Below are 144,179 nucleotides of genomic sequence, written 5' to 3'. Positions count from 1 at the left end.
GAATGGGCTAAGCATTGTACGTATAAGAGAAAGAACTTATAAACTCAATAATGTCTTAAAGTTTCGGGTTAAAATGTGAGTTCGAACCCTTATTAGTTCATCCTTATCATATAATTATCTATATGGGTGGAAAACAAGAATAATGCTTACAGTTAAAAATTTATGAGTTCAAGGGGGTGATTATCTATATAATTATCTATACATTAATGGAAAAGATACTATTAGTTCATCCTTTATATATATATATATATATATATATAAAAATAGAATTGGTAATCATTATCTATATGATTGAAAAACAAAAATAATGCTTACTAATTACTATTAAAAATATATATGAGTTTAAGGGGGTGATTATCGACCCTAACTCCTTATTTGCGGCACCATTACTTTTCATGTAGACTTTAATCATGTTTTTTTGAAGGGCTTTATTAATCTCATGTTAAAGGAGATAAGTTATCTCATGTCATAGAGATAAATTTGTTGGCTCCACCACCTGAAAAATAAAAAGAAAATAAAAGAAAAATGTGGCACAATTATCGAAGGCTATGTAGGAGAGAAAATTATCACATGTAGTATAAGAATAGTTTTTCCCATCTTTGAAATTATAACTTTGATATGTCACAACGTTTTTTTTTTTTTTTTTGAATTAATATTTTCTCTAATAAGTTGGAAAGCCTTGGGTATCGGAATTTATCCTTTGTGAACTTCGTAATGTCTAAATTCATAACTTTGTTAGTGAGTGTAGTTCTACTATGTTGACTTCTACTGAAAAGTGGAATGCCATAAGTCAAAGTTAATATTCGTGTTAGATGAAAAATGGTCTTTTAATGAGTTTGGTTAATAGTACATAGAAGTTAAACATGTTCGGGCCCAGTGTGCGTTTGAGTCCCAGTCTCAAATGAATGTTTTCCTATCACAAGTTCAAGTTTTCCCATTCACTGAAGTCTTGTGTTGGTAGGTATTTTTCAGCAACAAGATCTCTTGCCCCAGCAACATCAATGAGTTCTCATGGGCCTTCACTGGCCCAGTTTGGTTGGCTGGTGATGTACATTTTCTAATTGACTGGAATAGCATATGATTTGTTTTAAAATGCAACCAAAAGGACACACGTTTACACAACATAAAAAACTTCAACAAACTAATATGTAGTTGTCTAATTTTGATCTAGACCATTGTTGTCAAAAACTAGTATAGAAACGTAAAAATTTACGTTTTTACTGAAATGATACGTGTTAAAACGCAAGTCAAAACTCTCCTCATTAAAAACTCCTTGCAAAAATGTAAAAACGTTAAAAACGTAAGTTTCTACATTTTTACTTAAATCAAAAAACTGAATCGAGTCTGGTACAAAAAAAAAAAAGAGTCAGGTCGACTTTTAACCCATGACCCAATTTTATTTAAAAAAAAAAACTATTTCCACTTCCCCCAAATCAAAAAACATAATATCTTCTTCTAACTATTTGAAAAAAAAAAGACTCTCGCGTGAGGTCGCAATTGCAGAAAAAGAAGAGGGTGAAGCCATTGGTGAAAAGTTGAAGTACCAAGCTGAGGTGGATTCTGAATAAATCTATGAGGAAAGTTATAGTTACTACCTCTTTTCCTTACTACTAAATCTTAACCGTTGATTTTTGTCAATCTAACGGTTGTAATTTATTGGGTCATACTTATTAATTAATTATTGATTTCTAATAAATTATATCCGTTAGATTGACGAAAATCAATGATTAAGATTTGGTAGTAAGAGGTAGTAAGAAAAAGAGATAGTAACTATAGACTTTCCCTAAATCTATTATGTTTTATTGCAAATGACTAGTTATAGGAGCAAGAGAAAAGAACATTGAGGACATGCAAAATGATATGTTTGATTTGAATTAATTGATATAATTTAGAAGTTACCAAACTTTATTTTTTGATATTTTGGAATTTGTTTGTAGGAGTTGTTAAACTCTTTTTTGATGTTGTTGAACTTATATCTTATATAGTTATGTGATTTATATTTTTTAAATATGAAGTTGTTCATTGAATTTTGAGTAGTAACTTATCTAATATTTGATATATACATACAAATATAATTTTGTATCTTGACCTTAAGTAATAAAAATTTTATGTTTCGTGTCATTTTTATAATTTACGTTTCTACCATCCCCTTCCGTTTCTACGTAGAAATTCAATTTTGACAATATTAATCTAGATTATAGATAGAATGGTAGTAAAAAGAATAGCTTTATCAATCCTTTTCATGTACAATTGGGTTGTACCTTAATGCCACCCTCAATTTTAAATACAAAATTATTAAAAAAAGAGAATATAATTTGAAGTTAATTTAAATTATGTCATAATCATAATTCATTAACTCTTATTTTTTTTAAAAATTTACTTTAAAATAATTTTATCCCAATTTCAATCCCCACCGATAAATACTTCTAGAAAAGCGATACATCATTTTTGACATGGACACATCAAATTCATAATATGAATAAAATATTTTAGTATTATAGATGTTGAAGTTTCTTTGAATCAATCCATAACTGTAACATTAGTATTTTTGCCCCCCTAACATCTATAAATGCTGCTAAAATTGATTTATTTATACCAGCCCAAAGCAAGACCAGGCAATTATGGTAGTTGGAAATTTGGTATAGGTATATAGTTTCGATGATATTGAGATTGATTGAGACTCAAATCCGTGTAGTTATGACAAGGCCTGACCTAATCAGTGACGCGAATATAAATGTCCACAACCCTTGAACGACAATTAATTGCTGCATTAGCGGTAAAAATAACGAAAGCAGTGCTTGAGAAAGTGATCCAACGAAGGTTGACTTTAATTTGTTGACTGCTTCCAAACCCTATAAAAATAAAATAGTTGAAGATTCAATGTACAAGTATCTCTTGTCCCCTAAACACACTGGATTGGACAACTAGAATACTTAATTGCATTCAAAAACCATATATTTTTCTTGTCATTTACTTCGATTCTTTGTCCGTTAAAGTTGGATCAAATCATCTCTAATTATTTTATCATTGAATGAGGTTCTGTTAATTAAATGTGCTTTATCATATAATTAATTTTTCAAAAAATACAATTTACTAAATCGAATGATAGAATCATAAACTGCACTTTCTTTAGTTTTGTTTCAAAGGGGTAATCAATTAGCGTTAGGACCAATGCTATTATCAATCAATTTCACCGTTAGATCGATTATGTTGATCCAACGATTATATTTATTTTCATTTTTGTATGGTTATGATTCCTCATATTTAATACTTTATATTTATTTTCACCTTTGTTTATGATTTCTCATATTATTGTGAAAATGGTTATATTTATTTTTATTTTTGTATAGTTATGATTTCTCATATTTTATATTTTATTTTTATTTTCACTTTTGTATGATTATAATTTCTCATATTTAATGCTTTAATATTAAATATGGAGAATCATAATCATACAAATATGGAAATAAATATAACTGTTGGATCAACATAATCGATCTAACGGTGAAATTGATTGGTAATAACATTGATAATAACATTGATAATAATCCTAATTGATTGTTACAATATCTTTCAAAAATGTAAAAAGATCTACATCCGTTTTAACACTTCGTATTCTGTTAATGAGATGTTTAAGCACGACTTCAATCTTCATATCTAATTATTATCTATTAAATGAGCACAGTATTATTCTAATTGATTATATAACTTTAGTATATTTACATATATTTTTTTACACCTAAAAACGAAAAATATGCTGATAACGTATTTGGTTTCCCAGCTATAATCTCAAAATCATAATTAATTTCGAACAAAAGTCGTAAGGAACAAGTTTTTACTCAAAATACGATTTAAGACTTTTCAAATGGATTATATACATGCTGTTAATTGGTAGCATAAATTAACTTTCCATGAATGTTCAAAATTTCATCCACAAACATAAGTTGTTTGGGTAATGAACCATGGTTGGAATTGTACTAACTAGTAAGAATTTCTCGAAGCATTGAAATTAATTTGGGTCAAAGTTCACGAATTCAAATATTCTATATCTACATAATATATATTAACAAAAAGGGAACGTGGCATAATTTTTTTGGGTCAAAGAATGGGGATATTTCATTATTCAAACATTACTCATTACCACTTAGCAATGACATAACATATACAGACAATAACATGTCAATATGCAAAGCCAGCCAATGAGTTATCTTAAACAATTTCCATTTGTTCATTTTCATTCAAACCCCTTTCTCCTTTCAAACATTTTCCTGGAAAGAAGAAAGAATAGTTGTAATTTGAGGTAACGCCTTGGTGAATGCCCCGTACCAGTCCATTAATTTAACCCTTTTTGGTGGGTCATCTTATCTGCATAACTCACATGGCATGACAAAAAGAGGTCCAAATTCAATTTCCCATTAAAAATATTGACCAACAATTCTGACAATTGGACATGTGCTCTAGGACCATCAAAAGATTTCAAGTTGCTCAAGGAAGTGTTCCTTTCAGTTGACAGAATTCCACTCTGACTAAGGGGCCATTCACTAATTTGCTATTGGACTTGAAAATGATGGTCCAACAGATCCTAATTGATTGAACACTATTTTTTTTTATTTTTTTTTTGCAGCCGTTTGATGAATGCATCTGACATGAAAATCTCAAGTGGACTTCAAATCTCTCATTTCCAGACAATTTCATCTAACTACAGGTCAAAGTTAAAATATTTTCTTGCCTTATCAAAAGCCATTTCAAAACTACTATTTCTAGATTTTGACTTATAAAGATTTCTTTGAGGACAATTCATTCAAGTCAAACGCTTAGCCGTTATTTGACTTAATTTATGGTCTCATGCACGACCAATATAGTCTAAAACTTGAAGTCCTCGGCAAGTTAGAACCCTTGTTTTCATTAAGGCCCGTAATTATCTCAATCTTTTTAGATTTACTGCATGTTTTGGATACAAACATTTGGGAGAGAAAGGAAACAGAATATCGCATTACTTCTATTTTAATTCAAATTTAAGTAATCTAAAGAAGACATTGCAAAAAAATCAGCATAAATCTGAAACTCTTCCAATCATTACATATAATGCACACTAAGTGGAACAAGGTTTTGGCATGGACCCTAACCTGTTTGTGACCACATACAAGCCTCTGTTAGAGAAGAGGATTATTCTTGCCTATCTATCACCTCCTAGGATTTTGCAACCACTTTTGAGATCCCTCAAAGAAATCCAAAAGGTAGTTTTCCAAATCATCAGCTGTGTATTTAATGAGTTTGTCACTTATGTGACAATTATTCCTTCCAACAAATGTCCTATAAGCTTGGATTACTTTGACAGATAAAGAAATCCGCAAATCGTCACGAAGTTGAACATCTGGGATAATCCAAGCTGTCTGGATTCTGTAGACATCTTCAAAGCCAAGGTAGAAGCTTCGTAACCTCTCCCTAAGAAGACTTCTTGAGATAGAATTTGTACCTGGAACATGAATTCCCTCATCCCTAAGCAAGTTGAGAATGGAACTCCAACTAGCTCTCTCATATTTCATTGCATGCTGCTGAAACTTCCAGTTGCGCTTTCGAATCCATTCATCTCCATATATGAGTCTAAGCTCACACCCCTTAACCTTTTCAGCCATATAATGTAGGTTGTTCATTAAGAACAAGTGCTGCAAAGAAGCTTCTTTGTATAACTTGGACTTCTCCTCAAGGTTGCATTCCAAGATTGAAGCAACTGATCGGAAGTGGAGGGTCATTGAGGAAACTCTACTTGGAGATCCTTGGCTTCTGCTATCTTCTTCTGTATCGGGGCTCATGTCAGGTGACAGCGAGATGGCATCCTCTTCTTGGTCCTTCAGAAGCAGATTAAGTGTTTCGCTGTAGTCAGTAAGAGTCCTAAGATAATTCATAACATATCTGGTCAAAGGATGTACCCCACCACCTACAAAAGGGTTTGATGATGCATTTGATGCAATGGCATTTTCAAATTCAAGAAATGTAGCCCTCACACAATCGCCTAATCTCTTCAGAACCTCATGACATTCAATTTTAACAGATGAACCAACCTCATCGGAATACAAAGCATTGATATCTGGCATAAGGTCTGATAGAACCTCATACATGTCAAGAATTCGAATCAATTTCTCAGGCTGGTGGGGGCCAATGGACATGGCTTCACCAAAATTCAGAAGCTGCAATATTGAAGCCTTAGATGCATCAACAAAACAAGCTAGACTAACAGGCTCACCCTCCCCAAAAATCTGGTCACTAAGCCACCTCTCACTTGCAAGATACACCCTAACAAAGATTTTCACAGCCCAAATCCATCTTTTGATTTTTGAATTCAAAGTAACCCACTCCATTTTCAAGACATCCTCAATACTGAGCCTTTCCATTTCAAGAATGAAGAGGCACTCATCTAAGGCATCTCTCCGGACAATGGTATAAGCATGGGAACATTCCTGGACATAATTAGAAGCAAACAGCAAGTTTGCAATACACCTAAGATCTGGTATCACAGCTGGATGAACTAAATCAATGATATGCTCCTCAGAGGCTCTGCTGACACTATCTCTTTGAAGTGATTCCTCAACTGATTCATCACCTAAAGAGACTATAGAGCTCTCATCAACAGCATCTTCCTCACTGGATCGAAAAGACACGTATTCAGGTTCAAAAGGTTGCCTGTTCTGGATAAGCAAGTTCCTGAATTCTTCTTCAAGCCGTGCCATTGCTGTTTGAAGAACACTATAAGCCCTCTGCATGAACTTATACTCTTGGTCCTCTTTATTCAAATGCAAACTCTCCAACTTCTCTATCAATCGACGGGCTTCATTAGCTGCATTCAGATATTCAGATGCTTCTTCAGTTCCCAAATCCCAAATCATGGACTGATCTTCCTCCCATCTCATTATTTTCTCCTGAATCACACCAAGTCGATTTTCAATAGCACTAGCACCCTCCTCCTCCTCCTCCTCACCATCATCATCCTCATCAACATTATCCTCCCCTTGCACTTGCTTCCCCTCCTCCCTCTCACTGGTCATGTTCATGGAGGACAACTGGGTGCCAAGATCAGCCAGAATTTTCTTGGCATCACTAGTAAGGTTATTATTTGACCCTAATGCCTTCACAATATGCCTTGCTGCAGCAATTAAGTTCTCCTCCCTCTCTAGCTCCGGTATCCCAGGCTCAGACTCCTCCACAGCCATAGAGAAGCACCAGACTTCAGAAAGAACAATCACCAAAACAAGCTCAAACCTTTTCAAATCCAAATTCAAGATTGAACCCAGATAACACTTCCTTCTCTAGAATCCTTCACCACAGCTCTTCAATAATTTACACACCCACCCACAACTACGAATTACCAGAACAAATTGAGCAGGACTCACCAATAATTTCAAAACCAAAAGTGCATAGTAAGAACAGAGACTTCTTATGCCTGCATAAATTCCCAAAAAAAGAAAAAGAAAAAAAGAAACATTATTATCATAGATGCACAACAAAACCCATTAGAGAGTGACCAAGTACACAAATTGCAACCCCCATATGAACTAGGAACAATAATAAGAGTATAATAGCAAGAAGAGGGAACACATAAAAGTTTACCTCTTCCTCCTGGAAATCAGGCTTTTGACTTTGTTGAACAGCCAAGAAAACTCTCAGTGAAGAAGAAACAGAAGAAGCCTTGAATCTTCAGCAAGATCTGCAAGGACAGCAGAAGCACCAAAAAGCACTGTACGGTGTATTTTGACTTTTTTGAACTGAGACGCAGTTGTTATTGTGTTGTGAAATGAAATGGAGAAAGTGAAGAAAGAAAAGAGCAACCTTTTTTGAGCTTTAAAAACAGAACAATTTAGACAAAATATATAAAAAAAAATAAAAAAAATGATGGTGTGGCTGCGATTTCTATGACCAATCTCACCCTCGTTTTCTAGCTGCAACTTGTTAGAGACTTTCCTTAAAAAAATTGAAAAAATTTGTACTGGTCCTTGTTCTGTTTGGTCTTTCTTGACTTTGATCTCTTTATTTTTTATTTTCCTCTAGTTAGGTTGGAGTTGGAGTTCTCTTTATTTTATTTCATGTACATGAATATACATGCCCATTGTAATTAAAATTGGAATTTTATTTAAAAAATTGTAAAACGTAAAATCTCAAGTAAAAAAAATCATAAAAATGTAAAAGGTTTAAAATTTTGATAAAAATTTTTTGATTAAATTTTTTTATAAAAATACAAATTCAAATGAAAATTTTAACTATCATACGCATGCCTTTGAAACTCATATTTGATGAAGATAACCATTTTTCTTAGATAAGCACATTACAATAGAAATTTCGTTTAGAGCATTATTGCTTACTTATTCTAAAAGTAAATTTATTTTAAAAGAGTTTTATCTTATAAATTTTTTACATATACCTAAGATATTGAATTGATATGTACTAAATTAATAAAACATTAAATCATTATTAGTTTTCATTAAATAAATATTATATTCACAAGTATATTAACAATACTTATTTTATTAACTTAATATAGCTAAATTAATTCACTAAGCTTATGCATGATTTTCTTCCTCCACTGTTTTGCTTTTGACTTCTTGGACCCTTTTCTTTTTCTTTGCTTGTCAAAAATCATTTGGAGGGAGTTTTTCTTCCGTCATTGCAGGCTCTTTTTGGTTAGATTAGTACGTACATTTTTTTTCCAGATTTGGATAACATCTTTAATTGAGTAAGTATCTATTTATAATTTTTTTTTACAAATTATATTAAATATGATCGATCATACATTCTTAATTGATGTACAACCGGTCATATTTAATGTAAAACCCTAAATATAACCATTTTTTTAATTATAAGAAAAAACAACGTGTATTATTAATCATGCAAGAGAATTTGGTAGTGTTTTAGCGCTAACAACGGTGTAACAGTATAGTGATTTTGAATCAATTTTGACGGCACAAATTTAATAATGAATAAATACACAAGAAAGAAGATACCATGATTTTTTTTTTTTCAAATACTAATCATGATTCACAAAATCTTGTCATCTGGTGTTTTCTCGGATTCTTTTTCGTAATAATTTCCTTCTCTACTTTTCTTTGATCGACACTGTTTCATAATCGCCTGATTCTGTGTCAGAGGAAATACGGAAGTAAAAAGAAAAAGCTTTTGTCAGGAATTTACGAGAAGATGTGGTTTGAGATCCTAAAATTACAAAAGGACAGACATTGTGGTGTTGGCGTTGCTGTGTCGCACTTTATCTTAAAGCAAAACGGGACAACGGTAAATCTACCAAGTTGAAAACAAAATATAAAGATTTTTTTTTTTTTTTGTACGGAGACAATTAGGATTAAAATTTTAAATCTTTTCTAAAATAATACTATACCACATAAGGTACTATCCTATACCAACTTCAAAAGATATTACTCCTATTTAATTACATCAAAGAGGTTTGTTGGCATATATAGAGAATTAAACCTAAATCTTGCAAACAAATTGTCCCAACTCTTATTAGCCGAGCCTCTATTGGCAAGGAATCATCTTTATATTTTGTTCTGTTTCTAACATGCTTATTCCTTACTCTCATTGATGAACAAAATATTCACATTACAAATCCTCTTCCAATGACCACTTTTTTCATTATAGCAATGTGATTCCCCTCACATAAGGTACACCAATATGCCGTGCATAAATCACTTTTCCACCTCACTTCTTTTTAAAATGATTCATAACTATTGATATAACTCACAATCCTATCTAGAGCAACGACTTTTGGTCACGACCGTGTTGGAGTTTTCTCACTCTTTGGTTAGTTAATGAAAATTGAGTCTCCTCTAGTAAGTTGTGTTACAGTATTTGAATCACAGGTGTTTATAGATCTTATAAATCTCATATTAATGGTATAGGCAACCAATATAGGATTTATAACAAGGTGTTTATAGAAGATAAGTCAAAAATAAACATTTAGCCCCACGGCAAAAAATATCCAAATCTGTAACAAACAAAAAAAAAATATCCAAATCAACCTCTGTTTTCGTGTTAAATAAAAAGAAAAAACTACTCTCATGTTGATGTTGTTGGAGAGTAGCTCTTTTTGTTGGAGAGTAGACCACACCCATGATTGTGTCTATAATAGAAGAGAACTACTCTATTACAATATGAGATTAATAAAGCCCTAAATAAAAGGTGAGAGGGTTTAAGATCTTATAAATATCATATTAATGGTATAGGCAACCAATATAGGATTTATAACAAGGTGTTTATAGAAGATAAGTCAAAAATAAACATTTAGCCCCACGACAAAAAATATCCAAATCTGTAACAAACAAAAAAAAAATATCCAAATCAACCTCTGTTTTCGTGTTAAATAAAAAGAAAAAACTACTCTCATGTTGATGTTGTTGGAGAGTAGCTCTTTTTGTTGGAGAGTAGACCACACTCATGATTGTGTCTATAATAGAAGAGAACTACTCTCTTACAATATAAGATTAATAAAGCCCTAAATAAAAATAACAGCAATAACTATTCACCAACAAAGTGTTGGCCGAGTGGTAACAGCGTAAGGTGAAGAATGCAAGTTGGAGACCCGAGAAGCGCATCTCTTTAAGAGAAAGAATTTTTAACTGCTCTCGACCCCCAACCGGATTAGCTCAAACGTTAATTCAGAACCATTTATTCATGGAAGCAAACCTGTTTTCCCTTCATATTTTAGCTCATTTTGCCCATTTTACCAAGTGACAAACATAAATATCCGAACAAAATCAAGCTCAAAATTTAGAATAGACTCTTGCTCTTTCCACCAACCCCTATTGTTAATTTGTTGACAACGAAAAATGGCATAAACTAATTGTTCATAACAATAGCAATGTAATAGAAACTACCACCTAATGGGATTTTTCACTGGTTTCCCCTCTTTCTTTCTTTTTCCCCCCCTTCTTGTTTTCCTTTTTAGGATTTAGGGAGAGGCTTTCCTGCAAGAAATGATTTGAATAACTGAAGAGCTGCTCTGGGCTTGAATAGTGGGACTTCATGGCCTGCTCCTCTCACCGTGGCAAATGTTAACCCTTCATACACCTCTGTCCAACCTCCAACCTTCACAGAAACCACAATTCCCTCAGTATGTACAACCCAAATGTCCATAATGATGTATTCTTAAATATATCATAATTAATATCCAATGTCCATTCCAATGAAGTTTCTTAATTATGTGTCAAAAAGGTCCCAATATTGGAGATTCAGAGTAGCTCTTTTGTTAAAATCCTAGATGTTGCTAATAACAATAAAACAACATAAGACAATGAATACATGGCAATCCCCAATAAATGCATATGTGAGAGGAAGAACAATTTTCAATTGCACTCACTTGATTTTTGACATACCAAGGATACCATGGTATTTTAGTTGCCAACTTAAGCTGTGCAAGGGCATATCTAGTAGCTGTAACCGGCACCACTGAGTCCACATCCCCACTGCATTAGCACAAGTGTCAAACACAATATTAAAAGGCATGAGCAATTAATCATAGTACTTAACTAAAATAATATCTGGCTAGCTAACCAATTCCATTTTTCTTAACCTGAACACCCAAACTCTTGTTCCATGAGCTATCAACTCTCTATAAATTGGAAGAACAGATACATCTGTATCATTCCAGTTTCGATTCAAAATCTCACTGCATCAAATGAAAGAAACGTAATTAATTATCAACTAATCCTTTGTACATGATCACACTCCGAATCTTTGATAATTTATTTTGCAATTAAAACTTGGGATTCAACCTGCAAGCAGTCCACTTATAAGAAATGCCGGTTGTGTTAGCATGGAGTGCTTTCTGAACATCTGGCCTATTGTAGTAAATCTCTGCATACTTTTCCGTACATGGATCATAACCAGACCATTTTCTGAAAGCCTGAGAATAAATAAATTTTCAACGACACATACTAATAAGATTACTTTTCATACACATATATATAAGAATGTGACATCACATAATTAATTATAAAAAAATTTACAATAGTAGATAGCAGTACATGAAAATTAAACTTTATATTAAACTTTTTGAAAAGAACGAATTCAACCCAAAAGTTTAAATTATTGAGTGAGGCTACATTAGTGGTTTTTATAGATCTCTAACATGTCTCCTCACACGAGAGCACACTGAGCTTGAAAGGTGGATAATGCATAGGCCCACCTACTTGTGTTAAGAAACTCCACCACAAGACATAAGTAATTATTAATTAAATTGGGGGCGGTGAGAATCAAATCCGTGACACGGCTCTGATACCATGTAAAGAATCAATTTAACATAAAAATTTAAGCTACTGAGTAAGGCTACATTGATTATTAATGATTTTTATATATCTCTAGCACTTTTGTTAGATACCGTATGGGGACGGTGAGGTAACCGAATAGTGTGGCGCGTGGCGGAGCTGCCATCTGAATTGTTGCATGGAGGTGCATAGATGTTGTATTGATCAATGTTGCCAAATTCTTGATCCATGGCGTAGCTATATAGAGACTCACACTCATCGGATTCCTTCTGCCGGTGAAAATCACAAGTGTTAATGAGTTGCCGGTAAGTCTGGTCGGAGATCATTGCATGGCTCCACCAATAAGTCACTGTGCCCAAGTTATCATAATAGTTGTCTGTGACTGCATTTCCAACCTGCATTTAATATTAATAAAACTTGAACATCAAAATTTTATTACATTATCTTACCCTTTACGATAAAAGCAAAAATAAAGTTGAGTATTTACCATTATTCCTTTGAGATTAATGGGGTACTTGGTTTTTGAGTTATAGGTCAAGATTTGCCTAGCTAATTGAGGGACATAATGGCCTGCATAGCTCTCTCCAGTGATATAAATTTCCCGATTCTTATAACGTGGGAATCGTTCTAGCCATTGGATTACAAATTCCAGAGAGTCTTCGGCTGAACATTGAACACATAATTAAGCATACAAATATACAATTCATTTGTAGTTACAAAAGTAATTACGTATGCATTTATGCAAAAAAAAAACAAAGGGTTCCAACATCCAACCAAATTGTAATTAAATATATGTATATAATTTTAAGAAAAAACAAAGTACAATGTGGCTAGTTTAAAAAGGTACGTGGAAGGTCAATACATACATTATTATGTGATGAACGTGGCCCACCAAAAATGGTCCATCATTATCCATTGACAATTATGTTTGAGACAAATCTATCAACCCAGAATAATAATAATGTTATAAGTAATTAATTTGCTGAACCTAGTCCATTCATCTGCTCATTTTTCCGCCAATCATAACAAGCTCATCTTATCATTTTCTATGGCCTACCAAAAAAAAATCACTGTTTCCTACTTTGTAAGATATATGAACCTTATATGGTGGTGGGAATTAATGTGGATGGAAGGGTGGTGGGTCCTACCAGTGCGGCGGTCGCCAGTGTCAAGGAGGTCGGAGGAGCGGTTGGTGTAGGAGAAGCCAACTCCGGCCGGAGCTTCCAAGAATAAGAGATTGGTCACTGTGTTCCATGAGAACTTGTTAATGTATAGCCCAGAAGCTGTTTTATTTATTCTAAATGGCCCAATCTCTTCGGATGCTCCATATGCCACTGATGAACAACCTGGACCTATAAAACATATGGATTCAAAATAAAAAATAAATTGAATATAACAAAAAAAAAAAAGGTAAGGAATAAATAATAAACAAAGCTTGGTTAGACAATAGTTTTTCAATTATTATGTTTTTATTACATGTTATACTCTTTTTCTGTAATAAGTTAAATTTCTTTTAAAAAAGAAGGGTTATTTTTAGGTGTTTACATGCAGAAAAGATTTTAAGTAATTAGTCTAAATGTAGTTGAATTAAATGCTTAGTCAAGTATGTATTTTAGCAAGGGAAGGGTATAGCTATACTGGCAAATATAGGGTTGCATTGATGGTGCACCAATACTAGCTGACAAGTTGCGTAACAGAACCTTAGATAATGGCTCTGAGGCCGATTAATCATTAATGTGGCTAGTTTTTAGTTGCTTTCAAGCATTAAGTGCCATGCGTGTGTATGCGTGCGAGTATGTGCGATAGAGAAGACAGAGAGAGACAGAGACTAGCACGTTCATTGTGGCCTTGTGTGTTTGAATGTGAATGTTGCTTTGTACTATTCATTCGTTAGTTAGGTCATCATTCCAAGCTATCCATTGCCTTACCCCTCATGTGGGCTCTACGTACACTTTTTTTTTTGTTTTTCTCACGGTACAAAAATTTGATGCATTTTTACAGGCAATATGATTTTTCATCTTCTTCCCTCAATTAAATGTAATGACACATTGTAAGAAAGATATCTTAATTTTATTAAAAACGTGAAAGAAAAAAAAAAAACAAACAGAACATTCTACAAGAACAAAATATTTGCAATAGGAACAAATAAACCAAATGAGTTAACATTTGAAAGGTAATAAAAGGTAAGCAGCACATAAAAGAATAAATGTTTTCATTCATGCTTCAAATCAAATCAAGTGTTATGCATAAGATAATGAAATGAAAACCGTCTCATTAAGGATTAACGGAACAACATTAAAAAGGGTCAGAATGAGGTTTTATCCATGTTGTTGACTAGTATATGTCGGCAGGAAAGTAGTTGGTAGTTGTATTTTGCACCGTTTATAAATTAGCTTCGGGGAGGAATACTAAGAAAGAGCTTAAGGCTTAAAATACCAAATGAGGAAAAATCACACCACTAATATTCAATATGCGATATAACAGTGACTTTATGATATGTGTATATAATATATATATATATATATACCACTCAAATTTTCAAGAATATAGAATTTGCATGCTAATTGCTCTCACTTAACACACTAACAAAATGTTAAAGAGAGAGAGAGAGAGAGAGGTGTTGGTTGGTTTTAAGTTTCTAAGTTCTAACCTCCATTGAGCCAAATGACAAGGGGTTTGGTGAGAGGGTTTTGGGAAGCTTCAGTGAGCCAGTAAAAGAGTGCTCTACCATCAACCTTATTGACAGTAACATAGCCAGAGAACTGCTGAAACGACACCTTTGGTTGCCCTGGGAGTTCCAAAATCCTATCAGCTTCTTCTCTTCCTTCTTCTGCTTTAACTGTGCCATAATAACTTGCTCTAAGTAAGACCATAAACAAGAAAATCACCGCATGAACAAAGATCTGTCTTTGCTCCATGACTTTGTGGTGACCTTAATGGTGAAATGAAGAAGCTATAGAGAATATGACAAAAGAAAGTAGTTTAAGAGAAAAATAAAGACTCTTGCTAGTTGTCTATGAGAGTGATAGGAAGTTAGGCGTATGAACCCTCCGGGAAGGATTAAATAGGAGAGAGAGAGGGAGAGAGAGAGGGTAAGAGGGATAGGGGAGTTATGAGTGTCATAAACAAGTCGCTTCATAGCTAGAAACCAATTTTTCATTCAAAATACTCTTTTGACCCTATTTTGTATAGCTACTAATTTTGGTTTATCTTATATCCAGAGAATGTTGATATAAACACTGTGGAGGAAGAAAAATAGCATTTGTAAAGGTGTCATTTGGTCACGTCTAGTTGAAGTTAGGTAGAAATTTGAATAAAATAATTCTATATCCAAATAAAGTATTTTTTAAGAAAAAAAAGTTGTTCTTTTAAAGTACATGACTTTGTGTTATTTTATATTTTAGTTGTTGATTTTTGTCAATCAATGATTATAATTTATTCGAATTACTAATTAATTAACAAATTTAACTCAATAAATTATTACTGTTAATGGACAGAAATCAATAATTTAAATCTAAAATGACACAAAGTTATATATTTTAAAAAAGATTAACTTTTTTCCCACTTTTTAATTATGTAATTCACACTCATTTCTAAAACATAAAAAAAGAGGTATTCCTATTAAATGGCAACAAATTTCAAGCGAGGATGATCTTGATGGGTTTTCTTAAAACTGTATGCAACTGGCTCACATGGTCTTCGCATGCCCACGAACCTGTCGCTTCGACCCTTCATTAATTAAGCACAAGAACTTTGACTACCTCATTTATTTTTTTTCATTGGCTTTTTCTATTCCTATTCTACTTTGGTTCAATCTGGGTTTTGTTTAGGTAAGTTAGAAAATATCTAATTTGTCTTGTACATTGCCTATAATTGAAAAAATTATGATTCTTTTTGTCATATTGTGTTGTAGACTTATAGTACAAAATTAATAATTAGAGATTTTTTTTGCTCATTTTTTTTGGTACCCTCCAATTATTGTTGTCATGGGAGAATGAGATGAACGATTGGTAGCCCAAAATCAAGCACTTGACATATATAAAAAAAAAAGTTTGATTTTTCTCGTATTATATTTATATCATGCAAGATACAAAAAAATTGGATAAAACACGTTAAATAAAAATAAAATAAAATAAAAAAAGTGAGTTTTATCTACTTTTTTATGTTGAACAAGACAATTTACCTTATGAAACGTGAGAAATATATTTTTCATAAAAAAAAAAACGTAAAAAAAGTAAAATTAGTGAAGGCAGGAATAGCTACAGAAAAAGGATCAGTTATCAGAGTTTTAAATGCTTTTACACTACTCTGCCTATAACCTGTATGCTCAGAGGCCAGAGTCGATGTAAAAGAACGTGATGTCATTTACATTTTCTGAAATGAAAACTGACTTCTCATTTTACCAAATTCATCAAATACCCGCTTAATTAGAGGTGGGGAAAAAAATTCACCAAACACTCATCATCTAGGTGTGGAATAAATTTTTACTGTTACTATTGCATCAAGATTCAATGCATTCCATCAATAGGAGCATTACATATTATAGAAGAGAAAAAATTTAGTAGAAAAAAAAATTTAGTTAACATGTAATATTTCTATTAGTGGGATGTACTTAATCTTGATGTAACAGTAGCACCAAAAAAAATTTATTCGTAAGATTTATTTGTGACTCGGTGATATAATGCTTATTTCAAATAATTAATGGATAATAATAATAATTAGAAGTTCATCAAACAGAAGCGAAGTGTGATTAGGTGGTAAAGCTTATTTCAAGGCGAAATTAAACTAGTACGTTTATAATTTTGTTTCATTCTTGCAGAGATCATTAAAATATGGTTTATTAATGGCATTGCCAAAGCACATTTGTACAAATATAGTATCTTGTCATGATCTGAAAGTTAACCACCTCATATATTTTTGCGTCTGAATGCTCTCTCTTTTTTAATATATAAAAAGGTTTTTAAAAAAATAAACGTCTCATTTTAAAGTTACGGCATTTGATTTTTCAGTTAAACGAATCATAGTATATTTCTAAATATGTATTTGCATTTACGTAAGATGTCGGGTCAAGTTCATCACGAAAAGAAATGGTGAATTTAAAATAAAAATAATACAAAATATTAATATACAAAAAATGTATGCAATTATTTTCCATATTTTGTTAATTATGACATAGTTCATCACCAAATAGTTAGGAATATGTTTTTTTTTTTTACGTATAAAATTAAAAATTTCATGACATGATGAATTCTACAAATGTATAACTTCAATTCGAGGCTATCAAGCACAGATACTTTCCGACACTCCGACAATTCTCAACACTTCAATATTTGTTGCAAAGACTCAAAAAAAGTTCAAAGGTTACGTTATGTTGTATTTTGAATTCCATTAGTGTTGTTAGATTACAATTTTATTGAGTTTAATATAAATATTTGGAAAATATTATGTTTCTTTGCAAAATTGATGGATATTACAAATTTAGCTTTATTTTTTTGTTAAACTATTAAATATTAAATATAATATACACTTCATAAATTAAAAATGAGGTAGGATACTTTGACACCTCATCTGAGAGTCGTTAGATAAAAATAGATCAATGGTGTCACATGCTTACAAATCATAATCGTTGATCTTTTTTTATCTAACGACTCTCAGATGAGGTGTCAAATTTGACACCGGTGTCAAATGATCCTATCTCATTAAAAATATTATATACTATCAAAACTTGTCATAACATGTCAAAATTTAATATTTTTTAAATTAACGTGTTAGAGTATTGTATCGTATCTCGTGTTTTGTGTTGGTGTCGGTGCAACATAGACGATGAATAGAGAAGAGGGGCACGCTTCACATGTTCCTTATTGGTTAGTAATAAACTACACAAAAATCCTCACCAAAAAAAAAAACTACACAAATATGATTAAACAACTTACCAGCTATTTTTTTCCATTTTGGCGAAATTGAAGAATTATGCCTAACAAACAGAAATTGTCCTTTTCCTAATAAGACGCAATAAAGATAAAAAGAGTACCTTTTTCTACAGTTATCTTTACGTGCACGCGAGCAGTAGGGATGAGAGGTGCCATTGAATTCTGAAAATAGAATGGTGTGAATGTTGTGGCCATTAACATGATGATGGTTCTTTTGGACCTGTGATTCACGTACACTGGGTCTGGGCTACAACTTACACCACTTACTTTTTATCTCTGTCATGCTTAGCACTGTTTTTAATGACGACCAATATCATAACATTCTTCAACTATTACTTTTCATGTTTGATCTTATTTATTTTAAAGTATCTACCAGTGACGGAATATCTTTTAGCTAATGTTCTTCTGTTTTTTCATTTTTAATAATAGTGACAAGAAAGCTTAAATTAAACTTGTGAAACAATCGTGAATTACACACACTTCTCGTTACTATTTCACTTCTAATTACTTATTTTTAAGGTAATGTAATTTTTAATATTCTCGGAGAGTGTCAACAATCTTTTGAACAATAACAGCGGGCAGGATACAAAATAATAAATATGATAACAACATGAATAATGAAATAACAAGTTATTTTATCATTGCACTTGTTAAAAGCCATTAGGATTGGTTTAAGCCTTTAAGGGTTTAGTATTTGTTATTTTATATAACATAATTTTGTGTTATTTTTAATGAAACTACGTCATTTTAGTGTGTTTTATCATTTTTTCTAATTTATAAAATTAAAAATAAAAAGTAAATAGATGAGAGAGAATGTAAAAATTTATCAAAATGACATAATTTTATTAAAAATGACAAGTATTTTTTTCTTAGTTTAATGGTGAGAACTGAGAAATTTGAGTGATTTGCATGAAATCATGCTATTTTATTAAAATTTTAATTTACATTGACAAATATCTATTATGTGTAAGGATGAAAATAGTACATGCGGCATATCCCGCGTATCGATTGATTTGCGTAAGCCATTTTAATGGTGCTTACTGCTTACGGATTGATTTGCGTTGGATTTAATTTGGCCTTTTGATTAAATAAGTTATGTTAATCAATATTTTTCCTTAAAAACATCTATATAGCTAAAGAAATCTTCAGTAATTTAAAAAGCTTTCCACGCTTATTAACAAATCGATTTATTTAAGTAAAAGTTGTTGAATACTTTATTTAGAAATATAAATACTTTCTTACTATATTAATTCACTTAAATAGAGATATCAAGAGGTAATAATAATTTTTTTAAAAATAATGAATTCATTCTTGATTTTATAGAGTAACAGACTTGTGAAGTAAATTATTTTGAAATGAGGACTTTGTTGGCCAATTTAAAGACTTGTGTATATTGCCCAAATTAAAGTTTAGTGTAAGTTTTTTTTTTTTTTTTTTTTTTAACTTTTTAAAGAGTTTTACTCCAAAAAAGCTTTTAAATAAATTTCTATTCCTTAAAAAAAAGCCTAAGAACGACATCACGGGTTTCTCCTTATGATAAAAACATGGATTAATAATCTTACTCATTTAAAAAAAAAAAAACCGTCACAAGTAGGGGTGTTCGCGGTCTGAATTGGATCAGTTTTGCAAGCACAAATCATCTGATCTAATCCCTTCGGTTTGATCATATAATCATCCATTTTTTGTTTGGATTTTTTTCAAATCCGATCCGATTCAATCCAATTTTTTTCGGTTTAGATTGAATCGGTTTTCGATTTTTTGAAAATCCTAAAATTTATTTCATGATTATTGTGCAAAGAACATCTTTTGTATATATTGACTTTGTAAAAAAAAAATTGAAATACAAAAGCATTAGTAAACTATAATATAATTTTTTATTTTTTTTGACAATGAGATATGAAGTTCTACAAAGATAAAATTTTGTTGATGAGATGTGACTAGATTTTTTCTTGGGTTTAGTCGATGGGTTAATGGGTCTTGAGTTTAAAAAATTTTGGGCTATGATTGGGAAAAATCCTAGTAGGTCGAGGATAATTAATATATTGGATCGATTTGGATTGGAACCGGTTTTCATCAACCCATCCAAAAATCGATCCAATCTAATTAAAATTTGCGATTTTTTTTTCGGTTTTCATTTTTTCGATTTGCGATTTATTCGGTTATCGATTTTTCGGTTCGGTAACCGCGGTTTGAATCTGTTTGGATCGGTTGATGAACACCTCTAGTCAGAAGGCTCACAAACCTAAGACAATACATATGGGTCTAAGTGATTATAATAATAACAAAAATGATCGCATATGAGCTAAATTAATAGATGTCGATGAGATTACCAAAAATAAAATAAAATAGATGGCGATGCTCCACAATTTTTAACAATTAATTAACCCAAAATTTCCTATTATACCTCCGTACACGAGATTATCAATTATGAACAAACACTCGCAATCATTATTCTAAAATGTTATTGCAAGCACTTTAACAATATTGAAAATCAATCTTAAAAAAATATTAACATCATTCAAATAAGATACTTATAGCTCAATGGTAGTTCAACAAAATGTGAAACATTAATTAAAAAAACAACAACAAAATTACATGTAAAGAGGTTACTTAATATGCAATTCCTAGTAGAATTGTCAATCTTTATCTGTTAAAGTAAATAAAATAATAAATCTGGATGGTTGGCTCAAATAGTAATATGAGTCCTAGGATAGATGAACTATATATCAAAAGAGAGTAAGGGTTTGAATTTTGGAAAAAATCTTTGAGGCAAAGCTGGATAATTGTTTGGTTGCTCGATTTGGAAGTAGTCTGCAAGCCCTTTTCTTGCATGGGTCGTGAGAATATTTGAGGAAGTGATTCGTCTCAAGAGAATAATTAGGGTCATGCAATAAAAAATAATAATATTATGCTATTAATTAAAGAAATGAAAAGATGCAGCATAATAAAAAAAAAATCATTTCATGCGAAACTTTAAGATGATAAAATCTTAAAAAAAATAAAATAAGAAAAGAGTATTAATTACACGAGTCCCTTAAATTTTAATAAAATTTCCATTCTCCATTCAATTTATTTGACAACTTTATATTCATTTCCCATCTCTTGGGACAATCAATTACTTATAAACATAAACTATGCCAAACAGATATTGAAAAAAAATTCTTATAATAAAATTTATTTTGAAAATGAAACAAAAAATTAAAAGCTAAAATTTTATAAGAGGAGCATTTTTAAAGCTATTATCTGCTCTCTTTTTTTGAATTATGTACTTTTTATTAAAATAAAAAACTTTAAAGAGATAGAGAGAAGTAATTTTCTTGAAATATGTATTCTTAAGTAACTTTTAAATTAAAATTTTTGTGTAATTGCTAAATAGCTTTTAATTTTTTTTAAGTTCTTTTTTTTATTTTAATTTATAAATAACTTTTAACTTAATACAAAAATCCAAGGGCAATATTAATCTTATGCAACAGGATTTTATTTTTATCTTATGTCCATACATCGATACTTGTGCCATTTCTTTTTTATTTTTTTTTCTTCTCTTTTGTGGTGGGCCCCACTTCAAGTTAAGTGTGCATGGGATAAAAAAAATTTGCTGTGACATAAGACTACAATTACCCAAAATCCAAATAAGATATAACACAAGGGAGTGAGCATAATAATAATAGCATTGAGATGTAAGGTACAGTAGAATAGGCAAGTATAGTAGTAAAAACTAAAAAGCAATCGTTGAATAATGAAGAGACAGAGACACAGTGGTTAGCAGAAGGGAATGGAAAGCAAATAGGGAGAGTAAATTGGAACTTGAGCTGCGTACAGGAACATTGTTAGGCCTCATAATTAGCCTCCTCACTCACAGTTAAATTCGAAGGCATTGATTGAAGACTGAGAAAGGTATTTGTCAGCGTCACATCTGATTGGTCAATGCTCATCTTCTCACTCACGACCCGCAAGGAAGGTCTGCCGCAAACTCGAAATTATGCCCCTTTCTTAATTTCAATTTATAAAAAGTTTATTATTTATCATGTTATAGAAAATAAATTTATTTTATATATATATATATATATGAGAATTAATTTTTTCATTTTACATGAGAAATTTTTTTCATGCTATACTCACAATACTAGGGTTGTTCATCAACTGATTCGAACCGCAGTAACCGAACCGAAAAATCAAAAATCGAATAAACCGAAAATCGAAAAAAAATCGTAAATTTTAATTGGATTGGATCGGTTTTCGAATTGGTAAATGAAAACTGATCCAACCCAAACCGATCTAATATATTAATTTTCCTCTACCTACTTGGGTCTTTCCCCCATCATAGTCCAAAAATTTCTAAACCCAAGACTCATTAACCCATCAACTAAACTCATCAACAAAATTTTATATATGTAGAGCTTCATATCTTATTGTGCAAAAAAAAATCTATATTATCGTTTACTAATATTTTTGTATTTTAAAAAAATAAAATTACAAAGCCAATATATACAAAATATGTTATTTGAGCAATAACCAAGAAACAAATTTTAGGATTTTCAAAAAACCGAAAAACAATCCAATACAAAAAAAAAAACCACTCCCCGTTAAACTCGACTAGCGTGTGTGGGGTGGAGGAAATCCTTGTACGCAGCCTTACCCTTGCATAAGTGCAAAGAGGCTATTTCTTGTATTCGAACCCATGACCTTTCAGTCATGAAAGAACAGTTTTACCACTGCTCCGATTCGTCCCCTTCCAATACAAACCGAAAAAGATTGGATTGGATAGGATTTGAAAAAAAGTCCAAACCGAATGGATGATTATGTGATCGAACCGAAGAGATTGAATCAGATGATTTTTGCTTCCAAAACCGATCCAATCCATACCACGAATACCCCTACACAATACATGAGTGGGGTCCACAAAAAGGTGGGAAGACAAAAAAAGTCAAGATGAAACTCACTCATGTATTGTGAGTGTAGCATAAGAAAAATTTCTCATGTAAAATGACAAAATTATTTTCCTATATATATATATATATATATCGACGTAGGATTTTTTGACACTAATGTCAAATTTGAGATTTAACATCTTATCTTAAAGTTGTTAGATAAAAAAAAAAAAAATCAATGGTGTCACATGCTTACAAATCAGAGTAGTTCATCTTTTTTGATTTAATGATTCTCAGATGAAATGTCAAATTTCAAATTTGACACTGGTATCAAAGGATCTTATCTTATATATATATATATATATATATATATATATATATATATATAAGACCCATATTTTTTTTTTTTTCTTCACATGAGCTCATATGGATTTCGTATATTTTTATTTGTGTATAGAAGATAAAATTTATCTCTTACAATATAAAAAATATTAATCTGATTTATAAATCTGATTTTAATTATTGTATATTAAGTTAATATTCATGATACAAGAAATGAAGAGAAATTCATTTTGGGAGAACACGCATTTTCTTTCTAATTAATTTTATTTTTATAATATTTGAAAAAACTGAGAATGGTGCTATAACTTCTCCCTGAAATTGTGCTGTTTGAATTTACATTTACGTCGTGTATCTCTTGCTTCCAACGTTTCCAAGTTACTTTACTGAGTATCCACTCAAGCTTTGATATATTGTGAGGAGTGAGGAAGATCAGAAAGTATCAGATTGTCAGAGAAAACAATGAAACTATGCTACACACACGTGTCCTTTTAAGTCCACCCCATTGGGATCAATTGAGTCCGTGCTTGCGAGCGCAATGTAACTTCAACTTACATGGTAAACGATTATCTTACTCCTGTTGACCTAATACACATGGCAAAAAATTTCTTACTTTTTCGGACCTAATTCAATGAATGCGCCAATTAACAGCCGAACAATAGAGTTATAATAGGTCCTGTTTTCTTTCGCCCTTAGAATTAATAGTGACTCACATGTCAATTAATGGGCATGTGAGTCACTATATGCACCTGAAAATTTGAACTTTTTTGTTGACTACTAAATTTTGAAAATTTCAAATCAACTAAGAAAGATCGAAAGTGGTTGGCAGCTAATGTACACGTTTTTTTTTTTTTTTTTACAACTTCAATCTATTCAAATCATTGGCTCTTATTCCCTTCATCAATGGAGTTCATTTCTTTATCTCTTGTTTTTCTTTTATCATGTTTTGTAACTAAACCCTTAATTAGGAAATTAATGTATGTCAAGACTCCTCTTCTCCTCACACACATCACTTGTCTCACCTAATTTAGACAACATACAACATTTATTACTTTTAACGACAATTATTGTCGTCACAAAAAAAGAATTTTGTTGTAGTGATAATAAAATAGACTAATTATTATCACTATTTTTTAGGAATAAGCTAACTATTAAACCTAATAGTTTATTGTTATTAGACAAATATCATTATAATCTAGGGGAAGAATATCGTGACAACCAAGTGACTACCAATCAATCTTACCGTTAGATCGATTATATTGATCCAACGATTATATTTATTTCCATCTTTGTATGGTCATGATTCCCCAAATTTAATACTTTATATTTATTTTCACCTTTGTATGGTTATGATTTCCTATATTTAATGCTTTCACTTTAAATACGGGGAATCATGACCATACAAAGATGGAAATAAATATAACCGTTGGATCAACATAATCGATCTAACGGTGAGATTGATTGGTAGTCACTTGGTAGTAACACAATTTGGTTGTCACAATATCCTTCCCCTTATATCTATAATATAATAAAATAGTAGCTATGTAATTTGGAGAAGGATTCATTTATAATTATTTTTTACAAATTACATTAAGTACTTTGGGAAGTATACTAGTATACTTCCGAAAGTACATAATGTAATTTGTAAATATAACATTTTCCTGTAATTTAGTTTGTAAATAGGATTATAATGTGAAAGAGACTTACCATGCGCCTAATGAAGCGCTACGGAGGCTCACGCTTCCTTCTATCAGTGCGAGGAGAATATCTTTGGTATTACGGATGCACCGAAAACTCGATGTATCTTTCACTTATATTATGACACGTGTCTTACTTTATATCAAATCACTCTCTTTCTTAATTTTAAAATAAATTATTTATTATTGATTTGATAAAAATAAAACATATATTACAATATAACTATAAGATGCATCAAATTTATGATATATCCGTAGCACCAAAAACTTTTCCCCTTAACAACATAAGAGTGGATCGCACATGAGACGCAATACTGTATCTTCGCATGCAGTTTCGGGAGCGTGTATTCTAATTTCTACAAATAACAAAATGAAATCAATCAATTAAGTGACATAATAGATGTTATATTTTCACTAAAGCAAAGAGAGAGAAGATAAAGAAAATTACGTTAATGGACACAGGCCTCTTGAACATCTCTGACAGCAGTTTAATTGTTCCATAATATTCCTCACCAAAAAACGTTTGATGCTCTTGTCCTGTGTTAACTATATAACCAGAATTAAACCATCTCTTTTGAACCGCACAAATTTCTTAAACCCAACAACAATATATACAAAGCCCACACCCCTTTTAACTCAACAGAACAACAATGGCGCGACCCAACCCAGTATTTCCATCATTTGCAGCCTAAGAACAACCAAAGCCTGAAATCAAAACTATGATTTCCTAAAATAAAAACCATTTTTTTTTTCACTGATTGACCTCCCTAAACGCCAACATAATCTACTGGGAGTAATAAAAGATTGGGAGCATGCATGTTTGTTTGTGAGGTGGCATAAGGCTTTGATCCCAATTTCCAAGTGTGAGTTTTTCTGGGAGAAACAAAGTTAGGGAGATTGGGTAGAGGAAGTAGGTTTTAAGGGTGGGAAGGCTTTATTTCATTTGTGCTTTTGTCATATGGTTTAATGAAATTTTGAGGGTGTGATTGGACAACAATAATATGTTCATATAGAAGTTCAAATAGGCGAGAACATGATTATTTAGGTTCATATAGATGAGAATTTAGTAGTTTGCATTATTTTAGAGTTTCCCTTAATTTTGAGTAACACTCTTGAGCATTTGATGTAACACTTGAAGCACTTTCAAATTATTTGTTAGAGAAGTATAAAAATCATTAAAGTAATTTCACCCAATAAGTTAAGTTTTGAATTAAATTCGTTCTTCACGTTATATTAGTGAGCTCTCATGTGAGGGGACATGTTAGAAAAGTACAAAAATCGTTAATATAACCTCATCCTATAGCTCAAACTTTTAGATTGAATTGATTCTTTTCATCATTCTTTCTTAAACCTATAACCTCAAACACAAAATGTCAAATTTGAAGTGCTATGAACTATATGAAGCGAGACAGTGATTGTAGTGTGTGTGGTGGAGTGGGGTAGGCTGATGTTGGTGCAGTGAAGTGGAAGGCATACAGGGAGAGTATTGTCTCTGCTATGGCCTGCAATATGAGTGTCGTGCTTTATAGTATGCAGGTATTGTCTTGGAGGGTGGTCAACAAAAAGAAGAAAATGACTTTCTTTTCTCCAATTATGTTGTACAGATTTTTTACTTATACAGAAATCTCATGGATTTAATCTCATTGGTTTATGATTGTTTCTTTGGTGGCTCATCTTTATATTCTCATGTATCAAGGATCTTAACTTGAGTTGGACCGGACCGGACAACTTATATATTATTGGAATTAGTTTTTTTAATTCCAACTAAAGGTGTTGTCCAATGAATCACATAGAATCTGTAAAGTTTTTCTATAAAATTATTCGAATTGTATGTTACATTTTGAGAATACAACCAATAGTATAAATCAATAAATCATATATTTATTTTTTTTGGATAAGTTTCAGATCCCTTTTAATGAGTCAAAATGTTAAACCAATTTGGACTCTCTTGTTCCTGTAGGAACACAATTTGGACTTATGTGCATTGTTTTCTTTGGGCATCTCTAGTTTGAAAACGCCACAATAAAAAGGCCCGTTAGACAAAAAGGTCCTAAACATACATATGTATTAAATAGGTGAGTCACGGCACTTTTTTTTTTTTTGCTCCAAATGAAGCGATTAAGGAGTCTTTAGAACACTCATGCTGCTCAGGCCCACTTCATATTTGATATGAACTCTCTTACAAACCAAGAAGGATTTTGCTTTTCGAGCAGAAATGTGAAGCTTCCATGGTTTGGAACTTGAGAATTTTATTAATTTTTGTGTGTGTGTGTCAATTTCGAAGGTCCAAAATGTTGGTCTACAGTCTATAATCGCAAGTAAACTATTTTTGAAAATTCAACGATTTCGCGTGAAAATTCCACGTTAATGCTTTGTCGGCAAGAAAACTATTGATATTAGAAAAATGAAAAAAAAACCCTTCAAAATCCGTTCGAATAAGTCCTATTATGTGGCAGGACTCTAATTCACTAATTAGAGGGTTGGTATCTTTTAACAATATTTTTTACATTTACTAAAACGGAGACGATTAAAAAGTAATGCACAAGTGCAATATTTGGGGAATGGATAGAGGCTCAAGGTACCTAAAAGTCCTAAACCACTGTATATATCTTTTTTGCAAAATCTCTTCATTTATTTTTTTAATTACTTGGTTTTTCATCATCTTGCTTTATCTTGTGCATTTTCTAGCCCTTGTCAAGTTTTCATTTTGCCTGTTAAATTGTGGACCATGAAAACTCTATTGCCAAAATAATCTTGAAAAATCATGAAGTGTTTTAAAACCACATCCTCTTGGATAGTTTACCTTATTCATTGACTTGATCCCCAAATCTGAAATCTCAGACTGCAAATTTGGCTCTAACACCACCACTTGACGCCAAACAAACAAAACGAGTTATGATTGTGCAGAAAAAAAAATGTTAAAAATGATACGGAATTGAACTTAAGTGCACTAGAGAATATGGTAGCTGCAATTATATTAAATTCTAGAAAAAAAATCCCATAACTCAATTTCACACCACCACAATAACAATAACAAATATAAATATAGAATTTCATAAATTACAGGAAATAAAAAATGTCGATAAAAAGTCAAATTGAAACATCGGATTGCAAGATTTTTTTCTTGAGATTTGCACAAATGATCTTGTCCAAAAACTAATGTGCATCACTCCTCATCTGCTGTGAATCCACCACAAGAGATTACTGTATGAGTTACCATCATCAAAACCTTTCAACACTCTTATCTTCTTCAATGCTTTTTCCTTATCATAAATTCCTTGTAAGGCATAGGTAAACCCCTTCCACCCTTCTACATTTGATTTATTGTTCAAAGAAGGCAATGTCCATTCCACAAGCTCCTTCACATAAGCAGCATCATAGAGCAAGGGCTCAGTAATAGGCAACAAGGGTAAAACTTGGATACTAAGCCTACACTCTCTACACTCAGCAGGAGCCCACCATAGCTTACTGTCTCTCTTATTAGCCCACAGAATACCCACTATCCTGTTATCTTTTGCAAAATCTTCTTTGTACAAGTTGTCTTCCACTTTTACATGCCACCAAGTTTGTGCAGAACGAATTTCCAATGCTACAAGTGTTGATCCAGTGGCAACAAGATTGGTGTCACCATATGCTAGACCCATCAATGCTGCTGAATAGTATGCATTCACAGCTTCACTTGAACTTTCCTGATTCCTTCCATCTTCAAATTCAGTCAAACCTGAAGCCCAAGAATGTAACTTGTAAAGGTCAAAACACCTTAGGCGTGGATAATTTGAGTTATATCTTTGGCCCAAGTTCATAAAATCTGTCACAAGTGAATAAGCTTGCGGTTTGTATTTTTGTCCCCAGGCAGGGTCAATCTTTGCAAGTACTGCAATTCCATAAAGGAAGTACCCCAAATGAAAATGGTGATCATTGTAAATCCCAAATCCAAAATCAGCTGTTGAATCTGTAGACCCTTGTTCAGTAACAAGTCCACCCCACTTTCTATCATATAGAAAACCATTCCCCTTGAAAGTTCCATCCAACCAGGGCTGAATAGTATCCTTCAGAAACTCCCTAATTGTGGGAATCACTTTAGGAAAAGACACTTCTTCTGCTATTAATGCCAACCTTGCAGCCCTTCCAACAAGCTTCCCATAAAAATAAGATGAATTTGTTGATATTGCAGAAGAATTTAGCTCCTTGACATCTTTAGAAAGCGCTGAAACAATCTCATCATATGATTCCTCTTTGATACCTCGGTTAGAATGCCATGTTACAGGAACAGGATCGGTTTCTAACGCCCATGAATCTCCAACAACACCAACAAGATCACCATCAACGCTTCTATATTTAAAATCTTGCAGAACAGTAACATTACAATCCTTTGATAGAAGCTTAACATGAAGAGGGTGAGCTAGCATGAGCAAATCCCCAGACCTTTTCTTTTGCCATTTATAAACCACACGAAATGTCTTCTTGAGTGCTGCATCCCCAGAGACAGGGTAACAAGAGCTGAACTTGTCAAGAATTTCACCACACTTGGGGTTGGAATCAGGAAGCACTGCTATACGAATTATGCCATAAAATGGCTTGGATTTAACCTCAGAAACTCCATGGTTTAAATTGATCGGGGAAGATGTGTATATGAGCCATGTTTGATTGTTGTTGAGCTGAAGGGTGTACTTGGTTTTGTCATCATTGGAAGACAAGAAAACTATGGTATGCACTGTTGTGATGGAAAGAGAGGTTGGCTTAGTCACAGAAGCAGTTATAAAAGGGCTTCCTCTGACAAGAAAGAACCTAAGATTGGAAGAGGGAATATCCAAAGTGATACCAAGATCACTGTAGGATGAGATAACATGGTTTTTTGCAAGTGAGTTTGTGTGATTTTTTTGAGTGGCAGAGATGGTGATATCTGGGACAAAAACCTGATACAAAATTGCTGCACTAAAGAAGAGAAAAGGGTATGAGGCTTGGAGAGAGGAGTCTGAGGATTTGATGAGGTAAGGGTGGATGTATTCAGGCTTGTCCCCATTTTGTAGAACAAAGTTTTCAAAGAAAGAGTTTGTGGGAAGAGGAGATGAAAGAAGGTTTGGGGAGAAGAAGTTTGAAGGGTCAGGTAGGACTGTGGAATGAGCTTGAGGGAAGAGGAATGGAGGAGAAGACATTGTTTGAGGATTGGTGTGTTGTTAACAATGTTGTTGATTGGTGCTGCCCACTTATATGAGCTAAGCCAGGTTTAAATTAATTGTTAACAAAGTTTTTTGGTATAGTAGGAGAGAAAAAAGAAAACGGAATAATACTTTAATAATATATATATATTGATGAAATGAATTGTTGTTATTTCAGTATATTCTATTGGATATTTTATATACACTGAGTAAATGTATTTCTATAAATAAGTTTATTTTGTCCAATGTTGTTAAAATCGAGATCTTAAGTAAAATCAGATGAGGATTACAAAATCATAAAACATAAAATCGTAATGTAAAAAAATCATAAAAACGTAAAAACGTTTAGAATATTAGTAAAATCCTTTTGATGAAAAAAAATCGTAAAAACGTAAAATCATAGTAATAAATCGAGATTTTAACAACAATAATTCTGTCTAATTTTAGGGATTGAATTCACTGATTGCCAGAGATTTTTTTTCTTATTTAATTATAATCTCATTTAAAGCAATATACAGAGAGTTATGTCTAGTTTCTTCTCTCTATGTCTGAATATCCTTATATATAATACAGTGATGGATGTGATTCAAAAAATAAAAGTATAAGTCCTATTCATATTATGTAGGGAATTTTTAACCTAACCATAAAAACCGTGAAATACAAGAAAATAAAGAAACTAATTTTTAAAATTTTAAATTATATTAAGATATAATTTTAATATTAAACAAATACTTTAAATATTCTAACATTATCAAGGATAGCAATATTAACAACCTTATTATTATAAAAAAAAAATTCTATTATAAGCTGAACATTTATAATGTTGACTTTTTAAAATAATGGTTGTTGGGGATTACATGGTGCCTGATATCCGTTATGTTTGACGAAGAGATGGAATTAATGTCTCCTCAGATGATAAATTGAAAATTGTGCGTCACCAATTTTTTTTTTTTTAATACAAGAGGGAATTGAAGACACAGGCTAATATAATTTATTCAAATTTTTGGTCATTAGACCAATCTTAATGGCTTATCATTTATTTTAAATTTATTAACCTTGGATTTTTTGGAAGTTTATTAAGAGAAAATAGCTGGTTGATTATATTTTACGGTTTAGTATTTATTTTTTAAAGTATATAGAATTATGTCATTTTACAAAAAAAAATAATATAAACAATTGAAATTATGAAAGAGAAAATGAATATTTTTTTAAATTTAAATTTTAATAGAAAATACTAAATTGTATTTTTCTTTAATTTGAAATGACACAATTATATATTTATTAAAAGAATAATTTTTTTTTTTATATTTTATTACAAAATAATAATAATAAAAAAAAATCTTATGCTAAAGAGGCAGAGACGCAGACGCAAAGGCATGTGTCCATTTCCAAGGCACGTGAAAATTCCAACAAGTGGTACAATAACTTTCAACGAGTTATTCGATACCATTTTTGTATGCCTTTTTCAGTGTTTAAATATACAATCCGTTGAGTACCAATATATATATGTATATATATATATATATATATATATATATATATATAATCCGTTATAAAGTAATTATTATTTATTTCTTTTTATAAATATTCAAAAATACATTAAAAATATAACTCGGTTTAAATAAGTTATTTTTTATTAAGAAATAGCAATACATTTTAAAAAATAATTAACAATTTTTATTTTTTTTGAAGAGTAACATATTAGAAAAGCTTTTCTTAATGTATTGCACGGGAAATTCTTATCTAATATGAGAATATCATACTACTATACAAAAATATAAACAAGAGCATGTATGTTGTTATATTAAATTTAAAATACTATATAATAAAATTTAGATTCAATCTAATTTGTTGAGAATATTACCGTTGTACATCAAATTTGGGATTGTAGACATATTATGCTAGCTTTCGTTTCGTTTTGTTGTTTCTGTTTATTTGGAAACTAAAAGCCAATAAGTTAGTGCTTACCAAAAAAAAAAAAAAAAAGCCAAGTTAGTACTTGCAAGTCATAATCCTCGTAAGTTCGTAACATAGCAACAAGCCAACAACACGGTAAAATCAAAGTCTCATTGTGAAAGCAAAGTTCAGTTGCCTTGAAATCGCAGACTAAAAGTTATAAGGTTGTATTCTGGTACGAAAAGCACAAATGAGTGTCCAATTTTGCAACTTCGTTTCTTATATCTGTCTTCAACTTTACATGAAAGTAGGTGAGATGCATAAAAAAAATGTTCCGTTGTTTACCATATTCTGTGGTGGGAAATGGATTTTCTTATATGAAAAAGTGGTTATCTTGGTTATGTTATTTAATCATAACTACTCATTTAAAAATTATGCACTTTTCTCTTTCTTATCTCATCGTGAATAAGTGGTTGTGATCAAATACCATGATGACATGACCACTTTTCTGTATAAGAGGATCCATTCCCCTGTGGCCCCACAATTTCTTCAGTTTTATAGTTTGAAATTAATATTTTAACTGTTACAGCAAATAAAGTTATCTCCCATAATTTTAAAATAATGTCAATTAGAAATTTATGATAAAAAAATAAAATATTGTAGTAAAATGCATGGAGATAGTATATTATGCCTATATTTTTCATGCATACTTTATCTATTCATTTTCAATACTATTTGATCAGGAGAAAAAATCTCAACTAATTTTCAATTATTTTTTCTTCTTTTCAAATTCTAATCAAATAGTGTTGAAAATGAGTGTAAGTTAATTATAAAAAAATGTAGGCATAATATCCTATCCTAAATACATATTACAATAGGAAAGTGAAATTTTCAAAATGTTTTTTTTTTTTTTATTCTAAATCTCAAAATCATATCATTTTGAGTTATAGAAGATAACTTTACTTAGAAACATGTTTCCCTATTATTTATATATTTGCTTAAAACATGCACATATTCAGCTTTTCATATAGTTTTAATTACGCCTTGTGCATGAGGTTTTACATTTATTATTTAATATATCATCTCTTTTTGTGAAATTTTAAATAAGAATTTTCTTAGAGCTCCTATAATAATTTAATTAAAATAAAATAACTTAAAAACAACTTCTATAAAGGATGTATAAATGACTGCTTATTAATATGGTAATTAATATTACGAATCTAGTAAAGAATTTAATATTTTTTTCTTGACCCAAATGTGTTCTTTTGTAATAATAGAATTATTGATTAATAAAAAATATATTAATTAAAAAATTGAGTAAAATTCAAATTTGATAAATAAAGATTTTTTGTAGTTTATATTTTTACATATTATATGTAAATAAATATAACGTAAGGCATTAAATTCCATACAAATACAAGTTATTTTCTTTTTTAATAGTTGTGTAAGTTTTTTTTTTTTTTTTTTTGATAACAAGTAAACAAAGTTTAATTATCAATATGATTTGTCTAAAATTTATACTCCTTTAACGATGTATTAATGTATGATTAATCAAAATTCACTACAACAATTCTATGATTCATTGGTTGTTTAAAAAAAAATAATGAATCAAAATTAAATGCTTCACTTCTAGAAGGTTAAAAAGGAACACAGATCAAATTGAATAAATATCATCTAATGGTTAAAGAGGCATCATGAGTTCATGATCACGACGTTGATTTTTTGTGAAAATTGATTTTCTTATTGGAATGGAAAAAATATTTGTCATTTTAAATGACATAAAATTATGTCATTTTAGGAGAGAGATAGACACAAAATAATATTTTTTATTTAAAATTTAAATTTTAAAAAATTTATCCATTTTTTGTCTCAAATTTTTATTTACTGTGTTTATCTGTCTTCTAAAATGACAAATATTAAAACTTCTTTTGATTTGGGAATAAACTAAACTGTCGGCCGAGATGCATCATCTAGATGACCGTTGAACTAATAATATGCAATTTATTTAATATTTTTAAAGTAAAAGAAACACGCATGTTTTCAAAAGTTTTATAATTAAATATTTAAACTAATTCAAATCTCCATCGCTACACTCACGCTCCCGCATAGGACACGTAATATGTGACCGTTCAAAAAATAAACAAATTTGCACAAGTTACAAGGATTTGCTTTGAATAATTTAAAGCAAATTAAAGAAAAAAGGTAGCCGTACTTGGCTACTTGCTCTATTAAACAATCAATATTTATAACCCTTCAGTTAAAACAAAAAATTATGGAATCCATCAATAAAAATAAAAATAAAAAATTGATGGGACACATTTTTGTATCGCTAAGATGAGATGAGTTTCTCAATCAATAAGAGAAATTCATTTTTCATTAACTATTATGATATTCTATATATTTAAAACAAAGGGATTATTTCTCCTTAAATAGTGGAAGATAAGCTCTTTTATATTAAAAATAAAATAAAGCTCACTGATTTGATTTTTTAGAAAAAAGGAGGAATTTTTTTTTATATAAGAGCAATATAAGAAAGTACTCTTATACAATATAAGAATATAATTTTCCTTAAAACAATGATGAATTAGTAGAGTAAGGGATCCATCAATTAAAAAATATATTTGATGTGACATATTTTTATATCTATAAGATGTGATGACTAAAAAAAATTGATGCACCAGGATAAACTCATTCCCCGTTAACTATTACGATATGCTACGATGTTTTAAACAAGCAATGGTGAATTAGTAGAGTAGCTTACTGCTTTTTAACTATTTAATTTCCATTTTTTAAAACAAATATTAAGATAATTTTAATTTTAATTTTTTTTTTATCAAAGTAGTGCATCTTGACGCACGTATAGGGAATACATGTTTAAGTTGTGTATAAGATAGGTGCATGTTTGCGCGATTGACGAATCAACTTCTACCAATAGGCATATCACAAGCTAAATTAGCCACAACTATTTTTGAAGTTATGCATGATTATTGGCGCACTCACCACATGCGTGACATGTGTAATAATGACATATTAAATTATCCATAATTGAACCATAGCAAATTAATTGTAATTAAGTTAGCTTGTGCAACTTGGCAAACACTAACGTGTTCAATACTAAACACACCCTTACACCATGCACGATTTGGTTGGGCACCCCTCAATGCGTGTTTAAACACAATATTTTGATAATTTTTCCATTTTTTATATAATTTTTTTCAAAAATTGCATTTATATGATCAAAATATTGTAATCTACTTATAATATTATAAAAAATTGACTTTTAAATATATTTTAATTTCCAATCATCAAAGATTCAAAATATACTTAACATAATTCAACAAATTACATCCACAAGTTAATATTACACAAGTTAATTAAAGTATAAAACACATATTCGAATGGAGTTAATGAAAAGTTATATCATCAAACTCAGGCTCTTCTTGTCCTTCACCATTGTCGTCCAGACCTTGAGGAACATTGCTTTCATTTGGAGGTACAATGGCCATATGAGAACCTCATCTACATCTTCCTCATCTAAATTCAATTCACTGCTAATGCTATTACAGAAAGGGTTACGAAGTAGGGGACTAGGGGGTGGTATATCAACTATGATGTCTCTAAAATCTAGCAAAGTAACAACTCATAAGTATTATTATGGAAATCATGTGCCTCTCCCATTAGAGAGGTAAGGTTTATATTAGGGAATGGATATTTTCTAAAGATGAGAGAGAGGGGAAAAAGGGGGGCCAAAACTGTTAGCCTTACCTCCACTATCGCAGTGTGGCATTTCCTCACGATCGTGTATGTACGATGGTAAGCTGTACAGAAAAAGAGAAACTCTTTACTGATATGCGTCTAACATATGGAGATTTCTAAGTAAAAGAAGCAAGGAATTAATCATAAATGTGTGAAAATAAGCTCATAAATGCAAGAAATATTGATTATTCCTTCTCAATCATTCTCTCACTCAATTTATGCATTTTGATAGCAGGAAACACCAAAATAAAGTGAAAGAGAGAAGTTAAAATTGCATAGACTCGCGCAAAAAATGGCGCGATCCGCGCGGATTTGGCGCTGATCGCGCAGGCGTCATGAATGCAGTCCTTGATTTGTGGAGTCGCGAATTTGGCACTGATCGCGCGGGCGTCATGAATGCATTCCTTGATTTGTGGAGTTTGATTAAAAGTGAAAATTAATCAAATTAATGAGAGGATTATGACCTGATTGATTGGTGGAATTATGCGAAAAATGGAAATTTAATCAGAATTAATTCAAGGATTATGACCTGATTGAGTAGCTGGCTATATAAAGGAAGCAGAAACTCTAAAACAACATCATCTTGGGCTGGAGAGAATTCTTGGAGGCTCACGCTGAAGATCATTCATCTTCTTTTTCTTTTTGTTTTTATGAATTCTTTTTATTTTAAATTGTCAGACATGAATATGTCTGGCTAGTTTTTTATATTGTGGTAAGGGTCACAACCCTTGATGTGAACCCCTTGTATTTTGGTTAAGTTTATGGTTAATTATTCAATTGAATTTATTTTACTCTGTTTTTCATTCCATAATTCTTTTAGAATTCGCGACTCTATTAGGATTGCGAGGGTTAGGGTTCACAATAGGGATATTGGGATTCTAATTCCTGACAAAGGGTAAGATAACTATTCATGTATGCACTAGGGATAGGCTACATGAACTGCAAATGTGGAAAATTCACTGGGCTTAAAGATTAACTTGAAAAGGGATTTCTAAGGGATTAGGATTCTAATAGGGTTAATAAGGTTAATATCACTAAGGGATTAGGGCTTAACTCATTAATTATAGATGGTGAATTATTTGGTCAATTGGGTAATTAAATATAAATATTAATCATTATTACAAGGTGGGGATCGGAAAGATTTTGGCGTTCTTTACTGCAATAGTTTTTCTTTTAATATTTTTCTTAATTCTCAATCTTTGATTTTAATTTTTTCAAATTTCTCTCTGAATTGTTCACGAAATATTGAACGGTTCACAATTGTCACGTTACAATTACTTTAAAAACCTCTTTTGTTCATCCAATTAAGAGAGGGATAGTTAAAATTAGATTTGGTGCCTCAGTCCTCGTGGAACGATATTTTACTCACTTTTATTACTTGGTACGATCGGTGCACTTGCCGATTTTACGCAACATTTACTTTTGGAGGATGAGTTTTTCTATTCAAGTTACCTTTCAATTTTTGGGATTCCTTTCTATATAGGCTATATTTTAATTTTTTAGGATGCCTTTCTATTTTGGGCTTCCATTTAATTTTAAGGATGCTTTTCTATATAAGGTATCTTTCAAAATTTTGGGTAATGTCTTTCTATTTTAGGCTTCCATTTAATTTTGGGGGATGCATTTCTATTTAGGCTACCTTTCAATTTTGGGGGATGATTTTCTAGTTAGGTTTTACTTTAATTTTTGGGGTTATCTTTCTATTTATGCTAGCTTTCAATTTTGGCGGATGATTCTCGGGATGTATATTTCAACAAAAAAGGAATAAACATGATGTACAATTTTTTTTTTTTGAAAGATAATTTGCGGGATCTATATCCTCATGAAAAGGAATTTGGGGATGATAGTTTGCTGGATGTATATCCTCATGAATAAGTTATTTGGGGGATGTAGAGTTTGTGGGATTACTACCAATGAAAAAAGCTTTGCGGGATCACCACGTGGTGACTTTGAAAGTTTGAAAAAAACTTAGAAAGGTTGCCTAATAATTTGCTAAATTAACATATCGTAATGCTCTCTTAAACCATTGGTGACAAACTATAATTACATAATTTGCGGGAAAGGCCTTTCTATTTAGACTTCCTTTAATTTTGGGGATGCATTTGTATATAGGTAACTTTGCAATTTTGGGAGATGCATTTCTATTTAGGTTTCACCCACTCTCACTTACTATCCCAACGTTCTTTTCAGGGTATCAGAGCCTCACCGTCTCCCGCTTTAAAAAAAAGTAAAATTAAAATAAATATAAAAAAGCACAAAAAGGTAAACCAAAAATGGGCCTGTGCAATTTCCACCCTTCTAGCCTAAAGAGCTCTTGCGTAAGGGGGCGTGTTGAGATATATAGTCCCACATTGATTGGATGGGTAACTAATATGACCTTTATAAGGTCTTGGACACTCTCATCCTTTGAGCTAACTTTTGAGGTGATGTATCGCAAAGTTCTTTACACTCACATACTTCCCCGTGAAAAAAGCATCTTTAAATAGGTTTCCTAAGTCAACAATGACTGCTCTGAGACTTCTGCTCTGGTTCATTTATAAATTTTTTTATAAAATCAATCTCAAGCCGCCTACATCTATAATCAATAAAAACACTTTGATGTCTCACCCACTTGTTGGGAGCAAATCATGAGGATCCCCCAGGACTGATCATTCCCAAAAAATCGTATGAATGGGAAAGCTGACTTGACGATGCTTTAGGCCTCTCGCAGGATTCTTCTCATGACACTTCTTGTTACACAAAATGCAGCATATGCAATAGTTTATGCCCAAAAATGCTTCAATAATTTTTTAGCTTTTAACGTGCTTCTTACCATTTCAAAAATTGGCCTATTCTTTCTTTTTGTTATACCATTTACCTAAGAAGTATAGCTGATCATTAACGGATGAATTTTACAAAACATGTAAAACTCATTTGACTTTATTTGATCTTATAATTTTCATATTAAAACATTCTTTTTTCAATAGGGAGTTTAAGGGTGTGCATGATAATCTTCCTAGAATTAATTTTTTTTTCAATTTTTGTTTCCAAAAAATAGAAACGAATAGAAACAGTGCTTCAAAAAACCGGTTTATTTTTCCCAAGAATGAACCAGTTCAATTTTTGTATTGAGAAACAGACAAAAAAAAATAAAAATGTTTTTTTTACCCAAACACAAAATGAGAAACACTTGTCTCTTTCAATTACTCTCCACCACTACAATCACCACCACCACCACCACCACCACCACCACCACCACCACCACCACTGTCCTAACATGACCATCGCCACCATCGTCTCCGCTCGTCGTACCGTCATCGTTGTCGTACCACCACCATCACCAATGTCAATGCTACCATCACCACCAACTCCACGTCACCGCGACTGTCATCACTACCACCACCACTTCCATCACCTCTATCACTACCAATCTACCACCACCACCATCGCCACTATTACCACCACTGTTGCTACCATTACACCATATGAAAAGGAAAGTGATTATCCGGAAAAAAATTATGCTTAATAAGAATAGTTTTTTATTCTATATTTCTTATGTTATCAAACACAATTCTCATTTTCGGAATAAAAATAAAACAAAACATGTTGTCAAATACATTTTTTTATTCTCAGAAACTGTTTAAAGACATAGAAATAGAAAAGAATTATTTCAAATAATACCGAAAACAAAATGGTTATCATCCACACTCTAAATTCTTTGAATTTGCAAAAAAAAAAATCTAATTTTCTACTTAAGAAATACATCAACGTTTTTCTTTTTTCCGTAAAATCATCTACAAAAATTAAGATAAGCCTATTTTTTTCCAATGTTCTACCACAATCGATCATGTATTTCTGTATGTATTAATTCCTATGGTTGTTTTGTTCTTTTGGAAAAGCATATCCTGATGTTGCTTCTCCCGAAAAGGTGAGAAAGCTAGATAGTCAATCGTTGGCAAACCAGTTACCATCATTTTCTAGCTAGATAGTCAATAACTTTAGCCCACAAAAATATAAATGACCAAATCTGAGATTCTATGATTATGATTCGTTATATGATCATGTTATTTTTTTTAAGATCAGAGAATCCAATCCTCTTGTTTACATCGTGAATATTGGGAACTCCATTTCTGTATTATTGTGTGACCTTTTTCAAAAAGTTTCCTAGCACTAACTGTGTGTTTGGTACAAGAGAAATTTTTATTTGTCTGGAAATCTCGAATTTTAAAAATATAATTTTTACATTCAGTTTACGATAATAACTGAAAATTTAAAATTTCAAAAATTTCAGTTTCCCAGAATTCCGAAAAAAATCCGTGTACCAAACGACCCCTAAGTAAATTCCAAAAAATTCGTGATAGAAAGTAAACTTTTGCAGTAGTTGTTAGGTCACAAATAAACTCAAGAAATGGTTAATTGTGTTATAAAATATTTTTTAAGTAATTATTATTGTTAATATTTCAAAATAAAATACCGTAACAAAAAAGCATAGAACACTTGAAATTTATTGTGAAAAATCTCCTTGGCTTGACATGAGAAAAAACCACGATTCCAACTGGTATCTCTTCCCAATCGCAAAATCAAATATAATAACCATAAGAGTTAAATATCTCAATTATAAGCGGTAGTCTAAGATTTTATCTTGGATTAAGCTTTCAAATCAAATGACATTTTATGCAAGTAAAATAGGGATAAAAAATTTCTACCAAAAAAGAGAGGGTATAGGGGTAAAATGTGCAATTTAGTTTAATTATTAACATGCTAAAAATGGACTTGGATTAAAAAAGTCATAAGGTGACAATTGATAAGAAAAAAAGCGAGATGTAAGTAATAAAAGAATAAATCACATTTATGAACTTTTCCCAAAAATTAAACCTTTCAAAATTTCTGCACTAAAAAAGAATAAGTATTTTTATAAAACTTTCGCTAATTACATTTTTAAATTCAAAATTGTATCTTAAAAAGGAGGAGCGTTATTTTTACAATATTTTTTTATTTACAACTTCTTATAATATATTTTTCACTGTTAATTTCTATCAATCCAACGATTATCATTTATTAGGTCATATTTATTAATTAATTATTAGTTCAATAAATTATAATTATTGGATTGACAAAAATTAACAATTTTTTTTAGAAGAAGTTATAAGACTCTCCTTTAAAAAAAAGTATTTTGATTTAACAGCTTTTCTATCTTCCTTTCCCAATTTTAGAACTTTAAAATAACGCAAACAAGGAAGGTCAACGAAAGGAGCTCCGAAGCTGTTTGAGCATGTGTTGATTTAGAATATATTTTGACTTAAAATGCTTAAATTAAAATTTTAGATTATTAGTGATTGTAATGATTTACTATTGTATTGATGTGGCTCCGGACAACAATAGTAAAGATAAAAAGGGAGGTTGCTAAGTATATTGTGAACCGTTGAAGAATCGATTAAAATGTAAACAACTACTTCAACTCAAAACGCGAATTTTTTTTTTAATAATTTATATTATTTTCTAACACATGACCTTATCAAAATCTTAAGATATTAGATGCGAATCTTTTTAATAATTTATATTATTCTCTATGACATCTCATTCATATTATGAAGCTTGAGCGCATATTAATTTAGATAATACTTGACTTAAATGTTAAAATTAAATTTTTAGATTATTGGTGATTGTACTGATTTATTTAAGTATTGATATGGCTAATATGAATTTTATCTTCCCATTTTCTCAGTTAATGGCTATGTCGATATGACTCGTTTGTTATGTTGGTGTATGTAGTAACTTTTTTTTTTTTTTTTTAAATATTTTAATCAGTTCATCGCTTCGTAATAATCTAACTCGGAATGAGTCATAAAATTAAGACTTTAAACTCCTCCTAAAAACATTATTGAGAAAAATTAAATACATACTTCCACCCCCACCTGTTCAGTTATCTGACACCAACTAAATTATTATCATTTGATATATAATGGCTTATTATTTGTTGAAAATTTTCTTATTGAAATAATAGTAGTCTCTCTTAATTCTAATACAAAATTATATCTAATAAAAGGAGATGGTTACAAACCCCCAAGGGTGTATCTCTAAATTGGCCTACCACAAACTCACTTGAGCATAAGGGTCATTTTCCCTAAATAACGGTCTTCGGCCTCAAGCAATGACAGAAATTATAAAATCACCAATTTAAACATTGATCTCGACCCCAAAAATACATGTAACATTAATCTAATAATCCTTCTATCAGTTTACTAGAAGGGAAGAAGGAAAAAAAAAAAACTTAACTCCATAATTAAATTAACGGAAACTAACATAAAGCTTAAGTTCAAATTCTAACAAGCAAGTATCATTGTCTCCTTATAGACGGTTCTAAGGTCACACAAGAACAAAAGGAAAGGATACCCGAATAAGAAAGAAATAAGATCCTTAACAATGTCTATGATTTCAAAGGACGAACATAACTTCCACATCACATGCAGTGAGTATAATGAGTGAACTAGGAATGAAGAGTAAAAAATTTGATCACTCATCATTGGTTCTTTCTCTTAGCCTCACTCACACACAAGTTACAAAAAGCTAGGACTAACAACAATATGCTTCAATGGGTTCGCCACATCATCCCCACCAGCATGCTTGACAAACTCAGCTGGGGTGAGAAAACTGCCATGGCAAACGCACACTATCCTCACTTCCTCACCTTTCCCATACCGGTAAAGAAAACCTTGTATTCTTTTCCCATTAGGACCCTCTCCTTTTGTAGACACGCACGGCATGTCTTCCAACAGGTTCCTCACAATGTCTTTTGTTCTGTTTTCAGGTGGTGAATGTTTGTTAGTCTGGTTTCTCATTGTTCCTTCAGCAATCTTGCCTGAGTTTTCTGCAACTCTGGCTCCTGAGGTGACTGGTGATTTCAGTTCAACCTCTGGCAACATGTTGGCACTAATAGGACTTCTAGCATCCACTGGTGTTGTTCCTGAAGCGTAGCAGAAATGGATTAGCATATAATTTTGAATTGAACATACAAAAAAAAATAAAAATTCATTTACTAAGCTTATATTTGTGTTTGATCCACTTCTTTCACAACTGAGTAAAAAATAAAAGTTGTTGGCAGTCTTGTAGGAAGAATAGGCATTAGAAGCGTTGATTAATCAATAGTATGATTAAAAATGTGAAGTGGTTGTGTTGTGCGCATTGAATATCCTTGTACAACCATTATATAAAACCAGCTAAAAGGACTTCAGCACAAAAACAATGCTGTAACTCTTCAAAGGACAAGCCTAAACAAAAAGGCGGCTTTCGTTCTTGTGCTTTTTGGTTGCAAGATCTCAAATAGGAGCAGCTGCCAAATGAAAAAGGATTCAATTGAAGAAACAACTATGTTAGACAGCAAGAACAACATGAGCTTTAAAATCAGGCCGCAGTTTTCATGGTAATGAAGATATTATATCCAAAAAGAAAGATATATCTGAAACTATAATTTGACCACTCTGTTGTCAAAGTTGTTAAACTATGACAGCTAAGCCCCGACTCAAATTCTAACACACAGAAGTAAACTAACCCTAACCCAAACCCAATCCACATATCATTAAGTTGAAAACAGGCTTTGATAATATTGAAATAGATTTTCTTCATATAAAAACTAGAATGCAATTCATGCACAGAAAACCTAAAGTTCCTTCATGTCTTGATAGATTGAATGAAATTTTCAGTAGAATGCTAAGAGTTCTTTTATCAGATGAAGGTACCAAAATTAATAACCAGATCCCATTGGGACACACCTTTCTGAGTTTTTCTCTGAAGTTACATAGAACACTTGTTCTCTGCCAAATAGAGGCAGTTTGAAGAATTGTTAAGATTATGAACTATATGTAACCCTTTATTGTTATATTTACTGTGAAGTTGCCCACTACACTTTCCAAAGGAGAATTCACAAGCAGAGTTTGGTTAAGGTCAGAATCCAACAAAAGAAAAGGACAATTCATGCCGCTTGTTCATGTTTTCTCAATTTCTTTGAAACGAGAAGAAAACATTACTTGCAAGATACCCCAAAATGAGATAAAAGCCTGTTAGTAAACTATATATAATGTTCCAAGAGATATTGATTTGAAAGCACTCTCACAGATATACAATCACTGATTGAGTAAATACTTCGTTAAACATAGTTTTATAATAATAAATAAGCTAGTGCTAATGAGCTCAGTTTGTGCCTGTAATTCATGTAAAAAATGCTTTTCCTTCAAAGTTTAAACCAGTTGTCTCCCTTAAAATATTATTTGTCTATCTTACTTAGGGTGCTAAACGAACCAGGGACCTTTGGCTCAGCTCGTAAAGATTTGAGCTTCCATGTCTAAAATTAGTTGTTGACACAAGACTTGAACTTATATAAAAGCTCGTTTAATAAAAAAGCCTTAGGCTCCAATTCAAAAGCTCGGCCTTAGAGCCTATCAGGCTGGCCTAGTATATATATATATATATATTTTTTTTTATACTTTTTATACTACTTGTAATAGTCCTCTCTTTCTCCTCAATCCATTTCACCTCATTTTAATGGTTAAACAGACTTTTTAAATGATTTTGTTCTATATTATGTTGTCTGGATATACATTGAATTTATGAATATTTATGGAATTACTAGTGTTGTTGATTGTATATTCTATTTGGATAAATTTTTATTGTCTTGTTTTTTGTTTTTGTTTTTTTTTAAACAGGCTAACACCATAGGCCGATAATTATATTTATAATAGGTAACAAACTTGGTCATACTCATACTAACACATTTAAACACAGACTTAGCCTTTTAAGACCAAAGCTCAACTCGGCTCGACCGTTAACACCCTTGAATTCTTACTGCTTATCATTTGGCTACTAGATGTCAAATAATATTCGCAAAATCAGGACAATAATACAAAATTACAACTTTAACAGATGAGCTATAAAGCAGTCCTACTACTAGCCAGTGAAGATAAATAAATTTCAGAGTCATCCTCAAACATATAAAATAATAAATAAAAGTATTCCTTTCCTTAATCATTACTACGACCAACTTACTGAACGAACACTGTAAAGAATGCAAATTTGACCATGTAAGAAAATTAAGAAGGTAACCTTGAAGGAACACTTATATTGAAGGAAATTACAAAAATGGATAAAAAAAGGCAGGACAACAATGCTAAAAGTTTGCGATTACTCTGTATTCCTGACACCATCCAAGATCTGTATTATTTCAAATTAAACGGCAATTTCAGCTTAAATAATGCTATTATGTGAATCGTTGGGTTGTTACAAAAATCATATGGTAAATGTCAAACTGAACTAGGAATATTTTGATTAGTTTTCGAGAGGCATGAACATGATCTGACATGACAAGACATGATTGACATTGGCAGTGAATACCATGGTCGGTGACTTGCTACCATGTGACACATACAATAGAATCCAAGAGCCCATCTTGATCGGTTTATGTAGCCAATTCGCGTCTATATTAATTCCATAAAAAAAATAAAATAGAGTACATCTATGCTTGATAGAGTTAAAAAGAAACAGAAAAAATAGTAAAAAAATTGTTACTTTCAGTGATGACTAACATCCTTAAAAGTCGGCATAAAACGGGGAAAAAGAGACTAAAATCCAAAAATAAGACACAGCAGTAACAATAAAACACCTCGTCATCAGAGCACCAAAAAATAAAAAATAAAAAATAAAATAAAATAAAATATTAAACACCAATTTACCTTGACCTTGTTGACACTCAGGTTCTGAGGTCCCGGAAGACCCAGTTCCCTGAGAAGAACCAATGGAACCCTGTGACGGCGATGGAGGTGGCAACAACCCACCACCCTTCTCCTTCTCCTTCTCCCCATTCAAACCAAGTCCACAAACACGAGTGGTCAACGACGCCGTTCTGTCCAAGCTGGTAAATTCATTAAAAGCACCTGCACCTAGCTCCACCACAAGATTGTTCCCTTCAACAACACCTTCTGAACCAACCTCTTCAGAAAAAGCACGATTCCTTTCCCTCATAGCCTTCAAGTTCCTCTGCTTCTCCGAACGCTTCCTCCTTGCCTCCATTCTCCTCAGCGTCTGCAACTCCTTCCTCTTCCTCCACTCCTCTTCAGTTTCCGTTGGTAGAGAACATGTCCTTATGAGAGGGGTGCAAGCCATTGGTACCACATACCCCATCTCTTCATCTCTCACGGGGTTCACAAATTCAGGTATCGACGTTGTTCTCTTGATCTTCTTCGCTGTCGGGTCAACCCCAAATCGACCATTCATCGAAAGGCCAAGACTTAGCTCAAGCTCCTCTTCTTCATCAGCATCAGCATCTGCATGATGATCAGGTTGCTCCACCTTCACCACCGGCAAAGGCAAGTGATGGTGGTTCGCCGCCACGAACCTCTGCAACAGATCTCTCGGGAAATTGCTCATTGATGTTGAAGAAATGTGATGATGACTCTTCTCCCTGTCCTCAACCTGTGCCATTGGAAAATTCTGCAAAACTAATAAATACCCAGATAGCCAAACCTCACAAAAACGTGAAATTTTTCAAGAAGGGATCTTGGTTCGTTTGTGGGTAACCGAAGATGATTCATGATAACACCGAAATGAAACAAAGTTGAATGCTTTCCATTTAAAACCGACCAATTCATACGTTATTTTTACATTTTCTCGCAGTTTCCCTGTAAGCATACAGAGAGAGAGAAATTGAGAGAGATAGGAAGAAAGAGAGAGAGAGAAAATCAGAACCGGGATTGTGAAAATAGGATTAAGATTAAAAAAGAAAAAGAAAAAAAGAAAGAATAATAGAGAAGAAAAGGCATAAAGATGAAAACAAAAAACGACTGAACGAAGTGAGGAGTTAAGAGTTAGAGACTCAAGTCTAAAGAGAAGAAAATGGCCAAATTGGGGGCGTGAAATACCGAGAGTGTCCCTAGGGGATAAGGGAACGACACGTGGAGGGACAAGGGGTTGTTGGGTTACAAGTGGCAGTAGGATCAAGTCATGAAGTGGCGCGTACGAGGCGTCTGTCTCTGCTGTGGATGCTGTTGTTGCGTTGTAATTGTCTTTTAAGAAGAGGATAGTTTCCCTTTGGAGATGGAAAGGGAAATGGTTACAATGCACACGTGTCGTGCGATTGCAAGTCAATGGAATCAAACCTCCACGTGATGGAACGACAACGTGACACATATTTGCTAGAGAAAAAGATAACATCCAGGCCCCAGCTCCTACGCTTTTTTTTTTTTTTTTTTTATAATTTCGTTTTTGAAAAGATCATATGTAATATTTATTTATGGAAAAAAAACTTTAATGCTAGGAGTAAGGGTGTAAATTAATGTTATAAAAAGTGAACCGATCCGGCCGGGTCGACTCGGAAACTAGTGAATCGGTCATGTAATCAGTCCGATTTTTATATTGGATCAGTCGTGTTACAGACCCGGTGCGACCTGGTCGGTTTTCGTAAAAACCGGCGGTAGTAACCCAGTCCGGTCTATAAAAAAAAAAAACTAATTGATTTTCATAAATTAATGATTTCTTTTACTCTCAAACACAAATGGTTTGTTTTCTTTTGAAATATTTGAGTGATTTGTAGTTTATTAACTTACATAGATTATGTACCTACAATATTAATATTATCTTCATTATGCAATATGTAGAGAATTTGATTTGATTTATAATTAGAGATGTCGTTTACTGAACCTGAAACATTAGTATCACAAATATTATATGTTTGATTGATCTTTTGTTGGACAATGATGTGTAATTTATTATTTTCATATTAAAATATTTGAAATTGATATATTTTTTACAAGTATTTAAGTATATTTATAATTTTTTAATATAAATTACAGATTTACATATACTTACCGGTTCATGCGGTTGAACCAGTGACCCACTGGTTGAATCGGTGACCTAGTACCTCGACCGGGTCAATAACCGGACCGGGTTAAATAACATTGGTGTAAATAGATTAGGACAGACTAGACTTTGGCTTAATAAGTTAGATCTGTATAAAAAATATTGAGTCTGGTCTGACCTATTAGCCTGTGTAGGCCCTAAATTATAAGTCTGACATGACCTATATTTAAAAAGTGAAAGCTTTGGTTTAAGCCTGTTAGCCTGTTTAAGCTTATTAAATATTCAATAATTAAAAGAATAATTAAAATAATATTACTTTATTATTTAAAATTATTAGATAATAACTTTATTTATTTATTAAAAATAAATAATATAATATAGGCCGACTTGTAGTCTTATAAACTCGACATGACAAAAAAGCATGTGGCTTGTTTTCTAAATAGGTTTTTTTAAATTCTAGATCTATTCTATTTAACTTTATAGTGCACACTCATTGAATTAGGAATTTTTTTATTAAATAAAAACAAATTTTAACACTATAAAAAAAGTAAAAAGAAAAAAAATCCTTGTTTAATAAAAGGGAACACTGAGTGTGCACCCGTTACATTAAAATTATTCTCTACTCATCGGTATGAGATAAGCGAGTTTTTCTATAAAATTTAGCATTTCTTACATTATAATAGATAAATTTATTTTTTACACACATAAAATTATATAAGACTTGTATGATAAAAAGAGAGAGAAAGAAAATATAAGTTATACATATTTTATATGAATATATAAAATAATTTATCTCGTATGGCAAAGAAATATTAAACATTTTTTATAATATCGTAATATTATGGTCGTGCTCAATACATAAATAAGAAAGAGTATACATATAATAGTTTAATGTAAGTAGTTAAGTATAAGATTATTTTTTGTATTATAAAGATTGATACAACTTGCTGGAAAAAAGATTGAAAATAAGATATTTATATTATGAGATGGATCCACATAAAAGGAGAAAAAAAAAGCAAAAAATTCTCATCACACTTAATATACTAGGATGCAAACGATTGGAAACACAGGTTGTAAACAAGTCATGGCCCGCATGCGTTTGAGTGAAGAAGTGGAGAAACGTCAAGGGAGAAGAACAGACTCAATTGCTAGCCAGTAGCATGCATTTCCTTGTACCTAAAAAAAAAAAAAGTAGCATGCATTTCTGTGGAGAAGTGGAGAAACGTCAGGAAAGGACAGACTCAATGACAAGCATGCGTTTGTGGAATTCGATTGACATACCAAATTTAATTATTATTATTATTATTATTATTATTATTTCTTTTAACCGCCTTTAAATTAGGTTTGAAATTCGATAACTCCAAGCATCACTTTTCACTTTTCAAATGATTCTACCTTCTAAGATTTCGTCAGAATGTCTGTAACATGATCTTTGAATTTGCAGAGATTATGCTCGACCTCACCACATAATAAGCTTCTGCATGTAATGATACTTGATAATATCATTCGAATATCTTCAGCTCCAACATTTGTGTTAAATTGGTTTGAAAAGGACTCCATTTTTATCTACTTTAGATATCATTGGCATATTTTTGCTCTGAAACATATATAATATTATTTATTTGCTTCCCTTCAAGGCCAAGGAAATAAAATATTAATCCAAAATTAGTCATCTTGAATTGTCCCTAAATTCTGCAAACATCTTTTTAGATCTTTCTATGAATATCAAGTTATCTGGGAAGGAGGTGTTTGGTAGGAGAGAAAAAAAAATTGTGTGGGAAAAAGAGTAAGGAAAAATATGTGGCCATGTTTGGTAAGAGGAAGAGTTAAATGAGGTATGAGAAATTTTTTTCCCGTCTAATTTTTTTACACATGGACCATAAGTGAAATTTTGCCATGGATGAGATGAAAAAAAAAAAAAAATCCTCCGTGGTGATGAAATTTTACACATAGTATCATTAAAATTCATCCAATTTTTTCAGAAAATTTTTTACCTACCAAACATTTTTTTTAACTTACTCAACAAAAAATTCTTTCCAACATATTCGGAGCAAATTTATTTCTCTAATAAAAAATAATTCTCCTATACTAAATGCCCCATAAGGGTATACTATGCTTTCATGTGCTTGTTTCAATTCATGTAATAAATGGATGGACTTTTGAAAAAAAAGAAGAAGATTTTTTATGTCTTATTTATTTTAGAAGGATTTTTTTTTTTCAAAAGTTATAATTATTTTGTATTTGGAAGTAGTATATGAAAACAAAATAAAACATAACTAAATACATTCTTTAGTTTGTAGATTTGATTTTCCTGTCCCTTCTTCACAGGTTGTTCTACATGAGTGACCACATAAACTTCTTCTTCAATAAAACTAATGAGAAATATTGATTTAACATCCATTTGATGGATCTTCGAGTGATTTTGAGATCCAAGTGAAGATAAATCATTCGTGTAAAAATTTCAAAATAATCAATACTTAGCTAATTTTGCTTATAGCTTTTAGCCAAACTTAACTCTCAAGTTGTTTTCTAACTAGCAAATCTCTCCATTATTTGCCTTGATTCACTTCTTATATGTTGTTTCGTCATTAATTATAATATATATATGGTCATAATCAACAAATGAACAAAATTTATCACAATTTCATTAGTAAATTTGCATACTACTTTTATCACCAATTGACATTTAATTCCACGAATTTTACAAAACCTGTAAAATTTAATTGAAGTGAACTCTCCATCTTTATTTGATCTTAGAATCTTCGTATTAAAGCCTCTTTGCTATTTAACAAGGGTTTTCAATTCTTTAAACTTACAAAAAGCTTTTAATTTTCTGGTTAAGAAAAACGTCACTGTTAATTTTTTGAAAAACCATCCACAAAAATTAAAATGTACCTCTTTTTCCTAACATTCTACCTCGTTAGGGCCACACATATGATGGTATTAATTTCAATGGCTGCTTTGCGCTTTTGGCTTTTCCAAATAGAAACAAAACCCATGTTGTTTTCCTAAAAAAGATGGGCAATTTAGATAGTCACTCACAAACAAACTGGTCACCCTTATTTTCGAAATTAATAATTTTCGCCCTCAAATGACAAAATGTAAGATGCCCCAATTAATTCTTTTCTTTCATTGTTATTTGCAAACTCAAAATAGTCTTTTGTACGGACAGATAATAGGAATATCCGACCTTTTGTAGTATGATCAACTTCTTATTTTCATCGTTAATAGTGGAAACTCCATTTCTATATATATTTATTAGGTTTGGTGTTTGTCATTTTAAATAATATAAGTTATATCATTTTAGAAGAGAGATAGACACAGAAAAATGAAAATCATAGGAGAGAAAAAGTTGATGGTTTTTTATAATTTAAAATTTAAATAAAAAAAATCTGTGTCTGTATCTCTTTTAAAATGACATAATTTTATGTAATTTAAAATGACAAATATTTTTTTCCATATTTATGACCATTTTCAAATAGTCACCCTTTTAAATAGACTTTTTTTTAAGGCCTTAACTTCTATTTAATAATATATAATAGACTGAGTTTAACGTGATAGAAACAAGACATCAAGCATTATTAAATCGGCTTGCCCATTTACACCACTGTATGTACTTTTATGATCAACTTCTTATTCACATCGCTAAATAAATTTCAAAAAAGAGACCCGGTACAAAGTAAATATCTACAAAATGATGGATGAATTTAGTCATACTTTTTTCTAAATAAATATTTTCTTAAATTTTCAGAATAAAGGTCAATAACCAAAAAGTAAATAATACCATAAATTCAATTGGAGAAATTTCTTGGGTAGACAAGAGAAAAAATCCTAGTTCCAATTGGATATGTCTTACCAATTGGCAAAAATAAGTTCACTAGAGAAACAAAATTTGTAAAATATCTTATCATTTTTTCTCTACCAATTATAAGAGATAATTTTATATATCTCTTGTCCCTGTTATCTATGTATGAAACAATACATTACTTATATATTTGACAATTTAGAAAAAATTGAAATGTTTGTTTCCGTATTTTATCTTCCAAAAATTAAAAATAAAGTGGTGCAACAAAAGTATGTGAAAATATTACTATCTTATAAATATAGTGGACACAATATAACAACTTACATATTATAAAGTAGGAAGGGATCTTTTAACTTCTGTATTAGATTTAAAACTCTTACTTTCTATTTTAGCAGTTAAATTCCATTCATTTAATGGTTGTTATTTATTTAAAATTAATAATTAATTAGTATAATTTAATGAACTATAACCATTAAAAGGACGAAAATTAACAGTTAAAATGAGGAGTAAGATTTATAAGTTTTACACCGGAATCAAAAGATCCCTCATAATCATTGTTAATAAACCCGGATCGGTCCGGAAACTGGTCATATAACTGGTTTAGGTGAAGCAGTGGATCGACTATGCATTGGACCCGGTGTGACCCGATCGGTTAACCAGTGACCCAGCCCAGTTTATTTTGAAAAAAAATTCCAAAAAAAATAAAATCATAACTAACATATTTGAATGATCTATTGCTTATTGACTTACATAGGTTATGTATCTACAATACTAATATTATCTCAGTTATACAAGAATTTTAATTTGTTTATAATTTGAGATGTCATTTTTTTAGTAAACATTAAAGATATCGTTTACTGAACTCTAAAATATCAGTATCACAAGCATTATATGTTTTTGATCCTTTGTTGGATAATTATTTTTTTTTATATTAATTTTCTTAGATTTTATATTACTTTTTTAGCTATTTAAGTATGTTTATAACTTTTTTAATATAAATTATAAATTTAAATATAATCTCTGGATTATGAGATTTAACCAATAATTCACTGATTAAATCAATAACTCATTAAGTGAATTAATAACTTAATAATCTAATATCTCGACCGGATAAATAATCGTCCGATTTTAATAATATTGTTCTAGTTATTCTTTTCATGTGACTGAACTTTTCCTATATTTTCAAAATAATATCACTCTATTTAAATTTGCTTAAAATTACACTCCGCTTTTATTACAATTAATTGCAGTGAGCTATTTTTTTTTCTTTTTTTATTTAATGGTCCATTTCCTCTCTCTACATCTAGTTGCTAGACATTTAATCAATCATTCATTTCACATCCACATTGCAGCACCAAGTTGCGATTGAAATAATATATCATTAACACTTGGTATATATTCGATAATTTATTTCTTGTTATAGCATTTTTTTTTACATCATTATGACGACCCAAATTATACCATGCTGTTCAAAGTTCCAATATTCCATTTGGGTTGTGTTGACTTTCGGAAAATTGTACGTCTTGTTCATAATCAAAGTGTCGAGTCTCGTTAGAAGTTTTCCCCTCGTAGATAATTCGTAGATCATGTCAAGATGAGATCTTAGCCTTATGGTTTTATCTCAGCGGATGTTTGGTAGAGGAGAAATTTTTTTATACAGTAATCACGATTTTCAGGAATATGATGGAAATATGAGTTTTCTGAGAATGTTACCAAAAAGTTATTTGATAGACCAAATTATTTCCAGAAATACTAAATTAATTTTCTTGATACTATATTTAGTTGTATTAAATTTTTTTTGCCATTGAAATTCTATAATACCATTTCCTGAATGGTATTTTCAAAAAAAAATTACACACAAATAAAATTCCGGAAAAATTAGATTCTCAGAAATTTTTTAAAAATCTTGTACCAAACATGAATAAATACGATTATCACTTATAATTTTTCGAAAATTCTAAAAAAAATCTTGTAACAATGAAGTTATAATGATTTTCTAATTCGAAGCTTCTAATTAGGAATCTCAACCTTTTTTTGTATTTTTGTTTTTTTGGTACAAAAATCTCAACCTTTTAGAATGAGATAATTTTGGTACGCCATGGGGAGAGAGGTTTCACATTGTAAAAAATAAAAAAACTTCACATTTAAAGATTATCACGCCATGGGGAGAGAGGTTTCAAATTGTAAAAAATAAAAAACTTCACATTTAAAAGCTTATCATGATAATCTTTTTATTTGAATGAATGACATACTTTAATTTTGAAGATAGAAATATCAAAATAATATCAACCGTACACCATACTTTGCAAGTGGGAAAGAATGAAACGTAAAAGAAGGCCAGCAAAGCAAGGGCAGGGCACCACTCCACCAGGCCACAACTATAATGGCATATGTTTACTTTTTCTCTATTTTTTTTTTATTTTTAATTAATATTTTCCTATCAAGTTGGGTGACAGAAAAATAAGGTACCAAAACGTGGACCGTACGTATAGAAATGATGATTAAGATCGAACGGTGAATGTTGCTTGTGAAAGGCGTAAGGTGAAAGGAGCAGACAAAATCGGAAGGAATCTCCGGACAACACACGGCATGAGTAGCAGCAGATCAGATGAGGATTATTATCAGATCCGGTCGTGGGTCCCTCCAAGAGGCCAAGTTGAGCATTTCGTTTTTTTAATGTCTTCGTTTTTTCTGGCGCTGTTGTGGGGTGAGTGACACGTGTCATATTAACAGTTCATGGGAGGACCAAGTTGCAGAGGATGACGTGTCGAACATGAGTGTGGTGAAAAGCGTACGTTGGTGTGTCAGAATGACGTGACGGGTTGGGATCGATAATGAGCCCTTTTCACAACTGCCTCAGAACTCTCACACCTTTCCCTTTGACACGAGTCTCTCTCTCTCTCACTCTCACTCTCTCACACCGCTTTTGCTTTTTCATTTTCTTATATTTGTTTTATTTTATTTTATACACGAAGAGAAAATTATCCATTCTTTTATGTGTTTAGGACACGTTTGCTGTATAGTACAAGATAAAATATGATAGTATAAGACTTGATAGAATCTGATAGTATAACACTTGATAGAATAAGATTTGTTTGTATAAGATCTGATTAAATTTTAATACTATCTAACGTTTGATATAATATTGTATAAGATAATATCATCTAATATTTTAAAAATTAATATATTAAAAAAATTATTTTAATATATTAATATTGAAATGATATATTAGTTCTTGAGAATTGTACTTATAAGCAATATTAATACATCAATCCCTTATCAGGTCTAATTCCTCCCCTTTAGGCCTGATTAAGTTATACATCATTTTGATGTATTAAGGGGTTCTGCTGTATAACCTTATACAATACGTTGGTCACACCAAACAACTGAAAATGTCATAACGTATAATATAAACTTATATTATCAAGTCTTATACATCACACAAAACAAAGAGGCCCTTATTGTTTAAAGTTATTTCTAACAATCTCAAAATTATATTGTTATGAAGGTTGGGAAAATTAATAAAAGATATTTTAATAAATTAATATAACAAAAAATTATTAAAATATTATTTATTAATTTCTTAATTCTCAAAATGATATAATTTTAAAGTTGTAGGAATTAATAAGAAGCAATTTTTCCTTCTTTTATACTTGTAAAAGTTTTTTGAGATATGTGCGTGTAGAACTGATATGTTATGTGATTTGTGCATTGTATGATGTGTTAATTAATTAATCCCATAAACCCCCACATAATGCATGTTCGTGAATTTGCTTGCTTAAGGGCCCTATAATTTTGTCGTGTGATGCGCAAAAGAGAGTCCTGGTTAATGTATTCGACCCTTTTTGAATAAGTTGGTCAACCTTCTTTCTTCTTATAATTTTTGAGGCAACGATGCTTGTATTTCGCTAAATTGACTTAGAGAATTCTTAAGATTAAGTGGATTGCGTTTATCTTGAAAAAAATCCAAATGGAATTCGGCTGATGAAACTTTTCAAGCGTTTCATTTATTAATATAATTCAAAACGAAAATGAAATTGTTAAGGGTGTATTTTGTTTATTGGTTATTTTCATTTTCAATTGATTTTTGTTGTTGTTAATAATTGCAAAGATACTATAATATATTTCTACCTTTTCTTTTTCTTTTTCTTTCAATAGTTGCAATTTTACAAATATTTGAAAACAAAAAATAAAGTTTAAAAAATAACAGTTTTATAATTATTGAAGAAAACATCAACTAAGAATAAAAAACAACAAACCAAATGCACTTATCCTTGAATTTTGTCCTCCCAATCAAATTTTCGGTTTCAGTTTAAACAATACTATTTAGTACGATTTATGAACAAATTTTTATGAAGCCCCACTTTCTCTCGTGGAGTTTATTAGCACAGGTAGGCTGGGCCTGTTGCATTGTCCACTCTTCAAGTCCAATGAACTCTTGTGTGAGGGGGCGTGTTGAGATATATAGTTCCACATTGGTTGTATGTGCAACTAATGTGGCCTTTATAAGACCTTGGGCACTCCCACCCTTTGAGCTAGCTTTTGGGGTGGTGTATCCCAAGGTTCTTAACATGATATCAGAGCCTCGCCGCCCCCCACTTTCTCTTGTGGAGTTTCTTAGCACAGGTAGGTTGTGCCTGTTGCATTGTCCACTCTTCAAGTCCAATGAGCTCTTGTGTGAGGGGGCGTGTTGAGATATGTAGTTCCACATTGGTTGTATGTACAACTAATGTGGCCTTTATAAGACCTTGGGCACTCCCACCCTTTGAACTAGCTTTTGGGGTGGTGTATCCCAAGGTTCTTAACATTTATATCTTTTGGGTATTGGTTGGAGTGTGTTCTTATCTATTAATAGGTTTTTGGTTCACACGTCCTATTGCGGCAAATGCTTGTCAAAAGGCGTTTGTAACTAATCGTGTGGGGGATTTTGGTTTATTATTAGGAAATTTAGGTCTTTATTGGATAACGGGTAGTTTGGAATTTCAAGATTTGTTTCAAATATTCAAAAATTTGATTTCGAAAGGTGAGGTTCATATTTTTTTTGTTACTTTGTGTGCTCTCTTTTTATTTTGCGGTTCGGTTGCGAAATCTGCCCAATTCCCCCTTCATGTATGGTTACCGGATGCTATGGAAGGGCCTACTCCAATCTCAGCCCTTATACACGCCGCGACTATGGTCGCGGCAGGAATTTTTCTTGTAGCGCGGGGCAAAGCGGACAAGATTTCTTGGGACAAGCTCTTTTTCCTTTTCTAAGAGCAATGGGTAAATCATCAGAATCAGTAGTAATGGGTAAGTCATTAGAAGTATTAACATCATGATCAGAAATATGAGATTCAGGACTTACCAGTGGTTCAGACGATTGAGGTTGCTGCTGAGGCAATGTTGGCTGTTTCCTTTTTTGATATACCAACTCAGGTGTCATAATCTTCCGTATCTCTGGTGTAATTGATGTATCAATCACAGGAGAATCAATCACAGGAGGATTACTCACAGGAGGAACAGACACAGGAGGAACAGGACCAAGAGGAGGATACACTGACACAGGTAAAGGAGTAGACACTGAAGATTCAAACTCAAAGAAGGGAGGTGACGAGATTTCTGGTGAAGGATTCTCCCCCTGAAGATGAGGACCTTGGAAAAAAGACTCAGATTCCTGAAATGTAACATCCATAGAAACAAAAAATTTCCTACTACTAGGGTGATAGCACTTGTAGCCCTTCTTATCAGGAGCATAACCAAGAAAAACACATTTAATAGCCCTAGGGTCCAACTTACTGCGATGATGTTTATGAACATGAACAAAAGCAACACACCCAAACACACGTGGAGGAAGACTCATAATTGGAATAGAAGGGAAAAAAGAAGTCATAGAGTGAATAGGACTTACATGGTCAAGTACCCGAGTGGGTAAACGGTTGATCAAGAATGCTGCAGTAAGAATAGCATCTCCCCAATAGTATTTGGGTACATGTGTCTTAAACATTAATGCACGAGCCACTTCAAGAAGGTGGCGATTTTTTCTTTCAGCAACCTCATTCTGTTGGGGGGTGTCAACATAAGTAAGTTCATGAATCATACCGTTATTTCTTATAAATTGGGAAAAACTGTGATTAACATATTCAGTACCATTATCTGTTCTTAGTCTCTTGATTTCTTTACCAAACTGGGTCTCAACCATTTTATAAAATTGAAAGAACAGTTGTGGTACCTCAGACTTTTCATGCATTAAGTACACCCAAGTTACACAAGTGCAATCATCAATAAAAGAAACAAATCATCTATTTCCAGAAGCATGAGGGACTTTAGAGGGACCCCAAACATCAGAATGAATAAGATCAAAAGGTTCAATACTCTTAGTAATACTAGAAGGAAAAGACACACGATGATGCTTAGCAAATTCACAAACATCACAATGAAAAGACTCAACAGACTTAGACAAAAACAATGACGGAAATAAAGATTTGAGTAAACTAAACGGAGGATGACCTAAGCGCTTATGATGAAGCCAAATCAAAGAATCAGCAGTTGATTGACCATGAGACATCAAGATGTGATCTGTTACTTTATTTGCAGGAGATTGTGACACCAGATAGTACAACCCACCTTGCTCTTTAGCACTACCAATCGTCTTCCCCGTGGCGAGATCCTGAAAAACACAATGGGTAGGATAAAATGTTACAGTACAATTCAAATCTTTTGTAATTTTATGAATCGAAAGAAGATTCGTGGAGAGTTTAGGAACATGAAGAACATCCTTAAGATGTAAGGACTGCTGTAAGTTTATGTAACCAGAACCCGCAACTGATGTATGAGAGCCATCAGCTACGGCTATTGTATGAGTTCCAATGGTAGGATGATAAGAAGTAAAGGAGTCAGCACAACAAGCCATATGATCAGTAGCACCAGAATCAACAACCCAAGAATGTTTAAAATCATTACATGAAGAAATGAAAGAATAAGTTTTGGAGCTCATACCAGTCATAGTCAAAGTACTAGTATCAGATGGCTTATTCAAAGAATCAAGGAGGGTTCGGAGCCGTTCCAACTCATCTGGACGAAATGCAGAATTTATTTTAGAGGAAGTAAAATGCTGTTGACCATGCATCCAATTCATCTTTTCTAAGACAGTTTGCTTTCCATGGAGGCGAAAGCATAGATCCTTGATATGACATGTTCTTTTACAATAAGAACACCATCGATCATCTCTCTTAGGTTCAGAAGTTGCACCATCAGAAAACTTTGTAAAAGAACTCCTTTGAGAAGAGGCCATACTGCACAAAACTTGTCAAAGAATAGCACCAAGAAGCCAAAAAATCACAAACAAATACTAAACAACGTCAGATCTGACCGGAACAGTAACACAGTGGCCGAAACAGTAACACAGTGGCCGGAACAAATACCAAACAACGTCAGATCTGGTCGGAGGCAAGAAATTGGTAAAAGAACAAACTCCAAGAAGCCAAGAAATTCGGAAAAAATACCAAACGATGTCCGATCAAAGTGGAAAGCACAGATCCAGAGCCGGCTTGGAGAGACGATCAGAACCGTGGTGGTCCGCGGCCGATAACCACCGTCACGCGCCGGTGAAGCTGGCGGCGCGTGGGATTCACGCGCAGAGACAAGGGCGGCGCGTGGAGGCGCGTCTGACCTCCGATGGTGCTGGATTTTTCAGGCAAAGGTCGTCCGGCGAGCGCGATGGTTTCTGTGGCTGTTCGGAGTGAAGAATCCGCCGGAAAAAGGGTCCAATCGCGATGAACAGGTTCTGTACGGGGTTCTAAGTTTTGAACGTTGATTCTGTGAACGTTTTTTTCTTGTTGTGTAATAGACAAGAAAAAAGAAAGAGGAACAGTGAAGCAATGGTCTTCTCGGTCCAAGAGGTCCCCGGAAAATTTTTTCCGGTGGTGGCTGATGGCAGCGAGAGACGTAAAAAAGAATAAAAAGGTTTCGTAGGTGCGGAAGCAGAGCCCTCAGGATCGAGAGCTAGCTCAAAGGGTGGGAGTGCCCAAGGCCTTATAAACTCCACATTAGTTGCTCTTCAACCAATGTGGGACTATATATCTTAACACGCCCCCTCACGCAAGAGCCCTCTTGGCTTGAAGCGTGGATTATGCAGGGAGAGTGACCATTTTGCCACGTTTTGGCAAAAAAATTACCAGAATGCCACGCGAACAGTAAAATTTTCCAAACTGCCACGCGGCATAATTCGCTACACAGTGTAGCGAATTATGCATGCAAGGGTAGCGAATTTCAACAATTTTGACACATGGCACTTTTTGGTTCTGTGCATTCTGACGGGGCATATTTTGCTACACTGTGTAGCGAATTACTTGCATACGTAATTCGCTACACTGTGTAGCGAATTATGCCGCGTGGCAGTTTGAAAAATTTACTGTTCGCGTGACATTCTGATAATTTTTTGTCAAAGCGTGGCATTTTGATCACTGTCCCGATTATGCAACAGGCCCAATCTTTGGTTTACCTTTTTGTGCTTCCACTTTAAAGTGGGGGCGGTGAGGATCGAACCTCAAGCTCTGATACCATGTAAAGAACCTTGGGATACACCACCTTAAAAGTTAGCTCAAAGGGTGAGAGTGCCCAAGGCCTTATAAACTCCACATTAGTTGCTCTTCAACCAATGTGGGACTATATATCTCAACAGAAGCTGATTATCAAAATAAATACATACATATACTTGTTCAAATACATGGATGATCAAAGAAATAATATTCTAAAAGTAACTGTACACAAGTTTTCATGCAATCTTCTCATTATATTCATTTACTCAATTACGTTAATTCATACTCTTTCATGAATATCTTTTCATGGAAATCAACATTTTCTTTATTTTTTGCTACCAGCGTTAAATCGGGGAGATATGAAAGAGGCATAAAACATAACATATTTAAATCCAACCTAACCTGTTAATATTGCATTATTATCTCATTTTCAACTCCAGTTGGGAATAAACAGCTTCAAAAAGATAAAAATGCAAACAGTGATCACGCTATTTTGCCACATTATCTTCGTTCTTCGCCAATATAATACACATAGTTTTGCTCTACATTATACTCCCAGTTTCCATTTAATTCATCCTGCAGCGCCATCCAACACAGATGGCACAAACAAATCAAACTTGCAGTTATCCCAAGTTATTCCTAAATTTTACAAGTAAAACTCAAACAAAAATGGAACTAACAAAGACCCTTTTAAAACTAGAATCTCAATTTGGATATAGAAATGTTCCATCATAGAAAAAAATAATAAATAAGGATCGATGGTTACTCTAATGTCAATTGCAGTCTTGGTGTCTGTTTCGTTTTTAAAAAAAGAAGAGAGTATACCTATTCCTGATTGCTACACTAAACCACTAGGATCATAGCAATAACAACTAAAGCTACAAATACTACAGCTGTGCAAATGCAGTGAAAGTAGCATGAGAAACTTTAGAAGGTTGATGGTAGCAAGAAAATTCAGCAGATTCCCATGTTTATAAACCTTCCAAGAAAATGGTTTCAGAAGAACCTCCCAAAAATCATCCAACATTTAGTTGGACACAGCATTTTGTTTTTGTGCACTTGACCGGCCACCTCTCCCTCTCCCTTGGTGATAAGCTTCTCCGTGACCGCCAGGACCACGACCTCGACCAGAAAAGTCGCCATGGTTTCCATAATCATTTCGACCATAGCCCCGACCACCAGCATAATTCCCATGACCCCTGAAAGAGTCATTTCGAAATGCACTCCTTCCAGTTGGGATTCTACCTCTTCCAGTACTGCTAGTTCCATTGCCAACTGAAAGAGAACAAATAAAATTGTCAACTATAATGGAGCTCTTTTTATTATAAAAATTAATTCACTGTTTTTCCTCCTTTACTGAATGAATGACATCAGTTTTACTAGTACTTGTTAGTTGTTAGCTTCAAATTACCTCGAGTAGTGGTTCTCTTTATCTCAACTACAGCTCGATATCCCCCAACAGTAATAGGTGAAGCCTGACAAAATAAACTAACTGTCTTAAATAATGAACAAAGATCTGAAGATTTTCACATTAAATTAGAAGTAACTAATAAGAAAGGGAAGATAATGGAGGTTTTATCAAACACAATAACTTCAGACAGAATATAGAATTAGCTATTATGATGTGGCAATACAAATTACAAGCAGCCGACTGCTTTACTTGGCTAGAAAATCACTCTGCAATTCATTCCATTGACCTTTGGGTCTAATAAAGTACTCTTTCCCCTTCAAGGACTAGGAAGGGGAGAATGAGGAAATCACAGATTTGCAGGTACTATGCGACAAGCAGGAAGGCCAATATTATCAAGTCACTCCAATATTGTACTTGCCGTGCTAGTACTTGCCCTATATAGTAATATAAATAGGAGTATTAGGTTAAGGTATTGATCAACCCATTAAAATCTATCAATAATATCTTCAGTGTTATTGTTTGCAGTCTTTCTCTTTTGCATCTTCCCTAGCCCTAAACCAACAATTCTTTAACATTAAGTAACTTTCACATAATCATAATTTCTGCTTTACCCCTCTTCTGATGTAGATCAGCAAGGCCTACTAGGTTGTCTACTTTGGATCTCATTATATGACATATCATAGTAAAGCGCATTCATTAAGTGAAGGGAAAAATAATAATGATAAAATGAGCAAGATGAAACATCTCTTGAATAGCAGAAGGGGAAAACTATGAAGATGAATTCAGCTTAACATTGGGAGAATGTTAGGCACGATAAGAATAAAGAGAATAAAATTTGGAGGGTATATATTCCAGGAGGAATAAATTGTAGTTAGTGGGTTAGTTACAAGTGGTTATTTTGGCAGATAGGGAGTTAAAGAAGGGGGGAAACTGTAGAAAGGCCTCTTTTTGGAAAATACGTAAACTGAGACATTCTCAGTGGAGAAAGGAGCTACACCCTAGTAAGAGGATCATCCCTCTTTTAATCTTCTTTCTTGAGTACAGAACACCTTTCTTTCTCTCGTCTCTTTCACTCTTCTCCCTGTCCTTGCTCATTCTTTCACAATCCTTACCTTACACAACTGGAGAGCCTAACATTTGGTCCAACCTGCCAGATTCACTAGTGAAATGGACACACCAGAAGCATTTCGAAGCTTTGGAGAGCTCAGTGGAACTTTTCAAGGAGGTGACCAGCAAACAGTGACCATGGTATCCAGTTATCTATCTGTGATTAAGAAAAGCACTGAGGGTATTGATAAATCAAACAGCTTCTGGGTCATTGGAAGTAAAAGCAAGGTCTTGAAATTGAGGATGAAGGTACCAAAGATCAACCCATCTGAGAGGAAATTCAGCCACACTTGGTCAAGCAAATTGAGGAGCAAAGCAAAGTGGGACAAATTCCCCTGGTTCAGAGAACCGTTTTTGGGCTCTGATGGTAGAGCTACCCACCTTTGAAGTGACTGATCCTTGAGGTTGAATAGTAAGGGTAGAGAATTTTTTTGAGATATAGTATATTAAGCCAGCAGAGAAGGTGCAACTGGCTTTCATTAGCATGGAGTGGAATGCGGCACATTGGTTCATATTCTTGTGGAAAAAGACTTCAAATATGGAACTGGGAAGAATTCACCACAACCATGATTCATCATTACGAAGAAAGAAACCTGGGAAACGTTTTGAAAGACTCGCTACTCTGCATCAAACAGGGTCGGTGGAAGAATATGTGCAAGATTTTGTGGCACTGGTGGCGAAAGCCTCATACCACAGAGGAGTAGCTGGGTGGTCTACATCAGGAAGTCAAATGCAGAGTTAGACCCCCATGATCCCAGAGTGGTCATGACAACCATTTATCTTGCTAGGGATGTTGAGGAGGAGTTGAAGGCTTCCAGTGGGTTTGGGAGTTCAGAATTCAGAACCCCAAGTGCAGGAAGTCGATATGAAGGAGGTGGAAGCATTGTGTCCGAGTGGGCAACACCACAATTGGGCTACCAAGTTTGCTGTCAGAATCATCACTGGGGAGGTGCGAGGCCGGCCATTAGAGTAGAAAGGATCATACCAGGGGGCAGTAGAACTTTTGTAGGCTGTGGCCAAACCAGCTGGTAATAGCTATGCAGGATCGAGGAACAGAGGATCCCACCAACTTCCTAATCACGAATATGATGTGTAAAGGGAGGAATGCCGTTGTTCCCACTGCAAGTTGCCATTTGGACCTTCACATAAATGCCCACAGAAAATCATTAGAGTCATCATCCTGGCAGAAGAAGAAGGATGGATGAGGAAAGGGAAGGCTGGATGATAGAACCGCAAGTCTAGAAGGCATGAGATGTGGAAGCTACCCCAGAAATGTCATGTGACTGGTTAGACCTATCCTTATTCTCAGCAGCGGGGATGACGCAACCCAAGACCATGAGAATAGTTAGAGGTGTACCTGTCTTGGTGCTGATGACAGCGGTGCAGAAGCAGGGTAGGAGGTATCTCCTACACCGTCGTTTGGGGTTTGTATAGGGGACAGATATAGGAGTGAATCTCAAGGGTGCTGTAAGGGGTTAACTGTACAACTGGAAAAGTATGCCCTCACTAGTGACTTGTACCTGTTAGAATTGGGTGGGGTGGATCTGATTTTGGGAGTATCTTGGTTGGAGACCTTGGGAGAAGTGAAGGTTAATTAGAGGACCTTATCTGAGTCTTTCTTGCACCAAGGTCAGCAGGTGAGCATAAGAGGGTACCCAAGTTTATCCGAGGCTGTGGTATCCTCTAAGGCACTAATGAAGGTGTTAGAAGTAGATCTGTTTCCATGATTCTTGTTTTATCAGCCATGTTACCGGACTCAATAGGGGAAGGGGAAGCTGAATCAGGATCCCTCTCACTCCAACAACTATCCCAGCTGCAGCAACTACTAGCCAGATTCTCTCCCATTTTCTCAATCCCTGAATGATTGCCTCCGAATAGAGAAGTGGATCACTGAATTCCAATGAAGGTTGGTACTAATCCCATTAATGTCAGGCCTTACAATTACCCCCATTTAGTGAGATTGAGAAAGCTGGTGGCTGAGATGCTCTTGCCCAAAATTTGCAGACCTAGTACAAGCCCTTACTCCAGTTCACTAATTCTAGTTGAGAAAAAGGATGGCAATTGGCATTTCTATATTAAATACCGTGCTTTGAACAAAGACCCAGTACAAGCCCTTACTCCAGTTCACTAATTCTAGTTGAGAAAAAGGATGGCAATTGGCATTTCTATATTAAATACCGTGCTTTGAACAAAGCCACTATCCCGAATAAGTTCCCTATTCCAATGATTGAAGAACTGCTGGATGACAAAGAGAATAAAATTTGGAGGGCATATTCAAGGAGGATTAAACTGTAGTTAGTTGATTAATTAGAAGTGGTTATTTTGGCAGTTAGGCAGATAAACAAGGGGGAAACTGCAGAAAGGCGTCTTTTTGGAAGATAACCAAACTCAGCAGAGAAAGGCGCTACCCCTTGTAAGAGGACAATCCCTCTTCTAATCTTCTTCTTTCTTGAGTACAAGACACCATTATTTCTCTCGTCTCTTTCACTCTTCTCCCTATCCTTTATCATTCTTTCACAATTCTTACCTTATAAAGCTGGAGAGCCTAACATAGAACTTCAATTTGGAGAACATTTAATCCACACTCGAGAAGAACAATATGAATGTGGAATTCAATTTGTATCGAGATCAAATGCATAATTTCAATATACAGAGCCATCGTCTTACAGTTTTAAGAAATTAAAATTGAATTTTAAAGACTTCAAGAATTTCATTTCAGCGCAAAATAATTAGATTATGATTTTGTTTTAATTTGTAATTTAATGGATCCATATATGAAGATTACCATAGCTCTTCCCCAGATGTGTACTGTTCAACAATTGTCTGAACTCTGATACAGTTTCCATTTTCTCTTTTGACTCTTCCACAAAATATAAAAATGTAGAAATAATGCACTACCCAGAATATGAGTTAACTATAAAGGAGCTCAGTTGTAGGCTTATGGTAGATGGAGCAGATTAAGAGTCAAGTAAACAAGAATAAGACATGTTTCAAATAAGAAATTTTGTATAATTTGAAGGATATATACTTTCATAATACCAAAACTTTGACATCTATTGGGAGCAGTGACAGATTTATGAATTATATAACTGCATGCATCCAACTTAAAATTACTCTCACATTTGATAGCAGCTCCAACATAAAAATAATTAACTTGCACGATCAAATGCCAAAATTCTAGGAACATAAACTATCCACTAATGAGGACCATACCTGAATTGCACTATTCATCGAATTTAGAGATAGGAACTCAACAAAGCCAAAACAGTATCCTTGCTGCTGCAAAGACAAATACAATCAGTGTTTCCAACAAAACTGCATTAGGACTGAAAAAAAAAAGAAAAAAAGGGTAATTTGAATGTTTCATTGACCTGATAACTACCTTATTATTTCTGACTTGGATGCCTTCCGGCTTAATGGGTCCAAATTTTTTAAACTCCTCTTCCAACTGAGCAACCGACACATTTAAGGGCAAATTTCGAATGTAAATGGAGTGTCCTTCAACTGTTGAAGGCAATACATGTTTATTAGAAGCAGAAATATGTTTACGCAAAATATTTTGGCTGAGTTTCAAGCAGCTAACTTCATGACCTTACAAAATTAAATGGTGTGTTTTGTTCAAATTCATTTTATCAAAACTTTGTAAGACAAAACCAAATCATAATATATATAAAAACTGAAAAAGAGAACATGTACCATCCTTGTGAGTATCACTACTTTCAGGGTTGCCGACACTATCTGGTCCTGCTTCATGGACTGCAGCAGAATCTACTGACTCAACTACTTGACTCTCAGTTTTGTTAGGCCCTGTCTTTATAGTATTAGTTGGCACATAGACTTTAGCTGATCCCAAACTCCCTTTTTGGACTTTCACCTACAACAAATCTAATAAACTTCAAAATTTCAATAAGAACAGTGCTTGCACGCAAATGTTTTATGTCAAGACTCACAATTGATGCATAAGACTTCTTTGGAGCATCCTCCTGAGCTGAAGAAGCCAGTTCTGTGGCCTGAGAATCATCATTCCCATTTGACTGAAAATGTGGTTCTACAATGTCTTCATTTTCAATAACTATCTGTCCCTCGTGATTGCTAGATGATTCGTAAGTATTCTCAGCAACCATTTGACCCTCGTTCACAAGAGAATTTGTAGGGTCTGGTGCAGAAGGATCAGAAACATGACTATGTTCTGTAAAGAAATGAGGAAAGCGTGAATACAACTACTAAATAAATTCTGTAACAGAAGACACAATTCTTTTGAATTAATCTTGCCTGGTTCTGGGGTTATAGTAACAGCAGTTGCATCACCATCTCCATTAACTGGATGCAGTTCCGATGGTTCCCAGTCTTCTACATACCTAAAAACATCATTTAGAACAAAATAGCCATTGTCTTGCGGAGCAAGAAAGAATGACTGCGCAAAATTTCTTCTCAAGTTATCCTTGCCAGTCAAACATCCAGTCACCAGCACAGTCACTCCTTGCTCGTGCGACTTTTGTGCATCGGCAGTCTTTATCTCTGCTTTAAATTCCTTGTAATTTAGAGAAATAATCTTCTCATTAATGCCCTGTACCATAAAAAGACAGTGATTTCCCTTGTAGAGATCAGCTTAGAGCCTGAGATATGCCTATTAAAAATTTACAGAGGCACAATAAAATCTAAATGGATAAACATCTCATTCATCCTTCTCAACTTTGTAAAACTCATGAAAATAGAAGTAGAAAGCATTTAATATGAATATGTATGGAAAAAAAAAGAATTTGCAGTGTATTAATGACTAGTAGATTGTCCAAGCACATAGCAGTTTAAATCATTAGTTATTCAATAGCAATGAATCATAATAGATATCAAATGATTGTATTATTTTATATTATACAATGTTCCTTCTCTTTCAATAAGGCACCTGAGGAAACTTCTATAGAAAATAAAAAAGTTATAAAGGCACCAGTTTGGTATCAAGAAACTTACTTTCATGGTTGTAACTGATGTCATCACACCATTGGAATCCGGACGACTAACCACACTAGTTTCTTGATAAAAACGATAGACCAGATCTGGTGAATGATGAAGAATACGGTAATACTGCTCAACAAATGCATTACCAACCACTTGAGCACTGGGAGTAGTTGGATGAGTAGCTGTTTGCGAGGCCATCTGTCAAAAACCAACCATCAATATTTGAAACCTGATAAAAGTGTAACAACTAGATATTCAAACTCATTTAGATCTAAATGGCCTCTCCAAAGACTTGGGTTTTGACCAAACACAATGGCGTCATTTGATCCATGTAGCTAACTTCACCTAGTGGGAAAAGGATATTGTTGTTGTTGTTATAGAGAACAGAGATTAATCATAAGTTCAAAGTTTAAACAACAAGTATTAACAATAAAAATATACCCAAAATCTTAGCAAGACAGAGCATTTTTAAGATTACAATGTCAAGAAATTCAAAACCACAAAAAAATGTGGAACGGAGATATGAATCATATCAGTGCTGCATACGTGCATATAATATTCATGCATTCTTGGTAGGACATGCACGACCAACAAGACTAAGGAAATTTTTTTTTTTGATAACAAGACTAAGGAAATTTAGATAAGGAAAGGCAGGGGTAAGAATCAGAAGAATTCCACCTTAATGTTGAAATCATAGGGATTTAGGTAGAGAAGAAAGAAAAGAGATAATAAAGACGGAATAACCTGAAATTAGGATTGATTTGATGTGTTATGATGTGATACATACTACAAAACATTAATTCCTATTTATACTAATATTAGACTCCAAATCCTAAATAGATAGGGGAAAAAAGTAGAGAACAAGGAAAATATTCCTAAGAGATCATATAAGATACTCTATACTATTATAAGATAGAATCAAGATATTGTGAGATAATTTTCATATATTCTAACATTCCCCTTAAGCTAAAGCTTATTAAACTTTAAGCTTGTTGCAAATGAAACATTTAAAAAGGAAAAATAACCAATTAATATAATCTGAGCTCCACAAAGCATGGTTGTCAAACGTGTGAATGGTGGCCGGCAATGAAGGAAGGGGCAATGGATCTTCAAGGAAAGTGACCAATGGGTCTTCAAGCACAATGAAGGTGCAGACAATGGGTCGAGAGTGATGAGCCACAATGAAGGTAGACTAGGGTCTAGCAACGAAGGCTCACTACAACAAAAAAGTTCTCATAGATTTGGAGTCATGGAGAATTGGTATGACTCACCAGTGAGATGGGAGAAATCACTATAAAGAGGTTCCAATCCCATGTAGAGCATCATTTCAAACTAAAAGCTTAAACTGTGAAGACCAATTAATTATTTTACATTATATAAGATACTCTAAACTATTTCAAGATATAATGAAAATATTATGAGATATTTTTTGTATATTCTAACACTTAACAAATAACTGCTAACTAGAATACAGCCGCGAGGGGATTTGAATACTAGAAACACAATCCTAGAGGAAAGCATTTTAATTTTACCAAGTTGGAGGGCTATCAGCATGGTTAAACTAGTTTTATGCTTGAGTATAATTTTATGAACACTCAAAAAAGTAATAGAAATAAATAACAAGTACATATAAAATGAAAGCAGCTTTGCCTTTGCATACAAAATTCAATGCACGAAAAGCAACACGTTTAATGCAGACCCATAACATTGATGGAAATTAGTGTTGAATATAACCATGCATTGATAAATAATCTCATTCTCATAACAAGAGAATTCAAGATAGTGTCCCCTCCATACGTGGGAGGGAGTTGTGAGAAACTTAGAAAGAAATGATCCAATTCAGAGAAAAAAGGTAACATAGGAAACGACAAGAAAGCAACACACTCTCAAAATGAAGTGAGATCAGCTTAATCTTTCATATTACCAAACAGGAAACAGCCACATTTCAATAAAATACAAGAATTAAAAAGCCTATTTGTGTCACCATACTAGCCTCAGTACATTACCCCAGTTCCAAAGAGAAACAAAGATGTCAAATCTAAACCCTAATCCGAGCTCATAATACGAAACAAACAACACCCATTTGCACTCATCGCTTACAGAAACCCAATCAATCACTATACATAAGGAAAAATTCAAACTTGAACCCAAAAAAAAAAAAAAAAAAAATTCACAAATACACTTCACTTCAGCCATTATCTCACAATCATTAAGCTGCCACGAAGACCATCAATAATGTCTGATCATTACTAAAAAAGAAGATGCCATGCCATTCTTGGAAACATTAACGTAAGATGGCCATTACCCATTTTGTGAAAATTAAGGAATCGGTTAAAAAAACAGAAAAACATTAAAAAAAAAAATGAATAAGACGAAGAACCATTTGCGAGGAAAGTGAGAAAAGCAAATGTGGAGTACCTGGGGAATGTGAGTGTGTTATTGTTTGTTGGTTGGTTGGTGGTGAAGGGTGTGATTGTGAAGTTGATGAATGAGAGATGGCACAGTGTGAATGAATGTGGTGTTCTTGGTAACAGCAGAGTACAGTGTAGAGGGAAGAGACCTACGGGAACAGTTTACGCACGAAAAAAGGAGAGCGTGTGAAAGCTACCTGTGTCTATGATGAGGGGTGAAGTTACTAGTTGGATCAGGTTTCTTCTCGTACGGTTCGTGAGGTTCACCACTTGTGAAACTGCCAACAATGCAACTTGTTTTGAAGTCAAAACGAATAATTGAGAATAAATCTTTGGTATTATTGCTGTACTTATATTCAGTGCATCTTCTCAATAAGAGTAATACACATCAGAGGAGAGAAAAAAAATTTGACAGAAAAAAAAATTTAACTGACATGTAATATTGGTAGGATACACTGAATATTTGGTACACCAGTAATATCAAAATTTATTCAATTGGACAGTAATTTTATCAAGTTACAAAGTTAACTCATCATGAACTGACAATTTGTGCATCTTTTGTAGAGCAAGAACAGGAGAGAATATGGCTCTGTTTTTAAAAATAGTTTTGTAGTTTCAGAAAAGAAAAAAAAAATTGTTTGGTAAGATTTATTTTGTAAATTATTTTTAAAAAAAAACTATAACTATTTTTTTTTCTAAAATCAAATTTAAAGAACATATTTGGATTATTTTTGTTTTTTGTTTTGATTTTTAATTTTTAAAACAAAAAAAAGTAATTATTTCTGTAACTATTCTACAAAACAGTTAACAAAAAAAAAATCAGAACATAATCAAGACCCTATATCTCATGAAAATATAGATATATAAATTTAATTTTAAAAAATTGATAACAATGTTCTTGTCACGCTTGTTAAGAATTTGAAAATGAAAATATTGCATAAAAAATAAAACATTTTAAGTTTTTAATGTACTCAAAGTTGGATTTTTCATTGATTGAATCATTTTTTTAAAACCATAATTTTTATAACTCTCTCATTCCAAGATTTTAATAAAACTTCATAAAGTATGCCGAGTAAGGAAAAATATTTAAAGAAAATATATAATTTGAAGGGGTGGAATTAAAAAAAATCAAATAATTTAATAAGAAAATCTGATGGTTTACATAGAATGACTTCTACTTGAGTGTAATTAGATACCTACTGATCAAGTAAGTGTTGAATATGTATTTAGGTGTACCAAAAAAAAAAAAAAAAACAACAACAATGATAGGTACGTACCGGGTACCTTATATAGGTATAACAATCATTTTAAAGTATTTAAATATCGAGAACAGATATTCTAACTATCAAAATTTTTCACTACTAACTTATTACCTATTTAATCATTATTAGATTAGGATTTTTTCTCTCTTCAAATTTTTTTTAACATTCTCTCTCTTTCATCCAATGGTGATGTGATAGATAGTGAGCTAGTAGTGAGAGTTTTTGTTAGTTAGAATATCTCCACTCTTAAATATCATTGATACTTTTGGTTAGCCGCACAATTTAAGCCACATGTATTTTTGAGAATTTAGAATTAAGATTTTAAATTTCTTTCAAAAATGATACTGTGAAAGATCAAATATATATTCTCGTCTTCATCTGTTCAGCTCTGATGAGCCAATTGAGCAACCATCATTTGATAGGGCTAACAATCTTTAACACAATACAAAATATTTGTGTTCACATCAATCCGTTTTTAAATTTGTGTCGTGTTGTGTGTCAATCTTCAAACAAGAAATTGACTCAGAATAATTTTCTTACATCTTATTCATATTCTATCATGTTATGTCTTATTTTGTCATGTCAACTCGTATAATAAGCGAAACACTTTAAAGTTGATAGTTATTCATATCGTGTTGTGTTGTGTCAATCCACATAATTGGTGACACACTTTGAGATTAACAAATTATTCATAAGAGTAACAATTTGGAACGACACAATACTACACAACACAAATATTCATAGGTATCATCCCTATTTTTGGTTTTGGTTCATGCGTTACTTCATTTCTCAAAATCATTAAATTACATCGATATGGTAGATTTTATATTTGATGCTTCTTTACAGAATAAATAAACAACTAACAAAGCAAAATAATAACAAGAAAAAACTAAAACAGAAACAAGAAAACGAATAGATAATTAAATAAAGTGTAAAGTTCATATATCTCCATTATAGTTGATCTTATACTATATGTTTTTAATATTTTTATCACTTATCTCTTCTATGATCCCCCCCCCCCCCCATGTAAACCTTATTAAAAATTTCATAAACTATATATCTATTTTGTCCCTGTCCCTAAACATTAAAATTCCGTTGTGGATAGAATTCATGCTCCTACTTAACTCAAAAGGACAACACAAATCTCTAAAATTTTGTTACACACTAAATCAAGTTACAAAATCTTGTCATATAGCAAAAAAGGTAAAAATACTAATAAACCTCCCCACACACACACTTCGCAAAAAATATTCTAATAAAATTTGCTTTATTGTATTCATAGATATCATAATTTTTAATCACATTCATTAGTCATCAAACAGTTAACAACATACAAAATTGTTTATGACTCCAACACTTATGTTGTAATATTTTATTTGCTGTGTCCCTCAATACACATCAAACGCAATCTTAGATCTACAAATGTAAGAGTTGAGATACAATTTTCATATGATAGCACTTTATATGTCGGTCTTCATAGTAAAAGATTGATATTATTTATAGTCTTTTGGACTAATAATAATGTTATTAGTTAATCTTAAATGAAGATTGTAGCGATAGACATAATAAGTTTTCAATTAAAATTTTAAGTTTCTAGAATATTATTTCAATAATTTTTTTTTTGGTAGAAACCCTCATTCAACCTCCTTCGGCCACCATGTCCTCGAAGTACGATCCCAAAGACTATTTCCTTACTGGAACAACAGATGCATCGGGCTATGCCACCGGAGGAAGAATGAGACTAATTCTCCATCGAGAAAAACATAATAGAGACCAAACATACAAATAAAATCAATAATTAGAAAATATGAATATAAAACCTAAATGACTAATATTTTAATGAATCATTACAATTACCAACCCTAAAAAAAAATCAAATTTAAGCATTATATCATATAAGTCAAATAAAATTTAATTTAAAAGAAGCTCAAGTTTCATACTGATATGCCTCCAGCATATATATATATATATATATATATATATATATATATATATATATATATATATATATATATATATATAAATCTAAGCCAAAAAGAGAAAGAATATTGATTAATCTTGAATAAAAAGGAAATATTTACTGTTGATTTGTTAAAATCTCAATCAAAAATTGTACAACTGATTTTCTTTCGATTTTGTAGGAAAAACAGGACAATAAGGAGCCAAATTTGGAAGTAAGAAATCGAAGTCCCACACTATTAGCGTGGAACCCGCGCTAGTAGCGCCAAAGGAACTTTTCATACAGAGGCATCCACGCTCACAGCGTGAATCTCACGCTAGTGGCGCCAACCATTCTTGCAACTCACGCTGACAGCGTGGGAACCACGCTAGTTGCGTGAACTTCCAGTAATGTGAACAAAACTCCCACGCTATCAGCGTGGGAACCACGCTAGTAGCGTGGGAGGTGCAGAACAAATCAGTAACAAATCTAGGCTGAATCAGGACAGATTGGACCCAAATACAAGTTGTGATTTAAATCAAGATTTATGAGCAAGACAAAAAGTCTATAAATAAAGGCTTAGACTCCCAGAGAAAAAAATCTTTGGCTGGAGAGAATTCTTGGAGGCTCACGCTGGAGATCAGGATTTCGACGGAGTTGAAGAACGAAGACCATTGATTCTTCATCTTCTTCTTCTTATTTTTCTTTATTGCTTTTATGAATTCTTTTTATTATTTTAATTTATTTAAGCCAGCTATGTCTGGCTAGTTTCTTTTTGTAGTTGAGATCACAGACCCAATGTGAATCCTTTATAATTTCTATATTCATATTTTATAAGTTAATTAGTTAGTTTGTTTTATTTTACCTAGTTTAATTTTTCATATCCTGTTTAGAACTGATCACTCTAAATTATAGGGCTTTGAGGATTAGGACTCACAATAGACATATTGGGGTTTTAGTCTGGACAAGGATAAAATAACAATTTGTGTATGATCTAGACATAGACTTACATAAATTGCAGACTCATAATTCATTCGCTTAATGCTTAATTCAAGAAGGATTACTAAGACATTAGGATTCTAATTGGATTAAAGGGTTGAAATCACTAAGACATTAGGGTTCAACTATTTTATAGGGAAATAATGAATTGTCTGAATAAACGAATTAGTTAATTATAAAATACAATATAGGAATATAAGGGAGGATCGGAGGTGGAGTGCATCCTGGCTACATCCTTTTTATAAATTTTTCATCAATACTTCTTGCATTCTTGATCCTTCCTTGCATGCGTTCAAAATTAATTGTTATTAATTTTCTGTTTTAAATTTAATTGTTTTTAAATTCTGTTTTGAATTCCAAAATCAATTTCTTTCACAAACCAATCCAAATTTTATTTTCCAACTTAAGGGAAATAGTTAAACTAGTACTTGGTGCATTAATCCTCGTGGGAACGATACTCTACTTATCACTTTATTACTTGAAACGAACGGTATACTTGCCAATTTCGCAACAAGTTTTTGGCGTCGTTGCCGGGGATTAATTACGTCAATATTAGTTGTAACTTTCGACCTTTGAGATTGAAATTTTTATTTTTTTGTTGTTACTAATTGATTTCACTCTTTTATGCGAGGTAAAGCTAACAAAGAACCTTTACAGTTTGATCCAGAAATCGAGAAGACTACAAAGAAGAACCGGAAGCTAACCAAGCTAAGGAAGATAGAGGAATACTCGAGTTCAGAGCCAAAAGTCGAACCCGAGATGGCAGCTAATAATCTACCACCACCGGAAGAGGAATTGATGGAGTCAATCTTGGCTCCACAGTTCACAAGGCCAAATTCTAGCATCGTCAGACCATCAATCAACGCTAACAATTTTGATATCCAACCAGCACTGATATCCTTGGTGGAGAAAAATCCATTTGGTGGAGAAGATTATGAAGACCCCCATGATTTCATGGACAGATTTCTGAGAATCTGTGACACTACCAAGCATAATGGGGTGTCCGATGATGTAATTAGACTCTGACTGTTTCCTTTTGCTGTAACAGGGAAAGCTCTCAGATGATTGGATAGACAAACCCCCAACAGCATCAGAACGTGGGATGAGCTAGCAGCCAAATTCTTTGCAGAGCACTTCTCCAGGGAGAAATACAACAAGTTGGTGAATGAAATCACCAACTTCACTCAACAACCAGGAGAAACTCTATGAGAATCTTGGACCAGATTCCAAGAACTGATCAGAAGGTGCCCCGCTTATGATCTGCCAGACGGGAAGAAGGTCAGAATCTTCTATAATAGAATGACACCAGACTCTAGAATGGTTGTCAATGGTGCAGCCGGTGGGACCATAGCAAGGAAGACAACAGCTCAAACTTTAGAGCTGATCGACTTCATGGCAAGGGCTGAGAACGCATCAATGACAATTCAACCAAGAAGGGGAATCCTGCAGTTGGGACACAATGATGCATCACTTGCAGAACAAAAGATCCTACCTCAACAGATAGCTCTTCTGAATGCAAAGTTGGACAAGTTGCAACTCTCTACAGCTCAAGTTGACTCATTTAACTACGAGTATTGCAATGGAGAGCATGAGACCAACGAATGCTCAACACTTGTAGGAGCTGATTCCTTCCAAGTTAATGGAGTCTGGTATGATCCAAGACCACATCAGAAATTCCAGAGAAACCAGAACAATACTCCAGGAAACAACTTCCAAAGGAGAATTCAAGGGGGAGGTTTGGATTATAAATCCAACAATTATTTACTACATCCTCCTATTCCACTTAAGGAGCCATCCGAATTGGAGAAACTAGTGGAGACCATGGCTTCAACTACCAATGCTTTCATTCAAGAGACAAGATCAAATTTCAAGACTCAAGAAGCATCGATCAAGAATCAAGAGGCATCAATCCAAAATCTTGAGACTCAGATTGGACAGATAGCCAAGCAATTGAATGAAAGAGCTTCGGGAACATTCCCCAGTGACACTATAATCAACCCAAGGGAGCACTGCAATGCCATCATTACTAAAAGCGAAGATCTAGAAAAAGTGGAAGCTTCCACAAGGAAGAATGAGCACACTCAAGAAGACAAGGAAGAAGCAAATGAGCAACCTCCTGCAGTTCAAAAGAAGCAATGAGATTTCTCACGATTTGAGAAACCTCCATATCCCATGGGGAGCAAGCAACATGAGCAAAGGAAGCAAATGTCTAAATGTTTAAATATTTTTAAGAAATTGCAAATTAACACTAATTTCAACAATGAATAATTGTGTTGATTGCTCAAGTTCAGTTGGTTAGTGACTCGTTGATTGTAATTTATGTTCATATTCAGAAATTACCATGGCAAAACCAACCACAACGATCTTTTGAAGCTGGTTCACACCAATCACCCCATGTTCAAAATGATTCCTCAAACCCCACTCGTTCTTTAAGTTCATTAAGATATAAATACCCTAGCTTTAAAGGCAATGATCGAAATAATTAGATCTTCAAATCAAAATTGTTCTTAATTTTAGTGGTTTTACAATGGTGCACCATCACTACATGATCGAATTTTGCTCGTGTTTTTTGCCACGGGGCATACTCTTACATTGATAGCACTTATATCCTTTCCAAACACTTCACAACCAAGGACCTTAGGTGAATACACCAGAGACTTTGAGAGTCTGATGAATCAAGTGAGTGGCTTAAGCAATGAGCTTTTGATGAATTTTTCTTTCTTTCTTGGCTTCAAGCCAATCTATGCATAGTCATTCAACTCTATTGGCCCCTACCTTACCACAAGTGATGCAATTAACTTCTGCATACGATGCTCACCATAAAGAATTATGTTCCACTTTTAATCTTGGTAGAATGAAATACACAATGAGAATTCCATTTGTTGTTGTTGCAATGCCAAGAGATCAACTTTAGTTTACTCTACAATTGCAATGATATGTGATTCATTTGGTACAAGTGCAAAAGTAAGTTTTTCTTGTTGATAGGAGATCTATAGGAAGTAGATTGTGAGTGCCTCTACCTTATGATTATGAATGATCCCAATGTCTTACCCTCACTCAAAGCTTAAGAACAAGATAATTTTGATGGAGCTCAAGATGTTACGAATCGAAGACCATGTGTTAATGTGTAGAAGTTGCAACATTACCAATAAAAAATAGTTATTTAAGAAGTGAATTGTTTGTATGGTGGATTTAAGTTTGTTTCCCTCAAAGGATGTAGTACATCAATATAACAGTGATCTAATGAGGCAGAGGTGTAAACCTATAACAACCATTAAAAAATAATAATATACAGAAATAAAGAAAAATTTATGGTGGGTAGGAATCAAGTTGATAATATCATCAAATAATTGACTGTCTTCTTTAAATTATGCAATAATGTGATGAAATATTATTAAAAAAGAATCAAATAGTGATGATAAAGTGATGAGTTACAAAAATATGAATGAAAAAGAGTCAAAATTAATGAAATATCATTGGAAACATAAAAATGATAACAAAGAGATTAGTTGTGGAAATAATAATGAAGCAACATCTTTGAAAAATACCAAATGGTGGTAACAATGTAGTTAGTTGTGAAAGTGTTAAGTGTTAAACATGTTATGTTTTCAGGACCAAAAGCATGATAAATAACGTTGTAAATGGTTAAGAACATAACATATATTATTAGATGCAAAAGACTCTTGAGTTTTCATGATTGGGTATGATATTGACTTAAAAATATATTGGTTTCAGGTTTAAAATGATAAATCAAAGCGCTGATAGATTCTTAAAGCCGGATGAAGAAGAAAATCGAGTCAAGTGATGCTAAAGAACGTGTTATTGTATGTTGTAGCTCGCAAAGTTGCTCGTCCAAGCGAGCAAGACACCACAAATAAGTTAAATTCAACCTCCTCTTTTCTAGATTTCTCGCGAGCGAGGCTAGCGAGCAATCGTGTTTCCTCGCTAAGCTGCTCGTTTCAGCAAGCAGCGTCGTAAACAAAGGCCATGGATCTTATTGTTAAAAAGGACACAAAATTAGGTTTTTAGAGATCATTCTTCAATGGCAGAGAGTGAGCTCTGTTCTGGACCAAGAAGGTGAAGGAACAGTCAAAGCTTCACCATGGAGACCGATTTATGAGTTCTTTGATGTTTTCATTAGTTTCTTATTTGTTTTCTTTGTTTCCCTGACTATGTCAGGCTAGGTTCTTTGTAGTTAGGGCAGAACCAATGGATTTCTAGTGATATTTATTCATTTCTTGTAATTTGATATTCAGTTTTATATTATGCAATTAATCTGTTTTCCATTGTTAGCTTTGTTTATGTATTAATCACTCATAGATGAACACATGAATCTTGCATGACAATAAGGATGTTGGTGTAGGATTTCGATTGATTAGTTGCTAGGTTTTGTATAATTTAGGGATAAACTTATTAATCCTATATGACCTTTTTATTCTTGTTCTTAATGCTTGTCCTATGAGAGATCACTAAGGAATTAAGGTTTTGAATAGGGTAAAGGATTAAAACACCAAGGGATTGAGTTTTAATTAATCATGAAAGAATTGTCAATAACATGAATTGAATGTTAGTTACAGGAAATGGTAGTATCAATTTCTTGTTGTCTGAAGGAAGAATGCCTATAAATATGTAAGGTTTTAATAGAAGTTGGAGGGAGGAGAAAAATTGGGGAGAGTGATAAGCAAATATGAGAATGGAGTAGAGAAAATGACACATTAGGAGATTGGAAGGAAGTGTTAGCAAGTAAGTATTTTTTCAAAATCTTCACACCAATTGATAGTCTTGACTCCTACTTTGGTGAGTGAATAATGTGCACTATACAAAGTCTAAACTTTATCTTAAATTCTTTTATGAATATTTCTGTTTTCATTTGTTACACAATGGCATTATGAATGAAAATGTGCAATGTTATTTACTTAACCATTTTTAAGGGACAAAGTAACATAAAATGCAGTTGGACGGTTTTCTTTGTTCAATGACTTTTGTAATATTTATATTAGTTATGATGATGTTTGAAAAATATCTTTGTTTATATGATATTGATAAATGCTATGGAAAGATATTATGGATTTTGCGAATTTGGTTATAATTTTACATTTGAATGCTTGAGAAATATTGCAATATTGATGACTTGATTTTCAAAATTATGATGTGTCTATCATTGATTTTTCCTTAAGAAAAACATATATATTGTTTTATAGCAAAAATCCTTTCGAGTTATTAAATGACTATGATTGCACCAACTTGTACCATCTAGGGAAAGCTAATATAGTGGCAAATACTTTGAGTATGAAGTATTTGGGTAGTCTAGCTTATTTAATTGAAATGAGGAGACCCTTGGGAGAAGAAATTCACAAGTTAGTGGGGTTGGATATGTGTTCGATTCCCGCTGAATGCATTCTTGGGGAGGGGGCTGAACCTTTAGCCATCACTGTTCCCCCGCACTCCGGATTAGTCCCATAGCCGGCTCAAAGAGTCGAAGCACGTGGGGATACCGGAGGGAGCCAACTCGTCTCAAAGAGATAATTAGGGTTGGGTAACTCCAAAAAAAAAAAGAAATTCACAAGTTAGAAGGGCAATGAATGAAATTTAAGATTAGGGAGTCAAACTAATTTGTCGCTCATGTCCAACTCGAGTCTTCCATAATGGATATGATTAAAACATCTTAGGGAGAAGACTTGTCTATGTGCAAAATCATTAGATAAGTGAAGGATAAGGGAGCATCAAAATTCTTGGTTAGGTTAGATAGGGTTTTGAGGTTTTGTGACAAGTTGTGTGTGCCTACCATGAAGCATATGCGGAGAAATCTTCTTAAAGAAGCTCATCATTTTGCCAACATAATTCATCCTGGTGCAACTAAAATGTATCAGGACTTGTAATAATTGTATTGGTGGAATTGAGTGAAGAAGGACGTGACAAACTTTGTTTCCTGGTGTTTTGTGTGGCAACCTATGATGCATGGACACTGACACGGGACACGGAACACGACACGCCGACACGTTAATTCTAAAAAATGGCATATTTCGACATGTTGGGACATGTTTTGAGATTAAATAATATTTTTAATATATATATATATATATATATAATATAATTTATATTTAATACATATAACAGTCCATAATAAGTCATATAACCAATCAAATATTCAAATTTTATAACGTAAATATAAAAAAAAACATTTTTTCGTACCTTATTAATTTTTCATGTCAAATTTCATAACAGAAAAAAATTGATTTATAAATGATTTTTTTTTATTTTTAGTTAATAAAAAAATTAAGACTAAAAAAAAACATTTCAGAGCGTTGACCAAGTGTCGAAAAAAGTTGATTGCGTGTCGAAAAAATATGTCAGAGCGTGTCGAAGAGTTGGCCATGTGTCCCAAAATATTGACCGCGTGTCAGAACGTGTCGGTACACATTTTTTCAAAAAAAAGCTGTGTCGGGGTATCAGAGACGTCAACAAGTAAAAACTAAGCATCAAAGACTGTTACGAGTCTCACATTGGTTATATAAGAAACTAATGTGGGTTTTATAAGTCTTGGGCACTTCCATCCTTCAAGCTAGCTTTTGAGGTGGTGGCTTCAAAGTCCATAACATTGGTACTTTCATTGAGAGTTGAGGCCATAGAAATGGCTGCCTATAGGTTGGATTAAGGTGTCATACCTCCCAAAGGGGTGTTGTACTGAATACTAATAGGTGAGTGAAGCCACCAAAAAGAAAAGGGCTACCACCGGGTTAATGTCAATAGAGTGAAAGCTGTCGTAGGCGTCGGTCTTTAATAGGATTGACAATGTTACGAGTCCCACATTACTTGTTCATTGGGCACTTCCACCCTTTGGGGTGATGACCTCAAGGTCCCTAACAAAGACTAACGTGATTACTTCAACATATTGAGATTCCAAAGTGGAAGTAGGAAATGTCAACAAACTACCTCATTCACCAAAAGGTTATGATTTTACTTTGGTAATAGTTAATAGGGGTGGCAATTTATGACACGACCCGTCAACCCGACCCGGACCCGACACAAAATTTTCGTGTTCGGGTCAACTCGTTTAATAAATAAGTCGTGTTCGGGTTGAAGAAAAACAACACGAAAAAATTCGTGTCGGATTACAGGTCAACCTGTGAACTCGCTGACCCGCAAATTAATAAGGTTATTGTGGTCATTTTATCTCATGGTATAAAAAGGAAATGTTAGGGTTTGAACTCTTCTCATTCTTCACTCTTCGCGGCGCAACACATGCCTCCTTTTCTCTCTCACTTCGCCAGTTCGCCGTCCAAACACTGTCGGCTACTGATCTCTCTCTACTGCCCATCTCTGTCTGCAAACCTTCTTCCATTTCATCTAAACTGGTACGAATAAATCGTTCAACTTCTATCAAACTCTCTCTACTGATCTTTCTCTATGCTGCCCATCTCTGTCTGCAAACCTTCTTCCACTTCCACCTCCTTTTGACTACCTACTGCCATCGTAAATCCAATTGGGATACATGTGTTTTGTTTCCAGAGTTCCCTTCTATCACCAAGGATGACTTGTCCTCAATTGAGAAAAATATTCAAACACCCAAGTATGCTATATGCGCTGAAGTTCCTGTGCTTTGATTAAAAAAATGAAAAATAATTAAAGAAGACAAATTTTCTGATTGATAGGTGAACCAATTATAGTCTGCATCAATTTTTTAAAAAAAAAATAAATAAATAAAAATACGTTATTAGTTACTTGGGTTTTATTTGTTATATAAATTTCTTATTTATATTATAATGTGTATATCACTTCTAATTCAATTTTTTTTTTTGAAAAACTTGAAACTGATTTTTATTATAATATGTATGTCACTGCTAATTCATTTTGATTGGAATTAGATGATCATGATTCTCAAAATAGTTACTCAACATTCAATATTAAGACCTTATTTTTTTTTTTATATTTATATTAAGACCTTATTTTGATTGGAATTAGATCTTAATATGATTTGAATTAATATCATTTTGTGTTTACTTGGGTCGGGTCGTGTCGTGTAAAAACAGGTTGTGCTCAAATTCGGGTTGTATCGTGTCGACCCGTTTAATCAATAGGTCGTGTTCGGGTTGAGCCTATTCGTGTTCGTGTCAGACCCAGGTTGACCTGAACTCGACCCATGAACACGAATTGCCACCCCTAATAGTTAACAAGTTGATAAAATAAAACCACGTTTGCAATAGCTCAATATGCCCAATTATACATAGATAAGATTGTTAAGTAATGAGGTATTGATAACTTGGTGAGCGATGAGGTATTAATTTCCGGGACTATGACCGCAAAACCTATAATCACACAATTATTAATTTCCAGGACTATGACCGCAAAACCTATAATCACATAAATTGTGAATAGAGAGAGATTATAGTTATTACCTTTTTTTCTTACTACTTGTTACTACTAAATCTTAACCGTTGATTTTCGTCAATCTAACGGTTATAATTTATTAGAATTAATAATTAATTAATAAATGTGATCCAATAAATTATAACCATTAGATTGACAGAAATCAAATATTAAGATTTAGTAATAACAAGTAGTAAGAGAAAAAAAAAATAACTATAACTTTTTCCATATTTTTATATATAAAATCACATAAATTGTGAAAATATAGAGTGCTTTTTTTTTACCGCACCACTTTTTCTGACGCAGCAGCCACATAAAAAATGAGACTCACCTGTCCTTAAAAAAAATTTAGATCCACCATCCTACTTTTCCATGTGTTGTTACAAAGTTTTCCTGTGCATTCATTGGCATATCACATATAATAGTACTTAAATATCCTATCGGATCAAAAGTTATGCCCCAACTAAAATTGGGTCAGCTATTTGGGCTTGGCAACTCTACTGTTTCACATTACATCTTATAAAAAATAATATTTGTCAATGATGCTTTCGATCATGTTAATCGTAACTTCATTTGATTTTTAAATTTTCATTGGTATTACTGGTCTTTTCTAATTTTATAAGGGGCATACATTCTTTTCATCTAATCTTTTTTTCAGTAACAATAATAATAATAATATTTCTCGATTTTTACTGCAATTTCGTTAAATTAGTAAGGTATTTTTTTATTTTTTAAGAAATTTGAGTCAGATAGACAAAGTTGTAATTGCATGAGTTTTATTTTATTTCCTTTATCCAAACATAAAAGGAAAGTTTTCTACTTATATTTATCGGGTTTGTAAGCCTGGTTTATATCAATTGTGAAGCCTACTCAGGCAAATTAAATTTATATGAGGCAAAACTAGCAATAATGCTTCAGGAGTGTTAATCATCTAGTGGATCAAGGTAATAATAATGGGGAAGGAAAAAACTAAATTTTTTTTCCAATAACTGACTCTGGCCATTGTACAACAAAACCAGAAAAGCGAGATGAATACAAAGCAACTAGTCAAACTTGACCGCATGTATTGTAAAAGACAAATGACCCTATACCTCAGGCTACTTCAGCTTTAGAAGCTATGCATGTATTAACAAGAAAATCACCAAGGTCAGAGGAACCACAAAATATTCTTTTATACAGACCAAAATGACCAATGTCATGACTCAAACTATCAAAATACATATTACAACTTTATTTAGTTTATAGGAAAAAGTACTCTTATGTTACATGTGGTAACTTTCTCTCCTACACACTCTTCGATAATTGTGCCACCTTTTTATTTTATTTTTTAGATAGTGGAGCCTATATATGACATGAGATAACTTATCTAATTTAAAATGAGATTAATAAAACCCTAGTTTATAAAATATAAACTATTAAATGGATCACAACAATAATGTTTAAGGATAGACCTCAATAACAGACAAATATCCGGTCAAAGGAGATATTTTGTAGTCTTGGAAGCCTGCTTCCATGAAGAGTTTCTTCCATTCTTCTTCAGTTCTCTCTTTTCCATTAAAACCCGCCATCGCTACATCCATAAGAAGCTTTGTTTGAGTAATTTCATGTTCGTCTCGCTTTTCATTTATCACAATATCTATGAGAATTACTTTTCCTCTTTTGCCATCATTTGAAATAGCTTCTTTACATTTTTCCAATATCTTTCTGCAATCGTTATCAGTCCAATTATGTAGAATCCACTGAAGGAAAAGGAAAAAAAAAAAAAAAAACAAGATTAGAAATTTTCTTTTTAACTCGTGGCATGAAATACATAAATTTTCGGTAAATTAACAAGTTGATGACTATATTTTGGCCATTTCACTATAATAATATCAAAAGAGAAATATTTTCTTACATGATTCAAAAGCCAAATATTTTGCTAAAATAATATGCATAAAGTGTGTGCCTTCAAATTGCACATAAAGTGATGTATAATTTGTACAAAAAATAATCTCCGCTGCAAATTGCGCATCACCTTATGCGCAACTTGAAATGCACATTCTTATACATACAAATTGGATATCATCCCTACACGCAAATTGAATGCACACACCCCCACACGCAAATTGTATGCACATATCTCTATATATGTTTCACTGCATTATTTTGACAAAATATTTGATTTTTGAATCAGCGAGTAAAATTTTTCCATTTTCACGGGCAAAAAAGCCCTAGATTTTAGTTTGCATACACATACCTTGAGTATAACTGCATCAGCCTTAGGAATAGATTGGAACATGTCCCCACCAACATAAGTCAAATTGTTGCTTCTGGACAAATTCTCTACAACCTGTGGACGGTCAAACACTATGAACTTCAAATATGGAAATGTCTCAGAGATAAGCTTGGCTGTGGTTCCAGTTCCACCTCCTACATCCACAATAAATTCCAGCCCCTCAAAGACCAAATTGCAATCTCTTAATGCCAAGTTTAAAATTCGAGAATCACTAGCCATTGCCTCATTGAAGGAACTATTATATGCAGGGTTTTTATCAAGAAAGTCCCAAAATCCAGACCCCAAGGAGACATCAAATAGTGTGAGATCTTCCTCATAAACCCATTTCTTCAACTGATGGGCTGAACTTGACAGAGTTGGGTCAAGAATACACTCAACCATTGGAGCTAAACAATGGTCAGTGCCTTTGACAAGTAGCTCTGATGCAACAGTGAGCATATGCTTCCTTCTCTTCTTGGTTGTACTTGTCATGGATTTTTACTATCTCAAAGATTCCATTGTGAGTCAAGTAGCGCATGAGACGCTGCACGCCACAAACTTTAGTTGGTGGAACTTGCAAAATTGACAACAACTCAGGAAGAGTTATGGGTTGACCATGGTTGTGGATTATGTCTGGTATGGCTAGCTCAACGGTCCATTTAAGACACATAGAGTCTAAGAAGGCATACATGTGTCTATACAAGAGAGCTTGACCTTGGAAGATCTCATTTGCTTTACGGCCTTTGATTGTAGCCATAATTGCACTTGATTTTTTATTTTTGTGCTTTGTGCTGTTTCAGAATTTGCTTCGCTTAATATAAAGTTTCAGAATCCTCTCAAGCTCTAATATTAAACTATGGCTATTAATTAACTTGTAGCCTAAAGGTTGTGCGTGTTCATGCCGTTCTAACTTGTCAATCCATGCCAGACACAAATGTTGAACATAAAATGAAATTGAACACGGGATCCAAGACACTTTTTTTTTTTAATCATTAGATGAGATCTTGTTCTAGTATCACAAACTGAAAATGAATTCAAGTTATTTAGTAATTTTAGCATAAGTAACCCAATAATAATACATATTAAAAATTGTAAATTATCTTATTAGCATTTCTTTCTTTCTTTACGGAGTGATTGTAGCAAGTCAAATAATTATATAAACAATTAAGTATACACGGATCGATCAGCCTAATTTATTAAGTAAAAAGTTATAATGTGTTTCAAAATAATTTAAAGTAATTCCGTTAATAAATGAGTTATACGATTTGGAACAATTTTTATAATCCTACTTTTATGTAACTATGAAAAGACAAAATATTATCAGATAGGAGTAGATCAATTAAGATTAATATTTAATAACTACACCTACGTGGAAAAGTAAAATACACATTTTGCATGACTAATTTTCATGAAATCGTTGTGCGGGAAAAAAATAGGGGGATGTCCTTTAAATACAAGCTTATATTTTTTTTTTAGTATTTTTTAATTATGCATTCACTAAAAATGCATAATTAAAATTGTACTTTTTTATTTTCACGTAAACAGATAATTTCTAAAGAGAACAAAAAAATAATATAATTTTAATATTATAATTATTCATTCCTAGAAATAGATAGTTAAAATTACTAAAAAAACACAAGCTTATGTGATTTAAAAAAGCGCTCGCTAAACCCAAAAAAATATTCATCGAATTGGCTGTATTCCAGTCAAGGTCATGACTACACTAAAATTCTCTTCTTCTTTTTTGGTAAATGGGAAGGGGGGCGGGGGCAAAAAACCCCAGACGAAACAAACTAATTCAGAAGAACTCTACGAAAATTACAGACCAACGAAAAATCAGCCAAATACTGCGGCAAAATCCCAGGGGGCGGGGAATTAAAAATTCTATAATTATTATCTAAATGGTGATCTAACAGATACTTAGACAGCGAGTCCGCACAACTATTGCTTTCTCTAAAAACATGAACCAGTCGCACCTCCCAATCCTTATGTAACATGCTCGAATGTGAGTCACCAAACGAGACTCTCGAGCTGCATCTCCACTCTTGGAGAGCAAAGTGATTACTGAGCAAGCATCACTTTCTAATAAACAACGCCGCCAACCTCCATTCCAAGCCAATTCAAGCCCTTTAAGAATTCTCCAAAGTTCAGCCACAAAGGCTGAACACTTACCTATGTGATAGGAAAATCCTTGGAGACACCTACCGATCTCATCCCTCAAAATACCTCCACAAGCAGCATCGCCAGCATGAAATTTGGATGCTCCATCTGTGTTAATTTTAATCCAACCGGTATCAGGGGGTTGCCAAACAACAGGGATATGAAACGGTCTTTTTACAGTCCTTCCAATCGTAGAATGATTCCAAACATAAGAGATATCATGCACCTGCTGAATAATTGTTTGACTCTTATAAGCCAAACAATTATCCTCCTCACCATGGGCTACTTCATTCCTCCATCTCCAAGCACATGCCACCGTAACAGCAAAAAGCGTAGGCCATTGCTCATTTCTCTCCATTATTACATCGTTCTTCAAATTCAACAACAACCAGGAATTTAGATCTGCATTAAAAAATAAAGAATAAAAAACAGGGCTAATTAGATCTTTCCACACCCGATTTATTTTACTGCAGTCTCTAGCCATATGTAATATGGTTTCTTTATGTAAATGGCACAGCGGACAAGTTGGAAAAGTCAATTCTCTTTTGGCCAACAAACTTCTAGCTAGTTGGCAATCGGTGATGAGCAATTTTCCATAAAATAACAAAAAAACGATTAGGAACTTTCAGCTTCCAAATCATAGACCAGATGCCATGCTCAATATCCTCCTCACCATCATAATTAAGGAGCGCATTATACAAATGCTTAACAACCATCTCATTAGAATTTTTAATGTTCCATCTAAAACTATCAGCTCCTCCATCCCCTTGAGGTGGAAGAATACTTCTGATAGTTTGAATGAGACTATTCGGAAGCATATTTGAAAGGGCTCCATAATCCCACATCCCATCTACAGTAACATAGTCCTTAATTGTCTTCTCATTATCTGAATCCGAGAGAGGGATGAGAGCCTTGCTAGCTAAACTGCTATCATGATCCACCCATTTATCCACCCAGAATTTAATTGTTGAACCATCACCTATGTCCCAGATCAGTCTAGTATGTAACTTGTGCCAAATATCACACATGGCTTTCCAAAGGTTCGAGTTACCAGGCCTCCTAATGAAAGCATTCTGCCTATTGAACACACTTCCATACTTGGCTTGCAACACCTTAACCCATAGACAATCATGATTATTAAGAAAATTCCAAACAATTTTCCCAATAAACGCCTTATTCATCACTGTAAGCTTCTTAATACCCAAACCACCTTGGTTCTTTGGTCTTGATATAGCATCCCATCCAATAAGATGCATGTGTTTTTTATCAACTGAGTCCCCCCAAATGAAAGCCCTATGAAGTTTCTCCAATTCAATACAGATAGCCTTCGGTATCATACCATACTACATATGATAGTAAGGTAAAGTAGAAAGAACAGATTGAGTTAAAACAATTCTACCTGCTTGAGACAGAGTTTTAGCTTGCCAACTAGTCAATCTTCCTTTTGCTCTATCTACTACACTAGCAAAGGTGGATTTAGTGACCCTACCATGCTGAATCAAAGCTCCAAGATACTTGCCGATATTTGTCACTCTCTTAAAACCACTGATCTGAATAATCTTTTCTGATCACTAACTTTTTGGCCAAAAATTTCACGAAGAACGTTCAAACAGCGGAGAAGTATATGCATCTGATCCTCACTAGCTTCTAAAAAGAGCATTAAATCATCATCAAATAGTAAATGAGAAATTTTTGGACCCCCTTTACCTGCTTTGATAGGATGCCACAAATTACCATCTACTGCAGTTTGAATAATATGGGATAGCTTCTCCATAGCTAATACAAACAAATACGGGGATATTGGATCCCCCTGACGAACCCCTCTACTAGGCTGAAATTCATCCGTTATGTTCCCATTCCATAAAATGCTAGTTTTAGGGGAGGAAACAACAGTCATGATTAACTCAGAAAGATGCCCAGGAATTTGAATCTCCATTAAAATATTTCTGAGGAAATTCCAATTGAGGCGATCATAAGCTTTATCCAAATCAATTTTGATTGCCATAAAACACCTTTTACCTCTCATCTTCCTCATTGAATGCACTAACTCTTGGACCACAATAATGTTATCCTGAATATGACGATGAGAAGCCCTAAGGCCGAACTTTTAAATTGGAGCCTGAGGCCTTTTTATCAAACAAGCTTTATACAAGTCCAAGTCTGGTTCCAACAATCAATTTTAGACATAAAAGCTCAGGCCTTCACGAGCCGAGCCAAAGGCCCCTGGCTCGTTTAGCACCCCTACCGGTCATACTTAGTGTAATTTGTAAAAAAAATTTGTAAACGGATCCTTTCCCAAACCAAATTAATTAGGGGGATCTTGCTAGGACGTCTATTGTTGATAAATTTTGTACCGTTGGAGTAAAGAATTGCTGTAATTTGGACATGTTTAATTAGTAAATGCTGTAATTTTTTGAATAATACAGCAACGAATTCAAACTAAATTTTGTACTGTTGGATGTAAAGAATTGCTGTAATTTGGACATGTTTACTTAGTAAATGCTGTACTTTCAGTGGCGGACCCAAAAAATGATATGAAGGGGGCGAAAATTTAACAAATCCAACTTATAGAATTTTAAATAAAATATAATTTAACAAGGATACTAAATTGACGAATTTAACATAAATTACTTCATTGCCATGTGCCATGTCAACAATGAAAAGTAAGATCACAATCTTAAACCAAAAAACATGTACAGCGGTCTCAAGAGATGCACTCATTAAATAATTTTAATAACAAATATAATTACATAACTAAAATAAATCCAAAAAGAGGGGGAAGCTCGTAGAACCCAAATTAGGCGAGCACCTAAAACTAACGTCATAAAGTTCCATAATGCCCACATCACTACTTCAGTTATCAAGCACCATAAAGCTAAACAAATAAATTCCAAAAATTATTGCAAACTATAATTATTTTATACCCATTTTTTTTCTTTCAATTTCTGTTGGTTTTTGAGCATTCGAACAGCATGAAACTACAAAAAGATCAAAACTTTACAAAGAGAAAGTGAAAATACTCACAACAGGAAAATGGGTATCAAGCTTCTTTCTTATGCTAACAGATTTTGGGTATCAAATGAAGCAAAAGAAGGAGACTCAGAAAGTGAAGTTGAAAGCTTTGAACAAAAAAGACTATACCGATCATCAACAAGATAAAATCAATGCAACTAATTTCAGATCCAAAGGGCACACAATACTAGTTTTGCTAAAGTAACCCACCAATTATTAAAAATGAAATATACTATGTGTTTTTTTGGAGAATGTAGACATTTTTTTCAGATTTTAGAGGGGGAGGCCGCCCATGCACGCCCCCCATGTAGGTCCGCCCTTGTGTACTTTGGACATGTTTAATTAGTAAATTCCATTCATGCAATAGGATACATTATTCATTTCATTTTTCCCATTCGTTCTCTTTTAACAAGTTATAGACTCATATCATGTGGTGCTTTCGTTCTTTTTGAACTTGATGATCATCATGCACATTTAGGAGTCCGTAAATGAACTTCTACAACATGAGCTGAGCTCCATCAGTGTCTAGATGAAAATCAACAACATTTAGGAGTCCGTAATTGCATGAGTTTTATTTTATTTCCTTTATCCAAACATAAAAGGAAAGTTTTCTACTTATATTTATCGGGTTTGTAAGCCTGGTTAATATCAATTGTGCAGCCTACTCAGGCAAATTAAAATTATATGAGGCAAAACTAGCAATAATGCTTCAGGAGTGTTAATCATCTAGTGATCAAGGTAATAAAGGGGAACGAAAAAACTAAAATTTCTTTTCCAATAACTGACTCTGGCCATTGTACAACAAAACCAGAAAAGCGAGATGAATACAAAGCAAATACTCAAACTTGACCGCATGTACTGTAAAAGACAAATGACCCTACCTCGGGCTACTTCAGCTTTAGAAGCTATGCATGTATTAAGAAGAAAATCACCAAGTTCAGAGGAACCACAAAATATTCTTTTAGACCAAAATGACCAATGCCTTTATCAAAATACATATTACAACTTTATTTAGTTTATAACATGTAAACTATTAAATGGATCACAACAATAATGTTTAAGGATAGACCTCAATAACAGACAAATATCCGGTCAAAGGAGATATTTTGTAGTCTTGGAAGCCTGCTTCCATGAAGAGTTTCTTCCATTCTTCTTCAGTTCTCTCTTTTCCATTAAGACACGCCATCGCTACATCCATAAGAAGCTTTGTTTGAGTAATTTCATGTTCATCTCGCTTTTCATTTATCACAATATCTATGAGAATTACTTTTCCTCTTTTGCCATCATTTGAAATAGCTTCTTTACATTTTTCCAATATCTTTCTGCAATCGTTATCAGTCCAATTATGTAAAATCCACTGGAGGAAAAGGAAAAAAAAAAAACAAGATTAGAAATATTTTTTTTTGGTACTTAATGTGGCATGAAATACATAAATTTTCGGTAAATTAACAAGTTGAAGACTATATTTTGGCCATTTGACTATAATAATATCAATAGGGAAATATTTTCCAACATGATTTAAAAGTCAAATATTTTGCTAAAACAATATGCATAGAGTGTGTGTCGCACATAAAGTGATGTATAATTTGTGTAAAACAAAATCTTCATTGCAAATTGCACATTACCTTATACGCAACTTGAAAGCGCACATTCTCATACATACAAATCGGATATCATCTCTATACGCAAATTGAATGCATACATCCCCACGCGCAAATTGAATACACACATCCCCATATATGTTTCACTGTATTATTTTGTATTATTTTGGTAAAATATTTGATTTTTGAATCAGGGAAAATATTTCCCTTTTCAAGTTAACGGGCAAAAAGGCCCTAGATTTTAGTTTGCATACACATACCTTGAGTAGAACTGCATCAGCCTTAGGAATAGATTGGAACATGTCCCCACCAACATAAGTCAAATTGTTGCTTCCGGGCAAATTCTCTACAACCTGTGGACGGTCAAACACTATGAACTTCAAATATGGAAATGTCTCAGAGATAAGCTTGGCTGTGGTTCCAGTTCCACCTCCTACGTCCACAATAAATTCCAGCCCCTCAAAGACCAAATTGTAATCTCTTAATGCCAAGTTTAAAATTCGAGAATCACTAGCCATTGCCTCATTGAAGGAACTATTATATGCAGGGTTTTTATCAAGAAAGTCCCAAAATCCAGACCCCAAGGAGACATCAAATAGTGTGAGATCTTCCTCATAAATCCATTTCTTCAACTGATGGGCTGAACTTGACAGAGTTGGGTCAAGAATACACTCAACCATTGGAGCTAAACAATGGTCAGTGCCTTTGACAAGTAGCTCTGATGCAACAGTGAGAGCATATGCTTCCTTCTCTTCTTGGTTGTACTTGTCATGGATTTTTACTATCTCAAAGATTCCATTGTGAGTCAAGTAGCGCATGAGACGCTGCACGCCACAAACTTTAGTTGGTGGAACTTGCAAAATTGACAACAACTCAGGAAGAGTTATGGGTTGACCATGGTTGTGGATTATGTCTGGTATGGCTAGCTCAACGGTCCATTTAAGACACATAGAGTCTAAGAAGGCATACATGTGTCTATACAAGAGAGCTTGACCTTGGAAGATCTCATTTGCTTTACGGCCTTTGATTGTAGCCATAATTGCACTTGATTTTTTATTTTTGTGCTTTGTGCTGTTTCAGAATTTGCTTCGCTTAATATAAAGTTTCAGAATCCTCTCAAGCTCTAATATTAAACTATGGCTATTAATTAACTTGTAGCCTAAAGGTTGTGCGTGTTCATGCCGTTCTAACTTGTCAATCCATGCCAGACACAAATGTTGAACATAAAATGAAATTGAACACGGGATCCAAGACACTTTTTTTTTTTAATCATTAGATGAGATCTTGTTCTAGTATCACAAACTGAAAATGAATTCAAGTTATTTAGTAATTTTAGCATAAGTAACCCAATAATAATACATATTAAAAATTGTAAATTATCTTATTAGCATTTCTTTCTTTCTTTACGGAGTGATTGTAGCAAGTCAAATAATTATATAAACAATTAAGTATACACGGATCGATCAGCCTAATTTATTAAGTAAAAAGTTATATTGTGTTTCAAAATAATTTAAAGTAATTCTGTTAATAATTTTTAGATTCTAATCTGTTTTTTGTGTGCAGGGACCAAATTATGAGGATCTGCTGAATCATGATGCTACTGCAGTCTTGAGAGAGAACCCGAAGTTTTCGAGTCTAATGTGAGGGTACGAGAGAGAGTGGAATTTTCACCAATGCAATGTCAGACAAGTAATTCAGCTTTTTTTTTTTTTGGTAATCGATTCAGCTCATTCTTTCAGCACTGTGGTTGTGATCTATATAGCACCTTTCAACACTCTCACAGGTACTCATGTCTAAAATTTTAATATATATTATAAAAAAATTGATCAATATTTTATTAAATTAATATAATAAAAATTAAAAATGGATACAAAAATATTATAGTATATTAGAGATTTTTAATTTAAAAATATAAATAATACATATTTACCTCTTTTATTTCTTTACAAAATTGCTGAACCTAACACCGAACTTCTAACGTGAAATTTCCGTAAAAAGGTCGAGGAACATGGCATTTGAGTAATATTTTTATCAAAATAATAATATATTGATCCTTGTCCCCATAAAGTTGGGTAAAAATATTAATATATAAATAATCGATTTCCAAATTTAGCCTTTGAAAAAGTCTCATTTCAATGAAATAATATTTGAAATTTGAACCCATAATAAAAGGGATTGCAAACCCCGAGCCTTGACCCGTATTTGAAAAAGTCTCATTTCAGCTGCAACTCTTTGTTACGATTTCTTTATCACTTCTTAGCAAAGAAAATTAAAATATTATGGATTTATCTTTGAAATACAAAGAAAATTAAAATATTAGTTCAAATTCCTATCTCATGGTTTATATGCTGTAAAACCTTGAATTTCATGCAATATATGATATATTTTTCATATAATTTAGCCTAAAAACATGATAAATCAAAGGTTTATTAATGAGTGTAGGAAATAATATTTCTCTTATGTAACATAAGAAAAGTATTTTCGATTTCCAAAACATTTTTTTATGGTGGGTGGAAAGAAATTTTAACCAAAAGATATATCTACAAGAGATTTAGATCCTTTCATATAAAAAAATGGTCATGTAATCATATTATTTGATCACAATCATTCATTTAAAAATCATTAAAATCATACATTTTTTTTTCTCTTATCATATTATTGTAATCAAATAACATGATCACTTTTATATATGAGAGGATTCAAATCTATTTAATGATGCGCATAATAATGAGTACTTTAAATAAGTCAAAGCCAATTATTTCAAAATAAAATAAAATAAGTCAAAAGCCATTGTGCTTATGCAGAACAAAGAACTTAAGTTTTGAATAAACCGATAAATAATAACGAGCGTTACTTTTTACAATTTTTTTCTTACAATTTTTTATAATTTATTTTTTACCAATGATTTCTGTTAATTCTCTAACCGTTATGATTTATTAGATTATATTTATTTATTAATTTTAATAAATTATAATTATTAAATTGACAAATTATTTATAAAAAAAATTGACGAAAATTAATAACGAAAAAGTAAGAATAAATTGTAAGAGATCATAAAACTTTGAAGTGGTAAATAATAAGGCTTATGCAGTAATAATAATTAACTTAAATCACGCAATATGTCGGACATAAAAATCTAGCTACCCCTCACAGTGGTTCACACAAATCTGCAACCAAGCATTTCCTCTGTCTCATCCACATGGCTTCTCCCAACAATTCTATCAAAATTCATCAACACTGTTTTGTTGCTCCTTCATCTTCAACCAACTTGTCTCTCCCTCTCACCTTCTTTGACCTCCTTCGCCTAAGGTACTATCCAGTTGAGCGCATCTTCTTCTACTCCCTTCCTCTTCCTCATTCAAACCCATCCTTTTTCTATGAAAAAGTGGTTCCAAAGCTCAAAACCTCACTCTCTCTTATCCTCCAACACTTCCTCCCTTTAGCTGGTAACATCGTTTGGCCTTCTGATTCCCAGAAACCCTTCATCCAATATAACCCTGGTGATGGTGTTTCCTTGGTCCTGGCAGAGTATGATGCAGATTTCAATCTTGTATTGGACAATTCACCCCGTGAAGCCATAGAATCTCGTTCTTTTGTACCCCATTTGGAATCATCAGATTCTCTTGCATCTGTTATCTCCCTACAGATAACTCTGTTTCCAAACAGTGGATTTTGCATCGGCATCAGCACCCACCATGCTGTTCTTGATGGAAAATCTTCAACTATGTTCACCACGGCCTGGGCTTCTCTATGTAAATCAGGTGAAGAATCACCATCTTTGGTGCGAGGGTTAGAGCCCTTCTTTGACAGGGAAGTCATCAAAGATCCAAATGGCCTTGACTTTTTGTTCATAAACAATTGGAAAGTAATGTCACCCATATTGGACCCTACTGATGATACCAGTAACGAGCGAAGCTTGAAGATTTTGTCAAATGCATTTCGACCACTTGTGGAGAATTCAGTTCGAGGCACGTTCGAGCTTACACGTGGAGATTTGGAGAATATAAAGAAAAGGGTGTTATCCAAGTGGCATATGGTGGAAGGAGAACAATCAATGGCTTCTTCAAAGCCAACTACTTTGTCAACTTTTGTTCTTACCTGTGCTTTTGTTTCTGTCTGCATTGCTAAAGCTGTTCAAGAAACCAAAAGGGATAAACAGAAATTTGCTTTTGCATTTTCTATGGATTGCAGGGCTCGGTTAGAGCCTCCAATCCCTGAGAACTATGTTGGCAATTGTGTATCTTCTCATATAGTGGATACACAGCAAGATGACTTTATAAAAGAAGATGGGGTGGTCATTGTTGCCGAGAAGATTTACAGTAAATTAAAAATGTTGGATAAGAGAGCTCTTGATGGAGCTGAGACATTGTCTCTGAGACTTTTGTCTATGTTAAGTGAGGGAGTTGAAATAATTGGAGTTTCAGGGTCAACACGGTTTGGAGTTTATGAGACAGACTTTGGTTGGGGAAGGCCTGCTAAGGTGGAGATAACATCACTCGATAGAGGTTTAAACATTGGCATAGCTGAGAGCAAGGATGGGAAGAGTGGTGTTGAAGTGGGACTTGTTTTGAATAAGCATGCGATGGATCTGTTTCATACCTTTTTTCATGAAGGGCTATGCTTCGACTGAGGGAGTTTTATTTGGATGATTCAGCTATTACGACAGAGAAAGACAGAAAGTGGAGTATGTGAAATTTTTATTTTCATTTGTTTTACCATACATTAATACTCTGAATTAGTTTGTTATTTTGCATTGCATTATTGGTTATTTTCCCTGGTAATTAGCAAGGTGTCTAATCTAACTTGTGCTCGTTACAATTCATGAATTTCCAAATTGCTTTGTTTATTTTTCAGATTGAAGGTAAGATATGGCATATTAATTGTGACCGTAAATTTTGTTTCTGAATAAAATATCGTCCCATATATGCATTGAAAAATTAAAATTATCAATTTTAAATCGCAAAGAAGAAATAAAGAATTCTGTTAGAGTATAATATAAATTATTAAAGAGGTTTTCAGCCAACAATTTAAGTTTTTGGGTTGAATTAGTTCTTTATATAGTATCAGAGTCTCGTGTCCTAGGTTTGATTCTCACCGCCTCCCACTTTCTCTTGTGAGGGACATGTTAGAGATATATAAAATCATTAAAAAAACCATCACCCAACAATTCAAGCTTTTAGATTAAATTAGTTTTTTACATGGTATCAGAGCATCATTCACCACAATGTCACGAGTTCGATCCTTACCGTTTCTCACTTTCGAGTGAAATTAAAATAAGTACAAGGTAAACTAAAAATTAGGCTTGTGCAATGTCCACACTTCAAGCTTGTAAGGGGATGTGTTAAAGATAAAAGTTAGAGAATAATATAAATCATTAAAAAATCTTTCTCCCAACCCCTTAAAGTTTTGGGTTGAAATAGTTCTTTCTCGGTGTCAGGGGTTCGATTCTCATCGCTTTCCCTTTTTCTTGCATTATCCACCCTTAAACTTTTGGGTTGAATTGGTTCTTTACAATTTTTTTTATTAAAAACTCTACAAATTTCTTCTAAAAAAACAACTTGTTACTTTGTGGTACACACGAGATCTAGTTTATTTTGGCAACTCTTCAAAGTTACGGCACATAAGTCATAAAACTATAATATATAGTACATTTAAAATTGGCAAGTCATGGATACCTATGTAGTTTTTGTGTTAAGCTATTTTCCTTCCCGTTTTCTTTCTTATATATTGATACCGAGGATATGAGCTATACCATTTCATACCAAGAAATTTAAAAAAATCCGCATGAATTAATATTCGTGATGCACCAACAAGGTTAAACAAACAATATAAAACCACTACCGATGAAAAAGTGCATTATGGAAACTAACTGCTACTAATTAATGTTCGTAGAAAATTTACAAATTAGAATATTCATAAATAATAAAATGACTAAGCCATTAGGTTTGGTAGGTTTGGGTAGTTTATACTAAGTTATGTGTTTAATTTTTACTTGTATAAAAATAATAATAAAATGACTATTATTAGCATTAACTAAAATCTTAATCTCGGGACTCACCTCGAATCGAACTTCTAATGACTCTGATCACTAGTAAGTCTTGATGATTTAAGATGATTATGAAGTTGATTATTAGATTTTGCAAATTTAGAGATAAGTAAGCTTTTGACGAGTAAATCTTGTGAATGACATGATAAGAAGCATGAGGATACAATTCATGTAAGACAAGTCAGTTAGGATTCAAATGATATTATTTGAAAAGTTTATGGGTCAAAGTATAAATATGTGAAAGTTTAGGGACCATTTTATAATTAGACAAAATTTGGCCTAAACTTAATTTTGATGGTTTAATTAAATAGTTTGGCCAATTTTATAGACTCAAAGTGATCTTAGATTGATCTGATTATGATTAGAGAAAATTAAATAAATTAGGCAAAGTACGCATAATTGACAACCAATTGGATTCAACATAACTTGATAAAGTCAAAGATAAAGGAAAACTCCTAAGTTACCTTGTCATTTTCTTGATGTACAAGTCGGTTGTCTCTCTTTTTGTCTTAGTCTCCACACCTTCTTCTCTTTCTTTCTTCTATGTATGGCCGAACCTATGAGAGCAAGAAGAGCAAGCATGAATCTTGAGAGTTATACACAATGGATCCTTTTTGGGAAGCTTCTATTGTAATTTAGGTTCCTGCAATCCTCTTGATGCAGAATTATGGGGATTACTGAAAGGTTTGGAACTGCTTTGGGGAACAGGATTAAAAAGAATAGAGCTAGAATGTGATTCTAGCCAAGCCATCCAGATGTTAAAGGAGCAGCATGAAGATCCTAGGGACTCTCAAGTCACTAGCAGATTGAGATTATGGTTAAAAGCAGATTGGACTATTCATCTTGTTCATACCAAGAGAGAAAACAACAAATGTGCTCATTGGTTAGCTAAAGCTGGGCAGACTAATAATCTCCATTTCAAGATTTTTAAAGATCCTCCTCCTCAGTTGATGGAACTTATAGTTGCTGATGCTAGAAATATGTCTAGCTTGTTAGTTTCTGATTTGTAATTTCTTTCTGTTTCTGGGGCTTAGCCCCTCTTTATTTACAAAAAAAAAAAAGATTTCTACACAAAACTTTAAGCTTGTACTCTTGTGATCATAACCATACCCTTAGTTCTTCAAGAGAGTCTGAGTTTAGTGAGTTTTCTTCCTCTCCTTTGTTCAAACTATATGTTGTTTTGGAGTAAAAATATGATATTTTTTATGGTTTGAAGCGTGAAGAACAATCTCTAGTTGTCTTGGAAGCTATTTAAGGCAATATACTTGAGTTCTAATGGCTGAATATTGAGATATGATCTTAGTTTTTCTATGGTTTAAGGTTGAATATGATGAAGTTAAATCATGAGTATTTGATGTTGGATGTTGGTTAGATGAAAAACTCACTACTAGAAATGTTAATATTTTCAACGGAATTTTTCCGTTGGAAATTATGAAAATTCTGTTGAAAAATCATTTTTCGACGGAATTTTCAACGGAATTCTGCTGTTGGATAACCCTTCGTCGAAAGGCAACAGAATTTTTTTTCCGTTGATATTTACAACGAAATTTTTTTCCATTGAAAACTTCAACGGAATGTATTCCGTTGGAAGCCTTACTTTTCCGTCAATAAATAAAGTCATGGAAAAATATTAAAATAATAAATTTCGTTGAAAATTTCAACGGAAAAATATACATGTCAAAAAATTCTGTCTCAATTTGCAACAGAAATTAACAAAAATTCCATTGAAATTTTTGACGAAATTAATTTTCGTTGAAAAATTCCGTCACAATTTTCGACGGAATTTAACTATAATTCCGTCTATAATTTCAACGAAAAATAATTCTGTCGAAATGTTCCATCTCAGTTTGCAACGAAATTTATCTATAACTCAGTCGAAAATTTCAACGGAATTAAATTCCGTTGAAAATTCTTAACCGTTTACAACGAAATGTGTTGGACAAGTGGCTTCAATACTCAAGAGGGGGGGGTGAATTGAGTTTTACAAAATCTTTTCGCAAAGTGCCTCCTTTGAAATTTTAAATACTATTTCTTCAATAAAGTGATTTAATAAGAAAAAATCTAAGTGTGAGAGCAAGTGTAGAGATTAACAAAGTAAGCAAGCGAATGAATAAAGACAATCTAAAGATGCAATTTCAATAATAAAGTAAAGAGGTAAAGGTTAGAGAAATTGCAAACTAGATGTATCCTGGTTCGGTCACCACCACCGTGACCTACGTCCAGACTGAAGCCGCTCGATCAATTCTTTTCACTAAATGTCAAGCTTGAGGGTGCTTGACAAACCTCTACAACCTTTCAAGACTTTGGGCTCTTGATGCCTCACAATTTTTCACTCCAAATTTACTTAGGAATTTGATAACCTTTCAAGTATAGGGTTCACTCCCCTCTCAAATCAAGAAATAAGATTGAGGTGATTAGAAGTGGCTAAGTACTCTCAAAGTACAGATTGAACAAATTGAAGAACTAAGAGATGTATAACTTCAAAGGAAAGATGAGCTCAAGTGTATGCAATGATCAAAGTAAGTAATTAATGAGCAATAAAAGGCTAGCTAGAGTAATAAAGCTTCAATAAATGATCTAGGGTCGTGTACTGTTCATCCCAGCTGATGTGAGTATTTATAATGACACCTCCTATGAAAATTAGCCGTTTCTAGCCGTTGTAATCCGTACATATCTGGATATTTATCGGGCACATATCCGGATATTCTTGGTTCCATATCCAGATATTGGATATCGGATATCCGGATATTCAAAGTGGAATATCCGGATATTTCATAGCAGCAGCCTTTTTGTACGAGTTCTGAGTTTCTACTCTTTCCAAATGATTTTTATGACGTGTAATGCATGTTATTTGTTATGGAAATTATCTAGAAAAGTTTGTATCACATAGGTACTTCTTCCAAACCAATATTGTACATATGAAATCATTTGTCTTGACTTTTCTTTTAAGGATGCATGCTTTTAAAATATATGATTGATGAATGACCTTGAGCTCATGTAATGCTTTGTATCTATACATCATTACATATTTATCCTAAGTCCTAAATAAGTATACCATTTGAGATTCTGGACTTGGATTGATGCTTGAGACTTGGTGCATGCTTTCACATTTGCTTTTTGGATATTGCTTCGTCTTTGAATCATTCCTCTTTGTTATCATCAAAACCATGTTGTCGTGGAATCATCAAGTATACGTTGTATCCACATCATCACTTTGATTCATCAATCTCCCCCTTTTTGATGATGACAAACTTTAAATTGAGAAAGAGAGTTAGTGTTGCATAAATTCATTCAATTGAAATATAGTACTCCCCCTTAGTACATGGCATAGGTTATTATTAATTTTCAATATCTCCCCCTATTTACCTTGCAACTTGAGTAATTGAATATTTCGCAATTTAGTATATGTTTCTCCCCCTTTGGCAAAATCAAAAAGAAGTAATCCCATAGTGAAAGGAGTATGCAAGTAAGAAGATAGTGTAATGAAATTTCAAAGAAAATACGATGCATATCATTAAGCAAAAAGCGGTACATACATCAAGTAGATACGCGTAGTACTCAAACATAATATCAATCAAAAGGAGTACAAGCGTCCAAAAAGGCGTAGTCTAGCTACGAAACAAAATGACAATAAGTAATCCTAGACTAAGAGTCGTCGTCAGCACTGGAAGTGTCCGCATCTGAAGCAGTGGCCTCATCATCCTCATCTCCCTCAGCAGGATCACCACGAGAGCCGCCAGCATCACTGACAGGAGAGTGAAGACAAAGGGAGGTCTCGATGCGAGTGAGACGAGAAGAGACATCCTCACGGAATGCAATATGAGTAGCTTCTTGCTGCTAAAGGTAAAGCATGATGTCGTGAGAAGTGTAGCCTCGAGACGTGGTGTGTGGAGGAGGCAGTGGAGGAAGGCGAGTCGCAGCAGTAGAAGGTGGATCTACTGGCCTATCAGCAGCCTGCGGAGTGTGCAAGTCCTCCTCCATGTCATCAGCTGAGGCATCTCCATATGTGGCCTCATCATCCCATTTCCACTGACCATGCAAGTAAACGAAGTTCGTCTTGATCAGCAGCTTTTCTCCAAAGCAGTTGTGAGCGGACCTGAGCTTCTCTTTTACTTCACCATCCATGGGCACACCCTTAAGCTCCATAATACGCTGAATGAGCATAGGGTATGGCAGATGTGCAGTGGAACCATAAGAGGCATCCTTCATCTGACAGCAGAAGGTGTGGCGCCAGTCAATGGGGAGCTGAGTACCAATGGCCCATATAGTAAAAAGATCATTCTCCTGAACAATGACATGATTTGAATGCCTAGGGAGAATGATGTGAGATATCACATACAGCAGGATGCGAGTGTAACACCCCGTGTATACTCGGAATATTAACATTACATCGTATTAAGCGGTGCTTAATTAAAAAAAATGCGGAATATTCTTTTTCTTTTCAATTATGACGTCATTATCAATTACCATCTTAATTACTTAATCAATTTAATAAAATATCGCCTGTATGTAAATTGCAATAAGACATCTACTGAAATACCTCAATATATAAATAAAGTGTGTATCTAAATCACGGCATTACATCTCGTAATCCGGACAATATCCTGATACATTATTACAACTCCAAAGACTCAAGACATAACAATACTATGTGTCATGGACAATCCCCATGCTCACCAAATAAACATAGTAAACAACCAGTCTCAACATAAAACTCTATAAACATAAACTAAAGCTATAAGCATATAAGCAACATGCATATTCAGCATCCAATCATGGCAGCATAATATAACAGCAATCTAACTCAGCTCCGGCCTCCTGCCGCCCGAGGTCTCAACATTACCTGACCCTGAAATAAGCATTCCCCAAACGTGGGGTGAGATCTCTAAACAAGAAATCTCAGTAAGACAAGGGGTCCTCAAGGATCTTCCACCCCCAAGCTCACTTACATGTGCAATATAAGTTCTAAAAACATTTATATCATTATAAGTTCCAAAACTATGTAGTGCAACAGATATCTATGGCATGTGTGTTTATCACTATCTACTGGCCAGAGAAATGTAGGAATACGTCTATTCCCTACATGTAGTACAAGGAACACCGCTTGCACCTCACCCACAGCCTCACCATCTTGTATGTTCTATATACTCAGGCTTACCATATAGGTGGAACACCTCCATGCATATCAACAAGGCACTAACATACAATAGCTCAACAGCATTTCCAAAACATCAAAAGCATGTAACACAACATGCATATACCATATCCCCATGGGACATGTGGAACCACAACATGGCTAAACCGAGGACACGAAAGCTTACCTTGCAAGCTCACTATCCAATGCCAAGAGTCCTCACAGCTCAAGTCCAACACACAGCAGATCACAATCTGATTTAGGACCAGCAAGTGTATCAATATACATAACTTAAAAGCATTAACATAAAGACTACGTTCTCCTTTAACGATTTACGTCTTAAGGCTTCCAACAAAGTCACAAGCCCTTAAACACAAGATTCTGACTTAGTCCATTAATTACAGAAGTTCAACTTCATCAATCTAGGATCCACAAACCCCCACTAGCCTACTGTACACAGAACACAGCTACTGTTCTGTGAAATCCCAAAATATCCGGATATTCCACGGGACCATATACGGATATGCAATATCCGGATATCTCACTGTCCATATCCGGATATGTAATATTCGGATATACAGATTCCCATATCCGGATATCCAATATCCAGATATCCTAAAAACCCATATCCGGATATTTCACGACAGAATGCAGCAACTGCATTTCGTGAAGATATCCTTCAAAGGTTGGATTTTTACCGATTTTAAACACCTAAACATGCATTTCTAGGTGTGTTAAGCATTACCCAACAACAAGTTATCATATTTTAGCCTTAACATGCATCAAGCTTCCATTTTTAAGCATTAAAACTCAAGTTAAAGGTTGGTGATCATACCACAACTCAAAAATAGAGGAGGAAGATGCTCTTGGAGCTCACAACAGCCACTCAAAGTTGACTCAACATGATGCACGAAAATGACACCATAAAGAGTAGGTTTTTCTTCACAAAGGTGACACTTTGAAGATCAAAATGCCAAGAATGAGACTCCCACTCTTCAACCACAAAACTCATCAGTTCAAACTCCCTCACACAGGTTCTCTAACTCAGAAAAAGGCCAGCAATGCAGTCCCAAGGCCAACCCTCACCCTCGCCAAGTGTTTAAATGGAAGAACAAGCATCAAAGGTGATTACTTGATCAAAAAATGGAGAAGGAAGCCTAAGAACACTATTTCTGGTCAGCCTCCAAGAAAAGCCACGCAACAAATCAGTTTTCTAGGGCTTTGTGCCCTTACAAAAGGGTATATATAGCCAAAACTCATAAAAACACACAATATTAACTTTAATTGCTACGCTTAGCATTTTAATCCCAAAATTTGGATTCTGAAACTATACATTTTTTCAAGAATTATCATATTTTTACTATAATTTTCTGAGCACCTTTCCGGTACGCGCTTTTCAGAGCCAGTACCGATTTCTAGCACCAGTTCTCATTATTTGGACTTGAAACTCGTTTTACAAGTCCTACATATTATTCTAGTAATTATCATGCACTTACATTAATTTTCCGGGATACTTTTTCGTTACGAATTTATACCGACTAGCAGAACCGGTATCTGCACTTTTCTTCCGAAAAGCGACTTTCAGCATTCTTAATCACTTACCATGATTATTAAAGCCTCTTAATAATTACTAGGGTCAATTATGGAATCATTTCCTAATTTTGCATAATTTATTAATTAAATACCTTAATTAACGGTGCAGGTTCTTACAGCGAGCAGAGATAGTCAGCTTCTTGGCTGAGAATCGGACCAAGTTCATCTGTGCAGTCCGGGGACGAAGGATGGAAGCCAAAAATTCCTTACGATCGTAGGACTGAAAGTCGGAGAAGTGAATCCCATCAAAGGTGAGCGGCTCATCATCAGTCATAAAATCATCGTCAGCAGCATCATCCATCTGAAAGGTATAGCCAACTAGCTCCTCCCAGTCATCAGGTGTGACGGTAATGTCGACACCCTTTACGTGAGACCGTAAAGTGCCATTAGAGTACAAGATGTTCTTGTAGAATGTTCTAACAAGAACTTCGGAGTAAGAGCACTGTAGGGCAGCAAACTGGAGTAAGTTGACGGAGTCAAGAGTCTGGCAGATATCAAACCCCTGAGCCGCTAAAAATGCAGTGTCCAAGTACTTCGGCTCCAGAATAGGGCGTGTGGAGAACCTCTCAATGAATGTACAGGTCTCTTCGGGATTCCCATCGAAGAGATACTCGAAGCCCGAATGGTCAACGGGGGCAGAGGCAGCAGGGGCAGAGGAAGAGGCATGAGTGTCAGCCCTCCTCTTGGAGCGGCGTTCTCGTGCACCATCGTCAGCCATGGCGAGAATCGAAGCTTTATCACCGAGGAAGGCCTGCGACTTGGTGGATGATGCAGATGACAGAGACTCCAGCAGAGGATGGAACAAGGATAGGAGAGAGAGTCACAGTGTATATAGGAGAACAGAGAGGCACGAGGAAAGGCACGGTGGTCTTGAGGCTTCAGAGCAGAGAGAGCGGAACGTTTAGGTTTTTAAAAAATTAGAACGAAGGAAAATGAGTGGACACCTGTCTTTAAAAACCTCCAGCGCGACAAATATCCGGATAAGTGCATCACAATATCCGGATATCCAATATCCGGATATCGTATCCGGATATGGATATGTGGTTATGGTATCTGGATATTGATATCCAGATATCATATCCGAATATTGATATTCGGATATTCAATTTTGAATATCCGGATATTTCCAGACAGATACGAAAATAACCAGAAAAGGCACACTGAATTCAATCAAACATGTCATATGGCATATACTTCATAACAAAAAGGTTAAGAGGCATATATAACAGGTATATTGGGCTATGAGTTATGAAAAGAGCAAGACCAAAGCAATAATTAAGGTATGGTTTGCAAGTTAAGAAGCAATCCATGCATGATTACAAATATGATGGATCAATCAAACCAATTTCTCTTTGCAAATTGTAAAACACTTCTTTTGGGAGAGGTTTGGTAAAAATATCGGCCAATTGTTTTGAAGATTCTACAAATTCTAAAATACAATCACCGTTTTGCACATGATCTCGAATAAAATGATGCATAATATCAATATGTTTAGTCCATGAGTGCATAATGGGATTTTTGGTGATATTGATGGCACTAGTGTTATCACACCTAATGGGGATGTGATCAAGATCAACCCCAAAGTCTTTTAGTTGTTGTTTCATCCATATGATTTGTGCACAACAACTACCGGCCGCCACATATTCCGCTTCGGCCGTGGACAATGCCACACTATTTTGTTTCTTGCTATGCCAAGAGACTAGTGAGCAACCAAGAAATAAATGTTGAGGTCATTGACATAGCTAGCTACAATCCCTCGAATAAACATTAAAAGGGCAAGATGAGTCAGATTATAAATTGTACACCATTAACAATTCAAAAACTTTATTATGAGATGTAAACGTACATTGTCTGGCATCAAACCTACCATGACAAAAACAAACAAACAAAACTTAAAGCAGCTTAAACCATCCAAATTTGCGGTTATGTCACAGTTAAACACAAAAATCACAGAACTTTGAAAATCTACTACTAGAGTTAATAAGAAAGAAAACCAGAAATTCCAAGTATCAAATCCAACACTGAACTCCTAATGCCACGAAATAATCCAATGAAAGAAAACGATGAACAATGCAGAGAATTGAAAATCGAAAGCTTGAGAAAAAGAGAGAGAAGATACCGTGACCAGAGAACTGCAAAGGCATGTGATTGCCACAAACATGCTTGAAGAAGAAGAAATCAGAACTCGTGAAGAAGGAATCGAAATTGCAACGGAGCTCGTGAAAAAGAAAACCAGAAAAATTAGAAATTTAGGGATTTAGGTTTTAGAAAAGAAAACGTTAGTTTACCTTCCATGTGATGATATATTCTTCTTCCTTCTCAACAAAGAAAACGTTTAACTTGTCAATCTCGAGCTCCAAGAACTCCAAGACAGAAACTTGTCGCGCCAATCGGGCAAGGTTTGCTCGATCTGGTTGCTGAGAATCTTCCAGATCTTTCATCGTCTCACTTCATCAACTCGAACCGCAGGGAATGACCCCTCCGTTTTCTCATCGTCTTCCATTCGTTCTTCTTTCGTCTCTATTTTTGAGATCTGAGCAAACCAAACTATTTCTTCTTTGCCCTAAACCCTTCCTCATTCCATCTTTTTACTATTTTTTAAAAAAACTTCATAGTTTGATTTTGTAGGCCTAAAAGATTTTCAAAGCAAACAAACGGAGTATTTGGGAGGGAAGTGGGAAAAGGGGAAACTCATTACACGTATCAAGTTTTAATGTATTTGATTTTTCCTTTAAAAAGTATTTCTCTTTTTCAATTTGAAAGGTTTCAAATTTGAATATTTAAAAATAAATTATGAAATTATATTTTTTTAAGGAAATATTTAGATATTTTATAAAATAATTTTTTTAATTTGATATCCAATCAAACAAATTTGTATATATCCTTTAAATTAGTTTTAAATTTTTGTAAATTAAATTTCCTATTTTGAAATTAAACTTCATTTCAAATGCCATTGTAAACTTTTTCAAAACACAAATTAATTATATGACGATGAGTCTTTTAATAGTTAATGAAAATAGCAGTAATTAATTATACCTATTAGGAATAAGACATTTAATATATAATTGTTGATGTTAATAATGAGTTGCCAATTAGATGATTAAATATGGCAAATCGTTAATCCTAATATAAATGAGATATGAATGGAATCCTTGCAAAAATAGAAGTTGTCAATGCTCATAATGATAATAATAATAAGAAGAAGAAGAATGACTTCTTCTACTGGTGAGTCTAGGGTTTTAGAGTAATTGGGAGTTTAGAAGAGGAAAGTTCGGGTCACCCCGAACCCGTCAAGGAAATGGGCCTAAGCCAAAAATTGATTTTCTTTTGTTTATTTGTATTATTCTTAATTAAAAATATATAAAGTAAATTGCAATTAGGTAATAATTCCAAGTAAATTAAGCAAACAGACCTTTAAATGGTAAGCGATATTGCAACGGAATAAATTTCTGTTGAAAATTCCAACAGAATTTTGGACTTTTTTCGTCGAAAATTGCAACAGAATAATTTTCCGTTGCAAATTCCAACAGAATTTTGGACTTTTTCCGACGAAAATTTCAACAGAATTATTTCCGTTGAAAATTGCAACGGAATAATTTTCTGTTGAAAATTCGAATGAAATTTTGGACTTTTTCCGTTGAAAATTGCAACGGAATAATTTTCCGTTGAAAATTTCAACGGAATTTTGGACTTTTTTCGTCGAAAATTTCAACGGAATTATTTTCCGTTGAAAATTTCCACAGACTTTTTTTCCGTTTATAATTTTGAACGAATTTTACTCCTTCATTTTGCTCTTCAAGTAATCACAAGCATTATGAAAAACCATAAATTTCTTTTAGCACATGCCAAAGCCCGACGAGGGACAAAACCTCCTAAGCGTAGACCTACTAGCTAGTAGAAGAAGCCCTCAATATTAAAGTTACACAATATAAAAAATGAAGTCAACGAAAATAAAGGCAACATGAGTCATATGCAATTATCAACATATATGACACTAATCTGAGTAGAATAAAGCAACAACAGATGTAACTGTCCCAGACATCATAATCTTATAAGTATTTATTTAAGTGAGAGATAGAAAAATGAAATTTTCACCTTTTAGCAACTTTCTACAACTCTAGAAGTTCTATGAATAGAGCGATGAAGACAGTTATAAATTTGTAGAGCAGGTGAGTGGGCTTGTGTGATTTTTTACTTTGACCATTTACATTTTGGTGCAAAGTGTATTCCTAAATGACTCGTGACAGACAATGACTTATTAGTGTCAAAAATTGCAACAGAATTATTTCCGTTGAAAATTGCAACGGAATAATTTTCCGTTGAAAATTCCAACAGAATTTTGGACTTTTTTCGTTGAAAATCGCAACGGAATAATTTTCCGTTGAAAATTTCAACGAAATCTTGGACTTTTTCCGTCAAAAATTTCAACGGAATTATTTTCCGTTGAAAATTTCAACGAACTTTTTTTCCATAAAGTAATTTTGACTGAATTTTACTCTTTCATTTTGCTTTTCAAGTAATCACAAGCATTATGAAAAGCCATAAATTTCTTTTATGCAAGAATGCTATCATTTATAATTGCTTATGGTATTGTGCATACATATTCAAACATTCACATGAGAATGCAAGTAGTCATGACTATCCACAACTACAAGTGTTGAAGTAGTGGGTGAAGTTATGAGTATACAAAAATGATGCTAAGATGTACTCATATGATAATGGATACGAAAATACGTAAATATGTTGCTAACAAATCTCTTTAATCTTTATTGAAATAAGCTTCAAACAAAAGATAAGGTCTCAGGCCTTGACATAATTAATGGTATAAATGGCACACACGCCATTGCAAGATGAGGGACAAAACCTCCTAAGTGCAGACCTGCTGGAAGCCATCAATAGTAAACTTAAACAATATAAAAAATGCAATCAACGAAAACAAACACATGAGTGATATGCAATTATCAACATATATGATATTGATCTGAGTATAATAAAGATTACAGAGATTTGTTAGCAACATGTTTACGTATTTTCACATCCATTATCATGTGAGTACATCTGAGCATCATTTTAGTATACTTATAACTTCACCCACTTCTTCAACACTTCCAGATATGGATAGTCACTACTTGCATTCTCATGTAAATGTTTCAATATATATGCACAACACCATAAACAATTATAAATGACAGCATACTTGCATAAAAGAAATTTAGGGTTTTTTATAATGGTTGTGATGACTTGAAAATTATCAACGGAAAAAAACTCCGTTGAAATTTTTGACGGAAAAAGACCAAAATTCCGTTGAAAGTTTCAACGGACCAAAAATCCATTGCAATTTTAGAAGGAAAATATTCCGTCAAAAGTTTTGACAGAAAAATTCCGTTGCATTTTTCGACGAAAAAAAATTTCGTATGAATTTTCAACGGAAAACTATGCCGTAGCAATTTTCAACAGAAAATTTCCGTTGAAATTTTAAACGAAATATTATTCCGTTGTAATTATCAATAGAATTTGTTGTCCGTCAATATTTTTCGATTAAAAGTAATTATGTGATAAATTTTTGACAGAAAATTTCAACGGAATTTTATTTCTGTTAAATTTTTTGACAGAATCTATTTTTCGTTGAAAATTTCTGTCTCAAAATTCAACAGAAATTTTTTCCGTCTCTATTTCCAATGGAATTGAATTTTTGTCAAAATTTCGTTACTATTTTTGACGGAATATTTTCTGTTGATAAATTCTGTCGATAATAGAGCTTTTTTTAGTAGTGACTATTCTTAACGAAGCCTTAAAAATACATGTTGACTGGTTGAAAATCCAAGATGCCAATTCGGACAAGGCATGGTAAATGATGTATACCACGTGTTTGATTAAAAGCCTAAATGGAAACATGATTAGTGGATGATGTTCTGATATGTTCTAATATTTTGATATGTTCTGATGTCTGATATTCTAATAAGTTCTGATGTTGTGATAAATGCTGATGTGTTCTGATAGATTCTTATGTTCAGATGTTCTTATATGTTCAGATGTTCTGATAAGTTCTGATGTTTTGAATTCTAATGGTCTGATTGTAAATCAGATATGTTCTAAGATCATTTGATTGTCAAGTGATAAGTTTGATAAGTGATGATTCGATTATGTTGAATTATGTAACGGTGGATAAGTTATGAATTTTGTTATGAGACAAGTATTAAGGTATATGTATTTCTATATACATACATACATACATACATACATGTTATGTCACTATTACTAGTGTGAAGGACGCTTCACGTGTGATAGAACACATATTTTACCGTTATATATGAGTATGATATGTATTTTTGGTTCTTGGCCAATAGACATTTGATATTTCCATGAGTGCATTCGGTTCTCGGTTGGCTTTAGTTTCTGTTAGTATCATGAATGCATCCAGTGCTCGGTTCATTCTCGTTATGTTATATGATATCAGTTATTCTATATACCGTTATGTACAGATATGTATTTGATATATGATGAGTAGATGTTTGATGTGGTATCAGTATTTGATGTGATGATTATATGTTTGATCTGATATGTGATTTGATATGATTTGTAAGCTATATGTTTTCTACTATGATATGCATTTGACCTCTCATGTAGGAAGTGAGCTCATGGGCGAAGAATCCCTCCATAAACCCTGAGTTTACTTAGGTTTTATATCTTATCCCGTTTTGGGACATGTTTTCAGGTACTCCAGGGGAAGGTGAGCCTTCGAAGGGTAAGAGACATGATTTGGATGGTTAGCAGAAACAACAAGAGCTATTAGCTAAATTGATATTTTGGAGATGTACATATATGTATATGTTTTATGATATGAGTAGCGGATGACTGTTTAGTTTTTGAGAGCATGATATGTTATGATCATGTATATATGTATAGTATGGTTTGTATTTAGGGAGACAGGTGTAGACTTGGTACATCTGTATATATTTAGTATGAGGATATATGTGCATGTATGGTGTACATGTTATGTATATATTTGGGAGACATATCTGTATTTGAGGTTATGCAGTTATATGTTTGGATTTGATATGTACATATAAATATGTTTGTAAGTTTAAGTTTGTTAAAAATTGGCATGAAGCCAAATTGAGTAAGAATCTATGGATGGATTCTGGAATAATTGTTATGGATATTTAGTGTATTGGATTTTCTGGATTACAGGTTTTAAGATAATTATTGGATGTGATTCCCAGTTTGTCCAAATATATAACTGTTATGTTGTCTGTAAATCCCTTTGAAATGGTAGATGTTATTATTTGTTGATAATGATTTGATCAAGAGTTATGGTTTATGGATTTGTTAAGTATGGTTTCAGTGAAGGAATGAGACTACAATTTATAATAAAGAAAAAAGTTATGTTACGTGGTTTAAAGAGAACTATTGTGATACTTATACGAAGTCTTCCGCTTTAGGCATTTAATTATGCGGCATTTTTGTATCGTATGTTTGATAACAAACCGAAATGGAACGGGGTGTTATAGGACTAGTCGCGAAACGATGAACCGATTGAAATATCTCAAAAAAAATAAAAATAAATTACGAAACAAGTATTGAGACAAAATGATTTTGGCAAATTTTGACGAGTTAAACGTGATCTGGTCATAAATTTATCTTTGAGATTAAATCACAATTGATTAAGAGTCCCATTCATGCTTATACCTTCCTGTCTGATTTGATTCTAATAATGTCGGTCTCATGATTTGATTTTGAGGATACCAGTATCTTAGGAATAAAAGAGAATGTACTTATATAAGTTAGTTTGGACACCTTGCTAATTATCGTGCCCAAAAAGATTACCAGGGAAAATAAACAACAATTCAATGCAAAAATTGACAAACTAATTCAGAGACTCAATGAATGGTAAAAAACGAAAATAAAATTTTCCCACGTATAGCTCTCTCAGTGAAAGCATAAACCTTCATGAAAAAAAGTACGAAAGAGATCCATGACATGTTTTTTCAGAACGAGCCCCACTTCAACACCACTTTTCCCATTCTTGCTTTCAGCCATGCCAATGGTTAAACCTCTATCCACCGAAGTCATCTCCACCTTAGCAGGCCTTCCCCAACCAAAGTCTGTCTCGTAAACTCCAAACCTGTTCGACCCTGCAACTCCTATTCCTTTAACTCCCTCTCTAATCATAGACAAAAATTTAGAAGACAATGTCTCTATTCCATCAAGAGCTCCTTTATCCAACTTTTTTATTTTACTATAAATCTTCTTTGCAACAATGACCACCCCATCTTCTTTTGTAAAGTCATCTTGCTGTGTATCCACCATATGAGAACACACACAATTACCAACATAGTTCTCAGGGATTGGAGGCTCTAACCGAGCCCTGCAATCCATAGTGAATATAAAAGCAAATTTTTGTTTATCCCTTTCGGCTTCTTGAATTGCTTTAGCAATACAGACAGAAACATAAGCACAGGTAAGAACAAAATTTGACAAAGTAGTTGGCTTTGAAGAAGCCATTGATTGTTCTCCTTCCACCATATCCCACTTGGATAACACCCTTTTCTTTACATTCTCCAAATCTTCACGTGTGAGCTCGAACGTGCCTCGAACTGAATGCTCCACAAGTGGTGGAAACGCATTTGACATAATCTTCAAGCTTCGCCCGTTGCTGTTGTTATTAGTAGGGTCCAATATAGATGAGATTTCTTTCCAATTGTTTATGAACAAAGATTCAAGGCCATTTGGATCTTTGATGACTTCCCTGTCAAAGAAGGGTTCTAATCCTCGCACCAAAGATGGTGATTCTTCACCAGATTTACATAGAGAAGCCCAGGCCTTGATGAACATAGTTGAAGATTTTCCATCAAGAACAGCATGGTGGGAGCTGATTCCGATGCAAAATCCGCTGTTTGGAAACAGGGTTATCTGCAGGGAGATAGCAGATGCAAGAGATTCTGATGATTCCAAGTGGGGTGCCAAAGAACGAGATTCTATGGCTTCACGGGGTGTATTGTCCAACATATGATTGAAATCTGCATCACACTCTGCCAGGACCAAGGAAACACCATCACCAGGGTTGTATTGGATTATAGGTTTCTGTGAATCAGAAGGCCAAACGATGCTACCAGCTAAAGGGAGGAAGTGTTGGAGGACAAGAGAGAGTGAGGTTTTGAGTTTTGGAACCACTTTTTCAAAGAAAAAAGATGGGTTTGAATGAGGAAGAGGAAGGGTGTAGAAGAAGATGCGCTCAATTGGATGGAACCTGAGCCAAATGAGATCAAAGAAGGTGAAAGGGAGAGACAATTGAGTTGAAGATGGAGGAGCAACAAGACAGTGCTCATGGATTTTGATGGAGATGTTTGAAGAAGCCATGTGAAAGAAACAGAGGAAATGCTTGCTTTCTTATTATCCGTTTGAACTGCTATGGCGCCGTTAGCTAAATACTTTGATATCTGAGTTAATTTCGTTGCATAATATTATTATATGATTGGCATAAACTTGTCAAGGATGTTGTTTTGTTCCTTAGTCAACTCATCTCGAACGTGAGATTATTCGAAGAAAAAGTGGAGGTAGGTATCAGTTGCACATGCAAAGTTTGACACGAGTTTTAGTTTTGATCATTGTATTTATTTTTAAAACTAAGTTGAAAGTTCTCAAAATCTTAAAGATTAAATTTAGTTCTTATTTTTTTTTTTTGTAAAAAAATAGTGTTAATAAATTAATTATGATTTCCAATAATTATTTTATATAATAAGTATTTAACTACAATGAGATAGTTCAATTTGAACTATTTTTCTTCCAATATTTCTTGCTTTTCATACGAGTTCATTAATCAGCGACCCTAATTATTTTGGAAAATAATTATTGCTGATGTTTATGTTTAGATAGCTTAATTTATTTATTTTTAATTTTTTTTGTAACGAGCATGACTCAGATAACACATGAAAGTTTATGACTTAAACTATAAAATTTGGCCATGTCCTAACATGTTTATTACATAAATTTGGTTAATTTTTTTTTAAGAGTCTATTGAACTTAAAAAAAAATAAAACTTTAAGCCACTTAAAAAGCCGTCTAGCTTCTTGGTTAAGTAAAAATAATAATAATGACAATAATAATATTAATAAAAATTATTATTATTATTATTATTGCTGTTGATGTATTACATTTTCATTATAACATTTGAAATCATATATTTGTAGGTTAATTGAACATTGGTTCCGTTGATTTACATAGTGACTTAGGTTTAAAGCCTTAATTATGTATTCAGTAATATTTTTGAAAGGAATTTAAAGCCTTAATTCGGGATTCGTTCTGAACAAAATTGCCTCTCATGGAAGATACATGTGGTTTATTCAATATATATATATGAGGATTGCATTTTTGTAGCTGCTGTACGTGCAACAATCAAATACTTGCCATATATATACTTGAAAGTATTAAATGCAGAGAATTATAATCATACAAATGATGAAAGCATTAAATGGGGTGAATCATAACCATACACTTGTCGTTGCTTTACGTAAAGCGGCTGCAAAAAATGATTTTATATATATAATGACTTAGGTTTGTCGTAGACTTGTTTAATTAATTTATTATAATATAAAGGTCTTCCAGACCACAATAGAACAAGAATTATATCAAGTTGCTCTTATTTGAAAAACAGATACGCGTGCGGATGAGAGAATGATATGATATTTGTTTTAATATAGGGATGCATGAATTCAGCCCTATATTCGGTTCTACCGACGAACTTAGAATATTGAGCCTCATAAGTTGCTCTTATGTAAAAGGCATTTGTTTTAATATAGGATGCATGAATTCAGCCCTATATTGGGTTCTAATGACGAACTTAGAATATTGAGCCTAACGACAGGTTCAAAATAAATAAATATTATTAAAACTTATAAACTATATTAAGCCCTATATTAATTGACTTCGTATAGTTTGTAAGTTAATAAAAAAAAAATTGTCGGAGAATTTTCTATTTCTCATCTCACTTAAGTAGACATAGAGCGTAGAATCTCATTTGTCCTAAAGATGTGGGTCTGAGATTTCATGTCTCATGAAATTTGATTATCTTTCTTTTCGTAACACACCCCTCCTTTTTCCTCAGAAAAAAAAAAACAAAAAATTAACTGTTATCAATATTGAGCTAGCGTACGCACTTCAATTTTTTCTTACAAATAAACTAACGTTTTTTCAAGCAATAATATTTTGTTATCAACTTGATAAAAAAAAAAATCTTAGAACATTACTCCTAAGAATATACATTCATATTAAATGTATAAGATATGCATGATATAAGTTAAAATTTAATTCTTTCAAAAAAATTCTAATGAAAATATTTATATCATTTGAATCAACATTAATTTCGTTGTATCTTAAGTCCATATATTCAACCCTTATTCATGCGAATTTTTTTAAGAAAGAAAAACGATGATGGTTATTAACAGTGAAATTTGGATATTCTGCTAAGATTTGGACGGAATTATCACTTCCTTCTTGCATTCCTTATTGTTTTGAAAAAAAAAAAAAGGCATTAAAAAAAGGACAGTGAATGTATTTTATAAATAAAAAATCTGAAGAAGAGTATGGAACCTTGGCATAGTTGGGGAAGGCCTGCTAAGGTGGAGACAACATCAATCTATAGAGGTTTAAACATTGGCATAGCTGGGGTGGGAAGAGTGGTGTTGAAGTGGAACTTGTTCTGAATAAGCATGTGATGGATCATTTTCATACTTTTTTTTATGATGGGCTATGCTTTGACTGAGGGAGTTTTAATTGGATGATTCAGCAATTTATTACGACAGAGAAAGTGGAGTATGTTAAATTTTCATTTTCATTTATTTATTTATTTTTTATTTACCGTTCATTAACTCTATGAACTAGTTTGTTATTTTGGATCGCATTATTGATTATTTTTCCTTGTAATCTTTTTTAGGTATAATATAACAAAGTGTCCGACACTAAGTACTACTGTACTAGTACTCGTTTTAATTAATTTATTTATCCAATCAGATGAAAAATGGAGTATATGCACCAAATCTATTTTTACATAACCAAACCAAGGTTCAAAGAATCGAATTCACTTTTTACAAAACAATTTGGTTCAAAAATCGGTTTATTATTGATTTGGTTCGGAATCCAGTTCATAACTAATTCGGTTCGGAATCCAGTTCATAACTGATTTCTGAACTAATCTCTATTTCTGAGTTCAGAACTGGTTTTTGAATTGATGAATCATAAAGCATAGAAAACGTAGACAGTGCTGCCCAGTGAAATTCTGAGGTATCAAATGCTGCCCACTTAGTATCCACGTACATACATTCATTCCAAAGCTTGAACTGGTTTTTGGGTATTTTGCACACCCTGGCTAGTGCATAATGGTGTTCAAAGGAGGACATTAACAACAATCAAGTAAAGTTCCACTTAAACAACTTGAATTAATTCCCAGGAGCTATTCTGCTAGTCTTTGTTTGTTTAGGCACATATGCATATTGTCTGAAGTCCATAGCCATTGTTGGCCTATGATAAAGCAGGTATATGATCACAAATCATAATGTTGATATAAAAGTCCAAGGGACAATGAATTCCAGCATTATGTTTGAAATACATTACCTATTATTACAAGTGTTTCGAACATCTTTCAGAGGAGCACGGAGGCCACTTGCACGAGAACCAGAAGAGCATCTAAAGGATGATATCATAGAGACAAATCTTTCCATTGACTTCTCAGCTATTTCTGAATAATGGCCTAGATGGGAAATTTTTGTCCCAAATTTTTCTTCTTCAACATTATTCTCTGTAAATGGTCTATCAACATTTTGATCACTGTAACCTCAATTCAAGAAAATCAGAATTTAGAGAAACTTACACAGAGATACTTCCCTTCACGATTCTTTCAAAAGCAAGCACAAGTATATGGTAAAAAAAATTTTATACAACATAAGAATAATTTTATCTCCAATAGACCCATCGAAAATCGTAACACTCTTTTTTTTTAAAAAAAAAAAAATAGCGAGCCCCACCACATGTGTGTCTACAACATGAGAGATATTCTCTTATGCAATATGAGATTAGATGAACCCTATGTATATTAACTACTATATTTGACTTATAATTTCCAACATGTAGCATTGTATCATCCATTTTCTTTAACTCGAACAATTCTCTCAGCCTGTACTTCATTCTCTTAAAACACAAGTAGTCAATATTTAATTATTAATTTTGTTCCTTAAAAAAAAAAACTACAATTTAGAACCAATGAGTATTAAATTCTTAGTTAAAGTCAAATTGCCATGAAAATGAAACTAAAAGTGACATTTATTAATGAAAAACTAGTCATTCATTTCTTGTTTCAAAAGAACCAAAATGGGCAATGTAGTAGGAGTGTTCGCGGTCTGGATTGGATCGGTTTTGGAAGCAAAATTCATCCAATCAAATTCCTTCGGTTTGATCATGTAGTCATCGATTCGGTTTGGATTTTTTTTCAAATCCGATCCGATCCAATCCAATTTTTTTCGGTTTGAATTGGATCGATTTTCGGTTTTTTTAAAATCCTTAAATTTGTTTCATGATTATTGTGCAAATAACATCTTTTGTATATATTGACTTTGTAATTTTATTTTTTTTAAATACAAAATCATCATTAAACGATAATATAGTTTTTTCTTTATTGGGCAATGAGATATGAAACTCTACACAAATTAAATTTTGTTAATGAGATATGACTAGGCTTTTTTTTGGGTTTAGATAATGGTTAATGATCTTTGGTTTAGAAATTTTTGGGCTATGATTGGAAAAAAAACCCAAATAGGTAGAGAGAAATTAATATATTGGATCAGTTTGGATTGAATCAGTTTTTATTAACCCATCCGAAAACCGATCCAATCCAATTAAATTTTGCGGTTTTTTTTTTTGTTTTTGATTTTTCGATTTTCGGTTTATTCAGTTATCGATTTTTCGGTTCGGTTATTGCGGTTTGGATCGGTTGATGAACACCCCTAGCACTTTTTTAGGAACACAAAAACATATTCAACAGCACATGATACGTAACTAAACTACAGATACACACACTTTCAAGGGCCTATAATGCCCAAAAGAATGTTGTGTTTTCTTTAAAATCTAAACTCAATCAGAATTTACACTTACCAAATTGAGTCTTATGAGTTGGCCAAACAGAATTTGTGAGAAATTGGGTCTGAAAGATGGATCTTGGTGCCAGCACCAGTGAAGCAATTCCACTAACATTGGATGGGTATGCTTTGGAATCTTAGGCATTAAACCCAGCGATTCATATCCCAAATCTTAATCAATTTCAAAATATTTTTTGTGGCTCGATAGCTTAGATATTATAGAGCTTTCAAGTTAGTAATATTTCTTATCTTGCAAATCTTCTTCCAGCGAATTCTCTTTAATGATAACCAACACACTTCATTCAAAACACTAGCTTCATTCCACTGACACTGGAAATTTTGTAGCGACAGACAATTCCTAATAATAAAAGACAATGTCTTATTTCTATATATGACAGAGGTATCTTCTATCTTCTTATCCCACAATTCCGTTAACAGACAATGCAAGTTTACGTGTTCGACACCACGAATCCACGGACACGAAGAAGTGAGAAGTGCATATATAATTACGAATTGTAAATCGCTAAATCAAAAACCCCCTAAATTTAATAATTAATACCTAGATCCCTAAATCAGTTTAAGAATTGCACAACGAAAACAAACGAAAACCTGAATGGAAAATAAACAACTCGTCACAACCAACGACTTCAAATGGCACAATGACGACGAAGGGAGTGGAGTGCAAGAGTAACCAATGCACACTCGCAACCTAAATGATACATGGGTAGAATAGCAACCTCAACGGTGAATTTCAAACCAGAAACATTGCTCCACCATGTTTCAGTCTGAGATTCAATATCGACACAGAGACAATGGCTAGTGAGCGAACAATTTGGGATTGGCTTTGTGAGTGATAACACTGTATGTAAAAGAACGGTTCATAATAAGTTCATAACTGAATTATTTTAAACAATTAAAAACTTATCTGGTTTATGAACGTTTGAAAAATCTTTTTTTTTTTCTCATCACGGGTCGGTTCTCAATATGATTCAAGTTTTTTCAAGGTATTTTGCATACCCCTAAACTAGGTATCGATTTGGAGGATTTTTTTTTTTAACTTCTCTTTTATTTATGGGTTTAAAGTGTTTTTTTTCTTTTAAAGATACGAAATTATATTATTTTAAGAGAGAAAATGACACAAGTAATAAAAATTATGGAGAGAGGAAGTGTATATTTTTTAATTTAAATTTTAAATAAAAATTATTAGTTTGTATCTTTCTCTCACTTAAACTTAAAATGACACAATTTTATATACTTTAAAAAGACAAATATTTTTCCATTTATTTATAATGAGAAACATCATCAAAAAATTTTAATAAAAGTTCTTATCATTAAAAGGGTTCATCTATAATAAAGTAAAATAAGTTAAACATGTAAAGAATGATTTTTTTAAAGGTATATTATTACTTTTTGAAGTTTTCATATATATATTTACGTTTTATTTATATTTTTTTAATTTATATTTTTCCTTTTATGAAAAAAGTATATGTCTTTTTAAAAGATACGAATTTGCTTACCAAAAAAAAAATAAAAAAAATACAAATTTAGATCATTTTAAGAGAGAAATAAACACAAAAAAGTGTGAATCCCATTGGAAAAATAAAACTGTGAATCTCACTTCTTTATATCTATTTTTTTTTCTTAAAAGGATCCAAGTTTGTGTCTTTTATAAGGACACACATTTTTTCTTTATATATTTAAGTTTCATTTTTAATTTTATTCTAAATTTATATTTATAATTTTATTACCCTTTATTCTAAAAATTTACTCTACTAACATTATTTCATCTCCCCCGTTAAAATTCTAACAGAATCAAATCAGACGTGAAGGCATAAGCTTGAAAATTGTGATTTAATGTCAAAGATAAATTTATGACCAGATCACGTTGAACCCGTTAAAATTTGTCAAAATTAATCAATTAATCTCAATAAATGTTTCATAAGTAATTTATGAATCTAACCGCTCTCAATTAATGCTAGTAGTAAATTTATGCATATTCTAATTCGTAAATTCTCTACTAACATTAATTAGGAGCAGTTAGTTTCCATTATGCACTTTTTTCTTCACTGATTATATTGTTTTCTATAGGATTTAGTGAGTTTTTTTTTTTGGTATAAAGTGAGTTTTCTTTTAAAAGACACAAGTTATATCATTTTGGCAGTTTTTAACTATACATTTCGGGGAATGTATAATTATAATATTAAAAAGTCATATTTTTTTTACTTTTCATGTTAGGAGACATCTTTTGAGAGACAAAAAAATAAATTTTAATATTATAACTATGCATATTCGAAAATATATTTCCTTTTTCTTTAACCTTGTTGGTGCAACGTGAAATCGTGAGGATTTGTAAAAAATTATTTGTACGACATGGAATAAGCTCATCCTCAGTATCAATCTCCATCAAGCAAGAAAGAAAACGGGAAGGAAAATAGCTTAACACCAAAATCACGGAGGTATCCATGACTAGCCAATTCTGTGAAATATTATGACTAGCCAATTCTGTGAAATATTATGACTAGCCAATTCTAAATGTACTATATATAATACTTTTATGACTTATGTGCCGTCAACTTTGAAGAGTTTCCACAATAGACTAGATCTTGTGTGAACCACAAACTAACAAGTCGTTATTATCGAAGAATTCTTAATTTTCTCTTTGGGATTTAAAATTAATATAATTTTAATTTTTCAATTCATATACGGGACCTTCAAATTGGACATCATTAGGATCTTTAATTTGCCTCCCATTGTGATAGATAACTAGAGGATAAGTGCCTGAACTTGAGCTCATCTTTCAACATAAATTTGATCTAGAGTTTGGCTTGAATTTGGATTTTGTTAAAAAAAATTGAATTTGTAAGTATATTGCCATTGATTTCACACGATACAAGCTTTGATTATAGCTTGGAATAGAGATGAAAGACGTTGGAAATTTTGGGTAGTAAACATGTGAGTGACAAATGAGGCAGAAACCCACTCATTTGAGGGTTTTTTGCCGATGTATACTCGAGTATCCGGGGTTGATACTCGAGTATTCAGTGTGATACTCGAGTAGGAGAGTTCATACTCTGATAAATAATTCAAGAAATGATGAACATCTTCAAGCAGGAACTTGAGTATATTGTTTTGTACTCTGGTATAATTTTTTGATTAACGATCAAATAGGAGGCAGATTGATGTTATGTTTAAGAAAAATGTCAAATATTTTAAATAGTTTATAAATGAAGATGAGGTGGTAATTTTTAATTATTTAAAAGATAAATGGGACAAATAGCCATTGTTTAATAGTCACACAATTGCCAGCATAGTTCTCAGGTATTTGAGGCTCTAACCGAGCCCTGCAATCCATAGTGAATATAAAAGCAAATTTCTGTTTATCCCTTTCGGCTTCTTGAATTGCTTTAGCAATACAGACAGAAACATAAGCACAAGTAAGAACAAAAGTTGACAAAGTAGTTGGCTTTGAAGAAGCCATTGATTGTTCTCCTTCCACCATATGCCACTTGGATAACACCCTTTTCTTTATATTCTCCAAATCTCCACGTGTAAGCTCGAACGTGCCTCGAACTGAATTCTCCACAAGTGGTGGAAACACATTTGACATAATCTTTAAGCTTCGTTCGTTGCTGTTATTATTAGTAGGGTCCAATACAGATGAGATTTCTTTCCAATTGGTTATGAACAAAGAGTCAAGGCCATTTGGATCTTTGATGACTTCCCTGTCAAAGAAGGGCTCTAACCCTTGCACCAAAGATGGTGATTCTTCACCGGATTTACATAGAGAAGCCCAGGCCTTGATGAACATAGTTGAAGATTTTCCATCAAGAACAGCATGGTGGGTGCTGATTCCGATGCAAAATCCGCTGTTTGGAAACAGAGTTATCTGCAGGGAGATAGCAGATGCAAGAGATTCTGAGGATTCCAAGTTGGGTACCAAAGAACGAGATTCTATGGCTTCACGGGGTGAATTATCCAATATATGATCGAAGTCTGCATCACACTCTGCCAGGACCAAGGAAACACCATCACCAGGGTTGTATTGGATTATGGGTTTTTGTGAATCAGAAGGCCAAACGATGTTACCAGCTAAAGGGAGGAAGTGTTGGAGGATAAGAGAGAGTGAGGTTTTTAGTTTTGGAACCACTTTCAAAGAAAAAAGATGGGTTTATGAGGAAGAGGAAGGGAGTAGAAGAAGATGCGCTCAACTGGATGGAACCTGAGCCAAAAGAGATCAAAGAAGGTGAGAGGGAGAGAGAACTGGGTTGAAGATGGAGGAGCAACAAGACAGTGCTCATGGATTTTGATGGAGATGTTTGGAGAAGCCATGTGAAAGAAACAGAGGAAATGCTTGCTTGCTTGCTTATCCGTTTGAACTGCTACGGCGGTAGCTAAATACTTTGATATCTGAGTTAATTTCGTTGCATTAATTTATTATATGATTGGCATAAACTTGTCAAGGATGTAGTTTTGTTCCTCACTCAACTCATATCGAACGTTAAGATTATTCAATGAAAAGACCAATAAAGTTCTGGAGGTATCAGTTGCACAGGCAAAGATTGACACGACTTTTAGTTTTGGTGGTCATTTTATTTTTTATTTTGGATACATTGTATTTATTTTGAAAACTAAGGTGAACGTTCTCAAAATCTTAAAGATTAAAAGTTTTTTAATATTTTTTTTTTATAAATAATAGTGTGAATAAATAATACACGACCATATCATATTTTTTTTAATCTAAGAAGATTCATTTCCATTCAGTCCTATATTGGGTTCTATCAACCAACTTAGAATATTGAGCCTAATATCAGGTTCAAAATAAATATAATATTATTATGAGTAAAGGATTTCTTCTGTCACCGAAAATAAAATTATCTTCAGTGAGCTTAAAACGACGTCGTTTTGGGACAGAAATCAAGGTGTTTTTGTAATTATAATATATTGTAGGGTTATATTAGTCTTTATCATTATAATTTTTTAATCTTATAACCTTAAACAACGTCGTTTTGAGCTCGAGATAACTTTATCTCTGGTGACTAGAGAAATACTTTTCCCTATTATTATAGAAGGGGAGATTTTCATGTTTCTTAAAAAGGAAAAGATATTATCGGTTTGCTTGATTGTGTTCTAATTTTTTTTCTTAATTTTTTTTTGTAGAATAATTATAAAAATATGTATTTTTTATATATATTTTTAAAAAAATTAAAAATTAAAATATAAAACAAAAATATCTCAGACATTTTCTTTAAATTTGATTTAAAAAAAATAGTTACAAATTTTAAAACTCTTTTTACAAAATAGACTTTATCAAACAACTTTTTTGTTCTGAAAATCAAAAAATTATTTTTAGAAATAGTATCCAAACATGTCCTCTATTTTTTTCTTTGGTATTACAACATGTCCTCTATTTCTCATTTCACATAATTTCGAACAAGTTTGAATAGAGCATAGGATCATGTGGGTCCGTTTGAGATTTCATGGCTCATGAATAGGGTTGGCAAAACAGATTAACCCGGTCCGGCCCGACCCAACCCACATTAAACCCGAAAAAAATGAGTCGGGTTAGAGTTGGCTCGAAAAAAATAAAAAGAGTCAGAAAACCCGACCCGAGTCGGGTCGGGTTGACTCAAAAATATGGCTCGTGGGTTGGCTTGAAAAAATAGCTCGTGAGTTGGCTCGAAAATTAGTTCGCGGGTTGGCTCATTTTTAGTGGCAGGGATGTGAGAAGATTAGAGACTTAGGTTTAGAGAAAGAAGACAAAATAATGACAACATGTGTGGATTTTGTCCATTTTTTATATTTTTTAAAAAAACTCAACCCGCGAGCTGACTCGTTTAACCCGCGGGTTGGCTCATTTTTTCACGAGCTCGCTCAGGTCGGGTCGGGTTGGCAGCTCATTTTTATCAACCCAACCTGGCTCGATTTTGACGGATTACAAGCTAATCCGACGGTTGGCTCATTTTTGTCAACCTTACTCATGAAATGAGATTTTCTTTCTTTTTGTAAAACACCCTCTTTTTCCTATGAAAAACAAAAAACAAAAACATCAATATTGAGCGCAAGCACTTCAATTTTTGGCCTTTTGACCTTGGTAGTGTTGTTTTTGTAATGTATGACCGGAATAATTTGTGGGTCAAAAGTTTTGCCAATATAATGCACAACAACGCGGTTGGAGAACTGACGTTTAAGGACGTGATAGAAAGCATACCGCGTCTTGTACAATTTTTCTGGCACGGTCATCAGAGCTCCTAAGACGTGATACCTTACCTATCACGTCCAGTACAGGCCTGTCAGTGCTTTTAAGACATGATACCTTACCTGTCGCGTCCTGTGCAAAATCATATGTATAAGTTTAGGGTTTACCGTATTTCTGAAGAATCAAGATTTATAAGTTTTTATCTGATTCACGACAAAAAGAGAGGTTAACATTTATTACTTTTTCTTTTGTTTATTATTCTCTTTCAAAAAATATTTGTCTTTCTAAAGTATAAAATATGTGTTATTTTAAGTAAAATAGTAGTATTTTATTTAATATTTAAATTTAAAAAATCTATCAATAACCTTTCACTCTCACACACCATGGTTTTTTATTGTGTAATTATTTCTCTCACTATATATAAAATATAATAATTTTAGTTAAAATAACCCAATATTATATTTTTTTTTAAATAAATATTTTTCCCATTCTGTTCAGCCTTCAAGATATTTATAGGTAAGTATTGGATAGTTAACAATTTTATATTTATTTTGACGTATTAAAATGAAATTTAATTTGTAAAAAGTAATTAAATTTTTCAAAGGATAATATATATTTCTTAATTTATTTTTTGAATTTATTGTTAATTAATTATGCATATATTGTTTACAATTTTAATTTTTTTAATTTATAATTTTTAAAAAATTTCTTAAATTAATTATGCATATTCCATTATAATTTTAAAATTTTCAAAAAATATTTTAATTTATATTTTACCTAAATGATATAAGCGTCTATTTTTATTTAAAAATAAAATAGGCAAATAACACCCCTTTAATCATATTCTGTTTTTGGTACAATTAGACTACAAGAAATATAAATATTCAATAGTAATATTAATTCGATATACAGGATGCAAGACTTTTTCTTCTTATTATTCTATATGGGATTTGTTTTCTCATTTAACATGAGATAAACTCATTTTTTTACATTCACATATTGAGTGGTGGGACCTATTTATATTTTTTTTCTCTTCTATTCTCTCTCCTCTTTCCCATATATGTAAGTGTAAGTAAATAAGTTTATCTCATGTTAAATGAGATAAACAATTCTTGTTGTATATATCTTAAAAGTGAAGAAGGAACGATTCAATGTATCATGTTTTGCACAGGACGCGACAGGTAAGGTATCATGTCTTAAAAGCACTGACAGGCTTGTACTGGACGTGGTAGGTAAGGTATCACGTCTTAGGAGCTCTGATGACCGTGCCAAAAAAATTGTACAAGACGCGGTATACTTTCTATCACGTCCTTAAACGTCAGTTCTCCAACCGCGTTGTTATGCATTATATTGGCAAAATTTTTGACCCACAAATTATTCCGGTCATACATTACAAAAACAACACTACCAAGGTCAAAAGGCCTCAATTTTTTGTTACAAATAAAATAACGTTTTTTCAAGCAATAATATTTTGTTATCAAGTTGATAAAAGAAATCAAAGAATAAATATTTTAAACTTAACCACACGTTTGATTTCCGTTGATTTCATCAATGGGATGATTATTTTTATTTTTTTGTCACGTCACCTAACAGAACAATTTCGTTGGCGTGGGGTGCACGATCAATCCTGATGGTGGAATCAACGAAATCCCATTCACGGCGGTCACATCAACGTCGTGTCGTACAACAAAGGACTTCTAAAAAATGCTAATGTTTTTTTGCAGTCCATCCACTTCTCGAATAAGCTCCGCATGTTGTTTGGCCGTAAAAATTTACCAAACTTTTAGGAGGCATTTGATCGAGGAGAATTTTTTTAAATACTAGAAAAATGTAATTGATAGGAAAATGGTTGAAAATTGAGTTTGGTAAGAAAATGTAAAAAAAATTGTTTGATTGAAAAAAATTTAACCGGACAAATTAGGTAAGATTTATAAAGTCTATGTTTGGTTTGAGGTAAAATATAGATAGGGAAATAAGTGACAATTACGAAAATATCTGTACTTTTAAAATTTTTGGGAAAATAGAAAAATTGTAAATTATACAGAAACGCGATAAAGAAAAATGGATCCAGTGAGGGTAGGTTATAGAGATAGATTGTAGACACTGAGCCCTAGAGTCGCGATTGGAAAGGTCACAAATCGCAGTTGGTGATTCTTACGGTGGTGTTACTGATAATACTAAACAGAACCAGCGGTTACACGCTGACCGTGAAGGTGGGTGGTGAGTTCTAAACCGGCGAAGATTGTGAGCAACAGGGTGGGTCGATCGTCGGTGACGAAACAGGGTACGATGATGTTCGCCATGTTTTGGTTTTTTGTATTGTATCTGTTAACCGTTGTGTTGGGTTGTTTTGTTAAGCGCTTGTACAGGTTGGTTACCCTTTCTTCTTTATCTCTTTCAACCCACAAAACACGCTTTAGATGAGGGTAATAGGGTCCGATGCCATTTGTCTTATCCTTCATTTCCCTGGCTAAGTTTGAAAAACCACATACAAATTGACTTTCGTAACAGTGAATTTTCCTTGCTATCTACTACATAAAGCTGAAAGCTATGCAAATCGCTTAGATGAGGAAATTGAAGGAAACCGTGAACCAAACATGACTGTTATGCTTTCCCACTTTCATTTGCATAGGCATCCTCCTTGATACCCTGAACCAAACGCTCCCTTAGGAAGAGTGACCATTTTGTCACGCCTGGCCAAATTATTTACCAGACTGCCACGCCAACAGTAAAAATTCCCGAAATGCCACGCGGCATATTTCGCTACACTGTGCAGCGAAATATCTTTGCATATAATTCGCTACACAATGTAGCGAAATATGCCATGTCAGCCTGCATAGTCAGCAAAAATGCAACGTGTCAAGCAGACAGTAATTTGCTACATTGTGTAGGAATTATGCTTGTATTATTGTCTGCTTGACACGTTGCATTTTTGCTGACTATGCAAGCTGACATGACATATTTCGCTACACTGTGTAGGGAATTATATGCAAACATATTTTGCTGCACAGTGTAGCGAAATATGTCGCGTGATATTTCGAGAATTTTTACTGTTGGCGTGGCAGTGTGATAAATAATTTGGTCATGCGTGACAAAATAGTCACGTTCCAAACCTTTACGTTGACTCATACAAATAGATGACGAATAGGGGTTGAGTTGGAGAAAAATATTATGTGATATATTATTGTATATACGGGGGACTTTTGTTTTTAATTTTTTTTTCCATAAATAATTAAATATTTCTTTTTAATTTTCTTTTTACAATATCGCCAGGCTCATTTCTTTTTGTAATATTGGCACAAAGGTTGTGTTTTTCTTTCTATAAGCTTATTCAAATATCTGTAAAAAAAACTTGAGCATTTAATGTCTTAATATTTAATATTTAAGCATTTCATTCATTTTAAAATAGCTGTTTAGGTTGTTGTATAGTTATTAGGGAAGTTATAAAATATTTCCAAAAGTAAGAAAATATAATTATGGTAGAGTAAATTAAATTACTTTATATTAAATATTCAAAATATTATTATTTGTGAGATTCCATGAACATTTTCTTTGGATCATAAATGAGAAGTTGAAAATAAAAAAAATGAAGGGGATATAAGAAGTGAAAGTTTAAAAAGTCCCATACAAGAGAGAAAATAAGCAGAAGGCTTTATAACGCTTAGATTCATTTTTGTTGTTGTTGAGATATTACAATTGATTCATCACTTTGTGATTAGTCTGATTCGGGGTGAGTCCTGAAATTAAAGATTTAAATTTGTCCTAAAAATGATACTGAGAAGAATTAAATATATATTCTTATCCCAATCTGTTCAATTCTCTAATGCCAATTGAGCTACAATCATTTGGTTAGCTTCATTTCCTTTGATTGGCCCTTGAGACCAATGTTATTAAACCCGACTCGATTATTGATTCGGTCGAGATATTGGGTTACTGGGTCACCGGTTCAACCAGTGGATCACTGGTTCAACCGCATGACCTGAAAAGTATATGTAAATGTATAATTTATATTAAAAAACTATAAATATACTTAAATACTTATAAAAAAATATACCAATTTCAAATATTTTAATATAAAAACAATAAATTACACATCATTGTCCAACAAAAGATCAATCAAACATATAATATTTGTGATACTAGTGTTTCAGGTTCAGTAAACGACATCTCTAACTATAAACCAAATCAAAATTCCCTGCATATTGCATAATCAAGATAATATTAGTGTTGTAGGTACATAATCTATGTAAGTTAATAATCTACAAATCACTCAAATATTTCAAAAGAAAACAAATCATTTGTGTTTGAGAGTAAAAAAAAGGACATTAATTTATGAAAATTAATTAAATTTTTTTTATAGACCGGGCCGGGTCACCGGTTGAACCGACCGGGTCACCGATTTTTACGAAAACCGGCCGGGTCGCACCGGGTCACACCAGTTCTGTAACATAGCCGGTCCAATATGAAAACTGGACTGGTTACATGACAGGCTCACGATTTCTAGGTCGACCCAACCAGATCGATATGATTTTTATAACATTGCTTGAGACATTCCACTTTTGTAAAAAGAAAAGGACATAGGTCATCTATAATTCATCACGTATAGGCGCACCGAAGCTGGACGAACGACTTCTTGAGATGAATATATTCAAAATAAGATTAAAATTAAAAAATAATTAATTTCTTAAGTTTTATAAAACAATAAATAAAATGGAATAAGTAAAGCGGTTAAAATAATTGAATCCAATACCTTTTAATATTTGTAAAAATTCTAATACATATAATGTAACTAACTGCTCAAAACTTAAGTTATTAGATAAATACATCGGAGAATCTTATATTTACAAAAAAATTGTTTATAAATTATAGTATGTATTGATCATATTTTAATCAATAATGTATGACTTGTCATACTTAATATAATTTGTAAAAAATATTTGTAAATAAATCCTTCTCCAATACATTTATATTATTCTTTTTAAGAAATCTCAACATCAATCTTCTTGATATCATCTAGTTCAGTATCTATACCTCCGTAACCTTTTACTATACATTTTACCGAAACCGAAGTAGTGGTAATTGTTCTGAATTTAATAATACGATCCAACACCCTAGGTCTGGCTGTAGCCCATAACCTGACAACAACAATAGATCCTGTTAGTCACGTCCTCACTTGACGACCACCATGTTCTTCATCCATGGAGCAAGCTTAATTAAAGATAGTGTTTTCTTTGGTCTCAAGTAACTGCTTGGTACCGATTACCAAACAATCACACATGTATAATCGCAAATCAAAACAAGAAAGAGAAAGAGAAAAAAAAAATTGGAGACACAAATTTATCTGATTCTCTTAATATGAGCAGTGGCGGAGCTGAACAAAATTTGAGTCAGGGCCAAAAAATGATATGAGTAATTATTTTTTTTAATTTTAATTAATTCATATCATAATATATTTAAATTGGGAAAAGATCTGTTTATAATTTTTTTTTAATTTTTTTTGCAAATTATACTAGATACTTCCGGAAGTACGTAATGTAACTTTTCTGGGAATACATATTGTAGTTTGGAAGAGTTTATAAATAAAAAAGTTTGTAAATATAACCCTCCATAATTAAATTATATTAAATACAGAGCACCTGAGCAAGCAGTACAAGAAGAATTATAATTTGGGGAAATATAACATTCCCCTTATAATTTTAGTAAAATTAAAATAATTTTTTTTTTAATTTTACTAATTTTTTTTATACAAGTAGAAATTGAACATATAACCTAATACAACTTACCCAAATCTCTTATCAAAAATATTTTAAGTTTTAGATAGAGGCAAATTATAAATTATAGCCCGGGCCAAATTATAAATTATAGCCAGGTCAAATTATAATTTTAACCCGGATTAAATTATAATTAATTATATAATTATATATAATAAGTATACTTTGTTAAAATTTAACCCGAACCGAGGTCACACCCAGAAGGTACGTGGCTCCGCCACTGAATATGAGCCACGTTTAATAATATGTATTATATTGTCTTGACCACCCTAGTTACAAAATATTCAATTTATAAGGCAAATATAAACAGATTTATAAACCCTAATTAATTATAGTTATTTATGAGCTCAAAGACAAATTACATAAAAAGAAATAAAATAAAATAAACCCTAAGACATCAATTGTCCCGAGAATGGCTCTCTCCGTGGAGCGGGACGCTATTAACTTTCTCTAGCCTCTAGGTTCCGCCGATAAAGTTGTAGGTTATTTATTATAAAACTTAAAAGTTAATTTTTTTTTGCCATAAAACTAGTCTTATTGCACGAATTAATTGAAAATATTTCCAATGAGATGACTACAAGTGTCATTCTATAAAAGAAAGAAAACAAAAAGGATTTATTGTTTTTTAGATGAATTTATCTTCTATATACACATAAAACATGTGAAATCTATTTATTTTTTTTCCAACATGAGTCTCATATATTTTTAGGTGTATAAGATATATATAAAACACACCAAACCCAATCAAAAATCAAAGCCGTGTCAACCTTTGCTGCTCACACTTTTGTGTGCGTGTGCTTATCATATACTAATTTGCCGTTTGAGATCAAACTTTAGGAACAAAACAACGACTACAGATACAAACATTAATAACCATGGACATTCTTATATTAGATCCCCGAATTATTTATTATTCCAATGAAATTAACGCCGGCATCAAGTCATTTAGCTCCTTGCATTCACAACTTGACATAGTTGCCAATATTGAAAACCTAAACAGTATTAAAACAAGCTTACCCAAAAAAAAATAAAAACAGGCCTCACCCAATTTTTCTGGGGCTAAGCATTTTCTTCTAACAACACTTCCTCTGTTTCACATGGCTCCTCACAAGAACAACAACAACAACATCAAAATTCATGAGCACAACTATGTTGCTCCTCCATCATCTGCAACCGAAACATCTATTCTTCTCACTGTCTTTGACATGTTATGGCTCAGGTTCCATCCAGTTGAGCGTGTCTTCTTCTACTCCCTTAACGATTCACACTCATCAGACCCATCTTTTTTGTTTGACAAAGTGGTTCCAAGACTCAAAACCTCACTCTCTCTCACCCTCCAACACTTTCTCCCTCTAGCTGGCAACATCGTTTGGCCTTCTGATTCGGAAAAACCCATCATCAAATACACCCCCGGTGATGGTGTTTCAATGGTCATTGCAGAGTCTGATGCTGACTTCAACCATATCATGGATAATTCACCCCATGAATTGGTAAAGTCTCGTTCTTTAGTACCCCACTTGGAATCATCAGATTCTCTTGCTTCTGTTATCTCTCTACAAATAACTCTGTTTCCAAACAGTGGATTTAGCATCGGTATCAGCACCCACCATGCTGTTCTTGATGGGAAATCTTCAACTATGTTCATCAAGGCATGGGCTTCTCTATGTCAAAACTGTGAAGAATCACCATCTCTGGTGCAAGAGTTAGTGCCCTTCTTAAACAGGGAAGTCATCAAAGATCCAAGTGAACTTAGCATCACGTTCACAAATAATTGGACAGAAACCTTAACCGAAATGTTCCCTAAAGATAACAGTGATGGGCGATGCTTGAAGATTCTACCATTCCAACCAAAACTGGAGGACACAGTTCGAGCAACGTTCGAGCTCACACGAGGAGATTTGGAGAAGCTAAAGGCAGGGGTATTATCCAAGTGGGACATGGTGGAAGAAGGAGCACAATTATCAAAGCCACATACTTTATCATCCTTTGTTCTCACATGTGCATATGTTTCTGTCTGCATTGCTAAAGCTATTCAAGGAGTTGAAAAGGACAAAGATAAATTCGCTTTTGCATTCGCGGTGGATTGCAGGGCAAGATTAGAGCCTCCAATCCCTGAGAACTATTTTGGTAACTGTGTGTGGGGTCATTTCATTGATACACAACCAAGGGATTATACAAAGGAAGATGGGTTCGTCATTGTTGCTAAGTGCATTCATAATAAAATAAAAAGCTTTGATAAGGGAGTTTTTGGAGGAACCGGGGATGCTTTTTCTAGATTGAAGGCTTTGAAAAGTGAGGGAGTTGAATTGATGGGACTAGCAGGGTCAAATCGATTTGGTGTTTATGGTACTGATTTTGGTTGGGGAAGGCCTGCAAAGGTGGAGATAATATCAGTGGATAGAGGTTTAACCTTTGGCTTGGCAGAGAGTAAGGATGGGAAATGTGGGGTTGAAGTTGGGCTTGTTCTGAATAAAAATGTTATGGAACACTTCAACACTTTATTTCATGGAGGACTACGCGTTGATTGATTGGAGCTATTGCAAGAAAAAGGGAACTACCTCATCACTAGGTTTGACGTTGTATTCAATAGCAAAAGGACATAACTACATAAGCACAACTACTCTTTCTGATGTGCAATAACTGTTCTCCTTTAAGTGTATTTTTTTTTGTTCTCCTTTTAAGTTTATTTTTTTTGTTCCCCTTAATAAATTCGGGTCGTACTGTTTCAAACGCTTCACATTACAGCTAAAATTTATTTGAAATCACAATCTATTTTTATTGCAATTAACTACTCTCAAGTATTATTTTTTTATAATTTTAATTGAATAAGAAGCTGCCAACACGGTATTATTCCTCTTAGATTCGTTGCTCTCTTCTGTCTTCTCTAACGTAACCATGAAATGCTGTACCGGTACACCACCCCATTTGTCTCCACTAGAATTTTTTAAGAAGATCTGGAGCACACAGCATGAGAAAACAATGTCGTGACGTATCTAACAAAGTCCAAAATCTCGAAACACCATATATTGGAAGAGGTAAACTCTAATTCCTAGCTTCAACATGATCAAACGTTAAGAAAAACAACTGAACAAGACCAGACTCAAGATGGAAAAGAAGTTTTAGTAACTCCATTAACACCATCCAATCCTGTTCCAGCAACACAGTAAGCAAGAGGCCAATGTGATTATTGCAGGTCAAGTATATAAATATCACCGTTCACTTAACAACTTAAGTTTTGAGTTGAATTGATTTTTTATATGGTTTCAGAATCTCAGTGTTATGGGTACAATCTTTACCGCCTCTCAATTTTTTATAAATTTTTTTTAGCATAGGTAGGAATCTGATGCATCATCTATCTTTCTAGTTAATGGCTCTCCTGTGAGGGAGCGTGTTAGAGATAAATAAAATTATTAATGTAAACACATCCAAAGCTTGATTCTTTACATGATATTAGAGCCTTGATATTCCACATTCGATCTCCGCCGCCTCTCATTTTTTGTGTAAATTTTTTTAAATAGATAAGTTGAACTTGATGCATCGTCTCATCTTTAAATCCAATGGACTTTTTTTATAGGGAAATAGAATTATAATGTTGTAGGAAAATGTTTAGGTAATGTTATAGAGATAGAAATGGTGGGACCCACACTTGTTTATTTTTTTGGTTTTTGAAAACAAGGGTGGGTCCCACCATCTCTATCTCTATAACATTACCTAAACATTTTCCTACAACATTATACTTCTTTTTTCCTTTTTTTATAAAGTAGGTATAACTCCAACCTATAATTTAAATTCTTGACTTCAATTGATTCTTGCTCATTATAAAGGGACAGCTCACTCATCTCGGCTCATGCATGAGTCATAATAACCATCTTCGCACATTCACGCACTTAATTATATTATTTTATAGTAGAAAAGGACAATCATTTTAAATAAAAAATACCATACCACGGGAAAGCAAAAATGACTTAAGAGGTGTGCACGTCTCATTTGTGTCTTTATTCAATAATTGAGATGAAGAAAGTGCATTAAAAAAAAAAAATAATTGTGCGTCTCTCTCTCTCTATGTATATATATATATTAAAAAAATTAATTGTGCATCTCTCTCTCCATATATATATAAAACATTTGTGCATTTAAAGGATATATAATTATATTATTTTAAGAGAGAAAAATACAACTTAATTTTTTATTTAAAATTTAAATTTAAAATAAAAATTAGTTCCTTTCTCTCCAATAATTTATGAGAAAAATGTTTATGCAGTTACTGCAGATAAGTTATCTGCATTTATTCCAAAAACGACGTTGTTTTGGTATTGAAATCTTAAAAAATTATAAATATAAAGACTATTATAACCCTGAAATAAATTAAAATTACAAAAATACCATGATTTCCGCCCAAAACGACGTTGTATTGAGCTTACTGCAGATTTATTTGCAGTAATTGCAGAAAAAACGAACCCATAATTTATATTGCTTGCGTCTTTCTCTCACTTAAAATGACATAATTTTATGTCATTTAAAAAGATAAATACTAAAACACACACACACACACACACACACACATATATATATATATATATCATTTTAAATAACACAAACATATGTTATTTAAAATGAAATTACGGTGTTTTGATATTTTTTTACTTTCTCTTCCGGATTTCGTGGAAGACGAAGAGTAAAAAATTACACAATAGTTTCACTTAAAATAGTATAAACTTGTATATTTTAAAATAACAAATATTTTTCTTTAAACCACTAATTAATATACAACACATAATCACTGGCTTCATTCATAAATTTTCCAAAATATTTGTTGTTATCCTAGCGATCCATTGTATTTTTAAACTAAGTTATTTCATTCTTAATTTTTTTCAAAATAATTATTGACTTATTCATCAATCAAGTTTCAAAACCTAACTTATACGGAGTCACAATAAAAATATAAGAAAATCTTATTATTAACAAAAATATTAGACTTTAATTTAAAGGATCATTGGCAAAAAATTTGCAGTTTAATAACTTAATACTTAACCCATGTTTTATGAGTTTGTGTGATTATCAACTTAACCTAATCTATGAGCCCAATCTATCCAGTTATTTATAGGTTGATTTGTGTAAAAAATCGAGTTTATAAGTTCACTAAATCCATTTAACTCACCTATATAACCTATACATCCTTCTGGCGCTAATTCCGTCAAATTTTGATAATAAGCACTACGTGGTGTATTCACTAAAAAACCACATGAGATTAAGGGAATTTAATTATTTTAATACAATTTTAAAATCAAAATACCAAATTGATTTTAAAAGGGAAATATTTTACCAAAATAATGTAATAAGATGTGCTCATTTGTTGTGTGTTCAAGTGTATAATGCACGACTTGCAAATAAATGAATCAATGTCTACTTCGCGGCGCTTACTATGAGACATGCATTGGGGGTTCAGGCGTTTTAGTATGAATGGGAATGCGATGACTTGTACAATTCAATCCCCCTCCCTTCATCGCCGCACCTAATTTCAATTCACCAAGTCGCGTATTCATCTATATATCTGACTTGAACACAAATACTTTATATAGATTTAATGTTTATTATGTTATAATATTTATCTTATAGATACGTATAAAAGTATAGCCATCACTGTTCCCCCGCACTCCGGATTAGTCTTATAGCCGGCTCAAAGAGTCGAAGCTCGTGGTGATACCGGAGGGAGCCAACTCGTCTCAAAAAGATAATTAGAGTTGGGTAACTCCAAAAAAAAAAAGTATATGAGATTTATTTACAAACTTTTATGTGTATGTAAAGATAATTTTATTTTCTATAATATGAAAAATATTAAATCCTTTCATACACCTTCACTACAAAAAACAAGGCCTGCAGCGACATCAGTTTAACCACATTTATTAAAATGTTGATACAAATCCAAAAATACCCCCCATTTGCCACATTATTTTCAAAATGAAGTAAAATTGTTTGAGTTTTTTTCTCTTCTGAAAATCAGTTTTCATTTTTTTTTAATATAATTTCTATTCACTCTTTTATTCGTCTATTCTGTTACGGGATAAACTCTAGAGTTTTCTTCGTTCTTTCATGCTTAAAATCTAATAGAGTTCAACTCGTAACTCAATTCCTTTCTTAATCGTGAGCTTCAAATCTTGGTATTTGGTACACAAAATCCCGAATGCTAAGGTGACTCTGCTTTCATATCCTTATAGATCTATGAATGTTCTCAATATTCTTTGGTATTATATATTTTTATTTAATTATTTTTAAAATTTCAGGTTTAGGTTTCATCTCTATTGTTAAATTTGAAGTTTCGATCAGATCTGGTTTTTCCCTTCAATTAAGGTTCTGAAATTATAATGGAACTTCAGTTTTTAGGTTTTTGTTCTAATTGATATGAGATTTTCTCAATTTCTCTATGCGCAGATTGGTGTCATTCCGTGCGTAGTTCCTATCCTAATTTGCTCACTTCACTCTCACTCGTATTTAGGTATTCTCTCTTTCTCTCGTTTCTTCTGTTACAAACACTCGGTAGAAATTTGATTGAAATTGTTGTTATAGTGCCGTGAATATGAATTGCACGCACTTGGTTTCCATTTGTTGTTTTCTTCCTTTTCTTTTTTGGGGGGTCGAGGGAATTGGGATTAGGTTCAGATTTTGTTTTTGCTTAATTCCCTGTTTCTCTGTACAGACAGAATTTGTTCATTGGTTTTGTACTTTACTTCTTTGTCATCGATTCAATCTAACAATTTCTTTTTTCAGTATTTATGCTAATGATTTATCAATTCCCATTGTATTCATATACATTTACTTTTTGTCTTCTTCAATAATTATTTTGTGCATGAGTTTACTTTACATACTCTTTTTAAATTGATGCTTTGATTAACTATTAACGGTTAGAGATATATATATATATTAATTGATTTAATTAATGATTTTCTTTTTCTGCTAGTAAGAAAATATATATGAAATTGTATGTTGTTGATTTTTTTCAACAATCGTCACTGCTCGGTAGGTAAGAGTCTGTGGTAAGAGATGGTAATTTATATTCAATGACTTGAAGTTTGTGTATCAATTCTTCTTATAAGTGATTAGAGGGATTGGCATGAGAAATGATGTCTCAGAATCCTTTAACTGAAGCTCCAATTTTAAAAGAGCATAATTTATTTTTAAGCTGCTATAACATGTTCTATTGAATCTATATGAGACTATATGGTCAGCTCAGCTGACAATACACCTAGCAAGTCTTCTTTCTCGTTGGTTACTTGTTGACTTGTTGTGGCTTATAGTTAATTCAAAAGATGTTATTGTTGCAGCCTACTCCATTGCACTTGACTGTCAAAGAGTATGTTACTCCTGAGAAATTTGCTTTCTGGAAAGAACATGGTAAGTGACAAAAATGACAAATCTTCCACGTAGATGTACTAACATGTATTGTGCTACAACATTTAACTTACTGAAAACCCTTTGTCTTTTGCAAGTGCGATCTTCCTACAGGGCTGGGGAGCTATTTGTGAAGACAATTGTACGAGAGAAGGACAAGAATGCGGGTGGCTCATTGATATAGTGTTTGACTCTGCGATTATGTATATTATGTATACTTTTGATATGAGATAGATTTTCAAATCAGCTTTATGTAGTCTTTGGACCAGTTATGTTTCTTAATTTAAATTATTGGATACACCTGAAAGTTGTTTCTACAACTTGAACCTAGGTCCTCTATCTATCCTAATATATACAATTCTCGTGTATGTATTATTCTCATTTTGCACCCATTTCATTTTTATTTCTACATAAAATACATAATTACTTTGTGCCCTGTTTCATTCACTGCGCAGACTCGCTCCCCATTCAACCTTCTGACCGACCCAGGTACTTCCTCATTGTCTCATTCCACCCCCATTTTTTAATTTTTTGCTACCTCAATTAAAAAAAATAAAATAAAATTTGTTTGCTGTTAGGTATAAACTCGTGACTTACATAAACTTTAAATGTTATGTTGTCTTTTTATAATATGATAATTAATTGGTGTTATTACAGTCTCCTTGCCCTATGCATACTTGATTAGAAATTTCTATGTCTATACATATGCTGCAAAACATGCTGTCATATATTAATATTAGTAGATTTTGCAGTTTTATTCTTTTCACCTTTTCCTTCAAGATTTAGAGCATGCAGTCTTTTTTCCTGTAATCAGGTTTAAGTTTTGAAATTTGTGCATGTAATCAAAACCGAAGTAATGTAGGGTATCTTTGTTTTTGGTTATTTTGTTTTTTTTCCTCAGATGGTGAAGCAAAATTCGATGTCTATTTTGAAGATGCTGAACCAATCAAATTCATTTCTGCCTCATGCAGTCCTTGCTAGTATACTGCTAGCTCTAATCTTCCCACCTTCTTTAACGTGGTTTACCAGCAAGTCTATGGATGTTCTGGATGAACTGGTTGATAAAAAATATTGTTTTATGATTATTTGTATTTTTTGAGAACTTGAGCTAGTAAGATGATTTGCAGCAATAAATTGGTTGATGTTCAACTCTAATCTAGAATTTCATGTTGTATCTCTTTCAACTGCAAAAGCAAAATGGAATGTAATGGGGAAATATATGATCCCATTGGACCTTTGCAGCCACTTCAAGATAGAGTTTTGCACCAAGCAAAGAGAACATACTTATGATCTCATTGGACCTGATGGAGCTAGCCTTGGCTGAAGATCTCAAATTCCATAGACACATAAAAACCCTTAAGCTTGGTCGTGTTATGTAACTTTTTCACAATTTGTTACTTGTAAATTGTACATAATTACTTTTATTTGTTACATAAAATACCTTTCTTGATAGAACCAAAGCAGAGCTTTATATACTTTGTCTTTTCACCATTTTTTTTCCAAAATATTTCATTTTTAAGGTGTGCTGAGGATGAAAGTATGCAACCAACCTATCTTATGTTTAGGATATGATTAATTCTTTACAATATAATTGTTTAGCAGATGGATATAATGTCTTATAAAGTAGTTGTCATGGTTTATCCTTACACTGTATTGAATTTCCAGGTGAATTGACCCAAAAAAAAAAACCTAAAATTTGGATAGCGGTAAATTATAAAAGAAATATAAATGTATTATTTTTTTTATTTTCTCCATATAAATTTGCCACATTTATCATGTGGCTAATGTCAATGAAATCGTGGCTAAAATAAGGCTACCACACTCATGATGACAGTTGCAGAGTGAGAAGAATAATGTGGCTAAATAAATGCCACGCCAGGATTAGCCACATTTGACAAAACTGTGGTAGTTTGAGTTAGCCACATTTTTCGTTACATTTTGCCACGTTTTTAAACGTGGCTAAATGACGTATTTTTCGTAGTGCTTGTTATTATTTAGGTAAAACATTTCATTTTTCATCAATTCATTAATTTATTTAAAAAATTGAAAAATGTACAAAAGTGAATTCTTCCTTCTAGGATATTCGCAGTACCTAATAATTTCTCCGTCTCTCCTTGTCCGGAGGGTAATCAATGGTTTCGGCGGATATAGAAAAGAAAATTTTCTTTGACTTGTGCGCCAGACTATTTTCTACTTTAGGAAATGGAACTGCTTGAGTAAGACGCTAATAGTTTTAACTTAAGACACCATAAAATTATTTACAAAAAAAAAAAAAGACACCATAAAATTTAAGGCACTTCACCTATTGGTACGTGGACAATTTGATTTGTCTCTCTATATATCTGATTTGACTCTATATATCCGATGTGTTTTAAAAATGAAGTACAAAATTATAGTTTTTGATAAATAAAAAGGATTCATTTTTTTGTGCAAATAAATTATTTGCAGTAAATTCAATACAATTATTCTGAGACAAAAATTATGGTATTTTTGTAATTTTAATTTATTTCAGGGTTATTGTAGTCTTTATAATTATAATTTTTTTATTTTTTCAATCCCAAAATTTTAGGAAATAAATACAAATAAATTATCTGCATTAATTGCAGAAATATTTTTATGAAATAAAAATTACGAGAATTAATTATAACAAGTTTGTAAAAAATTTTTTTGGTAAAAAAAGTTTGTAATTAAATACATGGAAGAATGATATTTACAAATTTTTTGTTTATAAAATCTTACAAACTATATTATGTACTCCCGAAAGTACACTAGATTACACTATATACTTTTGAGAATACATAGTGTAATTTGTAAAAATTTATAAAATAAATTTGTAAATAAATCGTTCCTCTTAAATATATACTTAAATGTTATATAAAAAAAAATATATACTTAAATGCATTTTATCACAATTTTCATCGTTAATTTTCAATTAATAATTGAATCCTGCATTTTATCTTCTAAAATAGATTCCTACAGTGGATGTCAATTGATTGTGAGCGTGTAAATTTTCTTTCCATAAAGATCAATATGTAAATCGCTTTTTCTTTTTTTTCTTTTGAAAAAAAAAAAATGCAATGTATGCATCATATCATATGAATTACTTAATACGTCTAGTAATACAATACTTTACAAACAGTTTTTTTTTATTTGTATATATGTTTCCCAAACTCCATATAAAATAGAAAACGACAATTAATTAATCTAAATTGTACGCTTCGCGAATCTTTCTAGAAGCACATAAGAAATGCAGACCGTAAGAGCCAAGCAAAGGGTGGAATTTTGTTACACAATAGGACAATAACCTTCCAAGTAATTAAAACAAGGGTACAAAATAGAAATGATTTAATTGATATGAAAAACAAGATATGATATCTCCCTTGAGACTTACATAACTCAATGGATAATAAGCTACGACTGACGAAAAATAAAAGGCAAAAGAAAAAAAAGAATAACAATTACGTAAATTATCATGGCAAAATTTTAAAGGAGACTGAAATTGCTTAAATAAAAATGACACCTATATATTAAATAAAACAATTTTTTTAGACTGATTCAATTTTTTCAAAAAGTAATACATATCTTTCTTAATTTTTTAAATTTAATTTTTTTAAATTGATTATAAGTATTTTTATCATTTATTTATTTTTTAAAAATGTTATCTAAATTTTAAAATACCAATATAATATATGAAAAATTGCTCGATTGATATTTGAATCCTCTCTGATTATACATGAAGAGATACTCCTTGCAGAAATGATTTAGCATAAACCTTTTAGATGTTGATGTTGATGAATAGCATTAATGATGGAAAGAGAAAAATAGAGAAATAAACCATGATTTTGAAAGCTTTTGGCTTTAGAAGTAAGTTGTGAAAACGATAACTCCAGAAATCAACAGGAATGTATGATATGACCAAATAACTGAATAATTCCACATCAAAACATTTCAGATAAGAAGTTATTAAATGATAAAGCAAAAACAACAAAAACTCAAGATTGAAGAAGTCCTTTAACAAAGAGAGAAGCAAAGGCCTCCATTGCTTCTTTCTTGGACACCAAACTTATCTCAACTCCATCACCATTTTTGCTATCAGAGAGACAAAATGCTCCAGTTCTATCTATAGACGCCATCTCCACCTTCTTTGGCCTTCCCCAACCAAAATCACAATTGTAAACATCGAACTTGGGTGACCCAGCAGCACCAATTGTCTTCACATCAGTGGCAAAACCATCAATCAACCATGATGACCAATTTTCTGCTCCACTCAGCACTCCATCCTTCAAAGTTCCCAAAGCTGCACTCAGTGCTTCCACAGCCACAATTAGTCCATCTTCCCCCAATAATTCTCTCGTTTCACAAACTGTAAGTCTTGCCCCAATGCAATTTCCAAAATATGTTGGAGGAAGAGGTGGTTCTAAGCGAGACCTGCAATCAATATTCAGAGCCATAATAACTCTTCTGTTTTGAATTTCCTCAGCTTTCACCCTGCAAACCCATGCATACGCTATAGATAATACAAAAGTTGACAAGTGAAGATTCCCTTTCTGTTTTGACACAACAGATTGTTTGAGCTTTTCAATATCTGAGCGAGACAATTGAAACAAGCCTCTAATTGCCTCTTCTGGAAGTTGGAGATCCCAAACCATGAAGCTTCTGTTGTTGGGTCCACCTTGCTTTAACCAATTACTTACATATTTAGCCTCTATTTCATTATTGTCTTTGATCATTTCCCTATCATAGAAAGGACTCAGTTCAGGTGGCAAACAAAAGGGTGATTCTGATTCTGATTCTGATTCTCCTAGCCTGCTGCATAGATAAGCCCAAGATTTGATAAACGAAGTTGAAGTCTTGCCATCTAGAACAGCATGGTGAGAGGTGATTCCAATGGAGAATCCAGAGTTTGGAAATAGAGTGACCTGAAGGGCTAACACAGTAGCTTGTTCATGGGATATGATCAAGTGGGGTACAAGATGGTGACTTTGTGTCGCTTCACAAAGGTTTGAACCTGCTAGATAGTTGAAATCAGCATCAGATTCAGCTACAGTGAGGGAAACAGTGTCACCTGTGTTGTACTTGATGATGGGTTTGTTGGAGTCAAGGGGCCAAGTGAGGTGGCCCGCAAGAGGGAAGAAGTAGCCAAGTGCAAGAGAAAGAGAGCGTTTGAGTTTGGGAAGAAGGGTATTGAAGAAGAGAGTGGTTGGATGAGGGAATTCATAGAAGAAAACGCGTTCAACAGGAGGTAACCTTAACCAGAGTAGGTCAAAGAAGGTTAGAGGAAGAAGTAATGTTTGAGTAGGTAAGTTTTCTGATCCCGAAGCTGGTGCTACTCTCAAAACTTCTACGATTATCATAGCTTCTTGTACCTTGGTTGGAACAAACTTGAAAAACACAAGACACAGGTGTTTTTTTTTTTTTGTCAGAGCTGATAACGCTACCTGTGTACTGTTTTTATTAGCTGATGACAGTTTTAAACTTTTTTATAATGAAACGAGGTTTGACCTTTTAATAAAAGGTTTCATCAAACACACCTCTTTTTCTCACAACCCAAATCACCTGACATTCACGAGATTCGTAAGGAAGGCAGAGAAGACGAACAAAATTTGCAAGCAATTGAAGGTTCAGAAGGGAAGATTTGCAAAAAGATGGACAGGATTCTCGAACAGGGTTCACTGATTCCTCTTTCTTTCTTATTACCCCCTTCCTATGTTGTTTTGCACGTATTGTTCATTGTATTGTCTCTCTGCGTTAAGGATTATAGCTGCTCAATTTTGTTGTCTCTATCTTTGTTCTTTTCTTTGACATAGTAAATGAATACATAAAGGAAAGGCTGATAATTACCTATTAAATAAATCATTAGCTGGCTGGGTGCAATGAACTTTCTTCGTTTTTTCTTTATATAAATTAAGGTCGCTTTAAATATTTTATGCAAAGTTAACTTTATACTAAGGGTGGTCATCTGTATAATATACAATTTTTGTTGATGTCACTTGACATAGTGGTGGTAACCAACAAATGCCTTCCTACTGGCTGATTTTCAAAAAAGATTGATTTCTTATTTATAGAACTATAGAAATAATAGCTTACTCCATGCCTTTCTGCATAGTTGATACTGGCTGATTTTATTTTTTAGGAATTAATATTTGGTATGGATTAAAAGGCTCCTCCATTGACTTGACAAGTGTTGCTACTCACGGCAAGTGCACCGATCGTACAAGTAATATAATGACTGAATAAGAGATCGTTTCCACGAGGATTATACTCAAGCACTAATTCACTATCGCAAATTTAGTTGGACAATCAAAATTGTATTTGGAAAGGAATTTGAATTTGAAATTTAAAAGACGAAACTAATTAATCGCAAGAAATTAAAAACGTGATTTAACTCTAATT

At 33.0% G+C, this 144,179-nt stretch overlaps 8 protein-coding genes and 1 pseudogene across 11 annotated transcripts; 1 reads left to right on the top strand and 8 right to left on the bottom strand.

The window, feature by feature from the left end:
• Nucleotides 1–5,002: 5,002 nt before the first annotated feature.
• Nucleotides 5,003–7,887, bottom strand: LOC133309203 (exocyst complex component EXO70E2). The gene is made up of 2 exons (XM_061509950.1): nt 7,606–7,887; nt 5,003–7,438 (listed from the first exon to the last, which is right to left on the bottom strand). Exon 2 carries the CDS (start codon nt 7,206–7,208, stop codon nt 5,184–5,186), a length of 2,025 nt encoding a protein of 674 aa, XP_061365934.1. The 5' UTR covers nt 7,209–7,438; nt 7,606–7,887; the 3' UTR covers nt 5,003–5,183.
• A 2,977-nt stretch (nt 7,888–10,864) lies between these two features.
• Nucleotides 10,865–15,184, bottom strand: LOC133309181 (serine carboxypeptidase-like 25). 3 transcript variants are annotated; one of them, XM_061509914.1, is made up of 8 exons: nt 14,917–15,184; nt 13,415–13,618; nt 12,754–12,929; nt 12,380–12,661; nt 11,775–11,905; nt 11,573–11,668; nt 11,360–11,465; nt 10,865–11,088 (listed from the first exon to the last, which is right to left on the bottom strand). In XM_061509914.1, exons 1-8 carry the CDS (start codon nt 15,182–15,184, stop codon nt 10,945–10,947), a joined length of 1,407 nt encoding a protein of 468 aa, XP_061365898.1. In that variant the 3' UTR covers nt 10,865–10,944. The 3 variants fall into 3 exon arrangements, with proteins under 3 accessions (XP_061365898.1, XP_061365900.1, XP_061365899.1); XM_061509916.1 differs by having other exon boundaries at nt 11,775–11,897; nt 12,402–12,661; nt 14,917–15,168; XM_061509915.1 differs by having other exon boundaries at nt 11,775–11,924; nt 12,423–12,661; nt 14,917–15,168.
• Nucleotides 15,185–28,126: 12,942 nt separating this feature from the next.
• LOC133309219 (glucan endo-1,3-beta-D-glucosidase ARB_01444-like) lies at nt 28,127–30,256 on the bottom strand. Its single transcript, XM_061509977.1, has one exon. It carries the CDS (start codon nt 30,254–30,256, stop codon nt 28,274–28,276), a length of 1,983 nt encoding a protein of 660 aa, XP_061365961.1. The 3' UTR covers nt 28,127–28,273.
• An 11,842-nt stretch (nt 30,257–42,098) lies between these two features.
• LOC133309197 (ninja-family protein AFP3) lies at nt 42,099–54,477 on the bottom strand. Of its 2 annotated transcripts, XM_061509943.1 has the most exons (3): nt 54,459–54,477; nt 45,613–46,203; nt 42,099–42,854 (listed from the first exon to the last, which is right to left on the bottom strand). In XM_061509943.1, exons 1-3 carry the CDS (start codon nt 54,475–54,477, stop codon nt 42,448–42,450), a joined length of 1,017 nt encoding a protein of 338 aa, XP_061365927.1. In that variant the 3' UTR covers nt 42,099–42,447. The 2 variants fall into 2 exon arrangements, with proteins under 2 accessions (XP_061365927.1, XP_061365926.1); XM_061509942.1 differs by lacking the exon at nt 54,459–54,477 and having other exon boundaries at nt 42,100–42,854; nt 45,613–46,714.
• A 6,369-nt stretch (nt 54,478–60,846) lies between these two features.
• On the bottom strand, nt 60,847–70,066 carry LOC133309231 (nuclear transport factor 2-like). Its single transcript, XM_061509989.1, has 9 exons — nt 69,948–70,066; nt 67,542–67,727; nt 66,846–67,140; nt 66,524–66,762; nt 66,270–66,447; nt 65,956–66,077; nt 65,787–65,852; nt 61,467–61,530; nt 60,847–61,330 (listed from the first exon to the last, which is right to left on the bottom strand). The coding sequence occupies exons 2-9, from the start codon at nt 67,725–67,727 to the stop codon at nt 61,083–61,085; spliced, it is 1,398 nt and encodes a 465-aa protein (XP_061365973.1). The 5' UTR covers nt 69,948–70,066; the 3' UTR covers nt 60,847–61,082.
• Nucleotides 70,067–83,946: 13,880 nt separating this feature from the next.
• On the bottom strand, nt 83,947–85,518 carry LOC133309267 (isoflavone 7-O-methyltransferase-like; annotated as a pseudogene).
• A 5,472-nt stretch (nt 85,519–90,990) lies between these two features.
• LOC133309266 (isoflavone 7-O-methyltransferase-like) lies at nt 90,991–92,571 on the bottom strand. Its single transcript, XM_061510021.1, has 2 exons — nt 91,795–92,571; nt 90,991–91,290 (listed from the first exon to the last, which is right to left on the bottom strand). The coding sequence occupies exons 1-2, from the start codon at nt 92,569–92,571 to the stop codon at nt 90,991–90,993; spliced, it is 1,077 nt and encodes a 358-aa protein (XP_061366005.1).
• Nucleotides 92,572–94,679: 2,108 nt separating this feature from the next.
• LOC133309182 (malonyl-CoA:anthocyanidin 5-O-glucoside-6''-O-malonyltransferase-like) lies at nt 94,680–132,928 on the top strand. The gene is made up of 4 exons (XM_061509917.1): nt 94,680–95,394; nt 95,665–96,124; nt 119,428–119,437; nt 131,465–132,928. Exons 1-4 carry the CDS (start codon nt 94,734–94,736, stop codon nt 132,926–132,928), a joined length of 2,595 nt encoding a protein of 864 aa, XP_061365901.1. The 5' UTR covers nt 94,680–94,733.
• An 8,850-nt stretch (nt 132,929–141,778) lies between these two features.
• LOC133309246 (phenolic glucoside malonyltransferase 2-like) lies at nt 141,779–143,140 on the bottom strand. Its single transcript, XM_061510003.1, has one exon. It carries the CDS (start codon nt 143,138–143,140, stop codon nt 141,779–141,781), a length of 1,362 nt encoding a protein of 453 aa, XP_061365987.1.
• Nucleotides 143,141–144,179: the final 1,039 nt, after the last annotated feature.

This window comes from Gastrolobium bilobum, unplaced genomic scaffold, assembly GCF_033153095.1.
Source record: "Gastrolobium bilobum isolate Gb01-03AN ecotype WA unplaced genomic scaffold, APGP_CSIRO_Gbil_v1 utg7600, whole genome shotgun sequence".
NCBI classification, from domain to species: Eukaryota; Viridiplantae; Streptophyta; class Magnoliopsida; order Fabales; family Fabaceae; genus Gastrolobium; species Gastrolobium bilobum.
The sequence above is the reverse complement of the archived record's forward strand: the minus strand, read 5'-3'. Positions and strand labels throughout refer to the sequence as shown.

Coding starts and splice junctions, on each gene's coding strand:
- LOC133309203 (XM_061509950.1), bottom strand. CDS start 7,208: ATGGCTGTGGAGGAGTCTGAGCCTGGGATACCGGAGCTAGAGAGGGAG.
- LOC133309181 (XM_061509914.1), bottom strand. CDS start 15,184: ATGGAGCAAAGACAGATCTTTGTTCATGCGGTGATTTTCTTGTTTATG. Junction 12,930..13,414: donor CACTGGCGACCGCCGCACTG/GTAGGACCCACC, acceptor TTCAATGTTCAG/CCGAAGACTCTCTGGAATTT. Junction 11,906..12,379: donor TACCTCACCGTCCCCATACG/GTATCTAACAAA, acceptor ATTTATTCTCAG/GCTTTCAGAAAATGGTCTGG.
- LOC133309219 (XM_061509977.1), bottom strand. CDS start 30,256: ATGTCTTCTCCTCCATTCCTCTTCCCTCAAGCTCATTCCACAGTCCTA.
- LOC133309197 (XM_061509942.1), bottom strand. CDS start 46,360: ATGGCACAGGTTGAGGACAGGGAGAAGAGTCATCATCACATTTCTTCA. Junction 42,855..45,612: donor TGAGTGTCAACAAGGTCAAG/GTAAATTGGTGT, acceptor GCTACGCTTCAG/GAACAACACCAGTGGATGCT.
- LOC133309231 (XM_061509989.1), bottom strand. CDS start 67,727: ATGGCCTCGCAAACAGCTACTCATCCAACTACTCCCAGTGCTCAAGTG. Junction 66,448..66,523: donor AGAAGTCTTATGCATCAATT/GTGAGTCTTGAC, acceptor GATTTGTTGTAG/GTGAAAGTCCAAAAAGGGAG. Junction 61,531..65,786: donor CGATGAATAGTGCAATTCAG/GTATGGTCCTCA, acceptor TTATTTTGTCAG/GCTTCACCTATTACTGTTGG.
- LOC133309266 (XM_061510021.1), bottom strand. CDS start 92,571: ATGGCTACAATCAAAGGCCGTAAAGCAAATGAGATCTTCCAAGGTCAA. Junction 91,291..91,794: donor CTGATGCAGTTCTACTCAAG/GTATGTGTATGC, acceptor CTTTTCCTCCAG/TGGATTTTACATAATTGGAC.
- LOC133309182 (XM_061509917.1), top strand. CDS start 94,734: ATGGCTTCTCCCAACAATTCTATCAAAATTCATCAACACTGTTTTGTT. Junction 95,395..95,664: donor CTTTTTGTTCATAAACAATT/GGAAAGTAATGT, acceptor GCATTGCTAAAG/CTGTTCAAGAAACCAAAAGG.
- LOC133309246 (XM_061510003.1), bottom strand. CDS start 143,140: ATGATAATCGTAGAAGTTTTGAGAGTAGCACCAGCTTCGGGATCAGAA.